General features: G+C 44.2%; 1 protein-coding gene across 3 annotated transcripts in view; it reads right to left on the bottom strand.

Annotated features, from left to right (window-relative positions):
* AFF2 (ALF transcription elongation factor 2) overlaps positions 1-4,169 on the bottom strand; it is a 763,896-nt gene extending 759,727 nt beyond the window's left edge. For all 3 annotated transcript variants that reach the window (XM_075323783.1, XM_075323786.1, XM_075323784.1), the window contains exon 1: positions 4,001-4,169. In XM_075323783.1, coding sequence (XP_075179898.1) covers positions 4,001-4,047 — 47 coding nt within the window. In that variant the 5' untranslated portion in view covers positions 4,048-4,169. The remainder of the gene's footprint in view (positions 1-4,000) is intronic.
* Positions 4,170-144,179: the final 140,010 nt, after the last annotated feature.

Raw genomic sequence — 144,179 nt, 5'->3', positions numbered from 1 at the left:
TGCTCTGATTCTTGCATTCGAGAGAATCGGAAAACACAGTAGAATGACACTGGGTGCATGCGCACCCATACAAGTCTATAGGTGCGTGTGACACATCAGACTGCACTGATGTTATCCGAAGCAGTGTGATTTACGCAGAGACAGACAATGGAGAAGATGGAGAAATCAATCTATCCTTCTCCGCACCTGTGCTCTGATTCTTGCATGCAAAAGAATTGGAGCACAGCAGAATGACACTCAGCTCCTGTGCGCCCATACAAGTCTATGTGTGCGTGTGATACATCGGACTGCACTGATGACACCCGAGTGCAGTCTGATATATCCAGAGACAGACATTGGAGAAGATGGAGAAATCAATCTATCCTTCTCCGCACCTGTGATATGATTCTTACATGCTAGAGAATCGGATCACACTCGAAGCTGAGTTTGAGCTGAGTGTCATTAACATATTGCATCCAGTTCTCTAGCATCAGATGCTGTACAGCAATGTGACCCCAACCTAAAGCTGAAAGCAAGGGGTTCTCCTTCTGCTCGGCACTCCCACAATCAGAAGTGGAGCTACTATGTATTTTCACCGCACCCTTTAAAGGGAATCTGTCACCAGATTTTTGCTCCCCCATTTGGGAGCAGCATAATGTAAAGCTAGAGACCCTGATTCGAGCGATGTGTCACTTACTGAGCTGTTTGCTGTTATCTTGATAAAATGAATGTTTTCTCTGCTGCAGATCTAGCAGTTAGGGCTCTTTCCACTTGCGAGAGACTTGAGAGTATCTCACATTGCATTACCCGGGACGGCCTGCCATTCTCATGACAGGAGCAGGTCAGCTGCATGTATTTGTATGCAGCAGAGACGCTCCCATCGGGAAAGAAGCAGGTCGTCCAGGGTAATGCAATGAGAGATATGCGCAAGTCTCTCGCAAGTGGAATCACACCCTTAGGCCTCTTTCACACGTCAGTATTTTGCATCAGTGTTTCGTCAGTGTGTCATCAGTGTTTGGATGCCAAAACCAGGAATGGAACTTAATAAAGAAGAACTATAATTGAAAGACTGACACCTGTTCTGTGTTTCGGAGACACTCCTGGTTTTGGCATCCAAATACTGATGAAACACTGATGCAAAATACTGACGTGTGAAAGAGGCCTTATACAGAGCCCATGAATATGCTGGACTACCTACAGCGCTCTAAGTAGTCCTGTAATGATAATCTACTGCTGATTAAACAGTGATTTTATCACAACTACACTAAACAGCTCAGTAAGTGACACATCATTTGAATCAGAGTCTTTGTCTCTACATTATGCTGCTCTCATATTAGGAGGCAAAAACCTGATGACAGATTCCCTTCAATCAGTAGGGGGTCAGGGGACTTATGTACCCAAGGGGTAAATCGTACGATGGCGCCTTTAGTAGGAAGGTAAATCCCTTGTTTGGCTATTAAGTGATATAACCTGTGTATTGAGTGTATAATAGAGCCCCTATTATTTGATAACTGCATTGTTAGCAAACAAAAGGTAGCGAAAGTGGTTCAAGAGCCAAAGAAAGAGAATGAAGGACTCCAGCACCCGACTGTGTGCCCTCGGTGACAGGCTAGCATAATAGGGGGCTTACTTTAGTGTATACTATGGGGCCCCCAGTTTTCCATGTACGTCATTGGTGGGTGTCCACTGCTTTTAAAGGGCCCTAGTGGTGTCACAAAACCATTGATTTACCCCCAAACAAGCACAGAAGCCCCCACCTCTCTTCAGATCAGAATTAGCTAATGGGTAACAAAGCAAGGTGACGTCCGAGCCCCACAGCCCTGTGTAATATCACTTTTCACTGTGTTCAAACCACTCAAATAAAATGCTTTACTATAAACCGCACATAATATAATTCATTCCTGCAGAAAACAATAAAGCTTTAAGATAAGGAACATTGTGAAAATGAAGCCAGGTATCCCCTAATAGACGGCTCCGAGCAGCCTGTGTGGCCATCAGTGACAACACGGAGCCCACTACACGCAAAAGGATATTGGTCACATCCTAATGACAGCTTCATTTATAGAAAACCATAGAAAGAACACAACGTATTAACGATGAAGCAGAGCTGAGGACGTCAGATGCAGAAAAGATGGGTTTGTCATTTGGCATAATTGATGGCTACATGATGATGATGATGATGATGATGATGATGATGAAGAATGCAGATCATCAACGTAACACAACACAAGCAGCTCTGCTACATCTAGACACAATACAAATTATTATTACAGTCTGGCCGTAAAATACATTACAAACCTTATTACAATCCATTTATCCCATGCACTGTACACAGGAACGCCGCACACGTCCCACCACTGCCCACCCTGACACCCGGACCCTCCTAATAAACGATTCTCTCTAATTAAAACCAGAACAAGGTAAAAAGGAAATCCCAGCTCTATGTAATCCATTACCTGACAACACACCGCCGGCATCAACCTGTCATGGCAGCCGTCACATAGAAAATGTCTAGAGTTCACCACAACTTTTCAGCCACAAATTCCCATACATAGAGCAAAATGACATTTACCAAGAATGCACCAAAAATCACAATGAATAGGTGTCTAAATTCCAGCAGCATAGCACCGATATATACCGTAGTGCAGCATTGTATGTCATTAATATTACTAAGTAAAGACATAGTCTACAAATCTAAGGATGTGCAACAATATGGCAAGAAGGATGGAGAAAGCACCAAGCAAAAGAATAGTAAGAATACATACAGTGCAATAATAATAAAAATAATAATATACACAGATATAATATAGATACCGATACCCTTTATATATATATAAAACAAAAAAATCTATATAAGAAAATGTGTATATATATATATATATATATATATATATATATATATATATATATTATATATATATATAGAATGATAGATGAATATATTTTATTCATTGATCATAAGAGAGTGTAATATGTATGCATATACATATACATACATATATATATATACATACATATATATGTGAATATATATATTTTTTTCCTCTCTCTAAGTACCTCTCTTAGAAATGTTGACTATGAATATATATATACACACTTTTAATTTTTTTTAAAATGCCTCTCAGGATTAGTGCATACATATACATATACATATATATATATATATATATATATATATATATAATATATATATATATATATATATATATATATATATATATATATATATATATATATATATATATATATATATTCATAGTTATTTTTTTAAAATACCTTTCTTAGGATTGGTGAATATGTATCTATATATATATTCATTTTTTTCATTATTTTTTTAAATACCATTCTTAGGATTGGTGAATGTATACTATATATATATATATATATATATACATGTTTATATGCATACACATATTATGCCACAAGTACCTCTTTGCACAGGTATATTGTACACACACATATGGATAAACCTCAGAAAGCAACTGTCTCACACACACATTAATATATATATATATATATATATATATATATATATATATATATATATATATATATATATATATATTATTAAACAAGCCACATAAATAATGCCATCTACCCCTGTAATGTTGCAGCCCCCACTCCACATGCCCCTGTGGTCCCCTCTTAGCCTGTGACCTGCCACTAGCCACCAGGACTATAGGACCATCAGGGCACCAGACATACAGGTGACACATTGTATCCACACCAGTGGTGACAGTCAGCGCCTGTCCTGAGTGAGGGGCAGCCTGGCTACATGAAGGCATCTGATGTGGTGGCATCTGGAAACTTAGCCCCCAGTGCACACAGTCTGCAGCTTCTCCGGGCAGAGCAGCACAGAACATGAGAAGGAATAAAACCGCACACAAATCTGTGCCAGCCCCTCAGTCATGGAAAGTCCGGGAACTCCGGGGCTCCGGCACAGGGGCTGGCAGCCCGGGCACACGGGGCACACACACCTTAACAAAGGTAACAGCGCAGCAGAGGAGAGGAGAATACCCACCACTGCTGATCCAGCTCCCAGTCTCGGAAAAAGTCGAATAGATCCATAATAGCAGTGAAGGCAGCGCTGTGTCCTGCGGGGGGAGCGGAGGTGCCAGGGAGAGGGGCAGCGGGCGCAGTGTCCGCCCGGGGAGCTGTGCTGGGCTCCGGCTGTCGGCTCCGGCTGGAGGAGGCAGCAGCATCACAGGGAGACAGCGAGTGACGGGAGGAGGGGAGCAGGACGGCAGCACAGCCAGCGAGCGGGGGAGCGCCCTCTGCTGGAGGACACGGCACACAGCCAGGCAGCCGAGGACAGGGAAACTCACAGGAAGGAGAGTGAGCAATACAGTCACCAACCTATCCATCCATTATCTATCTATCTATCTATCTATCTATCCATTATCTATCTATCCATTATCTATCTATCCATTATCTATATTATCTACCTATCTATCCATCCATTATCTATCTATCTATTATATATCAATCTATCTATCCATTATCTATCTATCCATCCATTTTCTATCTATCTATTATCTATCTATCTATCTATCCATCAATTATCTATCCATCTATCTATCTTATTTATCTATCTATTATCTATCTATTATCTATCTATCCATCATCTATCTATCTATTATCTATCTATTATCTATCTATCCATCTATCTATCTATCCATCCATCTATGTATCCATCCATCATCTATCTATCTATCTCTCAACCTCTCTATCTATCTATCTATCTATCTATCTCTCTCTATCGATCCATCCATTATCTATCTATTATCTATCTATCTTATCTATCTATCCATCAATTATCTATCCATTATCTATCTATCCATCCATTATCTATCTATCTATCCATCTATCTATCTATCTATCTATCTATCTATCTATCTATCTATCTATCTGTCTATCTATCCCTCTATCTATCTATCTATCTATCTATCCGTCCATCTCTCTATCTATAAATGACTGACAGCACCCCTATAGTGGGTATAGGTGCGTATCTGATCATGAATGATTGATAGAAAAGAAAGGAACAGCCACACACTGAAATACCAAAGCATTAAACTACTGGAAAAGATCTTTAAAAAAAAAAAAGCTTTTTTTAGGTATTTTGCAAATAAAAATGGCAATTTCTATCTATTATTATTATTTATTTATTTATAGAGCACCATTGATTCCATGGTGCTGTACATGAGAAGGGGGTTACATACAGAATACATATACAAGTTACAATAGACAAACTGGTACAGAGGGAAGAGGGCCCTGCCCTTGTGGGCTTACATTCTAAAGGATTTTGGGGATGAAACAGTAGGTGGGGTGTAGGTTGGGCGGCAGCACTGCACGGTGGTGGGGCGGCAGCTCCGCATGGTGGTGGTGGGGCGGCAGCTCCGCACGGTGGTGGGGAGGCAGCTCCGGTGGTGGTGAAGCGGTGAGGTCATTGTAGGTTGTAGGCATTTCTGAACAGATGAGTTTTCAAGTTCCGTTTGAAGTTTGCAAGTGTAGTAGATAGTCTGACATGTTGAGGCAGCGAGTTCCAGGAGACTGGGGATGCTCGGGAGAAGTCTTGGAGGCGGTTGCATGAGGAGCGAATGAGAGCGGAGGAGAGAAGGAGATCTTGGGAGGATCAGAGATTACGTTTTGGAGTGTAGCGAGAGATTAGTTCGGAGATATATGGAGGAGATAGATTATGCACAGCTTTGTAGGTCAGTGTTAGTAGTTTGAATTGAATACGATGGAAGATTGGGAGCCAATGGAGGGATTTGCAGAGAGGAGAAGCAGGGTGGTATTGAGGAGAAAAGCGGATCATTCGGGCAGCAGAATTAAGGATGGACTGGAGAGGGGCGAGCGTGTAAGTGTGGCGCCCTGGACAAGCCAGGGGCCACAGAGCACAACACCCTACACACCCCACACTCCCAGCAGGCATACCGAAGTCAGACAAAAACCCTTGTTGCCTTCCTCCAGGGGCTGATGATCCCACCAGGGGGTGGGCCAGGCGGTTGGTCCCGCCCACCGAGGAGTTCACAATCCTGGAGGCGGGAAAAACAGACAGTCTAGTTTTGACAGTGAAAGTGGAAGGAGGAAAGTGTGGCAGTGGAGCAACTGACTGACAGCGTCCGGGTGTGTGGCCCGGACGAGACAGCAAGGTTGGCAGACGGTGGTGACCGTCTGCAGGAGTGGCCTATCCGAGTTTACCGTAAGGACCGTGGATGGGCGGTGGCCCGGCGGTACCGGACCGGTACACAGAGAGAAGTCAGCACCATCTGGCAGGGGGTTGCGGACCCCGGCAAGGCTAGGAGTCGCCGTGAATTTGCCGAATCCGTTAGTGAAGGGGACCTCCTGGGTTTCCAAAAAGCTAAGTCCTGACAGAAGGCAACAGTCCAACCAGCAGAGAGAGACACCGCCACCGCCAAGGCAACCGTTTCTCAGGGCCAGAGCCTGCGGGCAAAAAGGGGCTCCTCCAGCCCACATCCAAGCTGGGGAGCGGGTTACCGGTGGGAACCCATCGGAACCAACAACTGTACACAGGTGCAGGGAAAGGCAGTCACCATCAACCTGCCGGGAGCAACAACACCGCAGCCGTCTGTGGGACCCGTCCATCCAGCCGAGTGTTTTACCGAGAACTGTGTCTTCATCATTGGGCTGAGTGAGTACCACCGTTGTTTTTTCTTCATTGAATTGGTCGGTGGTTGACCTCCACCTTGCTATGCACCCCAATTTGGGATGTATTCCATCTGTCTGGATTTTGGCGGTTGGTGACTGTTCACATTAAGTCATCAGGCTTTGTCCACAGGCTATTTACTTCATGCAGCATTTGCTTGGACCTGTCCCGCCCACAGCCATGACTCAGTCATGGGTACGGGATTGAAATAGAGCAGGTGAGTGCTGCTAAGAGCAGTTCTACTATTCATATGTGAGGCCGTATGGCACATTTTATAAAAATATTTAGTGTAGGACTGCTTCAAATGAGATTTGCCGTGACGTGGCGAAGCAGCTCAAGAAATTGCAATTTTTTGCCAAAAATCTCAAAACATTTTTTATAATAAGTACAGTTTGGAATGTTTAGTGCTGTAGTGCACATTTGGTGCTGGCTTTTTGTTTTTTCTTCATTGAATTGGTCGGTGGTTGACCTCCACCTTGCTATGCACCCCAATTTGGGATGTATTCCATCTGTCTGGATTTTGGCGGTTGGTGACTGTTCACATTAAGTCATCAGGCTTTGTCCACAGGCTATTTACTTCATGCAGCATTTGCTTGGACCTGTCCCGCCCACAGCCATGACTCAGTCATGGGTACGGGATTGAAATAGACCAGGTGAGTGCTGCTAAGAGCAGTTCTACTATTCATATGTGAGGCCGTATGGCACATTTTATAAAAATATTTTAGTGTAGGACTGCTTCAAATGAGATTTGCCGTGAAGTGGCGAAGCAGCTCAAGAAATTGCAATTTTTTGCCAAAAATCTCAAAACATTTTTTATAATAAGTACAGTTTGGAATGTTTAGTGCTGTAGTGCACATTTGGTGCTGGCTTTTTGTTTTTTATTCATTGAATTGGTCAGTGGTTGACCTCCACCTTGCTATGCACCCCAATTTGGGATGTATTCCATCTGTCTGGATTTTGGCGGTTGGTGACTGTTCACATTAAGTCATCAGGCTTTGTCCACAGGCTATTTACTTCATGCAGCATTTGCTTGGACCTGTCCCGCCCACAGCCATGACTCAGTCATGGGTACGGGATTGAAATAGACCAGGTGAGTGCTGCTAAGAGCAGTTCTACTATTCATATGTGAGGCCGTATGGCACATTTTATAAAAATATTTTAGTGTAGGACTGCTTCAAATGAGATTTGCCGTGACGTGGCGAAGCAGCTCAAGAAATTGCAATTTTTTGCCAAAAATCTCAAAACATTTTTTATAATAAGTACAGTTTGGAATGTTTAGTGCTGTAGTGCACATTTGGTGCTGGCTTTTTGTTTTTTCTTCATTGAATTGGTCGGTGGTTGACCTCCACCTTGCTGTGCACCCCAATTTGGGATGTATTCCATCTGTCTGGATTTTGGCGGTTGGTGACTGTTCACATTAAGTCATCAGGCTTTGTCCACAGGCTATTTACTTCATGCAGCATTTGCTTGGACCTGTCCCGCCCACAGCCATGACTCAGTCATGGGTACGGGATTGAAATAGACCAGGTGAGTGCTGCTAAGAGCAGTTCTACTATTCATATGTGAGGCCGTATGGCACATTTTATAAAAATATTTTAGTGTAGGACTGCTTCAAATGAGATTTGCCGTGACGTGGCGAAGCAGCTCAAGAAATTGCAATTTTTTGCCAAAAATCTCAAAACATTTTTTATAATAAGTACAGTTTGGAATGTTTAGTGCTGTAGTGCACATTTGGTGCTGGCTTTTTGTTTTTTCTTCATTGAATTGGTCGGTGGTTGACCTCCACCTTGCTATGCACCCCAATTTGGGATGTATTCCATCTGTCTAGATTTTGGCGGTTGGTGACTGTTCACATTAAGTCATCAGGCTTTGTCCACAGGCTATTTACTTCATGCAGCATTTGCTTGGACCTGTCCCGCCCACAGCCATGACTCAGTCATGGGTACGGGATTGAAATAGACCAGGTGAGTGCTGCTAAGAGCAGTTCTACTATTCATATGTGAGGCCGTATGGCACATTTTATAAAAATATTTTAGTGTAGGACTGCTTCAAATGAGATTTGCCGTGACGTGGCGAAGCAGCTCAAGAAATTGCAATTTTTTGCCAAAAATCTCAAAACATTTTTTATAATAAGTACAGTTTGGAATGTTTAGTGCTGTAGTGCACATTTGGTGCTGGCTTTTTGTTTTTTCTTCATTGAATTGGTCGGTGGTTGACCTCCACCTTGCTATGCACCCCAATTTGGGATGTATTCCATCTGTCTGGATTTTGGCGGTTGGTGACTGTTCACATTAAGTCATCAGGCTTTGTCCACAGGCTATTTACTTCATGCAGCATTTGCTTGGACCTGTCCCGCCCACAGCCATGACTCAGTCATGGGTACGGGATTGAAATAGACCAGGTGAGTGCTGCTAAGAGCAGTTCTACTATTCATATGTGAGGCCGTATGGCACATTTTATAAAAATATTTTAGTGTAGGACTGCTTCAAATGAGATTTGCCGTGATGTGGCGAAGCAGCTCAAGAAATTGCAATTTTTTGCCAAAAATCTCAAAACATTTTTTATAATTGTCGCGGGCAGGGAGGAGGGTGTCAGCACACCGCGCTCACCCCTTCTGCTCGGGTCCGGCAGCTGCTCCTGGTGGCTCGAGCCGTGGGCCGGATCCCGGGGTTTCTCGAGCGACACTCCTCGCCCGTGAGTGAAAGGGGGTGTTTGTTGGGTGTGGGGATTGTTATAGTTCGTGACGCCACCCACGGTTGTGGTGATTGCACCACCGCTGCTCAGTGTGGGGGTCCCGGGGATGGTGATGCGGAGCAGCCAGGTGTTGTGTTGCCCCTCCGTGGGTAGGGGTTGGTGATCCCGGGGCCCGGTGATGAGATGTGAAGTGTAGGGCTTGGAGGGCGCAGGGACGCGGGGGCAGCGCTGTGCCTTGCGGCACTATGGTACTCACTCAGCCTGACACACGGACACAGTCTGTACGGTAAACCAACGGCTGGTAGGACGGTCCCACAGACGGCTGCACCTGCACTCCCGGTAGGTGACGGTGATGTCTCTTTTCCTTGCACCTGTGTTGACTGATGGTAGCGGTGGATTCCCTCCGGTTACCCGCTCCCCGGCTGCAATCTGGGCCGGAGGAGCTCTACACTTTGCCCGCAGGCGCTGGCCCTGAGAAACTTGTGCCGTGGCGATGGCGGTGTCTCTCCAATACGGGTTGGGCTGTTGCCTTCAATCGGGACTTGGTTGTTGGGGGATCTGCGTCCCCGTCACTGACGGATTTGGCAAATCTGGCGACTCCTAGCCTTGCCGGGGTCCAAGAGGCCCCTGCCCTGGTGCTGACTGTCCTTCGGAACACTGCTCCAGACCACCGGGCACACAGCCAACGGGGTCCTTCCAGGAACTTCCAAACGGTCCCCCTCCAGACAGTCACCGCCGTTGCTGACCTTGCTGTTCTGGCCCTCACAAAGCTGGACCCTTCAGGCTGTCTTTCTCTTCTGTTACTTTACTTGCTTTCCTCCTTTACTACTTTCCTTCCTTCACTTTCACTTAGTTGTTTACTTTTGCCCTGTCTAGACTACTCCTCCACTCCTTCCACTTCCTCCTCCCTGACTAGACTGCCTGGTTTCTTCCCGCCTCCAGTGTTGTGAGCTCCTCGGTGGGCGGAGCCAACCGCCTGGCCCACCCCCTGGTGTGCATCATCAGACTCCTGGAGCAAGGCAACAAGGATTTGTGGTTAGCTGTGATGTGCCTACCTGGAGTGTGGGGTGTGGTGGTGTTGTGACCTGTGACCCCTGGCTTGCCCAGGGTGACACATAATAAGTACAGTTTGGAATGTTTAGTGCTGTAGTGCACATTTGGTGCTGGCTTTTTGTTTTTTCTTCATTGAATTGGTCGGTGGTTGACCTCCACCTTGCTATGCACCCCAATTTGGGATGTATTCCATCTGTCTGGATTTTGGCGGTTGGTGACTGTTCACATTAAGTCATCAGGCTTTGTCCACAGGCTATTTACTTCATGCAGCATTTGCTTGGACCTGTCCCGCCCACAGCCATGACTCAGTCATGGGTACGGGATTGAAATAGACCAGGTGAGTGCTGCTAAGAGCAGTTCTACTATTCATATGTGAGGCCGTATGGCACATTTTATAAAAATATTTTAGTGTAGGACTGCTTCAAATGAGATTTGCCGTGACGTGGCGAAGCAGCTCAAGAAATTGCAATTTTTTGCCAAAAATCTCAAAACATTTTTTATAATAAGTACAGTTTGGAATGTTTAGTGCTGTAGTGCACATTTGGTGCTGGCTTTTTGTTTTTTCTTAACCGTACACAGGTGCAGGGAAAGGCAGTCACCATCAACCTGCCGGGAGCAACAACACCGCAGCCGTCTGTGGGACCCGTCCATCCAGCCGAGTGTTTTACCGAGAACTGTGTCTTCATCATTGGGCTGAGTGAGTACCACCGTGCCGTGCGGCACAGCGCTGCCCCTGCGACCCTGCACCTCACCAGGCCCCGTAACCCGCCTGCCATCCATCCCTACCCCATCACCGGGCCCCGGGACCACCAACCCCCTACCCACGGAGGGGAGAACTAACAACAAAGCTGCTCCCAGTCACCGCTCCCGGGATCCCCGTCCAGAGCAGTGGTGGTGTCACCATTATCACCACAACCGTGGGTGGCGTCACGGACAATAAATCCCCACAATCAATCCCCTTTTCACTCACGGGCGAGGAACGCCGCTCGAGTCCCCGGGATCCGGCCCACCGCTCGAGCCACCACCGAGCAGCAGCGGCGGGCCCCGAGCAGTGGGAGAGCGTGGCGTCCCCTCCTCCGCCCGCGACATAAGCCGGGAGACCACTGAGGAGGATGTTGCAGTAGTCGAGGCAGGAGATTATGAGGGCATCCTACACTAGCATTTTTGTAGATTGAGGATTGAAGAGAGGACGGATTCTGGAAATATTTTTGAGTTGAAGATGGCAGGAGGTGGTCAGGGATTGGATGTGTGGTATGAAGGACAAGGCAGAGTCAAAGTTCACTCCGAAGCACCAAGCCTTGGGTGCTGGGGAGAGCGTGATGTTATTTATTGTAATAGGCAGATCAGGTGGAGAGTGTAGGTGAGATGGAGGAAAGATGATCAGTTCAGTTTTGGCCACATTGAGCTCTAGGAAGCAAGAGGAGAAGAAGGAAGATATAGCCGATAGGCACTCTGGGATTCTGGACGGCAGAGAAGTGACATCTGGACCAGAGAGGTAAATCTGAGTATCATCGGCATATAAGTGGTACTGGAAGCCGTGGGACTTTAGAAGTTGTCCCAGGCCAAATGTATAGATGGAAAAGAGTAAGGGTCCCAGGAGAAAACCTTGAGGGACGCCAACAGAGAGATGGCGGGATGAAGAGGTTGTGTGGGAAAGGGAGACACTAAAAGTGCGGTTGGAGAGGTATGAAGAGATCCAAGAGAGGGCGAGGTCTCTGACACCGAGGGAAGAGAGGATCTGTAGTAGCAGGGAGTGGTCGACAGTGTCAAAGGCTGAGGATAGGTCTAGAAGTAGGAGTATAGAGAAGTGGTTGTTAGCTTTGGCAGTAAGTCATTTGTGATTTTAGTCAGGGCAGTTTCAGTAGAATGATGTGGACGGAAGCCGGACTATAGGTTGTCAAAGAGAGAGTTAGGCTGGTGTTACACGGGACGATTTATCATGCGATCGCATGGGCGATCACACCCGCGCCCGTCGTTTGTGCGTCACGGGCAATTTGTCGTTTACCTCCGTTACACGTACTTATCTCCCAAACGACCTCGCTGTGGGCAGCGAACATCCTCTTCCTGAAGGGGGAGGGACGTTCGGCGTCACAGCGACGTCACACAGCGGCCGCCCAATAGAAGCAGAGGGGCGGAGATGAGCGGGACGTAACATCCCACCCACCTTCTTCCTTCCGCATTGCCGGCGGGATGCAGGTAAGCTGTGTTCGTCGTTCCCGTGGTGTCACACGGAGCGATGTGTGCTGCCTCGGGAACGACGAACAACCGACACGCAGAAGGAGGTACGACTTTATGAAAATGAACGACCTGTCAACGAGCAACGATAAGGTGAGTATTTTTGCTCGTTCACAGTCGTTCGTAGCTGTCACACGCTACGATATCTCTAACGATGCCGGATGTGCGTCACAGAATCCGTGACCCCAACGACATATCGCACGAAATATTGTAGCGTGTGACGCCGCCCTGAGAGGAGAGATCTATCTATCTATCTATCTATCTGTCTGTCTATCTGTCTGTCTGTCTAACTGTCTGTCTGTCTATCTATCTGTCTATCTATCTGTCTATCTGTCTATCTATCTGTCTGTCTGTCTGTCTGTCTTTTCTTGCTAATTAAAAATGTCTATAAGCCTCAGGATACAGATCATTAACCCTTCAATCAATAGAATACGATGTAGGCAGGGCTCCAAAAATTCCATTGACAATCTATTGATATAATTTGATTAAAAGAAAAACATCTTTTTATTATAATCTTTGGCGTTCCACCCATTTCCAAGTTTGGACTGGCCCACTGGTAAGCAGGTGAATCCCCTGGTGGGCCCCTGTGCAGGAGTGGCCCCCACCTCACGGTACGAGCAGTCGACACTTTCCACTTGATTCTCTATGTACTGGCAGAATCCACATCTCATCATTCATGTAACAAACTGCCTAATGGCTTATATCAATTTATAGATGAGGGTAATGTAATATTTGAATGCTGGTGAGCAGTTGTCCCCCAGAGTCAATACAACAGGTGGACCCGTGCACCCCCAGTCCGGCATTGCTTTTTTTTAACCAAAGAGTGAAAGGTCAAGAAATATGCAAAATATATACTTATTTAACATCAGGAACATTGGGTTACAATTAGTGGGGGGATACTGAGGTGGGATATTTTGGGTTTAGATGCGACATTCGCCAACATAAAATGCAAGGCAAATTGCTAAACTAAAATAGTTATTTCCTATGGAAGTAGAAGTCCAAGCATTCTAATATACAGAAGCATACATAGGCTGTGTGGTGTGGAAACTGTCACAGGTCATAGCATGGAGCCAGCAGCCGGCTATCAGTGCTGGGATCTGTGGTGCTCCACCTCCCATATCAGCGGCTCGAGGGCTCAGGGGGTCACCGGGTGACAGCGCAGCTGAGGAGCCCTTATCTGAGGAGCCTGCAGCGTTCACATCCATGTATTCATCTGCTCTGTAGGGGTCTGTTGTATGCACGATATTTATACAGCGTGATAACAGGCTGTCTGAACTGCGTTTCATCCTAAAATAGAAGAAAATCCTTTTTATTACAAATTCTTTTCAGCTATTTCTTAATTATATCTGTTTCTGAGCTCGCTACCTTACAATGGCCATCATTACAGCAACCACAGGGGTTTTCATTTTGCCCAAATTGGTTGCGATCCAACTTTTTTCAAAAACATACATAACTTACAAGTGCAAATTGTTTTTATATTTTAGTGAATTTGCTCTTAAAGGGAACGCTGTCATTTGTAGCATTTTTGTGTAGAGATGGTCGAGTCCCGTTGCTGTTTTATGCTATGTGTTGTCTATAGGGCGCTTTACACGCAACGACATTGATAACGAGATATCGTTGGGGTCACGGAATTCGTGACGCACATCCGGCCTCGTTAGTGACGTTGTTGTAGCGTGTGACGCTTACGAGCGACCACTAACGATCAAAAATACTCACCTAATCGTTGATCGTTGACACGTCGTTCATTTCCCAAATATCGTTGGTGCTGCAGGACGCAGGTTGTTCGTCGTTCCTGAGGCAGCACACATGGGTACGTGTTACACCCCGGGAATGACGAACAACAACGTACCTGCGTCCTGCCGGCAACGAGGTGGGCGTGTCGTTAATGCGGCTGCTCTTCGCCCCTCCACTTCTATTGGCGGGCCGCTGTGTGACGTCGCTGTGATGGCGTACAAACCTTCCCCTTAAAAAAGAGGTTGTTCGTCGCCCACAGCGATGTCGCTAGGAAGGTAAGTCTGTGTGACGCGTCCTAGCGATATTGTGCACCACGGACAGCGATTTGCCTGTGACGCACAAACGACGGGGGTGGGTGCTTTCACAAGCTACTTCGCTAGCGATGTCGCTGCGTGTAAAGCGCCCTTAACTGTACTGCCAAAGATGTTTTATACCAAATGTATTACAGTATATGGTGTTGAGTGTTATAAATGTGTGTTAACATGTATATGCTGCTAGCGGAGTGTAGGTTCTCGATATAATAGAGCTGGGGACATTTGCCAGTGGGCGCCACCAGCAGGCGGGCTGGAGCAATGGTAGGTTAGATAGGACAGGGTTCAGTCAAGTTAGAGGAGGAATGACAGATGGCAAGTGGGTTGGCTGGTAGTCCACGCCTCATGGAGTGCAGGTTCTGAATAGGGTTTCGAGTAAGAGAAGACATGGCAGGGCCAGTCAGGGAACCCTGAGGTAACCTCGTGATGTCCAGAGCCTACGGCTCACCCTGGTTGACTTAGAGTGTTGTGCGACCAGAGAAGCAGTCGGGGCCAAGAAGCAGATGACGGTGTAAGGGCAGAAGGGAGCGGAGACACAGACTTGTCAGCTTGAAGATGAATTACAAGATAGCGGGGAACAGGTCGAGAAAGTATACCCCAGAAACAGTAGAATCAGAACCATGAGGAGGTCATGTCTTTCATAACGGTGTGAAGAATAAACTGAACAAGTTGGGTTGCCAAGTGACTTCTGTTGTTGCGTGGGTTACTATTTCATCTTCGATGAGGACTGGCAGTGAGGTGATGGACACCAGCCTGAAGGAAACAGGAGGAACAAAAAGGAGCATGGCGCCCATACGGGTTGGCAACCGTGCCTTCCTTCAAGTGGCGCTGTGAGCAGACTCATTCCTGACAAAACACTTCAGGAAGGCCTGTGGGGAAAACACTTAAAACTAAAAGACTAATGGCTGTTAAAACAAGGATGGCAGGACATGGTCTTGGACTGGAAGCGAGCCCCATCAATTGTGGGTGGTACAGAGGAAAAAAAGTGCAAAACTGAACCATGTTTGCTTGAAAGCTGGGGATTAAGAAATGCCCATGTCCAGTGGTGCCCACCTCAGGTGGGTGTACTGAAGAGAGAGAGCCTGCCCCTCCCAAGATGCTGATGGGAAACGGAGAGCGATATTGAAGAAGCTGCTGGAGGAGTCGGAAGAGGTTCCACACTGGATTGTGCGGCCCAGAAGATGGAGACTTCCCCAATAATACAGGTCTCGACATTTATGTGCCCAAGGCAGAGCAAGATGGACTGAGACAGGAGAATGGAGCCCTTCCTCGCTAAAGACGGCTGATGGTACTGGCTACATGCCTATAGTGGCCACAGGCCCCGTAGCTGGCAAGATTGGGTCACCCAAATAACTGCAGAGGCAAAAAAGGGGTATTCGGGAAATCTACAGATATGGAAGAAGGCCCCAGGAAGACGATAGCTGTGGCAACGGCTGGAACAAGCTGATGACTCAGCCCCACCAGTCAAGGCGATGACCCTAAAACAGCCCTGGAGCTGCAGAGGATGCATCCGGCAGCTGCAAGCAACATGGGTGGCAAAAGAACCCGAAGACAAGGGAGAGACACCAGCCCGGGAGGTGCGCCCAAGGTTGCGCCACCACCGACTACACCAAAAGTTAGTGCACCCCCTGCTGAGTGGCCCCTACCCCAATACTACATGGCTAAAAAATTCTGTCATCTCATCATTTGGAAGCTAAATAGGTCACCGGGGTCATTGAAGGGAACAAGAAGAGGTAGGTGTGGCACCCTGGACTAGCCAGGTCGTCACAGATAACATACAAACACCCTTGTTGCCTCCCTCCAGTGTCTGATGTCCACACCAGGTGGGGCGGAGCCAAGCGGTTGCCCCCCCCCCATCGAGGAGTTCACAGGCCTGGAGGCGGGAAAAGTGGCAGTTGAGAGTTGAGCTGAGTGTTGAGCAGTGAAGAGTGAGGAGCAAGCACTTGGGTGTCTTGGTTTGTGGCCCAGGCACTGACAGCAAGGTTGGCAGACGGTGGTGGCCGTCTGCAGGAGTGGTGAAGCAACGCGGAACCGTAGGACCGGGGTCGGGCGTTGGCCCGCCGGTACTGACCGGGGAGCGAAGTGAAGCCAGCACACACAGGCAGGGCCATCGGACCCCGACCAGGCTTGGAGCCGCTGATAATAGTCAAATCCGAGTGTGACCGGAACCTCAGGGGTTTCCTAACAGCCAAAGACCCGATAGAAGGCAACCGCCCACCCCGTGAGGGTATACAGCTACCGCCTAAGGCTAGAGACCCAAGAGCCAGCGCCTGTGGGAAAACGGGCTCCTCCGGCAACCATACACCGGGGAGCGGACTACCGTTGGGGATCCATAGTAGTCAAACAAGTACATCAAGGTGCAGGGAAAGACAGCCGCCATCACCTGTCCGGGGAGAGACACTGCAGCCGGCTGCGGGACCCATCCATCCAGCCGTTTGGTTTACCGAGGACTTTGTGCATCTCTTGCTGAGTGAGTACACCCGTGCCATCCATCACCGCGCAGCGCTGTCCCTGCAACCCTGCACCTCACCAACCCTGCCTCCACGTCTCACCACCGGTTCCCGGGCCCACCGACCCCTACCCACGGAGGGGGAAAACAACATCCCAGCTACTCCCTACTATCGCTCCCGGGATCCCCGTCACCAGCAGCGGGGGTGCCCATCTTCACCACAACCCGTGGGTGGCGTCACGGACTAAATCCCCCAAACCAACCACCCCTTTCACTCACGGACGAGGAGCGCCGCTCGAGTCCCCGGATCCGGCCCACCGCTCGAGCCACCGAGCAGCCATCGCAGCAGCGCCGGACCCGAGCGTTAGCGAGAGCGCAGCAGCGGCGGCGTCCTCCCCGCCCGCGACATAGCCATGAGTCCAGACTCAGTTTGCGTTTCTGGCAGCGGCGCACTCAGCACGGCTACAGTACTCACAGGGTCATCTATCACCTTGACCTTGAGCTGGGCTATGGCTTCATCCAGGAGGAGGGGATTAGTGCTAAGGTGTGCATGAATGCTGGGTCAGTATGCAAAGGTCTCACTCTAACCTGGGGAGACCAGGTGTATTTTGTCAAAGAGGATGGACCCCAGGAGTTGTTTGCGGTGGCAGTGGTCCACGAGATGGCAAAAGGGGCCTTTTGAGAGGTGCTGAAGCCCGATTGGTCTCTGCCGAGAGATCGTGCCATAGCGATGCTAACCCTGAGAGCCCGTCACCCTAGTGTGGAGACAGATACTAGTTTCCCCAGATCTACACTGGAGTTTCAGACCGGATTGTGCATCAGTCATTTTGATACCTGAAGAAGGAGTTGTATAGACTCTGAAACACATTGAATAATAAAATCATGAAGATTACTTCTCCTAAGTGATTTCTTCTATCCCCACGGCAGCGTGGGTTACCCTTTCCCCATTGTTGCTGGGCAGTGTCGTACTCTAACGGACTGGAATCCACAAAGAGGGGAGAGGGAGAGAGAGGAAACAATGGGTTCAGAACTGTTGTGCATCTTGACAGGAGCAGACAAGTGTATGGACACTACTGCTGACTGCAGGAAAAGGACTGTTGCCTTGTTTTAAAAGGTGTTCCTTCATATGGAAATGAAACTCTAGCTTTTGTCCATCATTGATATGGACTCAAAAGTAACTTTTTCACTTAATGTTTTATACTTGCTTATATTAAAGTTATGGACGAGGACAACCATATTTAAGTGGGGAGGTGTGTAGAGGTGGTCGAGTCCCTATACTTTTTTATGCTATATGTTGTCTACCTGTACTTCGAAAGATGTTTTATACCAAATTAATTATCATATCATCATAGTATCATAGTTTTTAAGGTTGAAGGGAGACTCTAAGTCCATCTAGTTCAACCCGTAGCCTAACATGTTGATCCAGAGGAAGGCAAAAAAACCCCAATGTGGCAAACAAGTTCCAATGGGAAAAACATTTCCTTCCTGACTCCACATACGGCAATCAGACTAGTTCCCTGGATCAATACCCTGTCATAAAATCTAATATACATAACTGGTAATATTAAATTTTTCAAGAAAGGCATCCAGGCTCTGCTTAAATGTTAGTAGTGAATCACTCATTACAACATCATGCGGCAGAGAGTTCCATAGTCTCACTGCTCGTACAGTAAAGAATCCTCGTCTGTGATTATGATTAAACCTTCTTTCCTCAAGATGTAGCGGATGCCCCCGTGTTCCAGTCGCAGGCCTAGGTGTAAAAAGATCTTTGGAAAGGTCTCTGTACTGTCCCCTCATATATTTATACATTGTGATTAGATCCCCCCTAAGCCTTCGTTTTTCCAAACTAAATAACCCCAAGTTTAATAACCTGTCTTGGTATTGCAGCCCACCCATTCCTCTAATAATCTTGGTGGCTCTTCTCTGCACCCTCTCCAGTTCAGCTATGTCCTTCTTATATATCGGTGACCAGAATTGTACACAGTATTCTAAGTGCGGTCGCACTAGTGACTTGTACAGAGGTAGAACTATATTTTTTTCATGAACACTTATACCTCTTTTAATACATCCCATTATTTTATTAGCCCTGGCAGCAGTTGCCTGACACTGTCCACTAAAGTGAAGTTTACCATCCACCCATACACCCAAGTCTTTTTCTGTGTCTGTTTTACCCAGTGTTCTACAATTAAGTACATAATCATAAATGTTATTTCCTCTACCCAAGTGCATGACCTTACATTTATCTACATTAAACTTCAATTGCCACTTCTCAGCCCAATCCTCCAATTTACATAAATCTCCCTGTAATATAAAATTATCCACCTCTGTATTGATTACCCTGCAGAGTTTAGTATCATCTGCAAATATTGAAATTCTACTCCGCATGCCCCCAACAAGGTCATTTATAAATATGTTGAAAAGAAGCGGGCCCAATACTGACCCCTGTGGTACCCCACCATGAACTGAGACCCAGTCCGAGTACGTACCATTAATAACCACCCTTTGTTTCCTATCACTGAGCCAGTTTTTAACCCAGTTACACATATTTTCCCCTATCCCCATTATTCTCATTTTATGTACCAACCTTTTGTGTGGCACCGTATCAAAAGCTTTTGAAAAGTCCATATACACAACATCCACTGCATTTCCCTGGTCCAGGCTTGAACTTACCTCTTCATAGAAGCTGATCAAATTAGTTTGACAGGATCGATCCCTCATAAACCCATGTTGATACTCTGTCATAAGGTTATTTTTCTTGAGATACTCCAGTATAGCATCTCTCAAGAACCCCTCAAGGATTTTACCAACCGTAGAGGTTAAAATTACCGGCCTATAATTTCCCGGCTCAGTTTTTGTCCCTTTTTTGAATATTGGCACCACATTTGCTATGCGCCAGTCCTGCGGTACCGACCCTGTTATTAAAGAATCTGAGAAGATTAAAAATAATGGTCTATCTATCACAGAACTCAATTCCTGTAGTACTCTGGGGTGTATGCCATCCGGGCCCGGAGATTTGTCAACCTTAGTGATTTCGAGGCGGCGGCGTACTTCCTGCTGGGTTAAGCAGGTAATATTCAAGGGTGAATTTATGGTATCACTGGTCATGTCATCTGCCATGGCATTTTCTTGTATAAAAACCGTAGAAAAAAAGTCATTCAGCAGGTTGGCTTTACCCTCATCCCCTTCCACCATTTCACCAAGACTATTTTTAAGGGGGCCAACACTATCGCTTTTCAGTTTTTTACTGTTTATGTAGTTAAAGAATATTTTAGGATTATTTTTACTTTCTCTCGCAATGAGTAATTATATGGTGTTGATTGTTGTAAATGTTTATTAACATGTCAATGCTGCTAGCGGTGTATAGGGTCTTGATTAGAAGAGCTGGGGCCGTTTGCTAGTGAACAGCACCTAGCAGGTGGACTGGACTAGTGCAAGATTAGATATCAGATAGGACAGGGTTAGGTTGAGGTAGAGGAGGAGTGACAGATGGCAAGTGGGTTGGCTGGTAGTGTGGGCCTCGTGGGGTGCCAGTTCTAAATAGGGTTTTGAGTAAGAGAAGACATGGCAGGGCCAGTCAGGGAACCCTGAGGTAAGGAAAGAAGGGGGGAAAAGACATATAGACTTGACAGCTTGAGGACGAGTTCCAAGATAGGGAGGACAGGTCGAGAAATAGTAGCCCAGAAACAGTAGAATCAGAACCGTGAGGAGTGAGGCCACATCTGTCACAACAGTGTGAAGAATAAACTGAACAAGTTTGGTTGCCAAGTGAACTCTATTGTTGCATGGGTTACTTTTTTGTCTACGATGAGGACTGACAGTAGGGTGATGGACACCAGCCTGAAGAACTCAGTAAGTGTTGCGCACCCCACCCAAAGTCACACCCATACACCGAGTCTCCATGCTGAAGGAGTGCAGCACCTGTACGGCCCGGTGTCCGTGGCTTCCTTCATTTGCTCATACACACATCTGACAGTAAATGATTAACACCACCGACTAGACTCCTAAGCCAAGAACGAGCAGGGCTTCAAATGAACACAAGTCATATTAAAAAAATTCCCACAATATTTTATGTCAATTTGTGAGGTTACAGTTGCACTATTGTGATGCCCTGCACTATCCAGGTCGTCCCAGGTTGTCATACACCACACCATACCCCCTCCCAGTTAGGTAACACCAGCCAAACCAAAACCCTTGTCACCACCCTCCAGGTTTGATGTCCACACCAGGGGGGGGCGTAGCCAGTCGGTTGGCTCCACCCACCGAGGAGTTCACAGGCCTGTAGGCGGGAAAACAGTTAGTCTGTGAGACACTAGTTTAAGTGTAAGTCGAGAGTAGTCAAGGTCACGGGCAGTCCTGTGTCCGTGCCCTGATAAGAGACTACCAGGTGGCTGGGTCGGAGCCCAGCCACCATTGTGTGAGGGCCAGGGAGGACTGGTAGGCCCAGGAGGTGGATCCACTGGACCGAGCACCCCACCTGGAGGGCAGGGTACATGGTAGCTGGAGCACTCACGTGGCAGGAACGGGTGCAGGTATCAGGAAGCAAAGACAGGACCAGGTCACTAAGGTCACGGCGTACTTTAAGGCAGTAATAGGAAACAGGAACAAAGACCTGAGCACCTAGCTCACAAGACAAGGCATAGAAACACAAACAATGATCAGGCCCCGCCCACATGGAGAGGCCAGTCTTATATACTCAGCACAGCCTCAGGTCATTTCCTGTTTCAGCAGTGCTGGGGCTATAAGACCAGGTGAGTGGGCGCGGCCCGGTCCTATACAGAACATTAGTCAGAATCAGACTCCTGAGACCAGGAACAGGACTCTGGGGAGCAAGAGCGGGAGCGGCAGCCATGACCAGTGGACACGTGGACTGGATCAGTGGGTAAGGAGTGGTGCTGGGACACGGGGAGCGTGACAGTACCCCCCCCTTGAACCACCCTTTCCTCGGCCGAGACATGAAGGCGTACCGAAGAGAGGCAGCACCGTACTTCCGGGACAAACAGGACCGGGCCTCAGGACCGCAATCCACCCAATCGACCAGGAAGGACTGCTTACCCCGGACCGTTTTCATGGCCACTATGTCCCGTATCGGGGAACCCATGTCAGCGGCAAGGGAGGCAACGGAAAGGGAAGGACAGTCAGAAGCAGGACTGGAATCCTGGACGACCGGATCGGGCGTCTCGGACCGGGTATCAGACAATGTCTCATCCAGGGCAGCCGGTGGAGTCAAAGTCATATCTCCAGAAGATGGTGGAATCAAGGTCTCGGATGCCTGAGGCGGTGGAACGTCACTGGATAGCGTAGTCTCTTCTTCAGGATCCTGCAGCTTGACTGAGTTAAGTGCCAGGGGCTGAGGAACAGGCTGCAAGCAGGTTTCGTGGCACAAGGGACTCCAGCGGGTAATCGCGTCAGAGCGCCAACTAATAACAGGGTCATGGAGTTTCAGCCAGGGCAGGCCCAACAGGAGCTCAGGAGCCATCCTCGGGATCACATAGAAGGCGATGTTCTCTGTATGCGAAGTGCCAACCTGGAGGTTCACGGGCTTGGTGGTATACCGGACAGGTTCGTCGAGTGGTTTGCCGTCTGCGGAGGCGAACCAGAGAGGCTTCTTCAGCGGGGTGACAGGGACCTGGTATTTGTCTACCGTGGCCTGGTGGATAAAGTTGCCTGCTGCCCCAGAATCGATGTGGGCCTCTGCCGAAAACCGGGTCCCCTCTGTCGTCACCTGAACCATCTGTTTAACTGGGACTGAAGGGATTCCGGTGGCAAGGGTGGCGGTTCCCACTATCCCTTGGACCTGGGGTCTACCAGGTTTCTCAGGGCATGTTCAAAGCATATGTGACCCGTCTCCACAATAGAAGCACAGGCCCCGGGCGAGCCGTTCTGCACGGCGTTGCTTGGCTTGGGTCAGACGGTCCACTTGCATGGGTTCTGGTGACGATTCGCGGAAAGGCAGGGACGAGGGTGTGGTAGGTTTCTGTGGGGGCAAGACGTGGCAAGGTGGTCGCTTCTCCCGGACTATCTCTTTGGTACGCTCCTGAAAACGGAGGTCAATCCGGGAGGCCAGGGAAATCAAAGCGTCAAAGGTGCGTGGAACGTCACGGCCGGCGAGTTCGTCTTTGATACAACCAGAGAGACCCTCCCAAAAGGCCGCCGTTAAGGCCTCATTGTTCCAGCCCAGCTCCGAAGCGAGCGTGCGGAACTGTATGGCATACTGGCCGACTGTTTGGGTCCCTTGGCGTAGCCGGAGGAGCGTAGAGGTCACTACGGTAGTTCGTCCGGGTTCGTCGAAGGTACTCCTGAAGGCTCGCAGGAACTCCTGGATGTCGGTGGTCATCGGGTCCTCGTTCTCCCACAGGGGGTTAATCCAGGCCAGGGCTTCACCTTCCAGGTGTGACATAAGGAACGCCACTTTAGCCTGGTCTGAGGTGAACAAGTGCGGGAGCAACTGGAAGTGCAAGGAGCACTGGTTCAGGAAGCCTCGGCAGGACTTGGGATCCCCTGCGTAGCGAGGCGGAGCAGCAAGGCGAAGTTGCGAGGCTGTGGAGGAACCTGGTTCAGACCTGGAGACTGTTTGCTGCGTGGACGAGGCGGCGGTCTGCAGCGTATACAACCGGTGGTCCACGGACGTCATGAACTTCAGCATCCGGTTCAGGGTTCCACGCTATTGCGCCAGCTCCTGGCGCAGCTCAGCCAGCTCTGATTTCTGTGCCTCAGCGGGATCCATGGCCTGTGCTCCAGCGGGATCCATGGCCTGATCATACTGTGAGGGCCAGGGAGGACTGGTAGGCCCAGGAGGTGGATCCACTGGACCGAGCACCCCACCTGTAGAGCAGGGTACACGGTAGCTGGAGCACTAATGTGGCAGGAACGGGTGCAGGTATCAGGAAGCAAAGACAGGACCAGGTCACTAAGGTCACAGCGTACTTTAAGGCAGTAATAGGAAACAGGAACAAAGACCTGAGCACCTAGCTCACAAGACAAGGCATAGAAACACAAACGATGATCAGGCCCCGCCCACATGGAGAGGCCAGTCTTATATACTCAGCACAGCCTCAGGTCATTTCCTGTTGCAGCAGTGCTGGGGCTATAAGACCAGGTGAGTGGGCGCGGCCCGGTCCCATACAGAACATTAGTCAGAATCAGACTCCTGAGACCAGGAACAGGACTCTGGGGAGCAAGAGCGGGAGCGGCAGCCATGACCAGTGGACACGTGGACTGGATCAGTGGGTAAGGAGTGGTGCTGGGACACGGGGAGCGTGACACATTGGCAAGGAGGCAGACGGTGGTGGCTGCCTGCAGGAGACCGGGAGTACAACCAGTGGAACTGTAAGGGACCAGGACAGGGTAGTGGCTCGCTGGAACCAAACTGGGGAGCCAACTGGATACCGGAGCACCAGGTAGGGTACTCAGACCCAGTACAAAGCCCTGAACCGACAAGGCTGAGTCGAATCAACTGATTGCGGGCTAGACTCAAGGACCTACCCCACACAAGTCCCTTTAGAAGACAACAGCCCAACCATACAGGGTAACGCCACCGCTAAGGCATAGAGAGCCAAAGGGCCAACGTCTGCGGGCAAACGGGCTCCTCCGGCAAATACCAGTCGGGGAGCGGACTACCGTTGTCAAGGCGCAGGAGTCAGAACATTTACACAGAGGTGCAGGAGAAAGGTGGAGACCACCAACCTAATCTGGAAGAAGCTGCAGCCGGCTGCGGGCCCTGTTCATCACTCCGTTTGGTTTACCAGTGACTCCAGTGTCTTGTGTCAGAGTGAGTACACCAGTGCCATCGGGCACCGCACCGCACTGCACCGCAACACTTCACCCTACACCCCGGCCCTCGCCTACCGGGCCCTGGGACCAACACTCCCTTACCCACGGAGGGGTCAACACCTAGCTGCGCCATTACACCGCTCCCGGGATCCCCGTACCTTCACCGCAGCGGTGGTGTCCACAGTCACCACAACCCATGGGTGGCGTCACGAACTGTCATCCCAAATCAAACACCCAAATTCCCGCGTGTAGCGCCAACTCCCTTGCAGAGCGACGTGACCTCCGGGTCCGTGAGAGGCTCGAGCCACCACCCGCAGTACGAGCACGGATCCGAGCAGCTCGGCGGTCGCAGCCAAGCCTGCGGGGCGGTACACTATAACTTGCTTCAAGTAGATTGGACAACAGTTTATGGTGATTATTTCTCTTTAACTTTTATTTTTTTTCTCCTAAAGAGACAGGTTCTCATAAGGACTTAGAGAAGCATTCTAATTCATTTTTTCCTCATAAACCTATGTATATGTGTGTACTGTGATATCAGGGTATTAATATACTCACCCGTCTTCTCCAGTATCCAGCACCTTTCTGCTCCACTTTGGCATCTAGTTATGGTGATTCAGACTCTTGGTGTAACGCTGTGCCAGGCTTGGATTAGCCCACATGGGAACAAGTGCAGTAATGAACCACTTACACCCCAATATGAGCAGTATTTGGCCCCATTATTATTCACTGTGTACTGAAAAAGCAGCATCTGATCATTTACTCAACAAACTGCCCAGTGCATTATTACATAGAAGTACAGATGTGTGAATGAGGTAATGTAATATTTGCATGTAGCTGTGTAAGAGGGTGTCCCATGCCCTGCCGCCCCTGAAGAAGTCATGTCTTTATATATGTAATTAGGGAGAATGTTATTGACCTGTGTGTTTTTAGGTGTAATGTTTGGTAATTTAAAAGTGTCAAGGTGCCTTTTCATGTGGGTAACATCACAGTATTGTCAGCTACCACTAGATGGCAATGGGCTCCTTAGCAGGGAAGAGAGGCTCACATAGGTATAGTGACAGTACTGAAATGGTTAACTGAATAGGCCCAGCCTAGAGTGAGGGCATCTAGGAAGACATTTCCTGGTTTTGAGTAGTTAGGGATGAAGAACAGAAACGAGTGCAAGTAACAGATGTAGCACAGTGGAACAGTGTGGTGTGGAGGAGAACAGGCAGAAGATTGAGCAGGAGGAAGAAACTCGGTGACCAGGAATAGAGCTGGCAGCATGAAGGCTTCAGTGAGGTAGCGCAAGGGACCAGACAGTGCTCCCGTCCTCAATTGGGCAAACGTGAACGGTGTGGACAGTCGATGGAGTCGGTGTTGACTGACAGGGCCACTGACACCGCAGGATAGAAGACTCTACCAGTTATCCTGGGAAAGTAGCGTAGCCATCTGGGGGAGCAGCACAGCACCTAACAACAGCAGCGCCAAACCCTGATACTGATTGATAGCTGGTGGGACTCTGATTGCAGCCGTAATGGGGTAGCCGGAATGGGAAGCAGACACCCTACCTATGAAAGAATGGGGTGTCAAGCCTGTGAATATTAACTGGAAACATTGTTTAAGATGAATATGCATGTTTTAACTGGTTGTGGACTCATCTCTGATAAGGCCGCACAGTGTGAATAGGGTGAATAGGATCCAGAGAAGCTGAAGTCTGGACTGTCTAGCTGCAAGCAGGTACCACCTCCACACCCACTCCACATACCACTCTGCCCCACTGTGTCTGTAATGTACCAGGGTGAGTTGAGGACTGCAACCCTTGGCCACAACTACCGCCCCTGGCTACATTGCAGCTGAACAGTGGGCTCCCAGTGTCAGTGGTACGGGTGGGCCTTGGCAGCTCAGTTTGACACTGCACTGCTCTCTGCATAATCTGGAATTGGCTTTTACAATGTAAGTCTATGGAACATCAGAACAGAGCTCAGAACGAGGCTCTATAGACTTACATTGTAAAAGAGACTTCTGCCCCACACATAGGTCCCAGTACATCAAGACGGGTGTCGTTCACGCCGATCTTGATGAGGAGGAGCACTGGAGCCGGACACTCTTGATTCAGGAAGAGGCTGGAGTAAGATTTTTCAAGTAACAAGTGCCACTGTGGTCACCAGACCTCGTCCGTTACCATCACCACCCACTTTGTCGCAGCTGGTCATATTGGTATAAGGACGCCTGAAGTAGCGTAGCCTCGAATTGCACCAAACATATTTGACTTTTTAAAGTTTACTAGCATAAAAGCTTTGGTGCATTGAGCCCATAGAGTGATCCAGAGAGGCTGAATTGCGATCATGTCACTCAGGAGAGGACCAGAACAGGGCCAGATGCTGGAAAAGATGGTGATAGATGTGTATATTAAAGGCCACTCTACACACAGCGACATCGCTAGTGATGTCGCTGGTGAAAGCACCAGCCCCCGTCGGTTGTGTGTCACGTGCAAATCGCTGCCCGTGGCGCACAATATTGTGAGTCCCCACATACTTACCTGCCTAGCGACGTCGCTGTGGCCGGCGAACCGCCTCCTTTCTAAGGGGGCAATTCGTTCGGCGTCACTAAACGGCCTCCCAACAGAAGTGGAGGGGCGGAGATGAGCAGGCCGAACATCCCGACCACCTCTTTCCTTCCTCATTGCGGGCGGCCGCAGGTACGGTGTTGTTCCCTGTTCCTGCGGTGTCACACGTAGCGATGTGTGCTGCCTCAGGAACGACGAACAACTAGCGTCCTGCAACAGCAACAATATTCGGGAAAGGAACGACGTGTCAACGATCAATGATTAGGTAAGTCATTTTGATCTTTAACGGTCGTTCCTGCGTTTCACACGCAACGACATCGCTAATGAGGCCGGATTACCTTTTTGCAAAAATGTATATACTAAGTAACCTGTTATTAAGTACTTGCAATTTATTTATTCATTTATAGTCAGGGTATTTTTCATACAATTTTTCTCTTTGTTTTTATTCTTTTCTTGAGGATGCCATTCACATGCTAGTAATGTTGCATGTTTACTGAACATTTGTTACAGCTCAGTTTCTTTTGGTGTTTTTCGTTTGTTTTCTTGCTTTAGTGCAAGATGTGAGCGTAGCCCTCCTTATACTGAGACTGGGCAATCAATCTGCTTACCACTTTGCTGTGTATTTAATCTGGGACCCGGCTGACCACTTGTTACCATTCACATTGGAGTTTTGATAGACACAAGTCAGGTATGTATAATGGTTTTAACTTTAGTCGGTTAGGGACTGTCCCAGATGGGTACACTGTGACGAGGTGGGACGGCTTCTTACCTTTTTGCAAAAATGTATGTACTAAGTACCCTGTTATTAAAGGGGTTATCCGGCTTCTTTTGACTTTTTTTTTTTATTTCCCTATTGGGCTACATTGGGGCAGGTAAGTAGATAGAGACCACTTACCTGCCCTGCTGTCAGCCCCTCTCCCCCGGGTCAGAGTGGTCATATGACCGCTCCTGCCGCGATTTTGCTGCTTCCGGTCATTTCATGTCAACATGGGCAGGGCCATGTTGACATGCAAATCTGGAACAGCATGTCGCCACCCTGCTGGGCGACTACAGTGCGATGAGCCCCGCCCCCCTTCCCTGCACCCTCCCACACATTCCCCCGCACCCCATACTCTCCCCGCGACCTCCCCCTGCACTGCTGTGGGGTCCGTGACCTGGGGGCGGGGCCTGGCGGCGGCTGTCGTGGTGTCAGCGCCAGCACCGGGCCCCCTGCTCAGGATCGCACATTCAAATGTACCGGCATCACAGATCACAGATGCCGGTACATTTGAAAGTGCTGATGAGAAGCAGCGCAGCGCTTCTCCTCACTGCCCGGCTGTCTGTGCTCTCTTCAGCACAGCGGGGACCTCACTACTGTGCTGATATGGCCAGAGCACAGACAGCGCGCGAACGTGCAGGAGCGGCGGGGACCGAGGAGGAGTAAGTATGTATTCCCTACATGTGTTCCCTATGGGGATGGGGATAGGGATGGGGATGGGGGTGGGGATGGGGATGGGGGTGGGGGGGTCGGTGCAGAGCGCCGCGTGCGGTACAGAGCCATATGTCTGTGCGTGTGCGGTGCAGAGCCATATGTGTGCGTGTGCGGTGCAGAGCCATATGTGTGCTTGTGCGGTGCAGAGCCATATGTGTGCGTGTGCAGTGAAGAGCCATATGTGTGCATGTGCGGTGTAGAGCCATATGTGTGCGTGTGCAGAGCCATATGTGTGCGTGTGCAGAGCCATATGTGTGCGTGTGCAGAGCCATATGTGTGCGGTGCAGAGCCATATGTGTGCGGTGCAGAGCCGCGCGTGCGGTGCAGAGCCGCGCGTGCGGTGCAGAGCCGCGTGTGCAGTGCAGAGCCATATGTGCGCGTGTGGTGTGCAGAGCCATATGTGCGCATGTGGTGTGCAGAGCCATATGTGCGCGTGTGGTGTGCAGAGCCATATGTGCGCGTGTGGTGTGCAGAGCCATATGTGCGCGTGTGGTGTGCAGAGCCTGATGTGGGGCTGTTATTTGCAACGCTGTAGTGATAACAGGTCAGTGCTGGGCAGAATACTGACAGGGAATGTGTGTGCAGGGGGCGAGGCTGGACACTGGGGCCGGGCGGTGCCAGCTCTGACTGAGGTTTTGCACAGGAAGTGGTCAATTTGCTGGAGCTGAATGTAAACAAGGAGCTGCAGAGAATAAAGGGTGACTTCAAGAGGAACAAAAGTTAGAAAACAAAAAATAACAATGTAGGTGTGATTTATATGGCAATACAGCACAGATTAGCTTACCAAAAATTTTTGAGTTTATGTCAGACAACTCCTTTAAGCACTTGCAATTTATTTAGTTACAGTCAGGGTATTTTTCATACAATTTTTCTCTTTGTTTTTTTTCTAATGAGGCCGGATGTGCGTCACGAATTCCGTGACCCCAACGACATCTCGTTAGTGATGTCGTTGCATGTAAAGCCCGCTTAACACTCTGACACTGCAGTACAAACAATTACCCAGTTTTAGGAGAGAATAAAAGTTTAATGAGTGTTCTTCTTCAACTCACCCACTATACATAACACAAATGAGGGAGATTTATGAAAGCAGCAAAAATTGCATTGTTGCTCCTAACAACCAATCACAGTTCAGCTTTCACTTCACAGTATGTTCTGAAAAAATGAAAGCTGCACTGTGATTGGTTACTTTGTATTTGAAAGAGATTTTTCCTTTTAGTCCGTTTTGATAAATGCGCGACATCGATTCAGTTTTAAGCGGAATGTTTCGTCAGCTGCCATGATAGGAACAATTTCCTACACAATCATCTACGGAGTCTGCTCTGTGCTCGTGAGACATAACTGTTTTTTTCCATCCACATAGTCCTATGAAAGCTTGCTTCTTGCAAATGGAGGAGATTTTTTTTTAAATTTGGGAAAGCTGATGGATCTGAATTTCAACAGATTCGCTCATCTCTTACTATACCATGGTCAGTGGCAAATGGAAATGTAGCAAACAGCAGCTTCATCTCTGGCCTCTTTCAGTTACTTAGTTCTCCCTGTTGCAGCCCTAGTCGTGGGTCTCAGGTGAGTGGGCAATACTTGCCTAAATGTCCTCTATTTTACCGTTGCCTCAGATGTCAGTTGCAGACACTGTATGAGACACCTACCATGTCTCTTTGCTTCCTCCTATCTGCCAACATATTGTCATGTTACGTACGGAGAAGTAACAAGTGAACCTCGAAAGGGATAGGAAACCCTGTGTCTAGGGAAGGGGTAGATGGTGATCCTTGACCAAGCCTACTGCTGGTCTCTGGGGTCCATCACCACCCTACATAGGATCTGCACCTATGTGCCTAGCTGGATACCTGACCCTAAGTATTCTAGTGTTGGACCCTAAAAAGAGAATAGGTGGGATGAGCTCATCGTCAACCCCACTAACCACTATAGAAAACACAAGGAGGACACACTTGGGGAAAATGCATTAACTAATTTTCTACCGATTACTCAGGCAGAAGTTCAGCCAAGTTTTCAGCAATGATACCACAGAGGAGTACAAGCCACCTGCTTGCAACCAAGGCTTGAAAAAACTGAAAAATATTACCAGCACCGGTCCAAGGAAGGAAGAGCTATTTAAGCAAAAAGAGAATGCTGATGATCAGCAGCTGGGTGGAAGGTGAGCTTCTGCTGGATCCAAATAGGGAATGGATGGGATGAGCGCTTCATCAACCCCACTAAACAAAATAGGTCTCACATGGAGGACACACAGGGAGAAAAGCAAGAACTACTTATCCAAAGATGACTCAGAGTGCAAAGTTTTCAGAAACAATACCACAGAGGAGTACAAGCCACCTGCTTGCAACCAGAGCTAGAATGAACCGAAAAATATCACCAGCACCAGTCCAAGGAAGGAAGGGGTATATAAGCAACAAGAGAATGATCAGCAGCTGGGTCCAAAAGGGGGAAAGATGAATCCAGCAGTAAAGATACCTATACCAATGAATACTGACAGAATGAACTATAGAAAGTCAAGGAACATTCTGCGCAGACAGATGATGTGACCTTCTGTGGCCAGAAACCACATGACTGTCTGTCACACATGACACACATCTTGCTAACTGCTTCAAGGTGTATGAGCAAGTAGTTCCATCTTCTGATATCACTATAATGAAGTTGTATAGCGTCAAGTCTCTGCTATACATACAAACTATGTTATATGGTGGAGGGCTCTCTGAATAGAATTTGACCTTCTACCTCTCGAAACAACTCTGCTCTTTGGCTTTTAGCAATATTACTGATGACTGTTTCACCTCCTTAATTCAGCGGGAAGTAGAGTGCACTCATTTATTTGATTTTGTCCATAAATATTACTGAATTGAAATTTGGAAAAAACTGGGATTTTTTGTATTTCAACATAAAACATAATGGGGTCAATAGAGGCTGCAAATAGTAAGACATAGTATACATTGGAAGTAATGCAAGAAGGTAAGAATCCCTAACAGCATGTTATGGAGCATTGCCTTTCACAATACCATCATGCTAAAAAGAACATTTGGTAAATAGTCGTAAATATAGATAAGTTAGAGAAAAGTAAATAGTATATCCAGTGTTGAACATTATTAGGATGGGTAAAGCAGAACTCTCACCTGATTTCACAATTCAAACTACATACATTATTACATAGGCTTCTTAGACCTGACAAAGCTGGCATACAGTGCCTTGCGAAAGTATTCGGCCCCCTTGTATTTTTCAACTTTTTCCCACATTTCAGGCTTCAAACATAAAGATACAAATTTTAATGTTATAGTGAAGAATCAACAACAAGTGGGACACAATTGTGAAGTAGAACGAAATATATAAATAAAATAAACTTTTAAAAATAAATAACTGAAAATTGGGGCTTGCAATATTATTCATCCCCTTTTATTCAGTGCAGCAAACTCACTCCAGAAGTTCATTGACGATCTCTAAATGATCCAATGTTGTCCTAAATAACTGATGATGATAAATATAAGCCCCCTGTGTGTAATCAAGTCTCCGTATAAATGCAGCTGCTCTGTGATAGTCTCAGTGTTCTCTGTAAAGCACAGAGAGCATCATGAAGACCAAGGAACACAACAGGCAGGTCCGTGATACTGTTGTGGAGAAGTTTAAAGCCAGATTTGGTTAAAAAAGATTTCCAAAACTTTAAACATCCCAAGAAGCACTGTGCAAGCGATCATATTGAAATGGAAGGAGTATCATACCACTGCAAATCTACCAAGACCCGGCTTTCCATTCAAACTTTCATCTCAAACAAGGAGAAAACTGATCAGAGATGCAGCCAAGAGGCCCATGATCACTCTGGATGAACTGCAGAGATCTACAGCTGAGGTGGGAGAGTCTGTCCATAGGACAACAATCAGTTGTACACTGCACAAATCTGGCCTTTATAGAAGAGTGGCAAGGAAAAAGCCAGTTCTCAAAGATATCCATAAAAAGTGTCATTTAAAGTTTACCACAAGCCACCTGGGAGACACACCAAACATGTGCAAGAAGGTGCTCTGGTCAGATGAAACCAAAATCAAACTTTTTGGGCTCATATCGTTTGCATTAAAAGCAACACAGCTCATCACCCTCAACACACCATCCCCACTGTCAAACATGGTGGTGGCAGCATCATGGTTTGGGCCTGCTTTTCTTCAGCAGGGACAGGAAAGATGGTTAAAATTGATGGGAAGATGGATGGAGCCAAATAGAGGACCATTCTTGAAAAAACCTGTTGGAGTCTGCAAAAGACCTGAGACTGTGACGGAGATTTGTCTTCCAACAAAACAATGATCCAAAACATAAAGCAAAAGCTACAATGTAATGGTTCACAAATAAATATATCCAGGTGTTATAATGACCAAGTCAAAGTCCAGACCTGAACCCAATCGAGAATCTGTGGAAAGAGCTGAAAACTGATGTTCACAAGCGCTCTATATCCAACCTCACTCAGCTCCAGCTTTTTGCAAAGGAAGAATGGGCAAGAATTTCAGTCTCTCGATATGCAAAACTGATAGACACATACCCCAAGCGACTGCAGCTGTAATCGCAGCAAAAGGTGGCACTACAAAGTATTAACTTAAAGGGGATAAATAATATTGCACGCCCCAATTTTCAGTTATTTATTTTTTTAAAAAGTTTAAAATAAGCAATAAATTTCCTTCATCTTCACAATTGTGTCCCACTTGTTGTTGATTCTTCACCAGAACATTAACATTTTTATCTTTATGTTTGAAGCCTGATATGTGGGAAAAGGTTGAAAAATTCATGGGGGCCGAATACTTTCATAAGGCACTGTATTTAGTTTAAAAATCAATGTCAGAATTGCTGTATAATCTTGATATTAAGAGGAGTCCAGTAATATAAAGAAGTAGCTCATGAGTCCCAGTGAATTCAGTCACCATCCACCCAGCCTGCCTGACAGCCACAGCTTGTTCTGAGCAGTGTGAGATCTCAGCAGGGAGGAGGGGCACTGGGGATCTATCAATCAGGCTAAGTAGGGCAGAAATTGAGATAAACATTTAGAATGCATTATACAGCCATTCTGACATTGATTTTCAAAGTAAATGCAACATCTATATCAAGTATAAGAGATCCGTTTAGTAATGTTTGCTGTTTGTATAGTCAAATCTGCTGACAGATCCATTTAAATGTGTAAGTTTGGAAGCAGCTATACATAAAAGATCTGAAATGTCTATTCTGATCAAGACTTTTTAGGCATAGTAGGGATGTTTAAGGTCCGCCTCTAGTGTCACTCAGGAATACCCTGGAGTCTGGTATTGCCCCCAACTGCTTTCTGAAAAAATCCTGAGAATTCTGCCAAATTCACATTATCATCTATTACTCTAAATAGAACATTGAGAGGAGCCGGATGAGAGTAGTTATCACATGACTGCAAGCATGCAAAGCACATAAAGTATGTGTAGTCACATGACCTTCCACTGTGAATACAGGGAAATTATGATAATGTGTGCATTGAACACTGTCATGATTCTTTAGTCTGCAACTCAGAGTGACTGCTAACTTTTCTTTCAGTTCAAAAGGCCATTTAAAAGGGAACATTCAAAACACAAGAAAGCCTGCGGAGACGCCATCACATGTTTCTCAATGCTGGCAGGAAACTAGCCAGGTCTTTCACCGGGAAGGGCAGTCTCCAGTCAAGGAGACCACCTATGCCAAACATGGTATCCATGCACAGACAGCTGTTTCGGGGTATTTACCCCTCATCAGTGTGGAGTAGTAAACTGGCTACTGGGAGCATTGCCTAGTAGAACACTACATAAGCAAGGATGGTTGACCTTAGGGAGATCAACATCCAACACCGCGGAGACACCATCACGTGTTTCTCAACGCAGTGATTCTAGAGCAATGCCCCCTGAGAAATATTCAAAACAAGAAAGCCTGCGGAGACACCATCACATGTTTCTCAACGCTGGAAGGAAACTAGCCAGGTCTTTCACCGGGAAGGAACAACCACAGGAAGGGCAGTTTCCAGTCAAGGAGCCCACCTATGCCAAACATGGTATCCATCCACAGACAGCTGTTTCGGGGTATTTGCCCCTCATCAGTGGGGAGTAGGAAACTGGATAGTGGGAGCATTGCTTAGTAGAAGACTACATAAGCAAGGATGGTTGACTCCGTGGTGTTGGATGTTGATCTCCCTAAGGTCAACCATCCTTGCTTATGTAGTCTTCTACTAGGCAATGCTCCCACTAGCCAGTTTCCTACTCCACACTGATGAGGGGCAAATACCGCAAAACAGCTGTCTGTGGATGGATACCATGTTTGCAATAGGTGGTCTCCTTGACTGGAGACTGCCCTTCCCGTGGTTGTTCCTTCCCAGTGAAAGACCTGGCTGGTTTCCTGCCAGCGTTGAGAAACATGTGATGGTGTCTCCGCAGGCTTTCCTGTTTTGAATATTTCCCAGGGGGCATTTTTCTAGAGTCACTGCGTTGAGAAACACGTGATGGTGTCTCTGCGGTGTTGGATGTTGATCTCCCTAAGGTCAACCATCCTTGCTTATTTAAAGGGAACATGTCACCAGATTTGGTGAGTATAAGCTGTTGCTACCACCAGTGGGCTTTTAGAAACAAAATTCTAATATGCTGTATATAATAGCCCAGGCCGCTGTGTTTAACATAAAAAACACCTTTATAATACTCACCTAGAGAGCGGTCTGGTCCAATGGGTGTCGCTGCTCTCTGGTCTGGCGCCTCCTCTCTCCAGTTCGGCACCTCCTCTCTGTGGCGATTGCCGTCCTCCTTCTTTTCAGCCCCGTGTGTATGACGCATCCTATGTCATCCACACTAGCTGGCATTGAGGTCCTGCACAGGGCAGATCAAAGCACTGTAGTGCGCATGCGCGGGCGGTCGTTAATCTTTCCTCGCACCTGCGCATTACAGTACTTTGATCTGCCCACAGCAAGGCAGATCAAAGTGCGTCTGTACAGGACCACAATGCTGGCCTGGGCTGGATAGAAGGAGGACGGAGATCGCAGTAGAGAGGATTCACCGGACTGGAACGCAGTGAAACCCATTGGACCGGACCGCCCCCTAGGTGAGTATTATAAAGTGTTTTTTATGTTATACAGAGCAGCCTGAGCTCTTATATACAGCATATAACAATACTGTATTTGAGACCTCACTGGTGGTGGCTGCAGCTTATAGTTGCCAGATCTGGTGACAGGTTCCCTTTAAGTCTATGTGCACATGTTGCGTATTTTGTTACAGAAATTTCTGCCCCATTTCTGCGTCTGTTGGCAGGAAAAACGTAGCGCAAAAATGAGCTAATTTGATGTGTTATTTGCCACTTTTTTCTGCGTTTTTTTGCATGCATTTTTTATTGCTTTCAATGGTGAAAACGCTGCAAAAATGTTGAAATATTTTATATTTTGAATATTTTTAGTATCAAATCTGCAAGGAAAAAAAACTCAACATGTGCCCCACACTTTAGTTTTCTCATAGACTTTGGAGGCATAAGAATTTGCTTGTAGTTTTGTGACAACACTGCACTAAAAAACGCCGATAAAAATGCCCTGGGTACACACAGCCTAAGAGCCCCTTCACACGTCCGTGCCTCCGGTACGTGTTTGGTCAGTTTCCTCACATGCCGGAGACATGGGCACACGTAGACCTATTAAAATCAATGGGTCTGCGCACACGTACGTGTTTTGCCATGGAACGTGTGTTCGTGTGGAGCATACGCGTGTCCATGTGTTCCACACGTAGACATGTCCGTTTTTCTCCGGCATCACGGGTGTCACACAGCCCGCATACGGACCACACGGAGGTGTTCCCTGTGACACGCACCGGAGAAAACTCACGTGTCAGAGAAAAAAAAAAACAAATCTTTACTCACCTTCTCCAGCCCTGCTGTCTCTGCCACTGCTGTCACTTGCTGCCGACCGCCGCTCATTGAATATTCACTTCACTGCGGCTGGAAGCAGCAGCAGCGGGGAGTTGGCAGGACCGGAGACCGAAGATCAGCACCACGGACAGCGACACCAGGCACGGGTGAGTTGAAAGCTCTCGTTCTCCATGTGTTATCACGGATAACACACGGAGAACACACATAGTGCCATAAACACGGCTCATGGAGGGGAAAACGCACCTCTGACACGTCCGTGAATCATGGACGTGTGAAGGGGGCCTAAGACTAGTTTCTGAGAAGCCAGAAATTTCTCCATTTGTTTTTCAGAAATCAGTGTTACTTGTGAAAATAAAAAAAATGCATATGCATTATAATTGAAGAAATACGCTTCTGTTTCCTCCTGGACTGGTCATTCAGTCTCAACATCTTTAGTGTAGACAGATCTTCCCATTACGGAGATAGAAAATGACAGTTGGTGCTTATAAAGTTCTATGGAGAACTGTAACTGCTCATAGAATTTTAAGAGCACCAACGGTCACCTCCCAGCTCAGTAATGGGAAGATCTGGCTTCACTTAACACACGTTTTTCAGATTTTAGCTCTGAATTGCTAGTGAATTATCAATCCGGTAAGAGAAAGAAGCAGATATTACAAGTTGTTAGTTTTCATTTGCACTATTGGTTTTTATATATAATCATAAAAAGCGCTGTTGTTAATATATTTTTTTTAAGTTTTTCCAACTTCATTTCTCTAATGGTTTTATAACGAGACATATATTTATGCTAAATCTTTAGAAAGAGGCTTTCTGTTCCATCGGTGAATCATCTAATGTGAAGCATTTATTTTGTTATCTTTCCAGACAGAATTTTGTGTGTGGGTTAAAGGTTCCCACCTCGCCCTGTTCTGCACAGTCCCCGCAAAAAGATGAGACACAACTGTATAATATGAAGAAGGATTAGAAGGAAAAAGCAGTTGGAACCGAAGGGACGATAGGGACCACAAGATCACTTTTATACACAAGTTAATTTTTGTCAGATTTTATTTCAGTTAAATAATTCTGTTTTTTGAACAATTTAAAAGGAAATCATGAAAGCTGCATATCACCAATCATACATCTCATGGGACTTTTAAGCGGGCTTTACACGCAACGATATCGCTAACGAAATATCGTTGGGGTCACGGAATTCGTGACGTACATCCGGCCTCGTTAGCGACGTTGTTGCGTGTGAAACGCAGGAACGACCGTTAACGATCAAAATTACTTACCTAATCATTGATCGTTGACACGTCGTTCCTTTCCCGAATATTGTTGCTGTTGCAGGACGCATGTTGTTCGTCGTTCCTGCGGCAGCACACATTGCTATGTGCGACACCGCAGGAACGAGGAACATCAAAATACCTGCGGCCGCCCGCAATGAGGAAGGAAGGAGGTGGGGGGGTGTTACGGCCGCTCATCTCCGCCCCTCCGCTTCTATTGGGCGGCCGCTTAGTGATGCCGCTGTGACACCGAACGAACCACCCCCTTAGAAAGGAGACGGTTCGCCGGACACAGCGACGTCGCTAGGCAGGTAAGTTCGTGTAAAAGGGTCCTAACAATGTTGTGCACCACGGGCAGCGATTTGCCCATGACACACAACCGACGGGGGCGGGTGCTTTCACCAGCGACATCGCTAGCGATGTCACTGCGTGTAAAGCCCCCTTTACTATTCGTGCTCCATGATCAGGATGATGACCTCATAAATGTTTATTTGTGTGCTTGCAGTAAATTAGGACCATGATTATTTTAATATAATGCCTAGCCCTGGGTCTTCCACCTACAGCAAACGTCACATTGAGGCCGGAGTTCCACTTGCATATGACTCGCATCGCATCACCCGTCACGGCCTGACGCTCTCCGGACATAGAAATACATGCAGCCGAGCCACTCTTGTCACCCGTGCCGGGTGATGTGATGCGAGACTCGCGCAAATCATATGCAAGTGGAACTCCGGACTGATAGATATTTGCAAACCTCTACATCAGTGAATTCCATAGTGGCTCTCGTATGTTTAGAACCCACCAACACCTTTTAAAGGAGTTTTCTGAAGTTGTAGCTTAATGATTGTACATTTCTCGACTGCCGACCTACAGATTTGTTGGTAGTAGGGATGAGTGGACCCGTGGAAGTTTGTTAGGTTCGGCCAGACTTTAGTTAAAAGTTCCACTCGGGATCTGGACTTGACTTGAACTTGACCCCATACCCCATGTAAGTCAATAGAGACTGGAATTTCTGTGTTGTAAGATGGCTGTAATATAGTAGTACGAAGAGTTATGGGGCTACAAAAAAGAGCAAAATAGGGGAAAATGTGGATAGAGAAGAATGACATGGGATCCAGCCTAATTTTTATAACCAGCACAGGTATAGCAGACAACTGTGGGCTGCAATCCTAAGCTTTACCTTGGCTGTTTATAAAAAATAGAGGGGATCTCACGGTGTTTTTTTCAATTATTTAAATAAATTATATAAAAAACTGTCATGGGCTCTGCCCTATTTTTCATGACCAGCCAAGGCAAAGCAGACAGTTGGGGGCTGGTATTGTCAGGCTGGAAAGGCCCATGGTTATTTGACTTTCTCTGCTTAAAAAAAGAAGCCCACAGCTGCCCCAGAAGTGTCACATCCATTATATGAGCCAATTCTTACATTTTCCATGCCTCTTCCTGATTGCGCTGGTTTTGTGGCAATCGGAGTAATACTTTGGTCATTGATGACAGCTGTGAATTTTCAGCTGGAATCAAGCCCATGAGTTAATAATGGAGACACTCTCATTACTAGCCCGGTAAATGTAGAGTTAAAAAAACATTCAACCTGGCAAAAAAAAATGTTTATTTGAATAAATACTCTCCCACACTCCCTCATTGAACAATTTATTGAATTTAAAAATATCCTTGAAGTTCCGACGTAATCCAGTGTAGTGCCTCACAATGCCCATCAATTAATATGGAGCTTCATTTTGAGAATTTTTGTTCATCTTGCCTTACAATAGATTAAATAAAAAGTGATCAACATTTTTTAAAAATCTCAATACAGGACCAATAAAAATACAACTCTGTCAGTAAGTTGGAGGGGCACCTACCTGCAGCACAACCCTAGCCTCCCCACCAGAGGGTCTAGATAAGACCAGGTAGTCGCTTAGTCACTCCCATCCAGGGTAAGCCTATGACCCATGGTCCAGTGGATCCATACCCCATCTTGGCTGGATCACTCATTGCTGTTGGCAATGGGAACAATGTTTCTGATGTATGTAAAGTGCTGAGGAATATGTTAGCGCTATATAAAAATAAAGATTTATTTTTATTTTTATCTTCTACACCAAATAAAATAAAAGTGTGTGATAAGTATAGAAAGTTAGCAAAGGTGACTCTATTATGCTTATAGGCAAAAGTAAGGGATGTTCGCTATGTGGCACAAATACACTGAAAAAAAACCCTTGCATTTGTCCCGGTTTAAACTACAGTCTTTCTAAATAAATATTACCTTGTAACACAACTTCAAACTATTCTAAGATTGTGATTTATTTCAGGATTTCAGGTTTTCATAATGGCCCACCTTATTCTACATAGAACCATTAAACTCAATGGTCATTTCTTGTACTTTTACAATGATATATTTGTATTAATATTGGTAATGGTATGCGTAGTGATATTATACAGCGGAACCTTGGTTTACGAGAACAATTCATTCTGGGAATGTGCTTGTAAACCAAGTTGCTCGTCTAGCAAAGCAAGATTTCCCATAGGAAATAATGCAAGCTCAGACAATTCGTTCCACAACTTGTGCAATGTCCCATCCTGGTCCCCTATTGTGCCATTCCACACACGCTCAAACACACACATTATGCTCACCTTACCTTCCATTCCCTCGCCGGCCTCCAGGTTCTTGTAGTTCGCCGGTACAGGATGTGTATCGGGTAACCATCGCGACTGATGCCGGAGCTTCCACTGCCAAAGCACTGACGTCAAAGGCAGGAGCCGCTTGCCTCTGATTGGTCAGCGCGCTGACTTTGAGAAGTGGATGACAGGGGAAGTTCCTCCATCGTCAGGATGGTTACCCGATACACATCCTGTACCGGCACGGTGGACTACAAGAACTGAAGGCCGGCGATGGAACGGAAGGTAAGGTGTGTGTTTATGCATGTTTGTGTGTGTTTGTGCAGACTGCAAGAGCGGGTCAGAGCGCAGTGAAAGTATGGAACCGGAAGTGTGTGCGGTGAGTATTTGCTCGTACAGCAAAGCTTGCTTGTAAACTGAGTTACACATTTGCAGCAAGCTTTGCTCATATAGCGAAATACTCGCAAACTAAGTTACTCGTAAACCGAGGTTCCACTGTACAATGATGTAGTACAATTTTCTGTATTGAAGTTATTAATTCTTTATTAAATTATTTAATATACTAAAAACAGGGAAAAATAAATAAATAAAATGATTGTAAGTTATGAACCTAATTTCTTTATTGTAGATAATTCTTTTAAGTCTCTTGGTGGAAGAATGCCGGATGTCTGTGACAGCGACACTTTCACCTGTTCCTGGGAAGTAACAGTGACCTTGGACATATTAATGGTTGTGTTTGTAACAAACATATATTACTTGCTCAGTTGGTGTTAAGGGGCAATGTCATTGCCATCAATTTGTTTCTGCATCATGCCTTGGTTCGGGGCTTGCTCGGTGACTTACTGTTACAGCCAGCTGAATTTGCTTGTATATTTAATTGTAAAAGATAAATCTAATTCACTTAAAGACCTAGGGAATTGATTTTTTCTTAGACCTTATGACACGGAGAGATGTGTGCATGGCATCAATGCCGTTGACTTCAGTGTAACTCTAAGATCTCATATGAGTAGAATTGGCAGATAATTTTATGGCACAAAAGCAAACAGCAGTTGTTAATAGCTGACTATTGGCACGGCTGTGTGAGATCGTGGCTGCTTTTCGCTGTCCTGACGATGACTTGTAAATGGAAAATTAGGATACATAAATCAGCTTATGAGTGTTGTAACATCCATGTCTGAACAGGCGTTTACCACCTCTGCCCCTGTCATTAGGCAGCGCTGCACTAATATGGCGGTTGCCACTGGACAACACAAGCATGTTCCTACTAAACCTTAGTATCTCTGAGACTTGTATTACTTTAGCCACTTTCAGTGAGCTTATTATTATTCAGATGCAAATAGTTTTCTTCTGGAGCCATTTGGGGGCTTCTTCCTATTTAAAGGTAACCTGTCACCGGATGTTTCTAATACTCACCTAACGGTCAATGCGGAGCAGACTGGTCGGATGAGGCATCTCCGTTCCCTGAGTCCTGCACCTCCTTTTTCGGCCATCTTTGTCCTCCTTCTGAAGCTAGTGAGGATGACGCGTTCTACGTCATCTACACTAGCCGGCATTGAAGTCCTAAACAGGCGCACTACAATACTTTGATCTGCTCTACTCAGGGCAGATTAAAGTGCGCCTTCGCAGGACCTCAATGCTGGCTAGTGTAGTTGACGTAGAACATGTCATCCTCACTAGCTTCAGAAAGAGGACAAAGGTGGCCAAAAGAGGAGGCGCAAACCCGTCTGCTCTGCACCGACTGTTAGGTGAGTATTATAAACCTCCAGCAGTCAGTCTCTGACTGCCAGTTATAGTTCATACTTGCTCTGGTTCAGTCCTATTTTATCCATTTTTATCAGCTATTGAGCTGTTTGTCTGATACTTATTGTTTGAACTTGCCTTATAGTTTTACAATTATTAGGTCTGACAATTCTGTTCCTGACCCTGACTGTCACGGGCAGCAGTCATGTGGTTTCTTGCAATAGAAGGTCATAGCGTTTGGCTGCGCAAAATGATCCCTGAACTTCTATTGTTCCTACAGTTAGTATTCATTGTAATTGGTAGCTTTCCTTTTGAATTTTCATCTCTCCACCTTTTTGACCCAGCAGGAGCTCGCCTTCCACCCAGCGGCTGATCATCATTTTTTTCTTGGTGTTGAAATACTCCCTTCTTTCCTGGACTTGTGCTGGTGAAATTATTCAGTTCATTCTAGCTCGGCTTGCAAGGAGGCGGCTTGCTCTCATCTGTAGTATCATTGCCGAACTCTTGCCATAGTCATCTGTGGATCAGTAGTTCATCTTTTTCCCCTGTGTGTTCTTCTTGTGTCTTCCTTTAGCATTTAGTTGTGTTGACGAAGAGCTCATCCCACCCGTTCCCTATTTAGGGCCCAGCACTAGTGATACCTAGGGTCATGTATCTGGCTCGGTGCATAGGTGTGGAACCTATCTAGGGTGGTGAGGGATCCTAGGGACCAGCAGTAGGTTTGGTCAGGGATCACCGTCTCCCCCTTCCCTAGACGCAGGGCTCCTCTTCCCTTATCTTTCACCACTCGCTTGGTACTTCCCCGTACCTAGCATGACACTGACATCCTGTTTCTGACCCGACGACCTAACTTTCTTGCCAGCCAATAGCTACTTTGGGGACTCAACCCAGGTAAGTACAGATCCCTATAGAGAGGTTAAAGGGTGAATGTTGGGGCTTTCCTGGGACTTGATAGCCAGAATAATCAGTGCAAACCTTGTTTGTGGAAACCTTTTATAGAGCTACCAGGTGAACATGAACATTGCCCCCATGTCAAACACATTGTCTTTTAACAGCTTAGGGTACTTTCACACTTGCGTTCAGCGGAGTCCGTCACTATGGAGAATAGCGCAGTCCGTTAACGCTGGACGACGCAGCGTTGTTATTTTGACGCTGCGTCGGGTGGAAGAAACGCAGCATGTAACATTATTTTGAGCAGCACAATCCGTAGGATTTCACTGCGCATGCTCTTTTTTTTTTTTTTTTTAAAAAATCACAAACTTTATTTTGTCTGTCGGTGGCCGAACGTTCAGCTGAGCGCCCGCCCGCCGGCATGTGAAAGCGCTTAGCTGAGCGCCCGCCGGCATGCCCGGCCGCTGGCATGTGAAAGCGCTCAGCTGAGCGCCCGCCCGCAGGCATGCCCGGTTGCCGGCATGTGAAAGCGCTCAGCTGAGCGCCCGCCCGCAGGCATGCCCGGTTGCCGGCATGTGAAAACGCTCAGCTGAGCGCCCGCCCGCTGGCATGTGAAAGCGCTCAGCTGAGCACCCGCCCGCCGGCAAGCCCGGCCGCCGGCATGTGAGAGTGCTCAGCTGAGCGACCGGCCGCCGGGTATTAAGAGCGATCAGCTGATCATTCACAATAGTCTGCTGCCGGTAAAACTGTAAAGAAGGAAAAAAAAAAAAAAAGCTTTCCGTTGTTTTGTACGATCCGTAGCATCCGTTGTGCCACTATATGCAACGCATCCGTTGCATCCGTCACACAACGCAGTGCTACGGAAGCCTTCCAACGCAAGTGTGAAAGCAGCCTTAGGCAACTTACAAATATATACCCACCACAGCCTGAAATCTAATAATTTATTGGGGGGGGGGGGGGGGTGGGGGTTGCACACTTTTTGACTTTACAGTTAGTAGATGTTCTGCTTTTGATAATTACCAATTAGCTAGGGGCAATGGTCATGGCTGAAGATTTTCAGTGAGAAATGTAATTACATATGGACATAAGTATGCACAGCTCATTTTAACTGTTTTTGGCAGTGAAATATTTTCTACCCAAGTTGGGAGCAAAAGGAGCCTTTAACCTTACACACGGCAGTATAACATAATGGCGTTTTGTTAAAACGTCTTAGGGCCATCTTCACAGGAACCCATGTAAAAATAATGTGTTAAATATGTTGGAATTTTGAAGTGTGTTTTTGGTAGAGATATTTTTTCTTGAGACATTGTTGACAGGAGTTTTTCCCAATTCTGTAGTAAAAATGTAAAAAACCCTGCATGCTGTATATAGTGAAAAATCCATTGATATCCAAAATACTATAAAAATGTTAAACCCCAAAATACTGTGTATATAAACTTTGCATTTTTTTTTATAGTTTTTAAAGTGCAGTCCATATTTAGCATTTTATTTACAGAAAACATGCAGTGCAGTTAAAGAGCCACTTGGAAAGCGTTAAAACATTGTGTTAAACTGCTCTTAAAGGGAATCTGTCACCAGGATTTTGCAATGTAAGCTGAAGACAGCATGCTGCAAGAGTTAAAAAAAATAGACATCTGTGTTTCTCTTATCTGTGTCCCAGCTCATACTAAAGGGTTTATTGCTCTGTGATTAACATTGGTGTGACTGGGTGCCTTGTACAGAGACATCCGCTACTCCTCCTGTGTGATTGACACCTCACAGTCAATGCACAATCTCTATTAAGAGCCTGGTTTTGGCAGAGCCAGCTTCCAGCTCTGCTACACTCAATTCAGAGATAAAGTCAGAACAGCTGCACACAGTGATCTAAGATAAACATGGTTAGAAGATCTCTGCCCCTACATTATGCTTCTGTCAGATGAAGTAGCAAAAACCTAGTGACAGATTCCCTTTAAGGGAATGTATTATAATTTTATGTCCAACATTCTACATTTATAATGATGATAGCTGTATTTCGGAGAAACATTTTGAAAATAGACTCCCCTTGTGTCCATCACTAAGAAAGCTTACTTTACTTACAGACAATGCTAGCCTCCTGCTACTTTCTCCACCTGGTGCCGAACATTTCTCCACCACTTTCCTTGTACGGTGATTAGTGGTCGTCATTTGATCTCTGCTTCTGTCATCCCTGTTCAGTTTTCTGGGATATCTACTGCAGTCTCTATCTGTTGCATGTTCTGGCTTGCTGTTTAGTAAAATGCAAGTGTCTATCCAAGTCCTGTTTCTTCAGCTAATGCCTTGCCAACCCAATCTTAAAGGGTTTTTCCCATCAATAGATAATCAATAGATCTTGGAATAATAAGTTCCACAATTGGATGTGATTAATAACATATGTTCCTGTGCTGGGATAATATATATGTATACCTGCTGTGTACTGTGTAATGGCCGTGTCTGACCGTACAGAAACATGGTCTGATTATACCACAGTTCCTGGGCCAGGGAAAGACACAAAAGAGAGTATACAGACAGGACAGCACAGGATCACAATTTATTCTTTCTTGGAGGTAAAACATTGCTGAAAAACATGCAAGGACATGCTTTACCTCACAGAAAGAATCAGCTGTGATCCCATGCGGTGCTGTCTGCATGCTCTTTTGTTTTCGCCCCTGTCTAGGAGATGTGCTGTGATCAGACCATGTCCCTGTATGGTCAGACACCGCCATTACACAGGACACAGCAGGGACACATTTATAAGATTATTTCAAAACAGACTTTTTAAAAAAAAAATCACATAAAAATGTGGAACTTAAAAAAATCTATTAATTACAATTAACTTTGAGGGAAAACCAGCTTTAAGGGCCCCTTGCTCAATGATCAGTGCCTGAGCAATAAAGCTCCTTAGGAACTACTTACTTCTAAGGTGTTCTTCTGTCCAGCATATCTAGCACTTGACTTGACCAATGTTTTTATAATGTCTATTTGTCCTCTACCCTTTCTGACCCTCCTCGTATCTATCCTTGTGCCTATACCAGTCACAGCCTGTCTTTCATTTTGAAGGTACTTTGTCAGCCCTGACCTCAGCACATCATACTATGACCACAGCAGGCCTTCTTAGTTTAATATCAGTTTCACATCAGCTATTGCGAACATTGACTATTCTTGAAGTAAAGGCTGAGAATTCCTTGACCAAATCCCCATGTTTAGACAGTAAAGGTTGAATACCAGCGATTCCTACACCAGCTCTACAGTAAACCAGTGGGTCCACAACATCTACAGTATGGTACATGACAATACCAGTGTGCAGTAAGCTTGTGCCCTGATAGAATTATTTTTTGTGTGTGTAATTAAGTTTAAGGTCTAGTTTACGGTTAAACTAAATGGACCCACGTCTTTTTTCAATCTATGAAACTATGTAATGCCCACTGCTCTGTTCATTCCTCTACTCAGAGACCTACTAATTTCCACCGATCTCCAGGTCTGGTCTTCTGTGGGGGATATTTATCTTACTACTAGAGATGAGCAAACCCAAGTTTTGGTGTTCGTACCAAACACAGACATTAAAACAAAAACAGAGTTTGGGTGTGTTATCTGTCGCCCAGGGAAGGGGGTACTCAGTCCCGGGCGGTCGCAGACGGGAATGTCACTTCAGGTGGCTGTTGACCGGTCCCTTGCCCTGGGGACGCTTAATAAATGGGGGTATTTACAGGGGATAATAGAGTTAATGTTCGTGGCGCCACCTGCGGGTTGTGGTTAGGAATGGGGAACCGACGCTAGTCAACGTGGGTACTCCCAGGGATGGTGATAGTGGCAGCTATGGTGTTAGTCCCTCCACAGGTAGGGCTGTGCCTGGGAGGTGTATGGTGTATAATGATGGAGACCACACCAGGTTAACTTAACAGTCTCTACTCACATGGACCCTTAGCTTGCTGGTTCCGGTCCCTGTATTGCCAGTGCCAGATAGTGACTCAAGTTGCTCTTTCCCTGGCACTCTCAGTGTGGTTGAGACCCCGAAGTTTGGAACTTTGGGGGTCCCACAGCTGTGATACATTGGTCTGTCTGTTCAGCGGGCAGTGCGGACCCTGCGGGGAGGTAAGTGTCCGAACCCTGATCCTAGTTTACTGCTGATGCCCCCGGATTTGAAAGATCAGTGAGGCCCCTGGAGAGCCCTCACTGTGCAGGTAATTGCCAAACAGTCTAAAACTTGCACTTGACCTAGAGCCCTGTGCCCCATATGTGCTCAGATTCTAGTGGGGCTCCCTCGTACCGTCCCTGGGGTCTTTACTCCTGCCCAGAAGTACTTGCTTGCCCTGGCTGGCAATCTGACTCCCGTGCCCCTGAGTCACCGTTACACAGTCCCAGCTAGAGGCACGTCTGCTCTCCTCACTACATTCTGACAGACTGCTCCGTGTTCTCTCACAGACTGGCCTGCCCCCTCCCACTAGGTGGTCTAGTCCCTGGGTTCGCTCTGCCCACTGGGTGGCCCTCCCACTATCCCTGGTGTGAGTGGCAACTGGGATTTTTAGGTGTGTGTTGCTGTTGCCTGTCACTGGTGTTACAGGTCCCAAGGGGTAGGTCCTGCATCCCCAAGAGGATGCAGTTCCCTGTAGTGCCCTGAGGGGCTCAGGGGCGCTACATCTTACTTATGCAAATGATTAGCGTGAGCATTGCTGTGCTCGGGTACGCTCAGTGCTCATCCCAGTGGGAGCCGCTTACAGTGTTTGAACGGCTCACACTGGCGGTAACAGCGTGATCGGATGTAGTGTGCCCCAAACCAAAATATGGAAAAACCCCACCCACCCCCTCTCGGAAGTGATCTGTTTATGGCTGGCTACTTGTGGTCAGAGACCTGAACTGCCAATCATTGACTTCCATTGAGGTTCAGGTCAAGTCTGGGTCCCAAACTGAACTTTATCTAAAGTCCGGATGAACCCTCCAAATCGAAATTTCACAGGTCCGCTCAGCTTTGCTTGCTACCACTCTTTGCTTCTGACCTTCCTGCCTGGTGACCTTTCTGCAACAACCTTTGGTGACAGCTCTCTCCCATAGGCATGAAGCACAATATATCATCATAATCCTGCTTCTTCTGCTAATGTTTTGCCAACTCAGGTTTTAGGACCCTTCCACTAGAGATGATCGAACCTGATGCTCGAGGCTCGAGCCATTTTGATATAATAAAATTTGAGATGTTTTGGATATTATTTTTTTGTTTTTTCTTTTTTAGCAATTCATATACAGTAGAATGTGGTCGTAAGTGCTGTTATTACTATTGGATAGGGGAACAAAAGCAAAACCTAGATACAGGATTTACATAATCTACTTTTAGAAACATGGTGTCCGGAATCCAATGAGACACCGATTCGTGCAGACAGGCCAGACTGCAGAATGTCACTTTTCCATTACTCACTGTATTTCACCTGAAATGCCATGATTTGTACATCCTTTGTGACAAGCAGTGACATACACAGGTAGAAACTCAACAATATCCTACATGTACTAAGGAAAACAGTGTGCATAGAAAAGGATGGTGCTCTGTTAACAAAAGTACATGGACTGTATTTATTATTTACAAGGAATCCGCTACCTCATTTGAAAGCAGCATGATGTAGGCAAAGAGACCCTGAATCCAACAATGTATCACTTAGATTACTGGCTGCAGCTATTCTGTCACAGAGTTTTTAGATGTAGCAATGCAGCAGAGCTGAGAAAGCCTCCACCACCAAAACCAGGCTCTCTATATACAGTGTGCATAGTAAAGGATAGTGCTCTTTATATATACATGTAGAGGGACAGTATTTTTTATTTAAAAGGAATCTGTCACCAGGTTTTTGCTACCTCATCTGAGAGAAGAATAATGTAAGAAAAGATACCCTGATTCCAACAATGTATCACTTAGTTTACTGGACAAAACAATGTGTAAAGCGCATGAGAATCAGGCAATATCCACAATTAGAGATGAGCGAAGCTGAGGTTCGATGTTTGGAGTTCGAGGTTCAGAAACTGACTACCACAAAATTATACATTGCAAAATTAATTTGTCTCCACAACTGGCACCTCTTGCTCTAGAGATAGACCTAATTCCTCCTACTTTTAGGCCTATTATTATTCACATATTTCTTGTTACGAAGAATGCTAAAGGCTGCCAACTGGAGAAAAACTACATTGCCTTCCATAACAGACATTATTGAGAAAGTATCCCTTCAAAACTATGGTGAAATGTGTCATGCTACTGTATCAATACTTTCTCTTCCTTTTACCGTAGATGGCAGCCTTGGACAGAAGTTTTCCCTGGTCTTTTCTAAGCACTTCTTCTCTTCAATGTTTTCTCTTTACTTTTTCTTTTCTATTCTTCTTGCTTTATCATCTCTCTCTTCCCCTTTTTTATTATTTACTTGTGGACTTTGCTTATGTTTCCTTATGTTTAATGCATTATCAGAAATCAACATTTTAAGCTGTTTCAGCTATGTTTAAGAATACTCCTTGATCCTCCATTCCCTTCCTCTTTTCCCCCTTCCCTATTAAAGTTTTTCCCATCTCCTTGCCCAATTCCTTAACCTACCCACTCTTTCCTTAGGAATCTGCTTTACAGAAATAATTTTTTTGCTTAATTCATCTGCTAATGATTCCTACTATTTCCTGTATTATTTCCCCTTTAAAATGTAATAAAAATATCTGGGACATAAAAACTGACTACCAAAAAATCATAGTTCGGGTTTCGAAGTTTGAGGGAGTTACAAGTGCAAACCACTGAAGCGAGCAGCGCTGTGCTTGGGTATGAGTGATGGTCAGCCCTGTGCGAGCCGCGTGCAGTGTTTGATCGGCTCACACTGGCAGTAAAATTAGCATAATCAGATGTAGTGTGCATACACACAAAAAAAAAAATATTGAAAAACCCTGCCCACCCTTCCCCGAAAGTGTTCTGCTTATGGCTGGCAGCATATGGGTGGAGACATGAACTGCCCAATTAAAGACTTCCATTGAGGTTCGGATCAAGTCGGGAATCACAAACCAAACTTTTTTAAGGTTCAACTATACCTGCAGAACCAAATGTCCAAAGGTTCACTCATCTCTATCCACAATTGGAATATGAAGCATTTCCATGGGATTTATAAAATCTGCGCTGCCCAACTGAAGAGAAATGAGAGGTAGATAAGTGAAAAGTGGTTTATTTTTCTATGTGTTTCTGAGTGACCCAGACTTTCATCAGGACAACCACAGCCCCAGGTTGTCCTGATGATAGAGTCTGGTTGACTCAGAAATGCGTCAAAAAATAATCCACTTTTCATTCATCTACCTCTGGATTTCTCTTCAGTTGGGCAGCGCAGATTTTATAAATCCCATGGAAATGCTTCATATTCCAATTGGGGATAGAGATGAGTGAACCTTTGGACATTTGGTTCTGCAGGTATAGTTGAACCTTAAAAAAGTTTGGTTTGTGATTCCCGACTTGATCCGAACCTTCTGTTGGGCAGCACAAATTTTATCCATCCCATGGAAATGCTTAGTTTATTGGGTGCAACAGTTGTGACACAATCAGAGTTCTTAGATGTAGCGGGCAGAAGAGCTGAGAAAATAACCCGCCCACACCACAGCTCTTTGTATACATTGTCGACTATCATGGAGTTGCTTATCCAAAGAGTTGGTGGGGTCAGATGACTTGGCATGAGGCAGCTAGTCCTAGTAATAATGATAATGTCCTGGTGATAAAACCTTCACTGTAAGTAAACAACTGCCCCTATCTCTAGCTGTCTTCAGATGACATCACAAAGACTACAAATTCCCTTTAAGAGTTATACCCTAGAATTCTTATTTTGCTATAATATAGGACATAAGTTATATCCTAGAATTGTTTTTAGAAATAGAAGGTTTTTGACAGATACAGATACAGTCACTGGCTGCTTAGCTGAGCTTAACTATTGCATTGGGACTATTCCTTTTTTCCTACATCTCATGCCTGGTGTAAAGAATACATTTTAAGAATAAAAATCATGGCCAAAAGTTCTGTGCAGACTCTGAGCCGGCACGGAATGCTGACAGATTTCAGCTCTGAAGCCAACAACAACCAACCAACATAACATGAATGTAAAATGTGGTTCAAATATAAAATATGGTTTGATGATCTCTGCTGTTGTGACATGCAAGGTGCTTCAAAGCATTCCCTCAGGAATTTAAGACATCATTCATGTTATCCAGTCCTCTGATAAGCTTTCTTGCAGCGCGTGTGAACAGTCACACGGAAAGTAATATAAACAGAAAGGAATGGTCTATCAGATCTCACATTTTAACCATTCAGTATATTTTGATATACATGTTTGTGAAAAGATATCTGCAATTTTATCAGTTCTATATTGAATCAATTATTTAAATTATCATGTGACTTGATGGGCCTGCGCGGTTATACACTACAAAGAGAACCTGTGAAGTCTGATCATGCAGTCATGAGTTACTCGCTTCTATCTGTCTCTCTTTCTTATATCTCTATAATGCCTGAGCTTTTATTGACTGATAAAGAGATACAAACTAGCGAGAAGTCAGTGCATGCCATACAGAGAGAAACTGAGATCTCATCAGAAGAGCAACGGCAGCAAGCAGGGTTGTGGCCAAAGAGGCTAGACAGAAGTAGTGATGGGTGATCCCCTCCGATGTTCGTGTTCGGGAGCCTCACCTGAACATTTTGTAAAGATCGAGATCGAGATACACGAACTTGCATCCGAACACCGAACTCGGACTTTTCAGTTATAGGATGGGGTGGGAGGGCTGTAAAATAAATAATATAGTTAATAATAAACATTGTCATTATACTTACAGGTCCCGCGACGTGTCCTGTAGACACTGTCTCCCGGCCGCTTCTGCGTCCGATCATTGCTGTGCCGCCAGGTAACCACCACTGCGTGAAGGACCTTCCATGACGTCATAACCATGTGACCAGTCTGGTGTGAATGTTATACAGATATTGGCTTACAGACCGGTCACATGGCTATGACATCATCGAAGGTCCTGTTAACTGAACTTTGACTGTCACTGTGCGAGTGTCGCATTGCATCACCTGGCATGGCAGCATATTGTCCTGATAGGAGTGGGTTGGCTGCATGTATTTCCATGTAGCTGAGGCACTCCTTTCATAAATACTAGATAGATAGATAGATACTGATGTGAGACGCAAGTGGAATTATCCCCTCACTGTCAGCCTACTTCTCGCTCTGTACAGAGCAATGAAGCTGAGCTGACATGGCTCTCCCTGCTTCTCTCTCTGTAGAGACGTTTGTCTGTGCAGAGTGATGAAGCAGAGCTGACAATTCTCTACCTGTGGACTACGTCAGACTAAGGGCCGTTTCACACATCCGGCATTTAGCCAGATCACGGATCCGGCACACTTCAGTAAAGTGTTACTACTGTACAATGGCATTGCAGCAAGCTCCGGTCACATGCTCCGGTCACATGACAGCATGTGACCGAAGCTTGCCGCGATGCTATTGTACTGTATTGCACTGTACTGGAGTGTGCCGGATCCAGCAATCCGGCAAAATGCCGAATTTGTGAAACGGCCCAAAGGATTTTTTTATAATAAAGATGGAGTCTCTAAATGTTTTTTTTTGTTTTATTTCTAATAAAAACGTTTTTTCTATGTGTTGTGTTTTTTTTACTGTTTATTAGAAATTCATGGTGACTATGTTTAATTTGGCATGACACTATGGATTTCGGGCTTAGTACCATCTGAGAATACAAACCTGATATTAACCCCTTTATTACCCAGCGTGCCACCGCCATCAGGGCCGATGGATGAGCCGGGTAAAGCACTCGGAAATGGCGCTAAGAAACGATGTGCCATTTCCAGGGGCGGCTGCGGGCTGCAGAGAATCCCAGCCCCCAGCTGCCTGGTTTTACCTGACAAGCAATCAAAATACGTTAGGAGCCCACACATATGTCTCGCCAAGTTAGACATGGCCACCATAAATTTCGAGTAAACAGTAAAAAAAACAAAAAAAAAAACACAAAACAGAGAATTTTTTTGTATTACAAATAAAACAAAAAACTATTTAGACACTCCATCTTTATTATAAAAAAAAATCCTTAGTCCGACATAGTCCACAGGTAGAGCATCGTCAGTTCTGCTTCATCACTCTGCACAGACAGAGTGAGAAGTAGGCTGATACTGAGGCCGGAGTTTCACTTGCGTATGACCCGTGCAGTCTTGCATCAGCATCACCTGGCACGGACTGACACTTTCCGGACAAGAGCGCGTTAGCTGCATGGAAATACATGCAGCTGACCTCTCCTGTCAGGAGAGTGTGCGGCTGTACCGGGTGATCCCCATGCGACACTCGCACAGTGACAGTCAAAGTTCAGTTAACAGGACCTTCAATGACGTCATAACCATGTGACCAGTCTGTAAACCAATGTCTGTACAACATTCACACCAGACTGGTCACATGGCTATGACGTTATGGAAGGTCCTTAAGTCAGTTTTGCTTACCGGGGGGCACACCAATGGTCGGACATGAAAGCAGAAGCAACCGGGAAACGAAACAGAGTCTGCAGGACAAATCACGGGACCTGTAAGTATGATCATATTGTTTTTTAATAATGTGCTTTTTTTTACAGCCCCTGGACCCGAATTGTAACATGAGCTTCCCAGAAAATCTTGTGTTCGGGATCGTGTACACGATCACTATATGTTCGGTACGATCCCCGATCTTTACAGTTCAGGATCGCCCATCACTGCCAGAAGCAGAAAGTACTTGTAAATGAATGAATGAATAAATAAATAAATTGACCATAGAAGACCAGACCAGAAGATATATGGAAAGGATAAAGGTAAGAAGTCAAGATAAGAGGAAGGCTGGAATACACACAAAAGCAGATCGCAGCCAATGCTATGAAGATTTTGTCAGCTTGCTCCATATTGAGATTAGTTGGTGGTGGAAGGTAGAGATGAGCAAACTTGAGACTCGAGATTCGGGTTCGGAATTCGACTTCCCAAAAAAACAAGGATTGGGTTTGAGGTCCGAGGTTCGAGCAAGTGACAACTATGAACCACTTAAGCAAGCAGTGCTGTGCTTGGGGTATGATTGATGCACAGCCCAGTGAGAGCTGCGTGCTCACATTTTGGGTAAAATCAGCATGATCAGATGTAGTGTACACAACCTCCCCCCAAAAAAATGATAAACCCATCCTACCATGCCCCGAAAATGTTTTGCTAATGGCCCATAAGCAAAACACTTCCGGGGCAGGATGGGCAGGGTTTCTAAACATGTTGGGGGGATTTTGTGTATGCACACTACATCTGATCATATGATCATGCTGATTTCACTCTAAATGCAAGCCGATCAAACACTGCACGCAGCTAGCACTTGGCTGTGCATCACTCATACCCAAGTAAAATAGAATAGGACCCAGTACAATGAGATTGCCCTGATGTGGCTACTGGGCAGGTATGAAAATGGCCATTTTGATATTCAAAAACATCTCAAAAAATTTTATTTTCTTTTTTTAGTAGTTTCAAGCTTGGGCATATAAGTCTCTTTTTTACGTCAGTGATTTTGATTCCTGAAGAAGGAGTTCTCAAAACTCTGAAACGCGCTGATTAATAAAATCATGAATATATTCCCGGGTGATCTCCTCATTCCACATGGCAGTGCGGGTTAACCCTTTTATTCTACTTTATGTATATCTATTCATCTTCTGGAGCTACAGCAGCCTCCGTGGTATTGATTTTTTGCTCCTAAAGTAGCTACCCTAGGTGAGCGATTCCCTGTTTTGTTCTGGTACCACCATGATAAGACCTTATTTGCGCCTTTGTGTTTTCAGCTAATTTTAGTATATGAATATTGTATACATTTATGTATATTTATTTACTTTTCAGCTCTCAGTCAGGGATTGGAGTAAGATTTCTGGTGTTTGGCAATCAGTTGTATGGCCGGGCGTTGTTATGCCCCCATCTTCCTCAGCTTTGTCCTTTTTGGCATAGCTGACCAACTCTGGAATAAAAATGCCAAAAGTGGTAAAATGCGCAATTTTGCATTGACAAAAACAATATTGTGACTTTTCATAATGTTTTACACCAGAAAACTGTCATAAACACTTTGATGTTTCCCTTTCGTATGTGCCCGCAGGTTCTAAACCTGGCACTGGCTGCACATGAACATATTCACCATCATATAAAAATAATTGAAAATATAAAGAATATTATAAATGCAGAATAACAACATCAATATCTCCCAAGAAAACAGTCAATAGGCTGATAAATGGGGAACATTTGCAGAAATGAGTAAAACACAAAAGAAAATTATGTGTTACATTTTAATGAAGATAAATGCGCCGAACATCACAAAGTCTATAGTTAACAGTTTCAGCTGTAAAATCAATAGTCGGTGATCACAGATATACAGGAGCAAATGGAAAGATGCCTGAATGTACTGTACATTCAAAGACTATATGGTAAATATACAAAGAAAGAAAATTATACATAATATATATTAATTATTGCAAAGGTTGTATTAATTTCAGTGTTTGAGTAAATTGAGATAATAACTATTCCTTGGTGATTTCAGAGCATGCAATAATGTGCTTCCTAAACTAATTGCCTGCAAATTAGATGTTCATTACTTACAGTTAGTGGTGTAATGGACTTTAGGTAGAATACTTTAATGGCAGAGAATTTGCATCCATTCTGTTGATGTAACATTGCTATGGTCATAAGGATGAATTGCTGTTTGCATAGACAAGACTGTCTAAATGAATGGGGGCAAAGGCAATGGACATACAATTGCCCATTAAAAGAGCTAGAAGTAGCAATACCACATCCATAGCCCTTCTGTCTTACATTTCTTGTGTTGGATACAATGCCCTGGAGAATATTGAGGAAATGGTAAAGGTTTAACTCTAAAGAAAAACCTTTTATAAATCAAAATTGCTATTATATATTTGTTACTAGGATAATTCCCGTTAGTGTTGGAAAAAATCTGATGATAGGCAGGAGAAGCTTATTACTCACACTGCTTTGCTTATATGGCGCCATCATATTCAACCATACTTTACAGACATTATCAATATAATTATCCCCATTTGGGGGTCACAATCTAAATTCAGTAAGTCTTTGTAGAGTGGGATAAATCTAGAATAAACCTGTAATGTTAATCACTACCTTACGGGGTCGCATGGACGGAAGGATAGTCAGGAAATCCAGGGTCTAGTAACAGAAGTTATCATGAGGGATAAACAGAGATGTAGTCAGGTCACAATCCGAGGGTCACAATACCAAGAGGAAAGCATGTAGTACAGTCCCTGACAGAAGTTCTGTCGCTTATCCATGTTATGTAAATAAAAGCTTATAACCTGACTTTAAATTCATCCATTGGTTTCATAAATTACTCTTTTGAAAGCTGAAACCCTCCCAATTTTGGTTTAGGTTATGAAAATAAAGTTGCTACAAAGCTGAAAAATTGATCATTTAATGAACACAGAAAGGTCAGATTTTGGCAAGACAAAAGTTTTGTCGCCCACAGAAATTAATGTGAAATTCAAACAAATAATTAACTTCTAATACAAAGATCTGTTGCATAACATTGGTGAATGAAGTTGTGGTGCTATTAGAGCCATATTTAATATTTTTTGTGACTTCCATGAGCTTGATGGACTGCATCCATGCATTTCCATTGTTTTCAAAAGAGTAATTTATTAAACCAATGGATGATTTTAAAGTCAGGTTATAAGCTTTAATTTACATAACATGGATAAGCGACAGAACTTCTGTCAGGGACTGTAGATAAAGGGAGCAAGCAGAGACGTGGTCACGTAATGGACCAGGTTCAAAGACGAGAGAACATGAGATGAATAGGGAGTGAGCAGAGAGAAGTCCAATATTAGTCCAAGGTCAGAATACCAAGATCAGATACTAGCAGACACACAAGCAACACAGCAGAGCCAAGGAATACAAATGGTGGGAGCATACTCAGTAAGGCTATGTGCGAACGTTGCCTTTTTTGTGACCACAAAGATACTGCGTTTTTGTGCGTTTTTAGCCGCAAAAATCCCACAAACAAGTGTACCGCCCCGCGCTCGGCTGCAACCGAGCCGCTCAGATCCGGGCTCATTAGTGGGTGGCTCAAGCGCCTCAGGACTCGGGGTCACTTCACTCTGAAAGGGGGTGCTGGCGCTTTTGGTGGGGGTTAGGTAGGTGCACGGCCGGAGCCGCGCTTGAGTTCGTGACACCATTCATGGGATATGGTGAACGTAGACACCACCGCTGCAGTTACGGGGCACCTGGGGGAGATGTTATGCAGCAAGTTGTTAACCCCTCCGTGGGCAGAGATGGTGGCCCGGGACCCGTTGGGGATAGCTGGTGATGCAGGGCGGTGCGCGGCCGGATGGCACTGTTGTACTCACTGTTATTGACACACACAAGTCTCTGGTAAACCAAGATGATGGATGGAAAATCATCCTTTTCCATAGACTATTATGGAAAATCAATATGCATGCGTTTGGGCATGAAAACGCTGCTGCTCAAAACGCTGCGGAAACGCAGGTGGAAACGCAAAGTGCGGACACAGCCTAAAAATAATTTTATTTTCAATGTATGTGTTTTTCTTGTACATGTTTCACAGATCACACCATAGTGTCTCGGATGGTACCTCCAGCCGCCACTGTGTCACCTCTGCAGCTACTTCCGGGTCGGCTGTGCAGTGCATAAATGAATATGCATGACAGTAATTAGCCGGGAGGAAGCAGCAGAGAGCAGCAGCCAGAGACAGCGTCGCTGGAGAAGGTGAGTATAAAAATAATTTTATTTTCAATTTATGTGTTTTTCTGGTACATGTTTCACGGATCACACCATGGTTTAGTCCGTGAGACATCAGTGATGCCAGAAAAAAATGGACATGTCTCCGTGCGGAGCACACGGATATGTATGTACGCCGCACGGAGACACGGTCAGTGAAATATCACTGATGTGTGCGCAGACCCATTGATTTTAATGGTTCTGCGTAAGTCAGTGATTCTGGTATGTATAAAAACTGTCACATACGTAGCAGAATCACTTATGTGTGAAAGAGGCCTAAAGGGGTTTTGCTGCATCCTCTGAATGCATTTGTTTCTGTGGCCTGGGCAGGTAAACATTGTTGCCCTTTCTTGCTGTGAATTTTTCTGAATTTTTTGGGGAAAATGTAATTTGTTTTTTTTTTGTGGTTTTGCTTTCAACTTTAGTAAGTGACTGCGTAGAATATATTAGCTTGCAGAGCAGAGTAAAGTACAGCAGAATAAAATCCTTGTGGAATATATTAAGCAGTAATGGGGACATAAAAGGAAAGGATGTCACTAACTACACCACCTGTTTATGCCAGATTTGGGGGCTACCAAAAGAACGTGGTAGTTGGAAGTTGGAACGTGGTAGTTAGAAGTCACTGCTAAATCGATCGGAATGACTACCAGCTAGGAAAATTGTTGCCATGATTCCTGTTGATGAAAGGGTGTCAGGGATGAATTCACTTTTACAGTTCCACTTACCATTGCAAATGTTAAAGGAAGAGGTCAGAGGAATTATATCCATGAAGCTTGATTTTACGGTTATTGTCTCGTTGGATAAGATATCTTATTTCTCATATTTAAAGTAAAAAATGAGCTTTAATTCATCTGATCTTTAAAACAAGCAATGAACCTTTCCCCACAGCAAATGAATGACATTTTATAAATCGTTAATAAATCAGTTAGTTTATTGTTAGGAGAAATTTACAAGATTTAGATAACAGATTCCAAGTGACAAGACTTCTGCCTTCATATTTACAGCATTCAGTTGAGTATTCAGCCAAAAATACAGTCATTAACTATGGATATTAAAATATAGATTAATGATCACACACACAAATAAGAAGCCAGGTTATTACTCCATGTAACAGTTGGTATTTGGGTATAAATGAAGGTTCCGTAAAGCGTTTGATGGTCTTATGTTTTGCTTTATAAGTAATATTTTAATAATAAATATGTTTATCTAAGAATCAAGTAATATAAAGTCAATAATTAATTAAGGCTCCTTTCACATTGCGTTTGTGCAGTCCGTTAGACGTATACTGTAAACGTATACGTTTAACGGACTGTGCTATTTGGTCAAATTTGTCCTATTTTAGTACTGTCAAAACGTATACGTTAAACGTAACCCAATACGTTTGACAAATTCTGTGTGTGGAGTAAAAACATATCCGTTTGTTCATTGTTAAAGTACAATAACGTTTTCTGCTGACAATTATTTTTTTTTTGTGGGTGTATCCAGTGTATGTGTGTTCTTCTTTCCAGTACATTGTCGAAGGAGTAGCAGCAAGATGATTGTGTCTTTGCTTGTGAAATATCGTTTAATGCAATTGCGTAGGAGGCAGAGAAGACGCAGGAGATTTTGGGTGCATGACGTTAACTATGTGCGAGAAAGTAAGAAACTATGTGCGACACTTCCGGTCACGTTACAACATCACATGATGGGTCACATGTCTTTCCTTATATTGACAAGGTTTCTGAAACGCAATAATAACGTAGACCGCAAATATGTACAATCATGGATCATACGGTACAATGCTTTTTCCATAGACTCTAATGTTAAAATAAACGTAAACGTTTAGTGTACGTTTTCAACAACGAACAGAAAAACGTAGTAGTATACGTGTTCCGGTACGTTTCAAAAAATGTACTTGTACCAAACATATGCTATTTTTCACATGCGATCGCATACGTTTTTTAATGGAAGTCTATGGAAGCGTTAACGTATACGTTTGGGGTGGATTCAAACGTATACGTGTAATGGACTGCAGAAACGCAATGTGAAAGGGGCCTAATTCTTGATTTTAAATCCATGTGTTAAAACAGTAAAAAATATCATAGTTGTTTGTTGTACGATGATGGCCTCGGAATCGCAGAACTTGTATAATATACAGTACAGACCAAAAGTTTGGACACACCTGCTCATCTCTAGAACAACTGTTAAGAGGAGACTTTGTGCAGCAGGCCTTAATGGTAAAATAGCTGCTAGGAAACCACTGCTAAGGACAGGCAACAAGCAGAAGAGACTTGTTTGGGTAAAGAACACAAGGAATAGACATTAGACCAGTGGAAATCTGTGCTTTGGTCTGATGAGTCCAAATTTGAGATCTTTGGATCCAACCACCGTGTCTTTGTAGAAAAAATTAATGGATGGACTCTACATGGCTGGTTCCCACCGTGAAGCATGGAGGAGGAGGTGTGATGGTGTGGGGGGGCTTTGCTGGTGACACTGTTGGGGATTTATCCAAAATTGAAGGCATACAGAATCAGCATGCCTACCACAGCATCTTCCAGTGGTGTGCTATTCCATCCGGTTTGCGTTTAGTTTGACCATCATTTATTTTTCAACAGGACAATGACCCCAAACACACCTCCAGGCTGTGTAAGGGCTATTTGACTAAGAAGGAGAGTGATGGGGTGCTACGCCAGATGACCTTGTCTCCACAGTCACCAGACCTGAACCCAATTGAGATGGTTTGGGGTGAGCTGGATCGCAGAGTGAAGGCAAAAGGGCCAACAAGTGCTAAGCATCTCTGGGAACTCCTTCAAGACTGTTGGAAAACCATTTCCGGTGACTACCTTTTGAAGCTCATCAAGAGAATGCCAAAAGTGTGCAAAGCAGTAATCAAAGCAAAAGGTGGCTACTTTGAAGAATCTAGAATATAAGACATATTTTCAGTATTTTCACACTTTTTTAAGTATTTCATTCCACATGTTTTAATTCATAGTTTTGATGCCTTCAATGTGAATCTACAATTTTCAGAGTCCTCAAAATAAAGAAAACTCTTTGAATGAGAAGGTGTGTCCAAACTTTTGGTCTGTACTGTATCATATATGTTTCTCTTGGTCTAGTGGCCAAGGAAACATGTTTTATATCATATTTTATAGAGGTTGGCACTAAGGAGATGGGTTGTTGGTGCTCATAAAAAGAAAATCCAATCTCTAATCAAGAAAGAGGTTCATATATCCATCCAAGTATTGTTTTAAAACAACAGCATTAGGGGAGTTAATAGCCATAAACGTTTTGGACGTTTTAAAAAAAAAATAAAAAAAAAAATCATGTCAGCACTCCATGCTTCCACTTTCTGCTCATGCCCAAAAGTTCAAAAGACGTATACAGTTTGTGAGCCACCTTCTGAACTTCCAGTCATGCGCAGTGTGCCTAATGAAGCCAGGAATCGTCCATCCTGCTTCTGAGGCTCACAGACGTAGCTGAAATGAGCCACCTGCATGTGCAAGATTTTCATTAGCTGGTGGTGACGCAGGCTCATGAAAATCGTGTTATCAGGCCCACAGGGGCGTATAACATGTAAAGAAGACCTATTAGTCTGGTGAAGCAACATCCTACAACTAGTCAAAGCCCAAATTTGCATATGAAAAACCAAGATAAATTCTTTTTTTAAAGCTTTATTTTAGAGAATAATGTTATACAGGGATGGATAGGAAGGGAATTTTTATATGCAAATATAAACACTTATGGCTTGGAGGGCATAAGGGACCTGAGAGGTTCCCTAAAAATGGAGGGTAATAAAAATATCTAAAATTCAACTTAACCTGTCCATCTGCCACAGCCCCCATGTTTGGTGCTCCACAAAGCTCCCTCCAGCCTCCTCTTTCCTTTGGCACTGCATGTTTTGTCTACCCTCTTCAGTTTACACCTTGGCTTCTGGCGATGAGTAGGTCGCTAATGTTATGACCCAATGTGACATCATGAAGTACTGAGTGATTACACTTTGGGGGTAAAAGTTTACCAATTGATGGTCGTATCGAGCTGCTGGTAAGTCTGTACTTACTTAATCGTATGAACGTATACCTTACCATCATATAAAAATAAACACCAGACAATAGACAGTGATTGAAAAATATCAAAAGGATAAAAATCAAATTTGAATATCAAGATTTTCTATATATGCAATAGCGTTATCATTTACAATATAGAAATCCTTCTCGTCACCATGGTAGGATCTCAGGGGGCACTCCTCAACAATGTGCTGGATAGTTTGACGATCTGCTCCACAGTCACAGGTCGGAGAGTCATATTTTCCCCACTTATACATAAAATCTGCACAGACGCCAAAGTTTGTTCTGATACGATTTAGAGTAACCCATGTTTTCCTTGGTAGATTGAAGCCTGGTGGAGGGTTTTGTAAATTAGGGAACATTTGGGGATCACCTTCTACTACATTGACTCAAAGTTCTCGCCATTTCTCCTCTAAATTGAAGTTTTGTTCATGCAAGGTGATTGCAGTTCGGATGGGTGGATGTCTTGATTTCAATCGTTGTATTGTAACATCTCTGATATTTTGGTGTATTGGAAGTTTTTCATTATTCACTACTTTAGTGTACTCTTTAAGTAGGAGCTTTTGTCTTCTTAGATTTGTGGGTGCGATATGACCCAGCACAGGTAACCAGTGAACAGGTGTAGGTCTAATAGCACCAGATATTATACGCAAAGAGTTGTTCAGCTGAGTGTCAATTAAGTTTACATGACAGCTATTTAACCATGCTGGAGCACAGTATTCTGCAGCAGAGTACACCAGGGCAAGAGTAGATGTTCTCAAAACAGATGTTGCCGAGCCCCATGAGGATCCACAAAGTTTCTGAATAATATTATTACGTGCTTTCAGTTTCTGTGCCAATTTATCCAGATGGGATTTAAAAGTTAGACTTCTATCAAGGGTTACACCTACGTACTTAGGATTAAAATTGTGTTTAACAGATTGGCCTTCAAATTGTACTTTAAGTTCAGTCTTGGCACTTGCATTGTGTAAATGAAAGCAACAAACTTCCGTTTTTGATGGGTTAGGTTTTAATCTCCATTGTTGGAAGTACTTTCCCATTACACTAAGATCTTTTGTAAGAACATCCTCTGCTTCCTCCATTATTTTGCTTACCATAGTATAGGTAAGTCTGTATAAAGGGTGCCTTACTTTTTCTGAGGCTGATAGGGGTGTTGGATGTTGGATAATTTAATTTATTATAGTGTTAGACATTATTTATGCTTCCTGTGATGACTGTCAGAAGGTGGCACTAGACACTACTTGCATGCAGTAAATAGAGAGGTAGTCAGACAAGCTGAGGTCATAAGCCAGGAGAACACAACAGTACACGAGGGGGGCAGACAGAGACAAGGTCAGGATACAGGCCGAAGGTCAGGGTTCCAAAAGAGTGTCTAAATAAGAGTAAGTGATAATCCAGTACCCGTAGTCTAGTCTTCAGTGAAAATTAAGACATCTTTTATTCACAAAACATGTTAAAAACATACATATTTAAAATCAGAACTGCCTTACACTGTTCAGGTCATAGAGACCCTTACCTTCTCTTATTTAGACTGACTTCTGCAGGGGTGGACCACCCCTTTTCTTCATCCATGCCCCCCAGGTGGTTTGGATCACATGGCTATGCTAGGCTGAAATTTACTCCTTTTCACTTGGAAGTTCCAGGAGAGTACATACAAAATACATGGAGCAGGCAGGGATGTGGTGAGGAGGAAATCTGAGGTCAGAAGCCGGGAAGTCACGACAGAAACAAGGGAGGACAGGCAGATGTGACGTCCAGGTAATAGGGTACCCGGTCCCGGACCGCATATACCGTTACGGATGTCACTTTGGTGGCCGTTGCACGGTTCCGTGCCCTGGGCCCCTTTTGTAAGGGGGATTATTTAGAGGGGGAGAATAAAGTTAAAGTCATGTGACGCCACCTGCGGCTTGCAGATAAGGATGGAGAACCACCGCTGCTAAATGTGGGTACTCCCAGAGCTGGTGATGATTGCAGCAATGATGTTAGGCACTCCGCAGGTAGGGCCGTGCCTGAGAGATAATAAGGGGCAATAACGGAGACCACACCAGGTTGTCTTTAACAGTCTCTACTCACTCAGGCCCTTGGATTACTGGTTCAGGTCCCTTAGAGTATCAGTGCCAATGTAGTGACCCAGGTTGCTCTGTCCCCGGCACTTTCTGTTGGTTGGGTCCCCGTACTGTGGAGCGTTTGGGGGCCCCGACTGTCCCTCTTGGGGTACAGTCTCCATCTCTGTACGGCGGGCAGTGCGGACCCTGTGGGGAGGAAAGTGTCCGAACCTCGATCCTAGTTTACTGATGATGCCCCCGGATTATTTGGTTCGGCGAAATCCATGAAGGTGTCCTCACTGGGCAGGTATTTATCAAGCCGTGTAGAACTGGCGCCTGATCTAGGGCCCTGTGCCCCGTGCATGCTCTGGTCCCAGTGGTATTTACGGTACCCGACTTGGCGACCTCTCTTCTGTGCCCCAGGGTCACTGCTGCACAGACCTAGCTCAGGCACGTCCGCATATCTCTCCTGTGTGCTACACTCTCCTAGATCTTGCACTGACTGACTGCTGACCCCTCCCACCAGGCTGGCTAATCCCAGGGACTCGTTCCTTTCCATGGCGACCATCCCCTTACATGGTTAACCCTCTATGCCCGGTGTGGAGAACTAGGATTTTGGTTGTGCTTTGGTGGTATCGGCACTGGTACTCCAGGTCCCAGGGGGTAGGTCCTACATCCCCAAGAGGATGCAGTTCCCTATAGTGCACTGAGTGTCTCAGGGGCGCTACACAGAAACTGGTCAACAATACTATACTCTGGAGTCGAGAGGCCAAGATCTGAACACCATGGGAGCCAACAGCACAACTGTAACCAGGAAGTACAACTGGCAGCATCCTGATCTAACATGCTCCCTAATGAAACAGAGCAATCACCAGGAACGAGAAGCATCTGTGAGAGCACCTCCAAGGACAGCATAAAACACAATGCTGTGAAACAACCCGCAGAGCATTCATCCTGCAAAACATTCTGCACCATAAGCAACATATACCGGCTCTGCAGGAGAGCATGGCAGACAGAATGTTCTGCACATCGGAATCGTCCCACTTCCTTTACCTTTTGCTACATTCTGCTGAAAACTCAAAATCTGTACTGCTTTAAAATATCCAATAACAGCCAAATACTCTTTAATAGCAACGCCGTTAAAGAAGGTTTTACATTTCAGTAAAAAAAAGTCTGCCTAAAAGAAAACTTCTCTTTTCTTATCTCCTGTTGAAATGTGCCCATTCAAGAGTAAGATAAAATGACTGTGGCTAATAGATAACAGAGTTACTGCTTGACTGCTTGTATTCATTTGCTTTATTGGTTTTTCTGGTCTCTAGGACCCTAGGCCTTGTTTTCAATGTCCTGATCTAGTTATTTTTTTTTCTAAGCAATGGCCTCCAAGAGTGGAATGGAACATTTTAAGCTTTGCTCTGATGGATACAAATCTGTGTTTAAAACCAAACACTTCACACCCCAGGAATTAATAAAGTGATCCTGTGTACTGTGCAAGGAGGGAAGGTAGATCTTGAAATTAAGCAATGCAGTACTGTGCACAGTGAATTCATTCTATAGGCTCTACACAAGTATACTTAATCACTTTGTGATAGCGACACCATATAATCCTCTGAGCGAGCATTAACCTATGGAAGCCATTGTACAGGAACTATCAATTTCCACATGTTGTATAGTGATATGATACATGCTGATATTCCCAAAATTAGAGCTGTCACTGTGGGTAAAAGAAACTTGTCTTTTAGACTACATTCTCTACTTTACTTATTTCTAATAGTGCTGCCTTAAATAATTTATTTTGCCCATATTTATTTTTTTGTTTAATTTTTAAAGTTAAGTTTCAGTCCCTTTTAGTAATTAATTCTTGTATACATTGTTGAACCATGGGGGAAGACTATTCTCCTTATGGAGACTTGACAAACCAGTCTGGTGATTGCCCCTCGTCAGTGCAAAGTGTGGGTAACTGATCTGGCGTATGAGAAGCTAATGGGGGACGACGGGGAAGACTATTCTCCTTATGGAGACCTGACAAACCAGTCTGGCTGTCAGTGGTAAGGAGACTTATAGCTGCAATGCCCCTCTGGGAATTATTCAAATTGTCTCTCCAGGAAAGGACACAAACTCTAGCGCCACCTATTGGAAGTAGCAATCCTAAAAGTCAAAATTGGCCTTTTAACAAGCCTTTTCATATGACCTAGGATATATGCCAGATCAGAATCCCAATTTGCAGACACGGTGTTTCGGGGTGATTGACCCTCGTCAGTGCAAAGTGTGGGTAACTGATCTGGCGTATGAGAAGCTAATGGGGGACCACGGGGAAGACTATTCTCCTTATGGAGACCTGACAAACCAGTCTGGCTGTCAGTGGTAAGGAGACTTATAGCTGCAATGCCCCTCTGGGAATTATTCAAATTGTCTCTCCAGGAAAGGACACAAACTCTAGCGCCACCTATTGGAAGTAGCAATCCTAAAAGTCAAAATTGGCCTTTTAACAAGCCTTTTCATATGACCTAGGATATATGCCAGATCAGAATCCCAATTTGCAGACACGGTGTTTCGGGGTGATTGCCCCTCGTCAGTGCAAAGTGTGGGTAACTGATCTGGCCTATGAGAAGCTAATGGGGGACCACAGGGAAGACTATTCTCCTTATGGAGACCTGACAAGCCAGTCTAGCTGTCAGTGGTAAGGGGACTTATAGCTGCAATGCCCCTCTGGGAATTATTCAAATTGTCTCTCCAGGAAAGGAGACAAACTCTAGCGCCACCTATTGGAAGCAGCAATCCTAAAAGTCAAAATTGGCCTTTTAACAAGCCTTTTCATATGACCTAGGATATATGCCAGATCAGAATCCCAATTTGCAGACACAGTGTCTCGGGGTGATTGCCCCTCGTCAGTGCAAAGTGTGGGCAACTGATCTGGCCTATGAGAAGCTAATGGGGGTATATTGTTTACATTGTTCTCCCATCCTTAAAGGGAAACTGTCAGCAGGTTTTTGCCACCTAATCTGAGAGCAATGTGTCACTTACTGAACTACTGAATCACTGTTTAATCAGCAGGAGATCATCATTGCCATATAGTCCCGCATATTCATGAGTTCTGTAGAACTGCTAGATCTGCAGCAGAGAAAACATTGATTTTATCAAAATGACAGCAACCAGCTCAGTAAGTGACACATCACTGAAATCCGGGTCTCTGTCTCTACATTATTACAGATTGGGGAGCAAAAACCTGGTGCCAGAGTCCCTTTAATTCTGTTTTTTTCACTTAGTGAGGTGGATCCTTCAAGCCCAAAGTCCAGGTGGGCCCACGGGCTACTGGCGTCGGTGCAGCAGACGGGTGAGGCATGCAGGAAATAGATAGCTGAGGGACTGAAGTCCGCACGCAAATAGGAGACGTTCTTCAGACTACATCAATCACAAGAGAAGCGTAGAAGTGCACAGCCATAGTTTAAACGAGAACTGCACAGCCATAGTTTATACGAAGTGCACAGCCATAGTTTATATAGTTATTCAGACTACAGACAGGTAGCTGTGATTGTGGAAACCACATGCAGACAGGAAATGTCCTGGAAACTGCAGCTGGGTAGATGAGATACTGTAAATCACAGGCAGATAGGAGACATCCAGGATATCACAGATAGGTAGCTGAGATACTGTAAACTGCAAGTAGATAGGAGGGAACCTAGAGACTGCAGACAGAAAGCTGAGATACTGGAGACTGCAGTCAGACAGGAGATGTCCCGGAGACCACAGACGGGAAGCTGAAATACTGTAAACCGCAGGCAGGAGACATTCTGGTGACCGCAAACAGGTAGCTGAGATACTGTAAACCGCAGGCAGATAGGAGACATCCTGGAGATTGCAGAGAGGTAGCTGAGATACTGTAAACCGCAGGCAGACAGGAGACATCCTGGACACCACAGTCAGGTAGCTGAAATACTGTAAATCGCAGGCAGGAGTCACCCTGGAGACTGCAGACAGGTAGCTGAGATGCAGTAATCTGTAGGCAGGAGATATCCTGGAGACTGCAGACAGGTAGCTGAGATGCAGTAATACGTAGGCAGGAGACATCCTGGAGACTGCAGACAGGTAGCTGAGATGCTGTAAACCGCAGGTAGATATTAGATATCCTGGAGATTGCAGAGAGGCAGCTGAGATACTGTAAACCGCAGGCAAACAGGAGACGTCCTGGACACCACAGACTGGTAGCTGAAATACTGTAAACCGCAGGTAGGAGTCATCCTGGAGACTGCAGACAGGTAGTTGAGATGCAGTAATTCGTAGGCAGATGGTAGACATCTTGGAAACTGCAGACAAGTAGCTGAGATACTGTAAACCACGGGTCTCAAACACGTGGCCCGCGGGCCGCATGCGGCCCCTCAGGGTAGTTCGTGCGGCCCCCAGGCCCGTGCCCCTGTTCACTATCGCGGCAGGTGCAGGGGCCGCAGCCACTGTCTGCACTTCATGTCAGATGAATGTGTTGCAGGCTCTGTGCTCTCGCGTCGGCAATACAATAATCTCACATAAATCACTGACAGTGACACTGCAGCTGCCGCGATAGTGAGGAGGGGCCGCACGAAGCAGAGATGAGGCAGCGGAGGGAGCGCGGGACAGGTGAGAAGAATGGTGTGTGTGTGTGTGTGTGTATTGGACGTTAACCCCTTAGCGACCTATGACGTACTGGGTACGTTATGGCTCCCTGGTACTTAAGGATCCATGACGCACCCAGTATGTCATGGTGAAATCGCAGCCCCGGTGGCTACGATCGCTGCAAATACCTTAGATTCGGGGAGGAGGGGACCTCAGGAGGGGTGGTGTCTCCTCTCCGGACCTACAGAGGCTGTGATTGGCTGACGAACGCCGCTCAGCCAATCACAGCCACTAATGTTTCAGCCATTGAAAATCGCTGAAACATTGAAATCCAGCCAAGATCAGTGCAGCTGTAGCCCTGATCATTGGCTGGAGCTGGGTGACTTCTGTTTCACCCGCCCCCAGCTCTGATTGGAGAGACCAGCGTTGTGACCGATCTCTCCAATCACTGTGGATCTAGGGCCGCAGACCTCGGCTTCACTCCGGTGTCTGTGGAAGGGGAGCTGCTGACCCATTACTACAGGATGGGGACAAAGTGCGCACATTACTATGGGATGGGGATAATGCTGGGGACATTACTGTAGGGTGGGGACAAGGTTGGCACATTACTAAAGGTTGGGCACATTACTATAGGATGGGGACATTGCTACAAGGGGACAAGGATGGGGAACATTACTATAAGATGGGGGACAAGGATGGACACATTACTATAGATTGGGGACATTACTATAGGATGGGGACAAGGATGAACACATTACTATAACATGGGGACAAGGATGAACACATTACTACAAAATGGGGACAAGAATGGGGAACATTACTTTAGGATGGGGACAAGGATGAGCACATTACTGTGGGATGGGGACTAGGATGGGCACATTACTGTGGGATGGGGCACAATACTACAAAGGGACAAGGATGGACACGTTACAACAAGATGGGGAACATTATTAAAAGATGTTGGTCAAAATTTCTATATAGTGCTAATTGTAAGACTATTAGTTACAAGAAAGGAATAAAATATATATATAAAAAAAGTTTATATTTAAACAAAGAATGTGCACATTTGCTATAGTGAACAAGTGAAAATGTTCAAAATCAGTGATCCCAAGGTGTGTAAAAAACAATAAAATATATTATATATGGTACCAATAAAAATGTCACTTTGTCCTGCAAAGAATGCGGCCCCCCAAATTATTTTTTTTCCTCTGTGCGGCCCATACACCCAGCTGAGTTTGAGACCCCTGCTGTAAACCATAGGCAGACAGTGGACATCCTGTAGACTGCAGACAGGTAGCTGAGATACTGTAAACCGCAGGCAGGAGACATCCTGGAGACAATAGACAGGTACTGAGCAAGTCAAAGTGCACAGAAAAGCTAAGAGTCTTAGGAACATTGAAGTCTTAATACCAAGACACAGTTGTGTATCTTCATGAGCCTTATATAGGTCTGGGAAGATGTTACCATGGGATCACAACGGATCATTTGCAAAGCCAAACGTGGATCAGAGTTTAGCAGAACGGCTGAGGGAAGTAAAGCAGGGATCCAGGACAGATGCACGACAAGTTCCAAATTGTAGATTAAACAGCAAGATACTTGTCACGCTCCCCGGGTCCTCACCCCCGTTCCCCGGCTCACCTGCCACGCTCTCCGCTCCCCAGTCACCGGATTCCGTCCGTCCCAGGGCTCCGGGCCCCCGATCCCGGCGCCCGACAGCTTCCCTGGACCTGGCCGGCTCCCCTGCGTCCTCCTCGCAGCCTCCTTCCCTGGCTTCTGGCACCCGGGCGGCGCGCATGCGCATTAGGGCGCGCGCGCGGTCACTGACCCTTTCTTAAAGGGCCAGCGTCCATTAACAGGAAATGAGGTTGCACAGGTACAGGGTATATAAGGGGTCATTGTCCAAGGGGGCGGGGCCTGATCTTCGTGTTCCCTGAGCTAGGAGTCAGGTCTCCTGGTGTTACTGTGCTCGTACTCACCTATCTCTCTTTGTAGAGCCGTGCCTGCTTCGCCATCCAGTCTGCCGTGTCCTGATCCCCGCACGCTGTCCGTCTGCCATCTGACAGTCCGTACCATCCCGGATCCCTGCGGTGACCCGTCATCTTGCTCCAGAGGTTCCGGACCCCGCCTGATATCACCTCGGCCTCCGAACCTGAGCTACGTCACCAAGACCACCTTCTGTGACTCCGTGGTCCCTGGGACTCCTCCGCTGCCTTCACTTGCACGGACTGTTCTACTGCCCATCAGTGCTTCAGCTGCCGGACTCCCTACCACCATCTCAGAGAGTTCGGTCCAGTGGATCCACCTCCTGGGTCTGCCCGACCGCCCGGCCGTGACAGTAAGATCAGGCCATGGATCCCGCTGCAGCACTATTGGCCCTGCAAGAGGAACTCCAACGCCAGCGTGAAGTCCAGACCCGCATGCTGCAATTTATGACCTCCGTGGACACCCGCCTGTACACGTTACAAGCATCCATGACGCCTGCGGCACCCAGGTCCTCCAATGGACAATCCACGGCTCCCGCACCAGTGGCAGCCTCGTCGGGTGCTTCCCAACTCCGGTTGGCTTCACCACCTCGTTATTCTGGAGATCCCAAGACCTGCAGGGGCTTCATCAACCAATGTTCCCTTCATTTCACGCAGCTGCCACATCTATTCGCCTCCGACCAAGCCAAGGTCGCCTTTATAATGTCCCACCTAGAGGGCGAGGCACTGGCGTGGATGAACCCCTTGTGGGAGAAGGAGGACCCTGTGACCAAGAACCTTCGAGAGTTCCTGCAGGCCTTTCGCAGTACCTTTGACGAGCCGGGACGCGCCTCTGCGTCTGCTTCATCACTTCTCCGCCTACGTCAAGGAACACTGACGGTGGGCCAATACGCCATCCGTTTCCGCACTTTGGCTTCTGAACTCGGGTGGAATAATGAGGCCCTGACAGCCGCCTTCTGGGAGGGACTCTCGAGTCGCATCAAAGATGAGTTGGCGGGTCGTGACTTGCCCTCCACCCTAGATGCCCTGATTGCCCTGGCTACTCGAGTGGACATTCGTTTTCAGGAGCGCTCTAAAGAGCTGTCTCGTGAGAGACGACCGGTACGGCATTCCTCACCTCCCCAGAAGCCCTCCGCACCTCAGTCATCAACAGCTGGGATTCCCGTCCACGAGCCCATGCAGATTGACCGAGTACGACAGTCTGAACAGCGTCGAGCAGAGCGGCTCGCCAAGGGCCTCTGCTTTTACTGCGGAGAGGGCACACACCTGCTACGCGCCTGTCCAGAGAGGCCGGGAAACTCCAAAGCCTAGGGTTGGTAGGAGAGGCCACCCTAGGTGCTGGGACTCTCTCAGACCCGGTTATGTGGACTGTGCAAGTGTCAACGGGAGAGACACGGTTCACGGCTGAGGCATACCTCGATTCCGGGGCAGCAGGCAATTTCATTCAGCAGGCCACGGTGGACAAGTACCAGCTGCCTGTTACTCCACTTGACAAACCCCTCGTGATAGCCTCTGTGGATGGGAGACCCCTCTCTGATACCATCTCCTGGGTCACCAGACCGGTCGAACTACGTATCGGTGCCCTGCACACCGAGAACATCTCTCTCTACGTCCTTCCACACATGTCCCATCAAATCCTGCTGGGACTTCCCTGGTTGCGGACACACGAACCCTCAGTCAGCTGGGGTACTGGCGAAATCACCCGATGGGGTCCTTCTTGTCATGAGAAGTGTCTGAAGTCCATACCACACATCCGACGACCTCCGGTTCCAGAGAACCTACCGGAACTGCCCTCGGCCTATTGGTCCTTCGCAGACGTTTTCGACAAGAAGGAGTCTGAGGTACTTCCGCCACACCGTCCCTACGATTGTGCCATCGACCTGCTCCCAGGAACAACACCACCTCGAGGACGGATATATCCGTTGTCCCCAGCCGAAACCAGGGCCATGTCTACCTACATCACAGAGAGCCTGGCTAAGGGATTCATCCGGAGATCCTCCTCTCCTGCGGGAGCGGGCTTCTTCTTCGTTAAGAAGAAAGAGGGTGACCTACGCCCCTGCATCGACTACCGGGGTCTGAATCAGATCACCGTAAAGAACAAGTACCCTCTGCCGCTCATCCCCGAATTGTTCGACCGGCTCAGAGGAGCCCGTGTGTTCACCAAACTGGATCTTCGGGGTGCTTACAACCTAGTTCGTATCCGCTCTGGGGACGAATGGAAGACCGCGTTTAATACTCGCGATGGGCACTATGAATACTGCGTGATGCCCTTCGGCCTATGTAATGCACCAGCAGTCTTCCAAGAATTGGTGAACGACATCTTCCGGGACCTCCTCTACGTCTGTGTAGTAGTGTATCTGGATGACATCCTTATCTACTCTCCGGACCTCCAGACCCACAGAGAGAACGTCCAGCTGGTCCTACAACGACTGAGAGAGAATCGTCTATACGCCAAATATGAGAAGTGTGTCTTTGAGCAATCTTCTCTCCCTTTCCTGGGATACATCATCTCGGGTACTGGACTGCAAATGGATCCTAAGAAGGTGTCCTCCATACTCAACTGGCCTCCCCCTTCTGGACTAAAGGCAATCCAACGGTTCCTGGGATTTGCCAACTACTACCGCCAGTTCATCCCTCACTTCTCTGCCCTGACTGCTCCTCTCTCCGCTTTGACCAAAAAGGAGGCTAATCCAAAGGACTGGTCACCTGCGGCCGACGCCGCGTTTTGCTCACTGAAGCGAGCATTTGCCTCCGCTCCTGTACTCCACCGTCCGGAGTTAAACCGCCAGTTCACCTTGGAGGTGGATGCCTCCTCCTCGGGAGCCGGAGCAGTGCTCATGCAAAAGTCCTCCTCCGGGAAGATGGTTACATGCGGTTTCTTCTCCAAGAGCTTCTCTGCACCTGAACGTAATTACACCATCGGTGACCGAGAACTATTGGCGGTCAAACTGGCTCTGGAGGAATGGCGCTACCTCCTGGAAGGAGCAGTGTACCCCGTGATTATCTACACGGACCACAAGAACCTGGAATACCTACGGTCCGCTCAGCGACTGAACCCACGGCAAGCCAGGTGGTCCTTATTCTTTGCCAGGTTCGACTTCCAGCTCCATTTCCGACCCGCAGACAAGAATGTACGTGCGGATGCCTTGTCTAGGTCTTTCATGCCCATGGAGCAGGAGGAAGAGACTACCCAGCCTATCATCCCTCCTAGCAAGATTATTCCGGTGGCCCCTGTCACCCTGGCCCAGATACCGCCCGGAAAGACCTATGTCTCTGAGACTGACAGGCAAAAGGTGTTACACTGGGGTCATGCCTCGAAAACAGTTGGTCATGCAGGCCAGAAGAGAACATGGGGTGCGATTGTACGCCATTATTGGTGGCCATCCCTTCGCACGGACGTCGCTGCTTTTGTCTCTGCCTGCTCCTCTTGTGCCAGGAACAAGACGCCCAAACACCTGCCCTATGGCCGTCTTCTGCCTCTGCCGATACCCACAATTCCGTGGCAACACATAGCGATGGATTTTATTACGGACTTGCCATTATCCTCTGGACACACAGTCATATGGGTCGTGGTGGACCGGTTCTCCAAAATGGCTCACTTCGTCCCTATGGCTGGACTGCCCTCTGCTCAGGAACTCGCGGAAGCCTATATACATCACATCTTCCGCTTGCATGGTTTCCCATCCCACATCGTGTCCGACCGAGGAACTCAGTTTACCTCCCGCTTCTGGAGGGCGCTCTGCAAACATCTGGGTGTGACTCTGGACTTTTCTTCTGCTTACCATCCTCAGTCTAATGGCCAAGTGGAGAGGGTCAATCAAATCTTGACCTCCTTCTTACGTCACTACGTCAACGCCCATCACGACGACTGGTCCACGCTTCTACCTTGGGCTGAATTCTCACATAACCACCACATCAGTGAGTCGTCCTCCAAATCTCCCTTCCATGTAGTTTACGGACTTCAACCCTCCGTCCCGTTGCCTATATCCCCTTCATCGGATGTTCCGGCTGCTGATACTGCAGTTCGTGACTTTGCTACCATTTGGGACTCTGTCAAAGCGTCCCTTGGGCGCGCTTCCCAGCGGATGAAGAAACACGCTGACAAGAGACGTCTGGATCCTCCGTGTTTCTCTCCTGGTGACCTGGTCTGGCTTGCTTCCCAGTACATCCGATTGAAGATACCTTCCTACAAGCTGGGTCCTCGTTACATCGGGCCGTTTAAGGTCCTCAGCAAGATCAATGAGGTATCCTACAAGCTACAGCTCCCGGCCACGATGAGGATACCCAACTCCTTCCACGTCTCTCTGCTCAAGCCGGTTGTCCTTGGTCCCTTCTCCGCTGCTGCCAGTCCGGCCCCTCCTCCTATTGCCGATGATGACATCTATGCGGTAAGGGATATCGTGGCCATGAAGACCGTACGAGGTCGACAGTTCTTCCTGGTGGACTGGGAAGGGTATGGTCCTGAGGATAGGTCTTGGGAGCCCAGGGAGAACGTGGGCACTCCTCTTATCCGTGCCTTCATGTCCCGGTTGCGGGGAGGGGGGCGTGGGGGGGGGGGGTACTGTCACGCTCCCCGGGTCCTCACCCCCGTTCCCCGGCTCACCTGCCACGCTCTCCGCTCCCCAGTCACCGGATTCCGTCCGTCCCAGGGCTCCGGGCCCCCGATCCCGGCGCCCGACAGCTTCCCTGGACCTGGCCGGCTCCCCTGCGTCCTCCTCGCAGCCTCCTTCCCTGGCTTCTGGCACCCGGGCGGCGCGCATGCGCATTAGGGCGCGCGCGCGGTCACTGACCCTTTCTTAAAGGGCCAGCGTCCATTAACAGGAAATGAGGTTGCACAGGTACAGGGTATATAAGGGGTCATTGTCCAAGGGGGCGGGGCCTGATCTTCGTGTTCCCTGAGCTAGGAGTCAGGTCTCCTGGTGTTACTGTGCTCGTACTCACCTATCTCTCTTTGTAGAGCCGTGCCTGCTTCGCCATCCAGTCTGCCGTGTCCTGATCCCCGCACGCTGTCCGTCTGCCATCTGACAGTCCGTACCATCCCGGATCCCTGCGGTGACCCGTCATCTTGCTCCAGAGGTTCCGGACCCCGCCTGATATCACCTCGGCCTCCGAACCTGAGCTACGTCACCAAGACCACCTTCTGTGACTCCGTGGTCCCTGGGACTCCTCCGCTGCCTTCACTTGCACGGACTGTTCTACTGCCCATCAGTGCTTCAGCTGCCGGACTCCCTACCACCATCTCAGAGAGTTCGGTCCAGTGGATCCACCTCCTGGGTCTGCCCGACCGCCCGGCCGTGACAATACTGCACTATTCTTTCAGGCATCGTAAGAATAAAGTGGTTCTTTCATCAAATTTTTAATGTTATACTGGACAAATAATAAAATAGTGACTACAAAGTAGAATAAAATATTTGTTTTTATTTTAAATTTCATCTCTCCATTGCGAAGATATTATCAATCAAACTATGTGGCATCTACTTATTTGAAAATTTTTAAGTCCAAGTGGGTGCTTTCAGATTTTTTAATTGGGGGCATCTACTTTTGCTCGATGTATGATGATAGCCAATCATAAGCAGGGAATAAAAATCAAAGGAAAGAAGAACAGGCCTTGCACACATAGCTTAGAGAAAGTTTCTGATCATGTAAAAAGTAAAAATAAAGCCCCAATCTCTTGATCTTACATACTTTATGAGTCAGAGTGCGTGGTGGGGCAGCACAGCTGAGTTTAGCTGTGTCACATTACAAACCCTTCTATCAGATCTCCTGATTACTGAGTGTGTGAGTAATCACACTTATCTCAGCTGTGCTCAAGCAATGTGTACTTGTTCTGCTGTAGGATCCAATTATCGGCCAATCAGTTGATTACCAGACTAAAATGGAACAGATCAGGAGGAAAACAATCCCTATGTTGCCTGCTGGATTTGTACAAGGCTGGTTTTTTTTTCAGGGCTGGCAAATACAGTGGGCAAATTTAGCTTCATTTTGACCTTTAACCCCTTTACCCTGAGTAATTTTCCCATTTTTTTCCTATCCATCTTCCAAGAGCCTTCACCTTTTTATTTTTCCATCAATGCCCATATGAGGGCTTTTTTTTTTGCAGAATGAGTTGTACTTTTGAATGACTCTGTTAATTTTACCATATAGTGTACTAGAAGTGATAAAAAAAATCCAAATGTGTTGAAATTGCAAAAAAAGTGCAGTTCCACAATTGTTTTTTAAATTTACCACATTTACTATACGGTCAAACTGACCTGAAATATGATTCTTCAAGTCAGCGCGAATGCATAGATATCAAACACATATAGTTTTTTTTAAATTAAGTCATGAAAAAATATTCAAAAATTTGTAAATACATTTTTTTGCTTGTGTCACAATTTTCCATGACCCGTAATATTTTCATTTTTCAAGATCTGGGGCTGTGTGAGAGCTTATTTTTTTTCGGTCTGAGCTGATTTTTTTTACAGATGTTATTTTGGGATAGATTTGATGTTTTAAACGTCTTATTGCATTTTCTTACAATGTTGCAGGGACCATAAAAAAAAACCTGTCGTTTTTGTATTTTTGTTGTTACACCATTTACTGATTAGATTAATTTATTGTATATTTTAATAGATCAAACATTTCTGAATGCAGTAATAACAAATCTGTGTAATTTTGTTTATTGTTTTATTTCTATTAAGGAAAAAGAAGAGTGATTTGAACTATTCTGGGTTTTTTTTATATTTTTACAAACCGGCGATGCTGATGAGTGTTGTAGTCACCACTCGGCACCTGCGAATAGCTGTATTTTACTGCTATTCACAGTTGCTAGAGCTGAATCTGGAGATTGGTGACTATGATTGAGCTTCGGGGGAATATTTTTGGTAATAAATTGACGAATGAGACATAGTGTGGGGGAGTCTTTATTCACATAAACTATTTTTTACCTGTGTGGGTTTTTTTCTTCTCACTTTCTGAGTTATTAATAGTAGTGTCTGATAGACCCCTCTCCATTACTAACCCCTGGGCTTGATGCCAATTGACATTAGACAGCTGACAACAACCCCCAAAAATATTACCTCGATGGCCTCCACCCCAGGAAAATTGGGAAGAGCCAGGGAGAAGCTCTCGAATCTATTGTGATGCACCAATTCTGTGGTGGCTGCGGGCTGGTATTTTAGGTTAGAAAGGGCCAAATAACCAAGGACCTTCGAGCCTGAGAATATCAGCCCCCAGCTGTCTGCTTTACATTGGCTGGTTATAAAAAATGAAGGCGACCCCCACATAATTTTTTAAAATTATTTATTTATTTAGCTACCATTAGCAACCTGAGAGTCCAGGCATTTTCCCTATGCTGTTTGCATACAATTCAGCAATTTTCTTTCCCCTCCATGTGTCCTGGAGGGGTTTTCTGGAAAGAATCTAGAGTTCCCATTGACTTCCATTATATTTGTTACTCCAATCAAACCCATGCAAGCTTCCGACAGGCTCGATTCGAGTAATGAGCCCTCAAGTATTTTAATGCTCGCCCATCACTACCAATGACAAGACAACCCCTGTAAATTTCAACCAAATTCAGAACTGCATTACTACTATATAGACTATAAAATTAAGAAGCTTGGCAACTTGTACCTGTACATTTATTTAATTTTGTTATTAGATGTTTGTTTATAATTTTGAGGGTATTTTTCTTTATTTCTTTTTTGAGTCCTTTTTATGTTTTTTTTTATTTTTATTTTTTTAAATAATATGCATAGGAATATTTAGGCATAGTTGGATGGCCGTCATTTCTCCTGGTTTGCTGTGGTATATATATCAGCAAATTCTAGATTTTATTCAGGCAATGGATTTACCAAAGTTTTGGATGTTTTTAACATCTAGTCAGAATGCAAGAAAATCCTAGCTGTCTTCTGTAGGAAGTTTCTGTGCAATCCTCGTTTTTTTGTATGTATTTTGATGTTATACTAGTTGATTGCACTTGGTTTAATCCATTTTTCAGACCTCGGTATCAAATGTAACATCTGAAAAATATCAGCTCAGGCACTTTATATGATATGATGTGCCAACATGTGTTCTTTCTTGGAAAATGTTCAACATTTCTACTCTGCAATTGAAGGCATTAAGAAAGCATAATAAAGAGAACCTGAACTGATTTAATTCATGGCCTTTATGCTTGGCACCTGATATTTAAAACCAGAATATGAGTTAAGACCTGCTTATTAAAAACATATATACCAGACATCATAAATCAAGTGTTTGAGCACAAACTAGATTTATTCCATTAAATATTTATACTCTAAGAATTTTTTTTAAAGTTCAGGCAACTGTCAATTAGGAGACAGATGACATGTGTCAATCACAACTTCATAATGTGCTTTGAGAACTCGAGGTTGAGAAAAAAAGGCTGTCACATGTGCAGAAGGTGAGAACCCTTGTTGGTACTTTGTGATTATAGGCAAAGATAAGACTAGACAAGAGTATCTAATTAAAATGTTGTCAATTAGTGGCTCACTTTAGAATTCATCTATCAATAACATTGGGATATGTGATGAAAATTAACTTTCCATGTTTGTTTGAAGTTCAGTGTTGTAGAATTATGGATAGTCATTAGTGATGAATTTGCCCATTGTCCATTCTACTGGCAAATAGGTTGAGAGCTACAAAAACGGGAAATCGCACACACTAAAGGCCCCGTTACACACAACGAAGTATCTAACGATATATCGCCGGGGTCACGGATTCCGTGACGCACATCCGGCATCGTTAGCGACGTTATTGCGTGTAACACAAACGAGCGACCGTTAACGATGGAAAATGCTCACCTAATCGTCCATCGTTGACACGTCGTTCCTTTTCAAAAAATAGTTGATTGTTGAGGACGCCGGTTGTTCATCGTTCCCGAGGCAGCACACATCGCTATTTGTGACACCTCGGGAACGACGAACTACAGCTTACATGCGGCCGCCGGCAATGCGGAAGGAAGGAGGTGGGCGGGATGTTTGGCCCGCTCATATCCGCCCCTCCGCTTCTATTGGGCGGCTGCTTAGTGATGCCCCTGTGACGCCGTACGAACCGCTCCCTTAGAAAGGAGGCGGTTCGCCGGCAACAGCGACGTCGCTAGGCAGGTAAGTCCGTGTGATGGCTCCTAACGATATTGTGTGCCACGGGCAGAGATTTGCCCGTGACGCACAAATGACGGGGGCGGGTGCTTTCACCAGCGATATCGCTGCGTGTAAAGCCTCTTTAAGAACTACATGAGATCATGATACAGATATAGAAAAATTTAAAGAGAACCTATCAGCTGATACATGCTCCCTAAACTGTGGCTCTATGATCACAGCAAGATATATTTGACTTTGAAACACTGCAGTGTTTTAGAGAACAATATACTTTTAGCGTCAAGAGGAACCTGAAGACCTACCTCTTCCGACAAGCTTACAACCTACAATAACCCTCAGACCAGTATACCACTGCGCAACCAGCTCTACCTTCACCTACTGTATCCTCACCTATCCCTTGTAGACTGTGAGCCCTAGCGGGCAGGGACCTCTCTCCTCCTGTACCTGTCTGTTTTGTACTGTTAATGATTGTTGTACTAGTTTTTATGTATACCCTTTTCACTTGGAAAGCGCCATGGAATACATAACACAACAATAATAATAATAATAATAATAACCCCTTCACCCCTGGGCGATTTTCTGTTATTGTTTTTTTTTTTGTTTTTCCTTTTAATTTTTGGTCCCCTTCTTTCGAGAGCCGTAACTTTTTTATTTTTCTGTCACTCTTGCCATATGAGAGCTTGTTTTTTGAGGGACGAGTTGTAATTTTAAATGAAACCATGAGTTTTAGCATATAGTGTACTGGAAAATGACAAAAATCCAAGTGCGCAAAAATAGCAAAAAAAGTGCAACTGCACAATTGTTTTGTGGGTACTTCATTCACCGAGTTCACTGTATGGTAAAACTGATGAGTGGGTGTGATGCCTCAGGTTAGTACAAGTTTGTAGATACCAAACATGTATAGGTTTACTTTTACCTAAGGGGTTAAAAAAATTCTGAATTTTGTCTGAAAAAAAAAGTGGTGTACTATTTGCGCCTTTTTCCACGACCCGTAGCGGTCTAATTTTTCAGGATATGGGGTTCAGTGATGGCTTTTTTTTCACATCTTGAGCAAATGTTTTTAACTGTACCACTTTTGCGCAGATGCTACATTTTGATCGCCTGTTATTGCTAATTGATTTTATGTTTTGATCGGGCATTTCTGAACGTGGTGATACCAAATATGGGTATATTTTTTTATTTTTTTAACCCCTTCATTTTGAATGGGGGGTGATTTGAACTTCTAGGTTTGTTTCTTTTTTTTATATACATTTTTAAAACTTTTTTTTTTTACTTTTTTGTATTTTACTAGTCCACCTAGGGGGACTATAAGGATCAGCAGTCTTATCACTTGTTCATTTCTGCTGATCGGTGCAGCATCGCTCTGATTAGGAGAAATGCTGTGTTCTTGTTACAGTCACCACTCTGCCGGCTGTAACAGGAACTATGTGACCCTATGCTACCATGGCAACCATCGGCTCCTTGTGATCGCATCACTGGGACTCTGATGGTGGTGGGAAAGGCACGTTCCCCACCGCAACCATTTACATCACACTGTCACATTTTGACAGCCCAATCTAAGGGGTTAACAGGCGTGGGTGGTTTGCGGCTCCACCTGCACCTGATGGCCACAAATGTCTGCTGTACAAACGAGCAAACATGAGTGGGACTTTACGCCGGCACACCGCAGCAGCCGGTGGTGATTATACCGACATGAGCTATGACATTCCCAGTACATCCAATGTCAGTAAGAGGTTAATAACCACCAGGGACCGAGCTGTGGAGGTGACTAGTCATAGAGGCAGGACCCTAGTGACTTCTCCCTGCCCACTGACAGTGACTGACCGGTCTCTACCTATATGCGCACCTGTATGTCACTGATAGCGGATTGGGGTAAGGTGCTGGTGACCTGCCTCTTTGACTAGTCAACCGCGGAGCTCAGTTTCCCAGCATCTATTTCTCAAAAATGCTGCAAACTTTCACAGTGAAATGTGCCTTGCTGTAATAATACAGTATGGGCAGCATGTATTATCTGACAACTTCCCTTTAACTTGGTAAATAATGCACCATCTTGAAAAATTACTTCAATTTAGAGAATAAAAGGGGTTGTCCACTAAGAGGGTCACCTCTTTTTATTCAGCATGTTTGCCCGAGGTAAAATAATAATGACTATACTTCTCTCCCGTACCGGCATCGATCCAGTGGTGACGTGACTCATGGTGTGGGAACTCATGTGGAGTTGTGACATCACTCAAGCCCTGCATCCAATCAGCCCCCTGGCTTCCTTTTCGCCATCTTTGGACAAAATAAGTGAATCAAAAGCGCAGTCGCAATGCTTATTTCCTGTTTATTATTTGTTTAGTCCGAAATGGGGAGAAGTAAACCAGCATTAAATGAATGAAGGGCTTGCTTGACGTCTCAACCGCACAAAAGTCCCGTCACCGTGATCCGCAACAACACTGAAATGGCACCGGTATGGGAGGTGAGTATAGTCTTTATCATTTTACCTGGGGCAAACATGTTGAATCAGAAAGGGTTGTTCTAGTAGTGGACAACCCCTTTAAGATATCTCATCATTACACAAGCCATTGATATCAAATTTGGTGCAAATTACACTTTTTTTGTGCTGTGATATCCCAATGCTTTGTTTTATCTGTTAAGCTAAACTTTCCTACATCTGTACAATGTACAATGGCAAAATAAGGCAGTGCATGGGGTGTATTACACTATTATTATTTATTAATAATGAATAGGCATTAATAATAATAATAATAATAATAATAATAATAATAATAATGGATAGGCATTATTAATAATAATACATATTTATGTAGTAGTAGTAGTATTAATAATTGTATCCATTATTATTAATAAATAATAATAATAACAATATATGCATTAATAACAATAATAACAATAGTATACATTAATAATGTTATTAATTATTAATAGGCATTATTATTATCATAATCATTATTATTATTATTATTATTATTATTATTATTATTATTATTAATGATATAATAATAACATTAGTAGTAGTAATAATTATGGATAGGAAATAATAATAGTAATATTTATTATTATTATTATTATTTATTATAATTAGGAATTAATAATAATAATGTTATCCATTATTAATAATAATAACAAAATAACAATAATGTATATGCATTAATAATAATAGTATACATTAATAATGATTATTAATAGGCATTATTATTATTATTATTATTATTATTATTAATGATATAATAATAACAATAGTAGTAGTAACAATTATGGTTAGGCAATAATAATAATTATTAGGGATAGACATTAATAATTGTAATATTTATTATTTATTATGATTAGGCATTAATAATAATAATAATAATAATAATAATAATAATAATAATAATAATAATAATAATTATGGATATGCAATAATAATAATTATTATAATTATGGCTAGGCAATAATAATAATAATAATAATAATAATAATGGGCAATTATTATTATTATTATTATTAATGGATAGACATTAAGGCTAATAATAATTCTAATTGTAAAAACTTAAAGTGTCTGAGATTAATATTTCCATTTGCTCACAATTTTTATTGCCTTTTTGCTCTTTCCATTACAAAGCAAACATTATCCTATTATATGCATGGAACGGTTTCAGAGTGAATCAATAACGGAAACCACAATGTATCAATACTACATATAATGAAGCAATTTAGATATGAAAATAAACTATATGTCATATTATTTGCTAACTCTAATTACTGTGCCTTGTAATAAACAACACTGTCATGTGATTTCCCCAATCTCCGAGTAAGATCTTTTCCAATTAAAGTGCCTTAATTATGTCTCAGAGGTAGTGAACTTTAGAATTTGTAGATGTAATCTTTGAAAATTAATATTTGTTATAACTAGAGTGATACTTTTTACTTTTGACATTAAGCCTGGTAATTGTATATTCCAGGCATAATTTAATGTACTTTAAGTAAATTAACAAATTAATGAGTGTTTTTGAGCAATAAAACTGGCGAAATGAGGATTTGATTTGAGAACGAAGATAGATTATTATAAAATTGAAGAACTTTTAATTTCTGTATGTAGTACATTCTCTGGGAAAAAACTAAATGCTGAAATTACTGCCTGATATAAATAAGGATCATAAGTAATTGGTATCTAAAAGATGGAAGCAAAGTTTCTTCCATTAAAAGAGTTTGTGAAGATAAAATGGTTGGACTTGTAGGCGTTCTTGATGTATGCCAACAGTGCTCTCATCTGCCAATTCAGTTCTGGCACTTAACGATATACAGTACAAAGGTCACAGCATATTATTGAAAGGGGTTATTTTTTACAATTTGCCACCCCTTCCCTCAACAGACAATTTTTTGTGCTTTTGTATTTTTTCTCGTCTTCTTCCAAGAGCCATATCTTTTTATGTTTCCATCTACATAGCTACAATATATGAGGGCTCCAGCCTCACCGATATTCCAAGGGGATGGTGTCCTCCCTTCTCTGATACATTATCAGTGTTCTAAGTTTATACCTTTATAAATTTAAAGGGGTGATTCACTACTCTGCAGTACTGACCCCATCCCTGTGAAACTGATAGGGGAAGATTTTACTAAATATCTGAAATCAGCAAATTCTGCCTGTAAGCGGCACTATTGCGGTCTGCTCAACCCCATGAGTAGAGTTGAGCGCGGTTCGTGGTTCGTGGTTCTCCAGTTCTAGGCTCGAGTGATTTTTGGGCTGTTCGAGATCGAACTAGAACTCGAGCTTTTTGCTAAAAGCTCGATAGTTCTAGATACGTTCGAGAACGGTTCTAGCAGCAAAAAGCAGGGCTTTTTACAGCTACAGTGAGCAGGAGACATCGCTGGCAGCCTGCCACAAGCTGGTAACCAAGATAAACATCGGGTATCCAAGCAAAGCGCTTTGGTTAGTAACCCGATGTTTATCTTAGTTACGTGCAGGAAGCCCACACTTTCCCGCTCAGCTCGCTCCACCCCCTCCTGCCTGCGGCATGTACACATACATACACATACACAAACACACACACACACACACATCCACCCCCCCCGCCCGCCCGCCCGCTCGCTCGCTCGCTCGGCTTACCTGCGGTGATGAAGTCCCGCCATCCCGACCTCAGCGCTGTCACTGTCCTCCATGGCCGCCGCTTGTCACATCACCTATCGCTTCCGACCCGAGACTGACACTGGCGGTGACGTCACGGACCTCTCGCGATACTTGATGTGAAGGCGCCGGTCATTGACCTCAGTGACAGGGGCTGTCAGTGTGCTGGAGATCAGCGCAGGTAATGTACCTCACTGACAGCAGCACTTGTCACCCCCCTGCAGTGACCTGGGCTGACCCATTGATGTTAGCTCAGGTCACTGCACTGCTCTCCCAGCCAATGGGGAACATCCTGCTCTTCATTGACTGGGACAGTGTGCATCGTCATGGCAACCCCTTGGATTACACCAGACCTGGATTTGTTTTTCAATCTAATAAATTGGTTAAAGAGGGAATGTTTTGGGGAGTGTTTTTTCAAATAAAAATGTGTTTGTCGTCTATTTTTTTTTTATTACTGACTGGGTTGGTGATGTCGGGTATCTGATAGACGCCTGACCTCACCAACCCCAGGGCTTGATGCCAGGTGACATTACACATCTGGTATTAACCCCAAATATTACCCCGTTTGCCACCGCACCAGGGCGCGGGATGAGCTGGGGCGAAGCACCAGGATTGGCGCATCTAATGGATGCGCCACTTCTGGGGCGGCTGCGGCCTGCTATTTTTAGGCTGGGGAGATTCCAATAACCATGGACCTCCCTAGTCTGAGAATATCAGGCCCCAGCTGTCTGCTTTACCTTGGCTGGTGATCCAATTTTGGGGGACCCCTACGTGTTTTTTTTTTTAATTATTTATTTAATTTAAAATAACAGCGTGGGGTGCCCTCAGTTTTGGATTACCAGCCAAGGTGAGGTTGCCAGCTGTGGTCTGCAGGCTGCAGCCGTCTGCTTTACCCTAGCTGGCTACAAAACTAGGGGGAACCCTATGTCATTTTTTTTTCATTTTTTTGGCTAAATACAAAGCTAAGCACCCCTTAGTGCCACATGAAAGGTACCAAAGGGTGTTCCACTTTTTCTCCATTTTTTTCTCCACTTTCTCTCCACTTTTTCTCCACTTTTTCTCCATTTTTTTCTCCACTTATTCTCCACTTTTTCTCCTCTTATTCTCCACTTTTTCTCCACTTTTTCTCCACTTTTTCTCCTCTTATTCTCCACTTTTTCTCCACTTTTTCTCCACTTTTTCTCCATTTTTTTCTCCACTTTCTCCACTTTTTCTCCACTTTTTTCTCCACTTTTTCTCCTCTTATGCTCCACTTTTTCTCCTCTTAATCTCCACTTTTTCTCCACTTTTTCTCCACTTTTTCTCCACTTTTTTCTCCACTTTTTCTCCTCTTATGCTCCACTTTTTCTCCACTTTTTCTCCACTTTTTCTCCACTTTTTCTCCACTTTTTCTCCTCTTAATCTCCACTTTTTCTCCTCTTATGCTCCACTTTTTCTCCACTTTTTCTCCACTTTTTCTCCACGTTTTCTCCACTTTTTTCTCCACTTTTTCTCCTCTTATGCTCCACTTTTTCTCCACTTTTTCTCCACTTTTTCTCCACTTTTTCTCCACGTTTTCTCCACGTTTTCTCCACTTTTTTCTCCACTTTTTCTCCTCTTATGCTCCACTTTTTCTCCACTTTTTCTCCTCTTAATCTCCACTTTTTCTCCACTTTTTCTCCACTTTTTCTCCACTTTTTCTCCACTTTTTTCTCCACTTTTTCTCCACTTTTTCTCCTCTTATGCTCCACTTTTTCTCCACTTTTTCTCCACTTTTTCTCCACTTTTTCTCCACTTTTTCTCCACTTTTTCTCCTCTTATGCTCCACTTTTTCTCCACTTTTTCTCCACTTTTTTCTCCACTTTTTCTCCTCTTATGCTCCACTTTTTCTCCACTTTTTCTCCACTTTTTCTCCACTTTTTCTCCTCTTATGCTCCACTTTTTCTCCACTTTTTCTCCATTTTTTTCTCCACTTATTCTCCACTTTTTCTCCTCTTATTCTCCACTTTTTCTCCACTTTTTCTCCACTTTTTCTCCTCTTATTCTCCACTTTTTCTCCACTTTTTCTCCACTTTTTCTCCATTTTTTTCTCCACTTTCTCCACTTTTTCTCCACTTTTTTCTCCACTTTTTCTCCTCTTATGCTCCACTTTTTCTCCTCTTAATCTCCACTTTTTCTCCACTTTTTCTCCACTTTTTTCTCCACTTTTTCTCCTCTTATGCTCCACTTTTTCTCCACTTTTTCTCCACTTTTTCTCCACTTTTTCTCCTCTTAATCTCCACTTTTTCTCCTCTTATGCTCCACTTTTTCTCCACTTTTTCTCCACTTTTTCTCCACGTTTTCTCCACTTTTTTCTCCACTTTTTCTCCTCTTATGCTCCACTTTTTCTCCACTTTTTCTCCACTTTTTCTCCACTTTTTCTCCACATTTTCTCCACGTTTTCTCCACTTTTTTCTCCACTTTTTCTCCTCTTATGCTCCACTTTTTCTCCACTTTTTCTCCTCTTAATCTCCACTTTTTCTCCACTTTTTCTCCACTTTTTCTCCACTTTTTCTCCACTTTTTCTCCACTTTTTTCTCCACTTTTTCTCCTCTTAATCTCCACTTTTTCTCCACTTTTTCTCCACTTTTTCTCCACTTTTTCTCCACTTTTTTCTCCACTTTTTCTCCACTTTTTCTCCTCTTATGTTCCACTTATTCTCCACTTTTTCTCCACTTTTTCTCTACTTTTTCTATGGTCGGTCTACCCATTAGCTCTGCCATGCATAGTGTAGCTCTACACCTACTGCACATGTTACTTTATGATTGACATCTCTTTCGTACCAGAGCTGTCTAAGTCTACTCTGACCCCATATTTGTCATTACTATATTGTCCTTGTACTGTATTATGACATTTGTATCATGTGTTTCATTTCTTGCTGTGTTGCAATTTTTTTGCTGCATCCCAATTGTACCTCTACATTGTTCGAGTTTATGTTATTGTTCTCTCACTCTTATGTGATACTGATTATTGTCATTTTTCATGATTACATGCAGATAAGTCCAATCTGACGAAGGCTCAGGCCGAAACGTCATTTGTAACTTGTTTTGGACAAAAACATATATGCTTATGAAAAAAAAATGTTCTTAATACGGACCAATAAAGAGTGATTTTGCATTACTATCCGTTGTGACTTACTGACTTAGTCTGGGAGATATAGAGTGCCGAGGTTACTCACTAATTTTATCTATTATTACCTCTGAGCACCTATATACCAGTGAGCAGAGCTTCCTCTACAGTAGTTCTCCTGATTAGGCATGCCCTTACCTCATGAGCAGGGCATTGCAGCTTTGGTAGCAACCATTACGACATGGACTCTGCTGCTGTGGACCCGGGGAGAGTGAGTGCAGATTCATTGCACCCACACTCCTCACATGAAGGGTCCGCACTCCTAGAAAATGGGGGATACGTTCCCTGAGTGTCTCCCCCCCATATTCTAGACGGTCCAGAGTCGTCGTGGGACCCCTTTATTTTTTTTCTTACAATAAATTGGTGAAAGAGGAAATGTTTTGGGGACTGTTTTTTCAAATAAATTTCTTTTGTCGATTTTTTGTTTTTGTTAGTACTGACAGTTTATGATGTTGGGTATCTAATAGACGCCATGACATCACAAACTGCTGGGCTTGATCTCAGGTGACTTTACAGCTAGTATCAACCCGATTTATTACCCCGTTTGCCACTGCACCAGGGCACGGGATGAGCTGGGGTGAAGCGCCAGGATTGGCGCATCTAGTGGATGCGCCACGTCTGGGGTGCCTGCGGCCTGCTATTTTTAGGCTGTGAAGGCCCAATAACTATGGACCTTCCCACCCTGAGAATACCAGACCACAGCTGTCCGCTTTACCTTGGCTGGTGATCCAATTTGGGGGGTCCCCTACTTTTATTGTGTAATTATTAATATTTATAAAATAATTATAAAAAAGAGCCTGAGGGGACCTCCACATTGGATCCCCAACCACGGTAAAGCTGCCAGCTGTGGTTTTCAGGCTACAGCCGTCTGCTTTACCCTAGCTGGCTATCAAAAATGGGGGGACCCAACGTAATTTTTTTTTTTAACTATTTTTTAAATAGAAAAAATTAATGGGCTTCCCTGTATTTTGATTGCCAACCAAGGTAACGGCAGGCAGATGGGGGTGGCAACCCATAGCTGTCTGCTTTATCTGCGCTGAGAATCAAAAATACCGCGGAGCGCTACGTCATTTTTTTAAAGATTTATTTTTACAGCACTGTGATGTCCAGCAATCAAAATACAGGGAAGCCCATTTTATTTTTAGTTATTTAAATAAATAATTAAAAAAAATATATGTTAGCTCCCACTGCATTTTTTGTATTGCTAGCTAAGGGTAATCCAAGCAGCTACTGGCTGCTAACCCCCACTGCTTGGTGTTACCTTCACTGGCAATGGAAAATCCAGGGAAGCATTTTTTTTTTTTTTTGCCAAAAAGCTACAAAAAAAGGACGTGAGCTTCGCCATATTTTTGTATGCTAGCCAGGTATAGCAGGCAGGTGCTGGAAGAGTTGGATACAGCGCCAGAAGATGGCGCTTCTATGAAAATGCCATTTTCTGAGGTGGCTGCAGACTGCAATTCGCAGCAGTGGGGCCCAGAAAGCTCAGGCCAACCGGTGGTGTGGATTCCAATCCCAGCTGCCTAGTTGTACCTGGCTGGACACAAAAATGGGGCAAAGCCTACGTCATTTGTTTTCTAATTATTTCATGAAATTCATGAAATAATAAAAAAAGGGCTTCCCTTTATTTTTGGTTCCCAGCCGGGTACAAATAGGCAACTGGGGGTTGGGGGCAGCCGTACCTGCCTGCTGTACCTGGCTAGCATACAAAAATATGGCGAAGCCACATAATTTTTTCAGGGGGCAAAAAACTTCTGCATACAGTCCTGGATGGAGTATGCTGAGCCTTGTAGTTCTGCAGCTGCTGTCTGTCTGTATGGAGAAGAGCAGACAGCAGCTGCAGAACTACAAGGCTCAGCATACTCCATCCAGGACTGTATGCAGAGGTTTTTTGCCCACCAAAAAAATGACGTGGGCTTCGCCATATTTTTGTATGCTAGCCAGGTACAGCTGGCAGCCACGGGCTGCCTCCAACCCCCAGTTGCCTATTTGTACCCGGCTGGGAACCAAAAATATAGGGAAGCCCTTTTTTTTAATTATTTCACTTATTTCATGAAATAATTAAAAAACAAATGACGTGGGCTTCGCCCTATTTTTGTGTCCAGCCGGGTACAACTAGGCAGCTGGGGATTGGAATCCGCAGCACAGGTTAGCCCGAGGTTTGTGGGCGCCTCTGCTGCGGATTTCAGTCCGCAGCCGTCCCAGAAAATGGCGCTCTCATAGAAGCGCCATCATCTGGCGCTGTATCCAACTCTTCCAACAGCCCTGGAGCCGGGTGGCTTGTTGGGTAATCATGAGTTAATACTGGCTTTGTTTTACCAGCCAGTATTAAGCCAGAGATTCTTAATGTCAGGCACGTTTGACCCGGCCATTAAGAATCTCCAATAAAGGGTTAAAAAAAGACACCACACAGAGAAAAAATACTTTAATAGAAATAAATACACAGACACATTAGAGACTCCATCTTTATTACCCCTGTCAGCCCTCCACGATCCTGCTCTTCTGTCTTCTTTCTTTCTAGTGTAGTAGTAGTGACGATTGTAGTGAGGGGCATCACTTGGGGCTGGGGAACCTCCATCCTAACTACAATGCTCACTACAATCGGGAAGCAGCGTGCAGCCTTCACTCCGTGAGTGATCACTGCTGGCTGCTAGCGGTAACGCTGACAGACGCGTTACCATAGCAACGGTGCTCCCGGAGCCGCGGTTAGCGGTGACGTCACCGCTAACTGCGTTGCTATGGCAACGGTGATCTCCGTTAATGACCGGCTGTGTCAGCCGGTCCCTAACGGAACGGGGAGTCGACCGTGTGCTAGAGCATGTCGCCGGTACACGGCGATACACATATGTGCACCGTGTACCGGAGAGATGCACTCGCAGGTCCTACATGACGTGTCATAGTCATGTGACCAGTCTGTAGCCAATGAGATAATAGCCACGTGACTGGTCACATGGCTATTTTGACGTCACGATAGGTCCTGCTTCTCTGCTGGCAGTGCAGGTCACCGGGAGGATTCAGCGATCATCGGATGGAATAGCGGCAGGAGACAGAGTGCAGAAGGGATCGCGAGGACCGGTAAGTGTTATGGCAATGTTTATTAACTGTTTGTGTACATTTATAATGCATTTTTATGTGTTTGTGATTGCCTCCCATTATAGCCTATACGTTCGAGTTCGGTTCGTCGAACGTTCGACGAACCGAACTCGAACGGGACCCCCGTTTGGCGAACCGGCCTCGAGCCGAACCGGGACCGGTTTGCTCATCTCTACCCATGAGCGCCACAAGCAGGAGCAATGCTGGGCTTGGACAAGCAGTAAAACGCTGCCCACAGCCAGGTCACTTAGGAAGACTGGGCCCGCCTCGGTGATGTCAGGTCAACTGGAAGTTGATGTGACATTATCAAATCCTCGAGGTCACGGAGCTCAGGGGTCAATGCATGGGGATGAGCAGACCACAATAGCGCCGCTCACAGACAGAATTTGCTTATCAAGGTATTTTGAAAAAGTTTCCCTATCAGTTTTACAGAGAGATGGCCATACTGTAGAGTAGTGAACCACCTCTTTAATAAACTTATTTTATTTTTTTATTGCATCTTGATAGCTCATTATATCAGGACTGTAATTTGGAAGGCAGAAACTCTAAGGGGTACTTTGCACGCTGCGACATTGCTACTGCGATATCTTCGGTGTCAAAATTTAAAGTGACGCACATCCGGCTCCAGTAACGACGTCGCAACGTGTAAAGCCTAGATGCGCCGATAAACGATCACAAAAGCATCATAAATCGGTGATCTGTGTAGTGTCGGACATTTTCATAATGTCGCATCAATAGGAGATACGATGTTGTTCCTTGTTCCTGCGGCAGGGCACATCGCTGTGTGTGAAGCCGCAGGAGCGAGGAACATCTCCTTACCTGCGTCCACCGGCTATGCGGAAGAAAGGAGGTCGGCGGGATGTTTACGTCCCGCTCATCTCCGCCCCTCCGCTTCTATTAGCCGCCTGCCGTGTGACGTCGCTGTGACGCCGCATGACCGGCCCCCTTAGGAAGGAGGCGGGTCGCCGGCCAGAGCGACGTCGCAGGGCAGGTGAGTGCGTGTGAAGCTGCCGTAGTGATAATGTTCGCTACGGCAGCTATCACAAGATATCGCATGTGCGCCAGGGGCGGGTACTATCGCGCTCGGCATCGCAAGCATCGGCTAGCGATGTCACAGAGTGCAAAGTACCCCTAACAGTGAGCCGCAGGCTGGACACTTGTTCATTAAAAATTTATTTTCTGACATCATGTATAGAGAAAGACCAGTGCACACAGTGCAGCAACATTCACAAGGTTCATGTCGCGGAATGTATCATGCAAGGTGTTCTCCTTTAGTCATATTAATGCCTATATAAATATACTAACCAGATAGCATTAGTATCTCTCTATATATATGATGTCAGATTGGGTGGGAGAATAAAACTAGAGGGACTTTTTAACCCCTTCAGCCCCTGGGCACTTTCCGTTTTTGCGTTTTTGTTTTTTGCTCCTTTTCTTCCGAGAGCCGTAACTTTTTTATTATTCCGTCAATCTTGCCATATGAGGGCTTGTTTTTTGCGGGACGAGTTGTACTTTTAAATGAAACCATAGGTTTTACCATATAGTGTACTGGAAAACAGCAAAAAAATTCCAAGTGTGGAAAAACTGAAAAAAAAGTGTGATCGCACAATAGTTTTTGGGATGTTTTATTCACCGTGTTCACTGTATGGTAAAACTGATGTATCTATGTGATGCCTCAGGTCGGTGCAAGTTTGTAGACACCAAACATGTATAGGTTTACTGGTATCTAAGGGGTTAAAAAAAAATTCACAAGTTTGTCCAATAAAAGTGGCGCACGTTTTGCGCCATTTTCTGAAACACGTAGCGTTCATATTTTTTGGGATCTATGGCTCAGTGATGGCTTATTTTTTGCGTCTCAAGCTGACGTTTATAATGGTACCATTTTTGCGCAGATGCTACGTTTTGATCGCCTGTTATTGCATTTTGCGTAAAACTTGCGGCGACCAAAAAACGTAATTTTGGCGTTTGGAATTTTTTTGCCACTACGCCGTTTACCAATCAGATTAATTGATTTTATATTTTGATAGATCGGGCATTTCTGAACGCGGCGATATCAAATATGTGTATATTTATTTATTTTTTAACCCTTTAATTTTCAATGGGGGGAAAGGGGGGTGATTTGAACTTTTAAGTATTTTTTTATTTTTTAAAACTTTTTTTTTTACTTTTTTTTATTTTACTAGTCCCCCTAGGGGGCTATAGCGATCAGCAATCCGATCGCTATTATCTATCTGCTGATCACAGCTACACAGCTGTAAACAGCAGATACAGTCACTTTGTTTTTCCCTCTGCTCTCGGCCGAGGGAAAATGAAAGTGAAACATCATAGCTGCAGGCGTCATCACATGACCCTGTGCTACGATGGCAACCACCAATAGTCACGTGATAACGCACGTGACTTCCGGTGGGGGCGGCGATAAGTAAAAAACATGGCCGCGCGCATTTAGATCTTGCTGCCAGACTTTGGCAGCAAGATTTAAGGGGTTAATGGCCGCGGGTGGAAGCGATTCCACCCGCGGCTAGCAGGCACACATGTCAGCTGTTGAAAACAACTGATATGTGGGCCGACCGCACGTGTCCTGTGCTTAACGGGACACGATCCTTGACGGATAGATCCGTCCAAGGTCGTGAAGGGGTTAAAAGGAAGTTTTCCCCATATAAAATACATCCAGCACCTGTAAATCCTCTGTTGCAGTATTCTAGAATGCTTCTGTCATGCAGTGTTCAGCTTTGCACTCGCTGGGTGTCATTGCAGTATCAGACTCTATTCACACCACAGAGTCTGACAAACAACCTGAGGTCTCTTAGTTGCTTAGCCTGACTCGGGTATCGGCTGTTTTAGCTGCACTGCTGTCCAGTCCAGCAGGAGTTGATTCCTGCTGGCTTTGTGAACTGCTGTTAGGAGCTTAGACTAATTTGACCACTCATAGCTGCCTTCACTGTTCATAAGGTACTGAATCCGGTTGCTCCTCACTGAATAAAGCTCAGCGTTGCTCCAGCGATGTCGGTCCTTATTGTAGAGATCCAGAGCCTGGGTATCTATCGTGTGCTTTCTTCTGTAGTGTGGAAATATCCATTTTGTTAGTTTATTTCCTACCTGTGTTATTTCTTCCTGGTCACATATTGTTTTTTCCCTGTGTCTGTTTGCAGTGTTTATGTGTTTTGGTTTTTCCCCTGTCTGTGGTATTTGTGGGGCTTCCTTCTCCAGTCCCCGCCCTCTCCTGGAGTGGGGAAGAGGGGGTGTTGCATCAGGGTTTGGACAGGATTATGGGTCACACTGGCGGTCCATAAGGATAAGGCTGCACATCAAAGTTAGATAATAGTATAATGCTATAAGCATACCGAAAAACATTGAAGCATACAATGAAAAATGCCACTTGCTAACTTGAAAGTGTGAATAACGAAATGCATACCTGCCATGAATATTAGGAAAAAGGAGATATTTAGCAATCGCATTGATCAATGTAACTGAGCCCCAAAACCTCGTCAAGGTATATCTCTATATTGGGGTCCCTAGCTCTATGACCCTAACTGTGTGTCATCTCATTGCAATTAAAAACTGCTGTGTGTGGAGAGGGGTAACCAAGGACTGTCTTATATAGGAGATGGAAAAAACATGGCCGAAAGGGGCGGAGCTGTGTTCACATTCAGAAAAAAAACTTCATAATACTAAATAGGATAACTGAAGTGAGCACTAATATATATTATGAGTGCAAGCCAAAAAAATACATAGTACATAAGGATAAGGCTGCACATCAATTAATTATACTATTATCTAACTTCGATGTGCAGCCTTATCCTTATGTACTATGTATTTATTTGGCTTGCACTCATAATATATATTAGTGTTCACTTCAGTTATCCTATTTAGAATTATGAAGTTTTTTTTCTGAATGTGAACACAGCTCCGCCCCTTTCAGCCATGTTTTTTCCATCTCCTATATAAGAAAGTCCTTGGTTACCCCTCTCCACACAGCAGTTTTTAATTGCAATGAGATGACACACAGTTAGGGTCATAGAGCTAGGGACCCCAATATAGAGATATACCTTGACGAGGTTTTGGGGCTCAGTTACATTTATCAATGCGATTGCTAAATATCTCCTTTTTCCTAATATTCATGGCAGGTATGCATTTCATTATTCACACTTTCAAGTTAGCAAGTGGCATTTTTCATTGCATGCTTCAATGTTTTTCGGTATGCTTATAGCATTATACTATTATCTAACTTTGATGTGCAGCCTTAATCTTATGTACACTGGCGGTCCAGACCTGGCTACCATAAAGCCTACCTCTGGGATAAGGGACAGCACAGGATCCCTAGTCTGAGGGCCAGTTTAGAGGTCCCTACTCAAGTTACCCTGACACTCCTGTGACAACTTCAAATATATCCCTAAGCTGCTCTGCAAGGCAAAAAAAATTGCTTGTATCATTATTATAACTGAACCAAAACTAGAAATCCACATGTCCCAAAACAGGCTAGTACTTGCCCTAGATCTGACCCTGATTTATCCCTGCCTGACAGTGGAGATTGGCACCCTAAGATCACTTAATGGTGCCCCCACTCATCAACGGCTAACCCTGAGTGTCCTTAAATGCACCCTAAGCTATAAACAAAGTGTAACACAAAAACAACATTAAATTAAATGCACACAGGCAGAGGGGGAGACATAGGGCTAGGAACATGCAAACACAGTTGTACATGATGAGGGAATATATGAAACCAAAAGAATAACAGAATATCTGGAAACCCTCCCTAACCTAAAGGAAACAAAATAGGAGATAACAGGGAAGGGATTCACACAAACAAACTGCAGGGAACAGCAATAGCAATGTCTCAGTAAGAAAATTTTAACCGAGGACTTGGGACTTCATTCATCAACAAATATTGTCAGTGCTGAGGCATGTGTGTTGCAAGTATAAACAGCCACTCCCAAAATATGATTGGGCAAAGCAAGCGAGAAAGTGCACACACCTGAATAGAAGTGAAACAGGAAAGACAAGCGATCGATCCTTCAGCAGTTGTACCAACACCAACACAAAACAGGCTGTGGTCTTGATCTAGCATCTGCTCTCTTCTTGTGATTGTTTTCCTCCTTTCCTGCTTTTTGTGGATACTGTGCCCTACATCATCCACACAGTGTCCTCCATCATGCTTCTGGGCTGGTGCACTTCTCTCTACCCTGCTGAAGGGAGAGCAAAGTATTGTAACGCACATGCGCCACCGCTTTTTGGGTTTTCCCTGTGCGTGCTCACTATAGGGACTTTTCTCTGCCCTCAGCAAGGAAGAGGGAAGTGTGTCTGTGCAGGACCATGATGGAAGACACTGTGTGGATGATGTAGGATGCACCTTCTACATGAACAAGAGAACGAGGGAGGACGGCGATCCTAAGAAGAAAGGAGGTGCCGAATCAAGACCAGAGATGCCCATTGGATTGAACCGCCAATTAGGTAAAGTATATTAAAAGGTTATTCTTTTGCCTTGCAGAATGGATTGGGGAAATATAAAAAGTATTCTAGAATACTATAAGGCTATGTGCACACTTACCGGATTTTGCCGCGGATTTTCCGCGGATTTGCTGCATGTTTCGCTGCAGAAAATGTTCATAACATCTCTGCAGTGAATCACCAGCAAATCCTATGGAGAAAAAAAATCCTGTGCGCACTATGCGGAATTTGACAGCTGCATGTTTTGCTGCGGGATTCCCGCAGCAAAAACAATTGCATGTCAATTCTTTTCCGCACATCGCTGCGGGATTTCACTCCATTGACTCCAATGTTAATCATGAAATCCCGCAGGGAATAATGCAGGCAGCAAATTCTGTGCGTTTCACTGCGTTTTCCTGCATTATTCCCTGCGGTATTTCGCGGTTTACCTCCGGTAATGTACATCGCCTGTCTGCGGTTTGCAGGGAAGTGATGTCATTACAGGAAGAGGAAGCCGTGCAGAGAGTAAACACACACAGATCACAGACACACACACACACATCACACACACACACACACATCACAGACACATAGAACACACATAGAAAGAAAACGGAAATATAGAAAAAAAAACACGTGGGCTCCGCTGTATTTTTACCTTCCAGCCGAGGTAAACACACAGCGGCGGCCCGGTATTCTCAGGCTGGGGAGGGAGAGGGGCAGGGTTAATGTCCCCCGCCTCACTCCCCCTCCCGCAGCCGAGAATATCAGCCGCAGCTGCCCCGGGACTGTCGCATGCATTATGCGGCAGCATCGGAGTGTCCCCCGGCTCTTCCTGCCGCCGTGTAGTAGTGGCGGTCAGGGTAATACAAGGGGTTAATGATGGTGGATCACCGCCATTAACTCCAGGCTTGATCATGGCAGCGTCTATGTGACAGCTGACATGATCAACCCGTAAGTAAAGTGAATAAAACACAGACACCGAAAAATCCTTTATTTTAAATAAAACAAACAAGCCTCGTTCACCATTTTATTAACCCCTCCCGAAACAAAGCTCCGGCGTAATCCACAGGTCCTGCGCTGCTTACATCCAGCCGTGACTGTCACAGACACAGCGCTGAATGAAAGCAACAGACAGCAGAGGTAATTACCGGTCATTTCCCATGGCCGGTAATGTGAACTCACTGCCGACCGTGGGAAATGCAGCGATCTGTCCTCTATCTATCCCCCTATCTCTCTATCTGTCTGTCTATCTATCCCTCTATCTATTCTTCTGTCTATCTATCTACTATCTCAGAATTAAATGACTTTTTTTTTTTTTTTTTCAATGTGCTTTATTGCATTGAATGCAATAAAGCACATCCCAACCCGCACGCGGCAAAACCGCGGCAATACCGCGATCAATACCGCGGTGGAACCGCAGCAAACCGCGGCAAACTGCATGCGTTTTTCGGGTGCGGTTTGCCGCGTTTTTTTACCGCGGGTGCGGTAATCTTTAAGAGCATGCGGAATTTTCTCAAGAAAATTCCATTTCCCAGTGCGCACATAACCTAAAAGAGGGCTTACAGGTGCTGGCCGTACTTTATATCGGGGAAAACTTGGTGATCGGTTCCCTTTAAGAATTTATAGTATAGCTCCACTCTTGAGAGGTTTTCACACTTGCCAGTGCATACTAACATGCTAACTAACATACATTTGTATTTATGGATCAAAAGGCAGTTTGTAGTCTGCTGCTATGGAACATCTAAGGGGCAATCTGCCCAAGATCTGAGAAAGTGGAGCTTTTGATGTATAAACAGTAAAAGTAAAGTACAGGTACAAGATGACGACACCATAGAATGACAAGAAAAATTTTTCAAATTAATGTACATTTTGATGTATGTTAAATTGAAGCAAATTTTGTACATTTTGATGGACAGTATATACTTCTAAATGTAGAAGTGTTCATATCATGTGGAGACGAGGTAGTACTTTTGCTACAACAACTTAGAAATGCACAGATGTGGAAAAAACCTTGAATCTTCTTGACTTAGGTCTCATTCACACATCCAATTTTTCCACGTATATGTCACGCTCCCGGTGTCCCGGCACCGCCCCTTACCCACTGATCCGGTCACGCCATCATGACACTGCTCCTTACTCACTGATCCAGTCTCACCGTCACGGCATCACTCCTTACCCACTGATTCAGTCCACGTGCCCACCGGTCATGGCTGCCGCTCCCGCTCGTGCTCTCCTGCATCCTGTTCCTGGTCTCTTGAGTCTGACTCTGATTCTTAGGCACATGCATGTGTATAGGGCGGGGCCGCGCCCACACACCTTGTCTTATAGGCCCAGCACTCCTGAAACAGGATATGGCTGAGACAGGTGCAGAGTATATAAGACTCCCCTTTCCATGTGGGCGGTGCCTGATCAACGTGTTCTGTAAGCTAGGTGTTCAGGTCTCCTAGTGCCTTGCCTCTCTCTAATCCTGTGTCTTCCACAGAGCCAGCCCTGCTACCTTAACCTGGTCCAGACTGCTGATATCCCAGGAAGTCCTCCGGTGACTGTCGGCTGTGACTCCCATCATCTGCCTTCAGCCTGAACCTGTCTCCGATCCCCGACTTCACCTTGTGATCTCGGCCCTTACGTCCAGCAGGATCCAGATCTCGACTGATGTATCTATCCAGTACCTGAACCTGGTCTCCGTCATCTGCATTGCCTCCAGAAACTCTGTGACTCTATAGACATCTTGCTACCAGTCCCCTGAAGGACGCTGACCTTGTACCACTAGTGCTCTGGCTACCGTGCATCTAGGCCCTTTGGTGGGGTGACCGGACAGTCCCTGTACAGGGGTTAGCTACGGGTTGCCTCACTGGAGGAGTCCAGTACACTGCCCAGAGGATCTACCACCAGGACCTAATAGTATCTGAAACTTGGATCAACTATACTGATCAGTGTTTGATCAGAGTGTTGTATGAGTGTCACCTGATTTTGTCGTACGTGGAAAAATTAAAAACAAAATTTCTCCACCTTCTCCATTCTGACAATCCATGAAAATTAATGTTATCCTAGTGTGGTTCAATTTTTTTCCACACACGCATAGACTTGCATTGCCAATTTTGATCCAACCGAAAAATCACAGACATGTGAATGGCCTCATAGACTTTCACAGGTATGACTGCCATCTTTGAAAACCTCAAAAAGCACTTGTATGTGAATATCAGACCTCTGACTGAGACTTAAAGGGTTGTCTACTACTTTTACTACTTTTATATTGATGGCCTATCCTTAGGATAGGTCATCAATGTCAGAAGGTGATTAGCCGGGGTCCGACACCCCGCATGCCCGGCGTTCAGCTGTCCTTAGTTCCGGCGGCACTGGAAGGCAGCCGGAAATGCTCAGCTCCGAAGCTGCTTCATCTTCTGATAGTGGCCACGGCTGGGTACTACACATACCCCTCCTATTGATCTGAAAAGGGGGCAGATGAGCAGTGCCCGGCCTGAGCCAATATCAAAAGGTGGAGCAGCTCTGGAACTGAGCATTTCCAGCTGCCGGCTGCTGCCGCTGACACCAAGAACAGTCGATCGGCAGGAGTACGGAATTTTAGACCCAGGCCAATCAGACACAGATCATCAATCGTAAGGTTAGGCCATCAATGTAAAAGAAGGGGACAACCTCTTTAACATTTCAAACAAATCTGTACATGGCCACCAAGTTTCCCTTATGTGGCAACAAAATTAATTGACCATGCATACACAATAGTATAAAGACAGTAATGTTACAGTATAGAGATAGTAACATAGTTATGTTCCAGAACAAGGATAATAAGGGCATTGATGCAATAATACAAGCAATAGAAAGGCAGTGATGTTACAGTTCAGAGATAATATACACAGTGATGTCACAGTACAAGGATAATACGCACAGTGATGTCATAATACTGGTAATAAATACAGTGATGTCATAGCACAGAGATCTAAAATAGTGATATCTTTCCCAAGAAAAAGGGGGTAATGATGTCAGATCACATGGGTACCAGTAACAGTCCATCAATATCAGTCACTTAGCTTTTTAAGAAAGAGAACATTTTTTTTTATAGAAATGATCAGAACATTTTTAATTGGCTCTTCCCCAGTCATCCCCCAATATTATCACATCAATACACAACTGCCATGTGACATTACAGGTCATCATATGCCATCACATGGCAACATCAAGATCAAAACCATGTTGTTTCCCATTGGAGCTGTTTTTATCTATATGAAGATGAATTTAATGGGTAAAAACATTAAGGAAATGTGGATGGAATTAGTAAATATCATTATCATTCCATTGTAATACTTTTTTCTACTTGTTCTGAACAAAAAAAGGAAAAAGTGAAGCGTGATTTCAGATTACCATATAATGTTTTATGTAAATACACTGAGAAAAAAGAAAGAGGAATTCCCTTTTCTCATTCACCATGGAAACTATGACACATGGCAAGTCTAATGTAAGGATATGTAAAAAAAAGTGCTAAAACTAAATTAACACGTCTAAAAATCTGTAGTATCTAACCAAGTGTGTGATAAAGCAAGAGCCTGCAAGGATGAAGATGACACATGTGCAATATGTATATCACAGACCTGATCAATAAGGAAATCCTTGTTATTATAGTGCATAGATATCAATGAGTCCTATATATGTACATATATAGCCTTTATATACAGTATGTCAAAACTGCTGGCAACAATTGTGAGTACACCCCTATGTCAAGATAGCCAAATTGCGCCCTTAATATTTTTTGTGGCCACCATTATTTTCAAGCACTGCTTTACCTCTCTTGGGCATGGAGGTCACTAGAGCTTCACAGGAGCCGCTGGATCCTCTTCCATCCTCCATGACAACATCATGGAGCTGGTGGATGTTAGAGAACTTGTTCTCGTCCTCCTTCCATTGGAGGATTCCCCACGGATGCACAAAAGGGTTTAGGTAAGGATATGCTTGGCCACTCCAGCAGCTTTACCCTCAGTTTCTTTAGCAAAGCAGTGATGATCTTGGAGGTGTGTTTGGGTTTGTTATCATGTTGGCATACAAAGGGAGGGGATCATGCTCTGCTTCAGTATGTCACAGTACATGATGGCATTTATGGTTCTCTCAAAGAACTCCAGCTCCTCACAGTCAACAGCACTTATGCAGCCCCCAACCATGGAACTCCCACCACCATGCCTGACTGTAGACAAGATACACTTATCTTTCTACTCCTCACCTGGTTGCTGCCACACATGCTTGACACTATCTGAACCAAATAAGTTTATCTTTGTCTCATCAGACCACAGGACATGGTTCCAATAATCCATTTCTTTAGTCTGTTTGTCTTCCGCAAACTGTTTACAAGCTTTCTTGTGCACCATCTTTAGAAGAGGCTAACTTCTTGGATTATAGCCATGCAAACCAATTTGATGCGGTGTTTGGCGTATGGTCTGAGCATTGACCCCTAACCCATGTAACCTCTACAGCAATACTGGCAGCACTCATAAATCTATGTTGAAAAGACAATATCTGGAAATTAGTATGTGCACTCAACTTCTTTCGTTGACCATGGCATGGCCTGTTCTGAGTGGAACCTGTCTTGTTAAATTGCTGTATGGTCTTGGCCACCGTGCTGCAGTTCAGTTTTAGGGTGTTGGCAATCTTTTTATAGCCTAGGCCATCTTTATATAGAGCAACAATTCTTTTTTCATATCCTCAGAGAATTCTTTGCCATGAGGCGCCATGTTGAACGTCCAGTTTCCAATATGAGCGAATCTGTGAGTGATAACACCTAATGTAACACACCTGCTCCCCATGAGGGGCACGGCAGCCAAATTTGAGATGCTGATCCCTGACTGCTGGCCCCCTATTCTAAGTTTAGGAAGTTTACCCCTCACTGGAAAGACACTGACCAGCTGCCCCCGCCTCCTGTGGTATGACCTGCTCTTGCCCACCTTCCGGATATACGTCACCGTGCTGCCCAGCTTCCGGTCTCTCTGTTCCAGGACCCGGACCTGTTTACCACCCTCCCTCCCCTATGTTTTAGGAGTTTTGTTGTGTTTCACTGTGTTAAGTCGCAGCAGCGGAAGGGGTAGGAAAACTGGTGGTGAAATACCCGCACCAGACTGCCGGATGGCAGAAAATTTCCCTAAACCCCATGGTGTTGGCTGGTAATGCCTACTCTAAAAGCTACGGCCAAAATTTATGCCAAAGTAAAGATGAGAGTGTTTTTTCCCTATGCCTCTCCAAAATTGAATAAGTGAAATAAAAGCATTTTAACTTAGAGAATGGTGTGGTGTCTTTCTAGGGGGAAAAGTGGTGTTTGGGTCCTGGCTGTCTTCACACCTGATACCTTGTAACAATAATGTCACTACATCAAGGTGTAAAAATGGCTATTTGGCAAAATTTGGCCATTTTCACTAAGAGGTGTGCTCACTTTTGTTGCCAGCAGTTTTGACATTAATCACTAAGTGTTGAGTTATTTAGAGGGCACCAAATTTACACTTATACAACCTGTACACTGAGTACTGTACATTGTGTGAAAGTCTCATATCTTCAGTGTTGTCCCATGAGAAGATATAATAAAATATTTACAAAAATATGAGAGGTGTAAAAATAATTTCCTGGGAGAAATATTTCATTTTCTGGATTAGGGTGTCAACAATTTTGGTCATTCCTGTATTATTGTTATTTATTATTATAGCACCATTTATTCCATGGCGCTTTACATTTGAAAGGGGTATACATAATAGGGACAAGTACAATAATCATAAACAATACAAGGAACAGACTGGTACAGGAGTAGATAGGACCCTGCCTGCGAGGGATCACAGTCTACAGGGGATGGGTGAGGATACAGTAGGTGAGGGTAGAGCTGGTCGTGCGGCGCTGTACTAGACTGAGGATTATGGTAGGTTGTAGGCTTGTCGGAAGAGATGGGTCTTCAGGTTCCTTTTGAAGCTTGTCAAGGTAGGCGAGAGTCTGATATGTTGTGGCAGAGCATTCCAGAGTATAGGGAGGCACGCGAGAAATCTTGGATGTGATAGTGGGAAGAGGAGATGAGAGGGGAGTAGAGAAGGAGATCTTGTAAGGATGGATGGTTACGTGCAGGTAAGTACCGGGAGACTAGGTCATAGATGTATGGAGGAGACAGGTTGTGGATGGCTTTGTATTTCATGGTTAGGGTTTTCAACTGGATATATCTTTAGTAAAATAGTAACATAGTTTGATAATTACCAATTATCTAGTGGACATTAGGCAAATTTGTTTTCGACAAAGGTCACAAATGGAATAATTGGTAATAATAATGCTGATTTGAAAAAAACTAGATGTAGTATATATTACATGTAACACTGGAAATTCTTGTAGTTTTTGATGTGGTGACTATGGTAACAGAAACACAAAAATGTATAATGGTATATGGAATATTCCAAAGGTTGTAAAATTATTTGTACAAAAAACATTCTGGAATATTCTGATTGCATCTCACAACGTTGTGACCATGCTGGGGATAAAACAGACAGCCAGCTATATATACTTGATCACCTTAGCTGTGAGAGTCCTAGCAATCAAATTGTCTAATATCCCTACTATTATCCTGGCATGTTTCAAGAGAACATTTAAGTAGCTGCACTTAGAGACCTATGGTGACTAATGAAATGACGGCATCATAGAGTGGCTGAAAAAATATCTTTCTAAATGCAGTAAATAGAGGACATGTTTTTCACAGGAATAGGTATTACAGCAATGTTTATAAGAAAGCTATATGTTTAGTTTATTTTTCCAATTTTAAGAGGCTGGGTAAAATCATAAATAATCAGCTCCATTTTCACTATTGATTTCCTTTTGAGCCTTAGTTTGTAGTCAGACTCCATTTAGTCGTTCCTTGGAGTAGATTTTAAGACTAAAAAAAAATCATTTACAGGAAAACTATTATCAGAAAATGACCTATAGTTTATATCGGATTTTTGTGTTAAATGTATTTACCGTATTTTTTGGATTATAAGATGCACTTTTCATCTTAAAAATTTGGGAAGAAAATAAGGGGTGCATCTTATAAGCCCAAAATAGCTGGAGAGGGGTTACAGGAGGCAGGGACAATGCTGTGGGCGATGCGCCGTGGGCTCTGCTGCGCTGCGGGTAGTGAGGCGGTGGCCATCCTGAATGTCGGCAGTACAGGCTTCAAATAATGGCAGCCGGAGTCAGATCATGCGCAGCTGCAGCTCTAGGCTCAAGATCTCATCTGTGCAGCCGCCTCCAGCCCATTGATCCCCCAGCAACGGACTTAAGGAAAATGGCATCCTGCGGTGGCACGTGCACAGATCAGATCTTGACTTGTGATTGAGCTGATAGCTCAATCTGCGCACGTGCCGACTCCGGGCACCGTTTCTTTGAAGCCCGCACCACTGAGAGTTTCTGGATGTTCCACCTGTCTCACACCGCCACTATCGCAGCGAACATCTGGGACACCCCCTGCACCAACAGCAGTATTGCCCTTCTCCAACAGCGCCCTTTCCTCCTCCGACCATGCTTCACCATCACTGACCCCCCACCCCCCGATAAGACATCGCCAAATTATAAAATGGACCCAATATTTTTTTTCTTTTTTTTCCTCTAAATTTGGGGTGCGCCTTATAATCCAGTGGGTCTTATAAAACAAAAAATATGGTATACAAAAAAAGACTTTTGGAGACCTTTTTTTCATCAAGAATAGCAATGTGAATATAGAAATGATAATAAACGCCTAAAACGTACCTTTTAATAAATATCAATAAAAAGGTCAAAAAACAGACCCTAGGATAAAAAACAGACAGAACAAAACAATTGTATATATAACAATGACAAGAGAGGGTAACACCAGGCAATGGTCACCCCTCAGGTAACAATGCATGCCAGTCACCTCATATAAAAAAAGCCCTGGACGATCATGAACAGGACCAACCAGCTGTCATCTCAAGAACAGCTCTGATATAAGTAAATATAAGGGAACGGTCTTACCCAATCCGCCGTAATCCCCCTCCTTGTATGATAAGTACCCCTGCTGGGTGATGTGGCTAGTTCAGGTCAGAAAACCTGGTCCTTTTCCTTATGACCCAGGATCCCCATAGACCGTATCACCAAAGTATCACAGAGCGTACTGTCTCCCAACGCGTTTCCAAAATCATCAGGGGAGATGTGTATTTAATGATTGTGGTCAAACATGACCCCTATATAAAGCACACACTGTGGATAAAAAACATATATACAATACGTCAAAGTTCCGTTATTCATATGGTAAACGCAGTCGCCTGGCACACATAACCTAAACTTACTTTTTCAGACCGCAGGTATATCCTGGGCAGAGCGCGCCCGTCCTGCTGCAAGATGTGATTTTAAATGTGCCGGTCACCATGTAAGGCGTCTGACGTCCCATCTGCCTAACGCGAAGTGCCTGCCCCCGGGTCACATGATCGCGATTGGAGCGAATACGTCACTGTGGGTAGTGTCTCAGCGCGCGCGCCACCGCGCATGCACGAAACGCTGATATGACATCTACAGACAGGAAGCTATAAATAGTGCCGTACCAGGCACAAACAGCGCCATAGTATCGGTCCATTCAAAAAGAATAAACCATAACAAAATTGCACAGACCATGTGCAGATGGTCCAGATAGGATAGACGGATATTAAATTTCCAACAACAAGCATTTCAAGTGTACAAATATGTAGGGGCTGTAAAAAAAGCAGGAGAGTATATACTCTCAAAAATAGAGGGGACAAATAACCCCCCAAAAAAGGGGGAAAAAGTATTACACATACCCCAATGACTCCTTACAGTATTATCGCAATTGTAACAAATAGAAAAACCATATATACAGGTGGGTCCGGCGAAGCAGAAAAAATGGAGAGGGGGACTAGAGAGATGTTTTCAATGGGATCAAAAGGGACCACCAAGGCCCCCTGATCTAGAGTGGATCAAATTGGTTCTCGATAATAGAGAGAGAGGGGAGGACCACCACCAGTGCCCTAAAGTCTGTGGGTGACCCTGGTCAAGAAAGTTGGCCCTACCTAGCTGTGGAGGTCGGCACCCTAAGACAGAACGGTGGGTGGTGCCCCCACTCGGACGACGGCTCTCCCTCCTAGATCTCCCTATCCTATTCTTCCAGAAAGGGTGCAAAAGAAAGGATATCATTAAGGCATGAATGTGCTTGCCTATTCTCCTCCTGAACTCCCTCCTGGTTTTTCCAATGTACTCCTTATGACATACGCAGGTTGCTTTATAGATAACGCCTCTGGTCTTGCAATTAATAAAGGACCGAATCTCATATTGTCTGCCTGTAGCGTATGATTGGAAAAACTTGCCGGGATTCAGGGATCCACAGGCTACACAGCCACTGCAGCTATAGCAACCTCTGACATTGCTGGTAAGCCATGTTCTATTATAGATGGTACTAGAGAAATGGCTATGAACCAGCCTCTCCTTGATTGAGCGAGCCTTCCGATAAGTAACCGCAGGTGTGTTGGGCAAACAATTACAAATATCACCATCCATTTTGAGGATGGGACAATATTTTTCAAGGATTTTTCTAACTTCTCCAGATCCATTACTGAAGGTTGTGATAAATCGGGTGACATCATTGTCTGGTGTTGTAGTAGGTGGGTGTAGTAGCTCATCCCGAGCTTTTTCTTGGGTTTCAGTGAATGCCTGATTGATGACTCGATCGGGCTATCCCCTATGATGGAGTCTCAAACTAAGGTCCTGTGCTTGAGTGCGGAATTTCTGTTCATCTGCACAGTTGCGTTTTAGCCTGAAAAACTGGCCTTTTGGAATTCCCTTTTTCTGACCTGTGGGATGCCCGCTCTCCCAAAGAAGAGAGTTCGTGGAGGTGGGTTTGCGATAGGTGCTGGTCCGAATATTCCCCGCTAGATCTCTCTCCACCAATATATCAAGAAAGGGTAATTTCCACTTGTTGGATTCATAGGTAAATGTGAAGCCTAGGGAGTTGTTGTTAAGTATTCTGACTGTCTTCCGGATCTCATTCTCGGTGCCCCTCCACAAAACAAAAATATCGTCTATATAACGACACCTTTTTTTCATCTCACAATCTGAAATAAAAATCAAAAATAAAAATCTTGCAGTTTTCACACTGACCGCTTAGTTTTATTTGACTCTACGTCTGGTAATTTAACAGCAACAGAGTTACTCTGACCCTATCTTTTATATTGAAGTATCTAATGACCGTGTTCAAAGGTCATTATGATGGAGGGTATAATCAGCTGTAACATCACCTACTGATCTTGGTGAATCCTGTGTGATCAGCTGTGTACAGAGCTGTCACCTGTCACTGTAATCCTTCTTCTGCTGATAAAGAGCCTGCTGAAAACTGTTCCTGAAAAGACAAGAAGTATGAATCATAAATAGCTCCATTGGCAGTATGAAAATTACAAGATTAATCAGTTAATTTTTTTATCCCTCTCCCGGGTGGGTGATTTTCCATTTTTACTCTATGGCATTATATATAATGGCACTATTTCATGTACTGATAAATAGTAAAAACCTCTTAGTGCAGTGAAATCTAATATATAAAGTTGAATGTATGTGTGAGTGTGAGTGTAAGTACGCTACAGTAATCCGCACCATCGCATTTTCAATCACAAAATTTTGCACAGACACCTCATGTGACTCAGGGAACGTCATAGACTATGTTTTGACAGGAAAATAAAACCCCACGCTTTACAGTTACTCTAAAAAAAACCTGCCTCCATTAAAGTGAATGGAGCTGCGAGCTACAGGCTATTAATAGAATCTGTGATTGGTTGCTGTCAGAACAAAGAACATTCATAGTATAAGAAGCTTATGTGTGAGGTAATATGATGTCAGTGGGGAGACAGACACAGACTGAGAGACAGACAGACAGAGACAGACATACAGGCACAGACAGAGAAAGAGGCACACAGGGAATGAGACAGACAGAGACAGATAGGAAAAAAAGCCAGAAAGAAGAAAGAGACAGACAGAAAGACACACGTGGAAAGAGACAGACAGAGGTAGAACGGGGAAGAGTCAGAGACAGACAGAGGCAGTCAGGGAAAGAGACAGACAGACAGAGATAGACAGGGAAAAAAGAGACAAAGAGAGAAAGATGCAGAAAATAGCAGACAGGGGAAAAAAGGCAGACAGACAGGGAAAGAGACAGAGGCAGACAGAGAAAGAGACAGACAATGAAAGAGACAGAGATAAGCAGAAAGGGAAAGAGACAGATAGGGAAATAGACAGACAGATATAGAGAGACAAACAGACAAAGAGATAGAGAAATAGGCAGAGAGTGAAAGAGAGACAGACACACAGAGTGATAGAGAGAGACAGACAGAGAAACAGACAGTGAGACTGCTACAGAGACAGACACTGATATAGACAGAGACAGACAGACGCACTGACAGAGACAGACAGACAGAAAGACACAGACATACAGACAGACAGAGATAGACAGACAGACAAATAGACAGAAACAGACAGAGACAGAGAGAGACAGACAAAGACATACAAAGACAGACAGGGAAAGACAGACAGACAGAGGCAGACAGAAGCAGACAGAGAAAGAGACAGACAGACAGATACTGACAGGCCAAGAGACAGACAGAGAGACAGACAAAAAGAGAGAGAAACAGACAGGGAAAGAGACAGAGACAGACAAAAGCAGACAGAGATAAAGACAGAGACAGACAGAAGCAGACTTGGAAAGAGACAGACAGAGAGATAGAGACAGACAGAGACTGGGAGATAGACAGAGAAACAGTTACTATCTCGGGCAATGCCCGGGTACTACAGCTAGTCTAATATATAAAGCTATGTGTATGTATCTATGTATGTATGTGTATTGTGTATGTCCGCTAAAGGAATCCACACCATTGCATGTACAATCATAACATTTTGCACATTCACCTCATTTGACTCAGGGAATGTCATACACTATGTTTTGAGGGGAAAATTTGACCCCGTGTTTTACAGTTATTTATCAAAAAACCTTATTACATTAAAGTGAATGGAGCTGGGAGCTACAGGTCATTAATAGGAGCTCTGATTGGTTGCTATAGGCAACAAAGGACATTCTTGTAGAGATGGAGAGACAAAGACAGACAGACAGAGAGACAGACAGGCAGACAGAGATATAGACAGGCAGACAGAGAGAGACAGGAAGACAGAGACAGACCGACAGAAAGACAAAGAGGGAGAGTGGGAGAGTGGGAGAGTTGGAGAGAGACTGAAAGACACTTAGTTACTATCCCGGGCAATGCTGGGTAGTAGAGCTAGTTACAATTCCTCAATTATTTTTGAGATTTTGTTTTGAAGATTATTGAGGAGGGTCTGGGGTTGATGGAAGGGATTGGCTGAGTACAGATAGTTTAGTTATTTTACCAGTATTTATGAATTTGGCAAGTTGTAAATAAACACTTGTTAGACTGATAAGAGCTAGTTCAGAAATATATTTCACGAAAAGACACTGATTAGAAGCCTTAGTATGCAGCATTCCCAGGCAACTTCAAACATCAGGGCTCCAATGTAACTCTGCATGAAGGTAACCGCCTACAATACTGGTCTCATATAGCAGTGCGGCTTATGGACCCACCAATCACTGGGGACCAAGTGCTACTGTTACCTCTGTAGCCCTCTCAGACATACCTCTCTTGACATGAACTTATCCAGTTAGCCACACTCCATTTATGTAAAGACTATTTTTGAGGGAGCATTCTCTGCACTGCTCGTTACTCAATCAAGCATCAGGGTGCTTGGATAGTCATAGAGATCAGATGAGTATCGCGGGTGCTCGGGTGAATCATTCTGTGAAACAACAACCACAATGCACAGGCTTGCATCATGGCATAATATGTGCAGGCACCCCAGAGAGAGCCATTCACAGTCTCTAAATGGCTCTCACTGGGGTTAAAGCAACATTTTTGGATGTAGTGTGTCAAATGAAAAAACGTCCCCCCATGAAGTGCTCTGTTTATGGCTGGCTGTATGTGGGCAGAGAGCCGAAATGCCCAATCATTGATTCCCATTATACTCATTACTTGACTTGAGCCCTTTCAGATCATCTGACCTGCTCGCGCGAGCATTTTAGTGGTCGAAAAAGAATTAAAATCCAGCTTTTCAGGCAAGGAAAGCCACGGTGTTTATTTTAACATGCAGAAACAATGGATAGTATGACCATCACTACGCGTTTCAGGTGAAACAATCACCCTTAATCATGATTAAACCTGAAATCTTTTTTGCCAGGAGTGAACGTATACACGGTGAGCTGATACACACAAATTGGATTTTAGTGGTCACCCATCTCTAGGAAAGAACTAATTACTCTTACATCAAAGAAAAAGACTGATGGCACATCCTACCTTTCTAATGTGAATAGGTATTATCAACAAACAAACAAACAGAAATCAGAGTATATTGTATCAAATAGTTTTTATTTTACAAAAATATTTTTTTAAAAACATTTGTTTATTCCAAATCACTAAAAAACATAAAAAAATCAAGAAAAAACATCACTTGAAAAACAGGGATCGATATACTTGAGTTGGGTGCTGTAGGAATTTACATCCAGCCCGATTAGGTAAGCCATTGTATGGGCTGAGTCTTTTCCTCTTCCTTATTAACTAGCTGTATAATAACTATGGAGTTGTAAGAGGTACAGCTAGTTAATAAGGAAGAGGAAAAGACTCAGCCCATACAATGGCTTACCTGGCAACTCAAGTATATCGATCCCTTTATAACAGAGGCTCTTAATTAAATCCAGCATAAATTACTGTGCCATACTTGCCTAATATAAGGTCAGAAGACCCCCCAGAACCTCGACGCACGTTTCAAGAAAAACCTTTTCATCAGGAGGCATCCTGAGTCTTTTCCTCTTCCTTATTAACTAGCTGTACCCCTTACAACACCATAGTTATTATAATCTGAGTACTATTAATAAAAGGAGAAATATATTTATATTTATATGGATGAGATCCTTTTGAATTTTTATAAGGTTTCATTGGATTTATATGAGAGTGGAATTTTATTTATTTATTTATTTTTTTGGGGGACTGAATATTTGTGTACAGGGGCTCTTGCATGTACCTATTATATTTATTAATGCAATCTATTTATTAGTGCTGTATTTTTAAATATTGGTGAAATGGCAGAGGTGATGCTCTAATTGTATAAACTCTTAGTACTTTTTTATGAATTGAGTATAATATCCTTTTGCTTCTTTCTCCAATAATTTTTTGGTCAGAAATCCCCTCTGTGTCTATGTGCTTTTCAAGTGATGTTTTTTCTTGATTTTTTTGATGTTTTTTAGTGATTTGGAATAAACAAATGTTTTTAAAAAAATATTTTTGTAAAATAAAAACTATTTGATACAATATACTCTGATTTATGTTTGTTTGTTGATAATATATATTCTTTTGAGTTAAAGTATCATACAAACCATGGTGGAGAAAATATAGAAATCTGTTAATGTGAATAGGTGCAAACTGAACATGAAACATAGTAACAAAAAGGAGACAGTTGCACACTGTAGTGCCAAGATATGTGTAACAATGAATACAGGAATAAAAACATGCATTACTACTATGTAAAACAGGTTAAAATTGAGATACTTAGCACACAAAAATGTCCAGTTTTATGTGAGCCCAACAGCCAATGGCAAGGCAACCTCTTTTTATTGATTCCCTATCAACCTAATGCCTCTCTTTAGGTTAAAAAACCTACAATTTATGGGTGGATCGGAACCTGCAAATGGAGAATATAAATCATTTGAGGCTGAATAGCAGGAGCGCGCAATCAGAAGGCATGACCTTCTAATCTAAGAAAAAGACTGTTGGCACATCCTACATTTCTAATGTGAACAGGTTCAAACTGAACATGAAACATAGTAACAGAAAGGAAACAGTTGCACTCTGTAGTGCTAAGATATGTGTAACAATGAATATTGGAATATAGACTTGCATTACTGCTATGAAAAACAAGGAAAAATGTAGATACTTAGTACACAAAAATGGCCAGTTTTAAATGAGCCCAACAGCCAAAGACAAAGCAACCTCTTTTTGTTGGGTCCCTATCAACCTAATACCTCTCTTTGGGTTAAAAAACCTACAATTTATGGTCAGAGAGGAACAAGTGAGAATTAAAATCGCCTGTGCCTGAGTTGAGCCCTTTCAGAGCTTCTGACTGTAACGCCTGCCTGGATCCACAGACTCAGACAGGCTGTAATGGACAGGCTAGAGGGAAGCCACTCACCAAGCAGGACACCCAGAACCCTGAAACCCTGTAACCCCTATACAGGGATTTGGAATTACACAGGGCCCTGGAGATCACTACCTGTGTAAGGTTGCAGTCTGAAAGAGTAGTAGTCAGGCAGGGTCAAACCAGGAATTGCGGAACAGGGACAGAATTGGCAGGCAAGGACGTAATCAGAAACAAGCAGAGGTCAAAACCGGATCGGGCAGCGAGGTACAAAAACAGCAGGCAGGAGGGTAGTCAGGAAACAAGCGGTAATCAGCACACGAAATCACAGAACAGGACACAACAGGAGCCAGAATTTTCAGAAGTATCTATGGCAGAGGTCAGCAGACAAGAGGGGCATTAAAAAGGGTGTAGTGTCTTCCCATAGGCTGTAACTGAATGATGGTACTTCAGCTGGGAGACACCCGCCACCTACAGTCAGCCAGTGGCACTGCAGATCCCCAGGAAATCCAGACCAGTGGATGAGCGGAGCCTGCGCCCACCGGCGCCGCTGGCATCGACTCCTCTCCCATCACCAGCACTATCCACGGTAGGAACACGGAGTCGCCTGGCGATCGGAGTAGAAGTCGATGGAGCGGACTCCGGTGGTGACGTAACACTGACCTGCTCGACTTGTAGACCATGCACCTGAGTATTTTAGTGGTCGCCCATCTCTAGTAAAGACCTAATAACTCTCCACAAATCAAGTAATGACCTTCTTTTTACCCCAGAAATGATGACAATTTTCATTAAAGCCCTGAGACCTCTTACTATTATAAGGCGAGTAACAAATGTAAACTTTATATTATAATGTATGTATAGCAATTTCATTGTGCTGTTCCCAAAAATTGATTCGTTCCATGCAGAGCTCAGAGAGAAGGATTTTTAGAAATCTATCTTCATGCTACACTTACATAATGCTTATGCAATGGCTTTATTAATAGCACTAAATCAGGACGCTGAGGTCTCTTAGTAAATATGTCAGCGAATGAGAAAATAGAATTCATTTCACTTCAAGCTGTGTGTCGACATTGTATTATAAATCCTGCCGTATACTGGCAATAATTCCATTGTCATTTGATTACTCTGCATTTTATTTTCGAGAGAAACTAACCGGAAGTAGCATTGTCAGAGTACATGCAAAATCTTACATACTGGAGTTTGCACATAAATTCCTCCTCCATTAAATGTGCAGCCTCAGCATTACAGTTCAGTTTGATTCATAGTTTGTGCATTGCACAGCATAATGCTCATCATTGTTATTTTGATACACATCAGGATATATTTACTGGTGTATTGTAAATGCAGCTAAACAATGAAGAATTATTACCTGGCACACGGAAAGATTTGTCTTTTTATTCCAAAACAAATGAATAATGGTTTAAAAGGGTCCTAAACTTTGTTTCCTCTGTAAGACACAAAGCTGTTTATTTATTAAATAAAACAACTCCGTGTTCTGTAATATAAACCTGTTTTTTTGGTAGCAATGTAAAAAATTGCAATTTTCATGACTTTTCGATAACAGATTGACCCTAACTCCACCTAAGGCCTGAAACACACATCCGTGAAACCCGTGCGTGTTTGGTCCGTTTCCGTGTATACTGGAGACACGGCCAAACGTGCACCAATGTTATTGTATGATAAAAGCTCCACGTGCGTTTTTGATGCATGTCCGTTTGTCCGTGTCCGTGATCCGTACCTGTGTGCGTTTTGCACGGCAGCATGTCCGTTTTCTGCACGCAACACGCAGCATGGACCCAATGAAAGTCAATGGGTCTGTGCGCACGTCCGAGTGACACGGACGCATCTCTGTTTGCTCCCTATACGTTTTGTGCTTTTTTCATATGATGTCGGTCTTTTTTCTTTTTCTGTTTCGTTCTCTCCCTCAGCCCGTCGGTCGGTCTCTATGTCTGTCGGTCGGTCTCTCTGTCTTATCTGTCCCTCTAGCTGTCTGTCGGTCAGTCCCCCCCCCTCTCTCATACTTACCGTTCTCTGATCTCCGGCGCGGCGCTGCACGGCTGTTATAAAAACTTCGGCGGCTTTTACTATTTTGAAAAAGCCGGCCGCCCATTAATCAATCTCGTATTTCCTGCTTTACCCGCCCACCGGCGCCTGTGATTGGTTGCAGTCACACACGCCCACCACGCTGAGTGACAGCTGTCTCACTGCACCCAATCACAGCAGCCGGTGGGCGTGTCTATACTGTGCAGTAAAATAAATAAATAAATAATTAAAAAAAATGGCGTGCAGTCCCCCCCCATTTTAATACCAGCCAGATAAAGCCATAAGGCTGAAAGCTGGTATTCTCAGGATGGGGAGCTCCACATTATGGGGAGCCCCCCAGCCTAACAATATCAGCCAACAGCCGCCCAGAATTGCCGCATACATTAGATGCGACAGTTCTGGGACTGTACCCGGCTCTTCCCGATTTGCCCTGGTGCGTTGGCAAATTACGGAGACAGATTAATCATGTCAGGCATCTCCCCGAGATACCTTCCATGATTAATCTGTAAATTACAGTAAATAAACACACACACACACCTGAAAAAATCATTTATTAGAAATAAAAAACACAAACAAATTCCCTCATTACCAATTTATTAACCCCGACAAAGCCCTCCATGTCCGGCGTAATCCACGGACCTCCAGCGTCGCTTCCAGCTCTGCTGCATGCAGGTGACAGGAGCAGCAGCATACACCGCTGCTCCTGTCAGCTCCACGCAGCTAATGAGGTGAGTAGTGCGATCAGCTGCTGTCAGTCAGGTAACTCGCGGCCACCGCTGGATCCAGCGGTGGCCGCGGGTAACCTCGAAAAACGGAAAATGGACCCGAAAAACGGCCCGTTTTACACGGACGTGGTTTTCACGGATGTGTGTTTCAGGCCTAAAGACGGCTTTACACACAACGACATCGCTAACGAGATATCGCTGGTGTCACGGAATTCGTGACGCACATCCGGCCTCGTTAGCGACGTTGTTGCGTGTGACACTTACGAGCGACCGCTAATGATCAGAAATACTCACCAAATCGCTGATCGTAGACACGTCGTTAATTTTCTAAATGTCGTTGAACTTCTTGGACGCAGGTTGATCGTCATTCGTGAGGCAGCACACATCGCTACATGTGACACCCCGGGAACGACGAACAAGAGCATACCTGCGTCCTCCGGCAACGAGGTGGGAGTGACGTGAATGTGGCTGCTCTCCGCCCCTCTGCTTCTATTGGTGGCCCGCTGATTGAAGTCGCTGTGACACTGCACAAACCGCCCCCTTAAAAAAGAGGTTGTTCGCCGGCCACAGCGTCATCGCTAGGAAGGTAAGTACTTCTGATGCGTACCTCCGATATCGCTCGCCACGGGCAGCGATTTACCCGTGATGCACAAACGACGGGGTCGGGTGCGATCGCTAGCGATGCAGCAGCATGTAAAGCGCCCTTTAGCTACAAACTACAAAAACAGTCGATAGAATAGTAGATAGATAGATAACAGTAAATAGATACCATTGAATAAATGCACAAATACTTTATTTTGGCTCTCAAAATTTCCATTTATTTTTTTGTTTTCCAATATAATGGCTAAAGCAACCACAGAAGGAGTCAGGTGAAATGTTATGTTCTCGAATACTGGGAGATCCCAATTGTCTGACAACGAGCACCTGGCCAGACAGCAATAAAGGGACGCACTGGCTTACCATTAAAGCAATGTACAAGGTAAAAACCAGAATAAAAGTCCAGGAGAAAAGAAATGTTTGTACCTTGTTCAATATTAAAATTCAACAGAAAATAATTAACAACAAAGAGGGTGGTTTTCATGTACAGGTGCATCTCAATAAATAGAATATCATCAAAAAGTTACCGTAATTTATTTCAGTAATTGAATACAAAAAGGGAAACACATATTATATAGAGTCCTTACACACAGAGGGATCTATTCCTATATATTATATAGAGTCATTACACACAGAGGGATCTATTCCTATATATTGTATAGAGTCATTACACACAGAGGGATCTATTCCTATATATTATATAGAGTCATTACACACAGAGGGATCTATTCCTATATATTATATAGAGTCCTTACACACAGAGGGATCTATTCCTATATATTATATAGAGTCATTACACACAGAGGGATCTATTCCTATATATTATATAGAGTCATTACACACAGAGGGATCTATTCCTATATATTAGACCCCTTTCACACGTCAGTGATTCTGGTACGTTTGTGCTTTTTTTTAAACGTACCAGAATCACTGACATACGCAGACCCATTATAATCAATGGGTCTGTAACGTGGCACGGGGTGGTAGTCGTGGGCGAGGTATTTTTCTGCCGCACCCCGGCACGCTACATGAAAATGGAAGTCCTGGCTGGGTGTGTGGTGTTGCATTCTGGAGGCGATACGCCTTTGCAGGCCGCATGTTGCCGATGGTTTGGGCTGGCCAGGACAAGATTGTACACAGCAAATTGAGGGAGACCACAAGTTCATATAAAATGTTATTTTACTGAACATAAACCTTCATAAGTCCTTTTCTTCCCTTCATTACCCAGCCTAGCACCACATCACAGTCCTTGGAAGACTTTCTCCTCCTCAAACAGTTCCACGTCTTTTCCCTCTTAGAGAGATTTTGCCAATATGGCTGGACCGAGCTATAAGCTACTCAAGACGCCTCAGGGACACCTGCTAAAGACACTCACATCGTTCCTTGTCCCGCTCTGTCTTGCACTAGACTTGTCATTCTCTGTCACTCGTTCCTTCTTTTCCTCGGTCACACTATTCAATGTCATGGTCTCTTTCTTTTCTTGTCACCCATATCATGCGGCTCTGCTTCTCCTCAGACCTGACGTCAGTTCCTGTCACAGGCTGGGCCCTAAACAATAGGATAAAGAGTTGCACACCAATCACAATGTATAGGGGAATAATGAAAAGCATAACTGCTATAGGAATACTAGACTGAAAAATACAATGGACTATCTGAAATAAGTGAAAAACATGAAAATGGTATCTGCATAACTGCTATGAAAAATAGGAATGAGAGATATTTAGCCATTGTATTGATCAATGCAAAGGAGCCCCAAACCAAACGCCAAGGTAATCTCTATTTTTGGGGTCCCTAACCTATGTTTAACCTCACCTGCAGTTAAAAACTACATAGCCATGTATCTTATTTCACACACATATAGCTTGGTCCCTTGCTTCCCATACAGAGCAAGTTTTTAACTGCAGGTGAGGTTACACATAGGTTAGGGATCCCAAAAATAGAGATTACCTTGGCGTTTGGTTTTGGGCTCCTTTGCATTGATCAATACAATGGCTAAATATCTCTCATTCCTATTTTTCATAGCAGTTATGCAGATACCATTTTCATGTTTTTCACTTATTTCAGATAGTCCATTGTATTTTTCAGTCTAGTATTCCTATAGTAGTTATGCTTTTCATTATTCCCCTATACATTGTGACTGGTGTGCAACTCTTTATCCTATTGTTTAGTTGTATATTTTTGACTCTTGCACCCTGTTCACACCATTGGTGTTCCAGACAGGCTGGGCCCTAACTGACGTTTCCACAGCAACCGTTTCTCTCAATCAGCAGTAGCTCTTTCCCTATTGGCTAATCCTAGAATTCCAGCTGTCACCTGTCTGTCACCGGGCAGATTTAATAATACCCACTAATAATACCTTATTCATTATATACTACATAACATTACACCTTATACCAATACACATACTGTACATTATATCTTCAATACTGCTACACCTCTACATAGTAATATTCTGTACTCTGCTACATCTTATATATTACAATATGCATAAAACTCTAATACATCCTTATAAAATACTATAAAGATTAATAAACACGTTTTAGAACCATGTTATGTCTTCTGGGGGGATTCTTCTCACGGGGGCTCGACCAACCCCTTGCAGGTCTGCTCACACATCAGTGATTTTTCATTGAACGTGTCTCCGTGCAGCGTGCATGCGTGGCCGTGATTCTGCATGGAGAAAAGTCAGTTTTTTTCTGGCATCACTGGTGACCCACGGACCACACTATGGTGTGATCCGTGTGTGATCAGTGAAACACGTACCAGAAAATCATGGACATATTAAATATTTTCAACTTACCTTGCCTGCGATTCGCTCTGGAGCCTCCGCTCTCGGCAGTTTCTGCCTGGCTCATGAATATTCATGAGAGCAGGAAAACCCGACCAGGAAGTAGGTGCTGAGAGCGGTGGGCGGACGCTGGAGACCCGAGGAGATCAGCACCATGGACAGCAGCAGGGAAGGCAGGTGAGTAATGTCCATATGCAATCACGGATCACGGATTGCACATGGACAACCCACGTGTGCCGTGAATCACGGAACACGGAGGGACATGTGCATGTTTTACACGTCAGTAAAGAACGTCTGTGTTTTTCACTGACGTGTGAAACAGGCCTTATATAGAGTCATTACACACAGATGGATCTATTCCTATATATTATATAGAGTCATTACACACAGAGGGATCTATTCCTATATATTATATGGAGTCATTACACACAGAGGGATCTATTCCTATATATTATATGGAGTCATTACACACAGAGGGATCTATTCCTATATATTATATAGAGTCATTACACACACACAGAGGGATCTATTTCAAGTATTTATTTCTGTTAATGTTGATGATAATGACCCAATAGTCACTATCTCAGAAAATTAGAATAATTACCATAAAACACCTGCAAAGGTTTCCTAAGCTTTTAAAATGGTCCCTTAGTCTGATTCTGTAGGTTACACAATCATGGGGAAGACTGCTGACTTGACAGATGTCCAGAAGGCAGTCATTGACACACTTCACAAAGGAGAGTATGCCACAAAAGGTCATTGCTAAAGAAGCTGGCTGTTTACAGAGTGCTGTATCGAAACTTATTAATGGACAGTTAAGTGGAAGGAAAAAGTATGGTAGATAACGGTGCAAAAGTGTTGGGGGCAGGGGACAGACCACGGCAGGGTGGCTGCTCGAGATGCTTGGATCCGGGGTCGCGGCGGTGGCTCGAGGGGAAGCCAGACCCGGGCCTGAACACCCGTCTGTCACCCGCAAGCTAAAAGGGGGGGTTTATTTTATATATATATATATATATATATATATATATATATGAGGTTTTGTCAGTGACTCCACCCGTGGGGTGCGGTGATTTTGGTGGCACCGCCGCTGCCGCTGGGGTGATGCCCTGGACCGATGGATTGGGGAGCTGGATGTTATCCCCTCCACTGGTAGGGGAGGTGTTGTCCCGGGGTCCCAATACAGGTGGGATGGGGCTGTGGAGCGCAATCTGTAGGGTTGGACCGGATGGTGTTGGTGTACTCACAGTTCCTGAATAAATTCACACAGAGTCCAGATGGTAAACCAAATTGCCAGTGACCGGTGACCTCCGGCGGGTGTGTTCAGATCGCACACCCTGATACAGCAAACAGGTCCCTTCCTCCTGCACTTACTGTTTGTGTCCTTTTTGTTAACTACTCCACATGAAACAGGGAAGTCCACTCCTGGTGATGCTGTGTGTTGGGAGCTGTGGCCCGCGAAAACTGACCCATGGGATCTTAGCAGGCAATTGTGGAGCCCTATCCCCCTTGTTGGGCTTCCATCTCGCTCTGTCTGGGCCTCCTGTGGGACAAGACCTGAAATCTTGTCCCCGGCTGGTCAATTAGTAAGGTGCGTGAAGCTGTCCTTGCTCTAGGGTCCAGGTACCCTGTCATGCACAGACTCCGGACCGGATTCCTGCCGACAATACCGGCGGGTTACAACCCTGCCCCGGTCCACTTAAGGTTTCCCACGACCGGATCTCTATTGCCTGTGGCCCTGTCTGCCGACTGCCACCTAGTCAGTTTGTCAGTAGTCCGGTAGTCCAGGAGCTCCAACCTCTGACCACCCTATCACTTCACACTCCTCTCACTTTCTCTCTCTAACTCTTTCTGACTCTCGCCCCTCCCATCACACCTCAGAATCCCTAGGTGGGCATCACCATCCGCTTGGCCCCTCCCACTGGTGTGTCCCTATTGTCATAGTGGGTGACTAGGCTTTGCTAGCTGATGTTGTGTACCTAGATGGGGGTTGTGATGGAGAGTCAAGGAGGAGGGACGCCTGCACCTAGAAGAAGGGTGCAGTCATCTGTGATACCCTGAGTTTGTCAGGGCGTCACAAAAGCAGCCGGGATAACCGCAGCCTTGATAAGATTGTTAAGAAAAGGCTATTCAAAAATTTGGGGGAGATTCACAAGGAGTGGACTGCTGCTGGAGTCAGTGCTTCAAGAGCCACCACACACAGACATATCCAGGACATGGGCTACAAGTGTCGCATTCCTTGTGTCAAGCCACTCATGACCAATGCACAACGCCAGAAGCATCTTACCTGGGTCAAGGAGAAAAAGAACTGGACTGTTGCTCAGGAGTCCAAGGTGTTGTTTTCAGATGAAAGTAAATTTTGCATTTTATTTGGAAATCGCGGTCCCAGAGTCTGGAGGAAGAGTGGAGAGGCCACAATCCAAACTACTTGAGGTCTAGTGTGACGTTTTCACAGTCAGTGATGGTTTGGGAGCCATGTCATCTGCTGGTGTAGGTCCACTGTGTTTTTCAAGATTAAAGTCAGCGCAGCCGTCTACCAGGAAATTTTAGAGCACTTCATGCTTCCCTCTGCCGACAAGCTTTATGGAGGTGGAAATTTGTTTCCATTTTTGTATTGAATTACTGAAACAAATAAACTTTTTGATGATATTCTAATTTATTGTGATGCACCTGTATCAGAAAAGTCCATAATACTCAAGAAGTAAAACTGAGTTTTAAAGGCCTCACACATATTAGAATATCGTCAATTGTAAGTGTTAATTTTAGTATGACTGAACAATAGAGATGATCAAATATTTAGAAATTTAAATTTGCCTGGTTCAACACAGTTTAAAAAAAAATCAATTTGCAGCAAACTGATTTGCGTCAAATCGCAATACTGCAAAGCTTCCAGTTTTCTTACAAAGGCATGTGAGTGGTTGTCTCCTCTGTATTCTGCACCTGTGTTGCCCCCGCATTTTTCATAGGGGGCCGGCTGCATCCTGCGAGTGCATTTTTGTTTGACCCTTGTTGGCTAACGGCTGCGTCGGGAGAGGTTTTTTTTTTACTTTATTTGAATTAATGTCCTATTCTGTGAATTATTTTGATTGTAGTGTAGGGACAATATGGACCAGTACCTCACTTTATTAATTATTTTTCATTGCACATTTTTCTGTAGGATGCAGCCAGGCCCCTTTGGGGTGTTTGTCCTATGGGATGGACTTATATAGTGCTGGGCAGCCCACCTGATCTAACAGTATGGGCGTCATCAATTGGCTGCAAGCCAGACACTGTGCATCACATGTACCTGTGTGACTGGCGCCCCATATAAATCTCGTCTGTGTGCATGTGTAATACAAGCAATCACCCCCTCCATGATATAGTAGTCTGAGTAGATATTAACCACTAACCGGGTGTCACACCGGGCTTATCACTAGAGTTGAGCGCGGTTCGCGGTTCGAGGTTCTCCAGTTCTAGGCTCGAGTGATTTTGTGGGGCTGTTCGAGATCGAACTAGAACTCGAACTTTTTGCAAAAGCTCGATAGTTCTAGATACGTTCGAGAACGGTTCTAGCAGCAAAAAGCAGGGCTTTTTACAGCTACAGTGTGCAGGAGCCATCGCTGGCAGCCTGCCACAGGCTGGTAACCAAGATAAACATCGGGTATCCAAGCAAAGCGCTTTGGTTAGTAACCCGATGTTTATCCTAGTTACGTGCAGGAAGCCCACACTTCCCCGCTCAGCTCGCTCCGCCCCCACCTGCCCGCGGCATGTACACATACACACACACACACACACACACACATGGTCCCGCTCGGCTTACTGCGGTGATGACGTCCCACCATCCCGACCTCAGCGCTGTCACTGTCCTCCATGGCCGCCGCTTGTCACATCACCTCTCGCTTCCGACCCGAGACTGACTAGCGGTGACGTCACGGGCCTCTCGCGATACTTGGTGTGAAGGCGCCGGTCATTGAACTCAGTGACAGGGGCTGTCAGTGTGCTGGAGATCAGCGCAGGTAATGTACCTAGCTGACAGCAGCACTTGTCATCCCCTGCAGTGACCTGGGCTGACCCATTGATGTTAGCTCAGGTCACTGCACTGCTCTCCCAGCCAATGGGGAACATCCTGCTCTTCATTGACTGGGACAGTGTGGATCGTCATGGCAACCCCTTGGATTACACCAGACCTGGATTTGTTTTTCTTTCTAATAAATTGGTTAAAGAGGGAATGTTTTGGGGAGTGTTTTTTCAAATAAAAATGTGTTTGTCGTCTATTTTTTTTTATTACTGACTGGGTTGGTGATGTCGGGTATCTGATAGACGCCTGACCTCACCAACCCCAGGGCTTGATGCCAGGTGACATTACACATCTGGTATTAACCCCATATATTACCCCGTTTGCCACCGCACCAGGGCGCGGGATGAGCTGGGGCGAAGCACCAGGATTGGGGCATCCAATGGATGCGCCACTTCTGGGGCGGCTGCGGCCTGCTATTTTTAGGCTGGGGAGAGTCCAATAACCATGGACCTCCTTAGTCTGAGAATATCAGACCCCAGCTGTCTGCTTTACCTTGGCTGGTGATCCAATTTTGGGGGGACCCCTACGTGTTTTTTTTTTTAATTATTTATTTAATTTAAAATAACAGCGTGGGGTGCCCTCAGTTTTGGATTACCAGCCAAGGTGAGGTTGCCAGCTGTGGTCTGCAGGCTGCAGCCGTCTGCTTTACCCTAGCTGGCTACAAAAATAGGGGGAACCCTACGTCATTTTTTTTTTTTTCATTTTTTTGGCTAAATACAAAGCTAAGCACCCCTTAGTGCCACATGAAAGGCACCAAAGGGTGCAAAATTACAAAATGCAGGAGAGTGGGACATTATGTGCCTTTCTGCCATTATAATGACAGAAAAGACTGATATGAAGTGCACAAGCACAAGAATATCACCGGAGTGCTCTACGCTGTGAAAAGCAGTAGAAAATGGCACTGAAGTGAACATGTGACCGCCTCATGTAGGATGAAGCTATGGATCCTGGGTAAATTTATGCATTTACCCTCATTCAGTTTTTTTGCAGTACACAAAAAAAACGGAAGGCACACGGATGACAAACAGATGACATACGGACCGTCTACGGAACGAAAACGGATGCCACACGGATGCACCCGTGAAAAAAAACGGACTGTTTTTTGCAGACCACAAAAATGGATCGGTCGTGTTAATGTAGCCTTATTCTGATCTGCCGTTTATAAACAGCAGGCAGAAATAAGTGAATAACGCCCCCCAGCTTTAGAACATCTCCGGGGTTTCAGGGCTAGCTGAGACCCTGGAGATCATGATTCAGGACGGTTTTTCCGGTCCCCGCTCACGTGATCACCGGTATACACCGTACACCGATGATCACGTTATAGTAAATGACAGCGCCGGTAAAAAATTATTTATCTCCCATCTGGCATGAACAAACACTTCTCCACTTCTTCTCCACTTCTTCTCCACTTCTCCACTTCTTCTCCACTTTTTCTCCACTTTTTCTCCACTTTTTTTACATTTTTTCTCCACTTTTTCTACACTTTTTCTCCACTTTTTCTCCACTTTTTCTCCATTTTTTCTCCACTTGTTCTCCACTTTTTCTCCACTTTTTCTCCACTTTTTCTCCATTTTTTCTCCACTTTTTCTCCACTTTTTCTCCACTTTTTCTACATTTTTTCTCCACTTTTTCTCCACTTTTTCTCCATTTTTTCTCCATTTTTTTTCCACTTTTTCTCCATTTTTTCTCCACTTTTTCTCCACTTTTTCTCCACTTTTTCTCCATTTTTTTCTCCACTTTTTCTCCACTTTTTCTACATTTTTTCTCCACTTTTTCTCCACTTTTTCTCCACTTTTTCTCCATTTTTTCTCCACTTTTTCTCCACTTTTTCTCCACTTTTTCTACATTTTTTCTCCACTTTTTCTCCACTTTTTCTCCACTTTTTCTCCACTTTTTCTCCATTTTTTCTCCACTTTTTCTACATTTTTTCTCCACTTTTTCTCCATTTTTTCTCCATTTTTTCTCCACTTTTTCTCCACTTTTTCTCCACTTTTTCTCCACTTTTTCTACATTTTTTCTCCACTTTTTCTCCACTTTTTCTCCACTTTTTCTCCATTTTTTCTCCACTTTTTCTCCATTTTTTTCTCCACTTTTTCTCCCCTTTTTTTCTCCATTTTTTCTCCACTTTTTCTCCACTTTTTCTCCACTTTTTCTCCACTTTTTCTCCATTTTTTCTCCACTTTTTCTCCACTTTTTCTCCACTTGTTCTACATTTTTTCTCCACTTTTTCTCCACTTTTTCTCCATTTTTTCTCCACTTTTTCTCCACTTTTTCTCCACTTTTTCTCCATTTTTTCTCCACTTTTTCTCCACTTTTTCTCCACTTTTTTCTCCACTTTTTCTCCACTTTTTCTCCGTTCTTTTTCTATGGTCAGTCTACCCATTAGCTCTGCCATGCATAGTGTAGCTCTACACCTACTGCACATGTTACTTTATGATTGACATCTCTTTCGTACCAGAGCTGTCTAAGCCTACTCTGACCCCATATTTGTCATTACTATATTGTCCTTGTACTGTATTATGACATTTGTATCATGTGTTTCATTTCTTGCTGTGTTGCAATTTTTTTGCTGCATCCCAATTGTACCTCTACATTGTTCGAGTTTATGTTATTGTTATCTCACTCTTATGTGATACTGATTATTGTCATTTTTCATGATTACATGCAGATAAGTCCAATCTGACGAAGGCTCAGGCCGAAACGTCATTTGTAACTTGTTTTGGACAAAAACATATATGCTTATGAAAAAAAATTTTTTCTTAATACGGACCAATAAAGAGTGATTTTTCATTACTATCCGTTGTGACTTACTGACTTAGTCTGGGAGATTTAGAGTGCCAAGGTTACTCACTAATTTTATCTATTATTACCTCTGAGCACCTATATACCAGTGAGCAGAGCTTCCTCTACAGTAGTTCTCCTGATTAGGCATGCCCTTACCTCATGAGCAGGGCATTGCAGCTTTGGTAGCAACCATTACGACATGGACTCTGCTGCTGTGGACCCGGGGAGAGTGAGTGCAGATTCATTGCACCCACACTCTTCACATGAAGGGTCCGCACTCCTAGAAAATGGGGGATACGTTCCCTGAGTGTCTCCCCCCCATATTCTAGACGGTCCAGAGTCGTCGTGGGACCCCTTTATTTTTTTTCTTACAATAAATTGGTGAAAGAGGAAATGTTTTGGGGACTGTTTTTTCAAATAAATTTCTTTTGTCGATTTTTTGTTTTTGTTAGTACTGACAGTTTATGATGTTGGGTATCTAATAGACGCCATGACATCACAAACTGCTGGGCTTGATCTCAGGTGACTTTACAGCTAGTATCAACCCGATTTATTACCCCGTTTGCCACTGCACCAGGGCACGGGATGAGCTGGGGTGAAGCGCCAGGATTGGCGCATCTAGTGGATGCGCCACGTCTGGGGTGCCTGCGGCCTGCTATTTTTAGGCTGTGAAAACCCAATAACTATGGACCTTCCCTCCCTGAGAATACCAGACCACAGCTGTCCGCTTTACCTTGGCTGGTGATCCAATTTGGAGGGGACCCTACTTTTTTTGTGTAATTATTAATATTTATAAAATAATTATAAAAAAAGAGCCTGGGGCATTTTTTAATTTTTTGGCCAAAAAACTACAAAAAAAGGACGTGAGCTTCGCCATATTTTTTTATGCTAGCCAGGTATAGCAGGCAGGTGCTGGAAGAGTTGGATACAGCGCCAGAAGATGGCGCTTCTATGAAAGTGCCATTTTCTGAGGCGGCTGCAGACTGCAATTCGCAGCAGTGGGGCCCAGAAAGCTCAGGCCAACCTGTGCTGCGTATTCCAATCCCCAGCTGCCTAGATGTACCTGGCTGGACACAAAAATGGAGCGAAGCCTACGTCATTTGTTTTCTAATTATTTCATGAAATTCATGAAATAATAAAAAAAGGGCTTCCCTTTATTTTTGGTTCCCAGCCGGGTACAAATAGGCAACTGGGGGTTGGGGGGCAGCTGTACCTGCCTGCTGTACCTGGCTAGCATACAAAAATATGGCGAAGCCCACATAATTTTTTCAGCAAAAAACTTCTGCATACAGTCCTGGATGGAGTATGCTGAGTATGCTGAGCCTTGTAGTTCTGCAGCTGCTGTGTGTCTGTATGGAGAAGAGCAGACAGCAGCTGCAGAACTACAAGGCTCAGCATACTCCATCCAGGACTGTATGCAGAAGTTTTTTGCCCACCAAAAAAATGACGTGGGCTTCGCCATATTTTTGTATGCTAGCCAGGTACAGCATGCAGCCACGGGCTGCCTCCAACCCCCAGTTGCCTATTTGTACCCGGCTGGGAACCAAAAATATAGGGAAGCCCTTTTTTTTTTTAATTATTTCACTTATTTCATGAAATAATTAAAAAACAAATGACGTGGGCTTCGCCCCATTTTTGTGTCCAGCCGGGTACAACTAGGCAGCTGGGGATTGGAATCCGCAGCACAGGTTAGCCCGAGGTTTCTGGGCGCCTCTGCTGCGAATTTCAGTCCCCAGCCGTCGCAGAAAATGGCGCTCTCATAGAAGCGCCATCATCTGGCGCTGTATCCAACTCTTCCAACAGCCCTGGAGCCGGGTGGCTTGTTGGGTAATCATGAGTTAATACTGGCTTTGTTTTACTAGCCAGTATTAAGCCAGAGATTCTTAATGTCAGGCACGTTTGACCCGGCCATTAAGAATCTCCAATAAAGGGTTAAAAAAAAGACACCACACAGAGAAAAAATACTTTAATAGAAATAAATACACAGACACATTAGAGACTCCATCTTTATTACCCCCTGTCAGCCCAATAAATCCCCAATAATCCAGCGCTGATAAGAGGTTTTTAATAGAGGCTTAAATTATAAGCAGCAATTTCAGCGTTCCAAGTGCCTTTAAATGAATTTGAAGAAACTGCACTTCAGGATTGTAGTGAGGATTGTAGTGAGGATGAGGTGCCCCAGCCCATTACTTGATGGGCTGGGGCACCTCATCCTCACTACAATCCTCACTAGTGTAGTAGTAGTGACGATTGTAGTGAGGATGAGGTGCACCAGCCCATCATGGGCTGGGGCACCTCATCCTCACTACAATCCTCACTACAATCGGGAAGCAGCGTGCAGCCTTCACTCCGTGAGTGATCGGTGCTGCTAGTGGTAACAGCGGTAATGCTGACAGACGCGTTACCATAGCAACGGTGCTCCCGATGCCGCGGTTAGCGGTGACGTCACCGCTAACTGCGTTGCTATGGCAACGGTGATCTCCGTTAATGACCGGCTGTGTCAGTCGGTCCCTAATGGAACGGGGAGTCGACCGTGTGCTAGTGCATATCGCCAGTACACGGCGATACACAAATGTGCACCGTGTACTGGAGAGATGCACTCGCAGGTCCTACATGACGTGTCATAGTCATGTGACCAGTCTGTAGCCAATGAGATAATTGCCACATGACTGGTCACATGGCTATTTTGACGTCACGATAGGTCCTGCTTCTCTGCTGGCAGTGCTGGTCACCAGGAGGATTCAGCGATCATCGGATGGAATAGCGGCAGGAGACAGAGTGCAGGAGGGATCGCGGGGACCGGTAAGTGTTATGGCAATGTTTATTAACTGTTTGTGTACATTTATCATGCATTTTTATGTGTTTGTGATTGCCTCCCATTATAGCCTACTGGTTCTAGTTCGGTTCATCGAACGTTCGACGAACCGAACTCGAACGGGACCCCCGTTCGGCGAACCGACCTCGAGCCGAAACGCGACCGGTTCGCTCATCTCTACTTATCACCAATTCCAGTCCGAAGTAGATTGATCCAAGCCTTTATTGTATAAGTTAGATACAGGTCAATGCGTTTCAGGGGTCGCAGCCCCCTTCCTCAGGACTTATAGCAGTGACAAGGATCATATATAATCAGGAGAAATAAGCCGGTATATCCTCCTGTTTACAGACATCATAGGACCTCGCTCTATTTAAAAAGTTAGTAGGATCCTTATGGCTATGTGCCCACGGGGACAGTGTCCTGCGGATATATCCGCAAGACATTCCGCAGGTGCTCCCAGGAAACAGCACCACAACTTTTGTCTGTTTCCATGCTGTGGAATGTCCTGCGGATATGGTGCGGGCATTCTGCATTGAGGATACAGTACCATGGCTTCGGCACTGCATCCTCAATGCAGAACAAGTGCTGCAGTGATCGGGGTGCTCATACTTACCTCCATCATGCAGCACCTCGCTTTCCGGCGGCCGCGTCATTGTCAGGCAGCGTCTGGTTCACTGTGCTGGAGGTGGGCGGGCCTGAACTAGCTCCGGCTGTCACATGACCGGAGCTTGTGCAGGCCCCGCCCACCTCTTCCTTTCTAAACCTGGCTGAATCCACCGCGCTGCTGTGCACCAGACGGAGAAGTGACTCAGGTCTCTATCAAGGCAGGTAAGTATATGGGACCCTGTGGAGAAATCCGCAACAATAATTGACATGCTGCAGATTTTTCTGTATATATAAAACTATATATTTATATATATAAAACTAGGCATGGAGAAGAGTATGTGGCTACTAAGGAGACAATTAAGAGACATGTAAAAATCGGGAGAACAATAGCTTATATAAAAAATATTAAAAACTGCAAAGCCCTGAAACAATGCATAGAAGAAATTCTGAATAAATAAATTTTACAATAAAGGTTCGATAAAAACCTGAATAAAATAATAAAAGTACATATATCTTAAAAATGGAAATGTAAAAGGAATATAGGTAGAATGGAGTGTTAACAAAATAAATCTGTGATCTCATTTAACCCCGCAGGTTTCAAAATGTTTAATTTGTAAATCCAATACGTTTCTTTCTTGCTAAGTGGCTCTAAACGATTGGGAGTATTAGCAGGGATTTGTTCAATGGGGGTAATTTTCAGAGTAATGTATTTATTATGAAAAATAGCACAATGTCTGGAAAGATCATGTTGTAGAAAACCAATTTTTACATTATGCCTATGTGAGTTTAGTCAATTATGCAACGCTTGTGTGGTTCTACCGACATAATGTTTTCCACAATTAGTCTATCAGATATACAACATAATCTGATTGACATGTGAGTTGGTTTTTAATCGGGAATAATCGGGAAGACCTCGGTGCAGGAAGGAGAAGTAAAATTAAACCTCTTATGCTGTACAGAATTGCAACAGACACTTGCTAGACAAACACTTAAAAGAACCTGCTATAGCTGTAGATTTCTCTTTTGCCATAACTGCTCTTAGTCTACTTGGGGCTATAATATTTCTCACGGTAGGCGCTCTGCGGAATGTGATGCCTGGCATTATTATTATTTGGGAATAACCTTTTAAAATGGGTCATTTTGTAGAATATTCCAGTGTTTACATAAAATTTTCTTAATAAGAAGGTTGTGGGCACTAAAAGTAGTAATGAAGTTGGAGGCAAACCTATCATTATCATTATTGTTGGACACAGACATCACTGGTTTATGTTTAACCAAATCCACTTCTTTCAGTTTTTTTGTGCCTTCATACGCCATTTTTAAAAGGGACTTAGGACTTTAAAAAAGGCATATGAAGGCACAAAAAAAACTGAAACAAGGGGATTCAATTAAACCTAAACCAGTGATGTCTATTTTCAACAATAATGATAAGTTTGCCTCCAACTTCATTAATACTCCCAATCGTTTTGTGCCACTTAGCAAGAAAGAAACGTATTGGATTTACAAATTAAACACTTTGAAACCTGCGGGGTTAAACGAGATCACAGATTTATTTTATTAGCACTCCATTCTATCTATATTCCTTTTACATTTCCATTCTTTAAGATATATGTACTTCTATTTTTTTATGCAGGTTTTTATCGAACCTTTCTTGTAAAATGTATTTATTCAGAATTTATTCTATCCATTGCTTCAGGGCTTCGCGATTTTTTATATTTTTTATCTAAGTTGTTGTTCTCCTGATTGTTCCATGTCTTTTAATAGACTCCTTGGCGGTAACATACTCTTCTCCATGCCTCATTACTGCTAAGGCATTGAGCATGCGTAAAAAAGATTTTCCCATGCTCTTGAACCTTTGTTACCTATCCAATAATGTTGACTGACCTTTCCCCTGTCGAGCATGCGCTCTGAATTTGGTTCCCACTATGCGGTATCGCATTTTTCGAGCTTTTTGAGAAATTGAATTGATTTTTTTCCATATTCATTCTCTTTTTTTGTTGTTTAAATTAAGTTCACACATTCTTCTCATGTCATTAACTATTATAGTTTTTTGGTCAATTTTTTGCAATAGCTTTCCTGTCAGTACAATGGTTCTGGCTCCTATACACCAACTTTTCACTGCATCAAATGTTCTATTCCTCTTCTGATTTTTACCACTTTGTTATTCACCCCCATTTTATATATTCCTTTATATATAATATATATATCAATATATATATATATATATATATATATTTGTGGATTGACCCCTTGTTTTTACAATTATATTTTTATCTTTTTATGCGCATTCCATTTTTATATTTACATTAGCCCTTTTAACATATTCATACAATTTTTTCATCACTTAACGTTTGTATGAAATTATTTTATCACTAAATGAATCACACTTGGACACCCATCACAACAATTCATCGATTTTATTCACTCTGGTGAATAACTTATATTTTTTATTAATTATTTATTATTTATTCATATATATTATTATATTAATTTGTCTTTTTTTTTTTCTCATTTATTAAACCAGATGGTTCTCTTGAGCACCTCTCTGGGTAACTTTCTTCTCCTTTTTCTTTTCCTTTCCTTCAATCTGTAAAGCAAAATAGAGACATGGGTTAATCAGCCAATAAACTAATCTATTGTAATTGTCATATGGGCCAGAGTTCTAGATCGCTGTTCTAATTTTTTATTTTTTAATATCTGGGGTTTTTTTGGGTTTTTTTTTATAGTTTTAATTCTGCTTTCTTTTTTCATCACTTAATTTTTGTATGAAATTATTTTATCACACTTGGACACACATCACAACAATTTGATTTTATTCACTCTGGTTTTACAATAACTTTTTTATTATTAATTATATCTAATATTATGTTAATATATATTATTATATTCATTTTTTTTTTTTCATTTTTTCATTTATTAAAACAGATGGTTCTCTTGAGCACCTCTCTGGGTCACTTTCTTCTTCTCCTTTTTCTTTTCCTTTCCTTTAACCTGTAAAGCAAAATAGAGACATGATCAATGAATCAGCCATGAAAATCCTCTCTTTTGATTGTCATTTGGGCCTGAGTTCTAGATCGCCTTTCTGATTTTTTTTTTAATTTCTGCTAATATCTGCTATTTCTTTTTTTTTTATTTATTTATAGTTTTAATACTGCTCCCTTCCATTTTATTACTAACAATTATGATTTTTTTATGTTTTTTTTTTTTGCATTGTTTATACTTTGACCGTTTTTACTAACTGATAAAGATCCCACCAACTTTTTAAATAGAGCGAGGTCCTATGACGTCTGTAACCAGGAGGATATATATACTGACTTGTCTCTCCTGATTGTGTATTATCCTTGACACTGCTATATGTCCTGACTCCTGAGGAAGGGGGCTGCAACCTCTGAAACGTGCTGACCTTTACCTAACTTATGCAATAAAGGCTTGGATCAATTTTCTTTGGACGGTAATTGGTGATAAGCGTGGTGTGACACCCGGTTTCTTTCAAATATCCACTCGGACTACTTTGCGGCTGCAGCTATTTAACCTTGCTACCATGTGAATATATATTTATATATATATATATATATATTTGAGTTGTGACTGTCACAACCCCTATAGGTGAGTTCATCTTACTAATTAATATCTTGGTTTTTATCTGGTAAGACCCTATGCGCTTTTTGCTCCACAGCCTCTGACTTTCGTGATATGGTAGGCTGAGTGGTTATCTCATCAGTATTCTCAACCTGTGTTGCCCCCGCCTTTATCATAGGGGGCTTGCTGCAGCCTGCTAGTGCAAAACCATGTGTAAAACTGGTCTCCTAAGATCCTAAGACTGTTTTCAACCTCTTTCAAGCTTTTTAACCCAAAATATAACCTTAATAATGTCAATTTGACGTCATCACAGAACCGGATGCTAATCCACGGACCATTTATTAACAAAGTCAACTGACAGATTTTTTATGTTTGTTCACAATATACAATTGTCAAAAACGTATCCCTTTTGTGATCAGGCAGACCATTATTTGTTCTGTGCAGAAAAATAACGCAATCTGGGTATCGCCATCAGAGGGGACATCACCCTGCCTTTGCTGAGACCAGTGATGTGTCAAATATTCCATAATGCCCTCCATTTCCTTCCCACTGTCATACTTGTTGGAATGAAAGGAGGCCAAATATAAGCTGCGTGTGGCATTACTACTGGCTAGATGGCAGGTGCCAATGGTAGAGATTCTGCAGCTACTTCCACATTTATATGCTAAGTGTTTTCGCTTTTCTACCGTCCTATCTATTTCCATTGGCCCTTTTTTTTTTCCTTTACCATACATTTCGTACAACACTAACATTTATTTATGGCAATTTCTTTGACTACATTTACTTAACGCTTGTCAAAAATAACATCACAAAAAAACCTGAGCAAATAGGTGCACAAGGGTGAAAAAAGTAACCAATTTTGTAAGTAAATATATTTCTAATGGTGCTATTGACATGAATTTCTCACTAGATTTGGTAACAATCCATCCAATCCTCACAGGCAAAGAAATCAAACCTTAGGTGTCCATCAATTTAGTAATGTGTTATAATAAGAAATGAGACAGGGGAAAAAGTATTGAACACAGCTACTGAAATGTATTTTATACTTCGTACAATTGCCTCTGTTAGTGTTGACAGATTCAAGACATCTCCTGTATGGAGAAACTAGTCAGATTGCTCAGGTGTGATTTTGGCCCTTTCTTCCACACAAGCACTCTTCAAATTCTTAAGCTTTATGAACTCTAAGCTTTAGTTCCTTCCATAAGTTTTCTATTAGATTCAAGTCAGATGATTGGCTCGGCCATTCTAGCAGCTTTATATTCATTTTCTGAAACCTATTGAGAGTTTTCTTGGCTGTATGTTTGGGATCAGTGTCTTGCTGAAATGTTCATCCTCATTTCATCTTTATCATTTTGGTAGATGGCAGCAGATTTTTATCAACAATGTCTCAGTACATTTGTCAATTCATCCTTCCTTCAAATATTTGAAGTTTGGCAGTGCCAAATGCTGAAAAACAGCCCCATACTATGATGTTCCCACTTCCAAAGTTCACTGTTGGTATGGTGTTTTTGGGGTGATATACAGCGCCTTTTGGCTTACCAAAATGATGTGTATCATGGGATCCACAGAGTTTATTTTTGGTCTCATCAGACCAGACTACATTCTCTAAGTATTTCACAAGTTTGTCTAAATGTTGTCGAGAAAACATTAAATGCGCTTGAACATGCTTTTCTTCAGCAATGGAGTCTTGCATGGTGAGCGTGCATACAGGCCATGGAAATTGAGTGCATTACTTTTTTTTTTTTAAACATTTGTACTTGCTGATTCTATGTCTTTCTATGCATAGGTCTTTCTAGGTATAGGGAAGTACCACGTGAATGGCAAAAAGGAAGGGAAGGGAAACCCTGTGTCTAGAGAAAGGGAAAATGGTGACCTCTGACCAAACCTACTGCTGGTCCCTCACCACCCTAGATAGGTTTCGTACCTTTGCACTGAGCTGGATACCTGACCCTAGTTATCCCTAGTGCTGGACCCTGAAAAGGAAACAGATGGGATGAGTTCTTTGTTAACCCCACTAAACATTATAGATGACACAAGGAGGACACATAAGATGAAAATGCATGAAGTACTTACAGATGACAAAGGTAGAAGTTCAGCAACGTTCTCAGCAACGATACCACAGAGGAGTACAACCCACCTGCTTGCAACCAAGGCTTGAATGAAGTGAAAAATATCACCAGCACCAGTCCAAGGAAGAGGTATTTAAGCACCAAGAGGCTACTGATGATCAGCAGCTGGGTAGACGGTGTGCTCTCAATGGGTCCAAAAGGGGAGGAGATGAATCCATCAGGAAAGCTACCCATACCAATGAATACTGACAGCAGAAACAATAAAAGATGAGGGAGCATTCTGCGCAGCCAATCGCTGTAACCTTCTATGGCCAGAAACCACATGACTGTCTGTCACACGTGACACACTCGTGACATACATGGGGCCGAACATATGTTGCAGTTGATTGTTGTACTAAGCTTGGTAATGTATTAATGTACTTATGATTGTTTTGGTGATGTATTGATGTACTAATGGTAGTGTTAGTAATGTATTCATGTACTAGTGATGGTTTTGGTGATGTCTTTATAAGCTGATGGTAGTTCTCATTGATGTTTTCATGTACTAATGGCAATTTGGTACTATATTTATATAATAATGATGGTTATGGGGCTGTATTCCTGTATTGATGGTGCTTCATGGAATGTATTCTCATACTTTTGGATGGTTCTGGTGGTGTATTAAAGTATAAATGGTAGTTCTGGCAATTTATTCATTTACTAGTGGTACTTCTGGTGATGTATCCATGTACTGCTATTGGTGATGTATTCATGAACTAATGGTAGTTCTGGTAATGTATTCATGTACTTAGGTGTGTCTGATGTATTCCTGAACTGATGGTGCTTCTTGCCATATATTCACATAAAGATGTTTTTTGTTGTGATGTATTCCTGTACTGTTGGTTGTTCTAGTGATTCAAGGATTATGTATGGATAATGCCTCTGGTGAAATATATTTGTACTGTTGGTGTTTCTGGTGATGCATTTATGTACTGTCTCTCTGATTGTATTTAGCAGTCCTCAGCTTGTCAGATAATGTGATACATGGGTATGTTAAAAAAGTATTGTACCATCTCATAACTTCAGGATTACTACATATGGATTTATGCTAGGAGCAATAAGTGTAAAATTAAGCACTATAGAATGCTAAATCACTAAATTCACTCTGAGGATTCAACTTTGATTGCCAATCACAATGGTCATCACATGATGCCTCATGTGATTTTCCCACTTAGAGAATGTGCACACAATGTCTTGCTCAAGTGGATTCCACCTGGAACCCACATGAGAAAACCATTAACAAACCACTATGAAGAATTAACATAATACACAATAGTGTACAAACCTCTTGCATTGCATGTGATCCTTCTCTTGTCACTTGGTTAAACTGCTTCAAGCTTCAATATCTGGAATTTGGTTAATAGATTTAAAGTTAAAATATATAAAATGTTGGTTGTGGAGTCATTGCAAAAATGATGAAAAACACCAACAGATATGCTTCATCAAAAATATCATCAGAATTATCCTGAAGTGTCTTAACCTTGGAAATCTCAGAGGGTATGCCAGCATCTCAAACATGTCATTCGCATGTTCCCTTTTAGGAATGTACCTTCTAGTTTTTTTTTCTTGGTTCTGTCAATAATTCAGAGGGCAGTAGAGTTTTAGAGAAATTAACAAAGAAGCAAGTTGGCATGTTACTGAAAGTATAAAAATCTCTTATGAGTGGTCCCATAATGACTACTCATCCCACTTAACCTGTGTATAGGAGGTGGTGCTAAACTGAATTTTTGAGCTGGTTGCAGGAAAACCTCTGGTCACAGTCAAATATTTGTCTATCACAAAAAAATGCATAATAAATGTAAAAATTATGACAGTCACTTGCAAACCATGTCATGTAAAGACTGGATAAAAGAACTAGGAATGTTTAGTTCACAAAAGAGAAGGTAGAGAGGAGACTTAATAGCGGTCTACAAATATCTGAAAGGAAGTCACGGTGCAAAGAGAACCACCCTATTCTCATTAGTGCAAGGAAGTACAAGAAGCAATGGGAGGAAACTAAAAGGAAGGAGATTCAGATTAGACATTATTAAAACTTTCTGACAGTGAGGGCAGTCAGAGAGTGGAACAGGCGACCACGGGAGGTAGTGAGCTCTCCATCAATGGAAATCTTCAGGCAGAAGTTGGATAAACATATAGCTGAGATGATTTAGGAAAATCTGCACCCGCAGGGTGTTGGACAAGTCTAGACAAGTATACAGACAAAAGTGAAGCCGTTCCAGGTTCCCTCACCCAATGTCATGCCCCCCCCTTACTTAATGTCCTGGTGTAGACTTTTTGATTAATATGGCAAGAGACTTGTATATTTTCTGCATGTGTGTCGCCCGGGGACCAGGGGTTACTCAGATCCGGGCCACGAGGTCACTTCTGTGGGTATCGCGGTGGCGTGACCCGGTCTGTGATCCCAGGCTCCACAGTAAAAGGGGAGGTTTGGTAAGGGAGATTGTCCGTGACGCCACCAACGGTTGTGGTGATTGTGGACACCACCGCTGCGATGAAGGTGCGGGACTCCCGGGAACGGTGTTGGGATGCAGCTTAGGATGTTAACCCCTCCGTGGGTAGGGGCAGTTGGTCCTGGGGCCCGTTCGGGGATAAGCAGGGAGCAGGGCGCAGTGCTGCGGTGCGGTGCCTGAGGGCACGGGCGTACTCACAAGTATTTCACACAGAGTCACTGGTAACTAGGAATTGCCGGTGTCCGCATCCTTCGGTACGGGGGTGTTAGTGTCCCACACACGGTGCAGCAGCTCCTGTTGTTCTTTCCCGGCAGCCAGGTGCCTCTCTCTCCACTCTCTTCCTCTTTCTCCTCAGCCGGGAACGGGGAATCCACTCCCCTGCAGTGATCCGGGTCACCCTAGGTACCGTCGGGCCACTACCCTGCTCCGGCTACCTCTGGCCCCTTCCTCACTGCAGCCTGTCCCGGCCCTTTCGGAGCACGCTTCACTATCAGCCTGGGAGCTACAACTCCAGACTCCTCTTCTGTCTGTCTCTCCAAACACTCTGCTCCAGCCCCTCCCCTCTGCTCTGCTTTTCTCTTACCTTGGGGGATGTGGTTTGTCCTGCTGCACCGGTGTGATATCAGATTACCAAGGAGGATTAACTCTTTCTGTAACAACCTGGCTTTGCCAGGGCGTCACACATGCACATACTAATATACAATATCTTCTAGAGTCTACACATATAAACTTTATATTTGCAACCATCAAGCGACTCATCATCTTGTCCACATTCAGTACTAATTAATGAATGTACTGAGCTATGGAAAATTGGAAATTAGAAGAGGAACAAACTGCTGAAAATGCATGAGTCATAAAATGGTTAGGGGCACTGCTGTACAACATGCACACACTCAACCGCTCGTTCTAAAATAATCACCTAAAATGGTAATACAAATTATCATACATATACTTCACTAACTATTATTAGTTTTGGTTATGACCTTGTAAAGTTCCACGTTCGATAATCTTTTGTTACTACTGTAGCTGTCCATAGAGTAGGATAGTTGGTGGGGCTCTTAACTCTAATGGTGCAAATGAACTATGATTTATAAGAGCGCTCTTTCCTGATTATCGGCTCATGAAATCATGCTCACGCTTGCATCAACTCCACAAACGAGCAATATACGTATTAGTCAGATGTCTGCATTCATTATGCTGCAAATCTCAAGATATCCAAGGCACCATAGAGATTCTTGTAAAACTCCAATCTTTATTCCAAAATATTTAATACTCCACAGCAGTGAGGAGACAAAAATGGTTAATTTACCATTGATGAGTACGTGCTACTCGGTGTGCCTTCCACCAGATCCAAAAACAGCAGCAAATACAAAGTACAATATTTATATTACAAATAGAGATGAGCAAACCTGAGGTTCAAGGTTCGGGTTCAGAAACCGACTACCAAAAAACAAAGTTCGGGTTCGAGGTTCGAGTGAGTTATGAGTGCAAACTACTCAAGCGATCAGCACTGCATTTGGGTATGAGTGATGCTCAGCCCTGTGCGAGCCACATCCAGTGTTTGAACGGCTCGCACTGGGGGTAAAACCAGGTAGTGTGCACAAAATCAAATTGAAAAACCTCTCCCACCCTCCCTCGGAATTGTTCTGCTTAACGCTGGCAGCATGTGGGTGGAGCCACGAACTGCCCAATCACTGACTTCCATTAATTTCCTGATCAAGTCAGGGTCACGAACTAAACTTTTTTTTAAGGTTCGCCGGTATCTATGGAACCGAACTTCCAAAGATTCGTTCATCTCTAATTACAATTTCTAAGTCTACCATAAAAAGAAGACTTTATAAGGGAAAATACTGCGGTCTCACCACGAGGTGCAAACCATTAATCAGCCTTAAATAAAGACCAGATTAGACTGCCAATAAACATCTGAAGAGCGGTTCTGGAAATGCATTCTTTGTACGGATAAAAGTAATATCAACCTGTACCAGAATTATGAGAAGAAGAAACTATGGAGGAGGCTTGGAACGTCTCATGATCTAAAGCAAAGCACATCCTCTGTAACACATGGTGGAGGCAGTGTGATGGCCGGGCATGCATGAAATCCAATGGTCCTGGGTCACTACTGTTTTTTCACTCTTAAAACCGTAATAGGATTTTTAAGAATGGCAACCTCTTTGTCACAGGTGTGTCAGACAGGCATGTGATTTCTGGCCATAGAAGGTCACAGCTTTTGGCTGCACAAAATGCTCCTCGAATTTCTAGTGTTCCTGCTGTCAGTATTCATTGGTATAAGTAGCTTTCCTGCTGGATTCATCTTTCTCCCTTTTGGACCCTGCAGGAGCTCGCTTTCAACCCAGCTGCTGATCATCAGTATTCTCCTGGTGCTTAAATACCCCTTCCTTCCTTGGACTGGTGCTGGTGATATTTTTAAGTTCCTTCAAACCCTTGATTGCAAGCAGTTGGTTTGTACGCCTCTGTGGAGCTGAAGCTTTGTGTTGCTGAAGCTTTGCTGAACCTCTACTGGTGTCATCTGTGGATAATTTCATGCTTTTTTCTCTGTGTGTCCTCCTTGTGTCTTCTATAGCAGGGTTCCCCAACTCCAGTCCTCAAGGCCCACCAACAGTGCATGTTTTCAGATTTCCTTAGCATTGCACTGCTGTTGGAACCAGCACCTGGGCAGGTAATTACATTAACACCTGTGCAATACTAAGGAAATCCCAAAAACCTGCACTGTTGGTGAGCCTTGAGGACTGGAGTTGGGGACCTCTGTTCTATAGTGTTTAGTGGGGTTGACAAAGAGCTCATCCCATCCATTCACTATTTAGAGCCCAGCACTCTAGGGATATCTAGGGTCAGGTATCCAGCTTGACGCATAGGTGCGGAACCTATCTAGGGTGGTGAGGGAGTCCAGGGACCAGCAGTAGGTCACCATCTCTCCCTTTCCTAGACACAAGGCTTCCCTTCACTTTCGCCGTTTGCTTAGTACTTCCCGTACCTAGCGTGACACCCATTTAGAAAAGTTTTTACTTAAAATTTAATGCAATACTTTAAATAAAGGTGTCTTAACCTTTTGATGATCTTTTTGCTTTACACAGTGAACTTACCAAAACATTTTCTTAGCACTGACATTTTATATGCAAATATGTACAGTGCGTCCTAAAAGCAAATCAAGGATAGCACAGTGAAAGCATAATGAAATATTCAAGTAATTTATAAAATGTGTTTTATAAACCTCTAATTATTATCAATTCACTAAATGAACTGTCACTAAATATGAATTTAAAAATTAAATTAGTTCTAATTATTATTTGCATTTGTAAAAGCTCTCACTTGTTGGCATAGTTCAGACTTATTATTTTGATTTCGAATAAAACAAAAACCTTTTAAAAGTTAAACATAAAAAAAAACTTTTACAAATCTTTTGTAACTGATTCTAATTTCCCTGCCTAAATTTATTATTATGCCAAAAATCGAAACGGTCACATTTAGGCGGGCTGCGCTGCCGGAACAAAGTGCCCTAGGATTCCAAAATGTTTTTTATTAATCCCAACACATTTCTGAGATGGAGCGGAACCAGTGTCAACGTATAAAACCCAAGTTACACCTATCAATGAACATTAGAAAGAGTCCAGCTCACCCCACAACAAGCATCTTGAGCTCCGATGTCTGGAAGCACGGAATCCCAAGTCTAAGATCAGCATTGATCGAAACACGTCTTGTGCCTATTTTCCGTTTATGAGTGCATCATATATTCATGTGAGAATCAAATTTAGTGATTTTAAGAAATATTCATTAAAGATTGGAGTTTAGCTGTACAAGCCAGACACTGATTAATACCATATCATGAATGTGTCACGGTGACTCTGCTCATTAAAATAATTCCCTTTCCTTTGGGAAAGAGAGGGTTAATGTCAGTTTACCTTCCAGCAGCTCCTGACTCCTGGTCAGGTGTTTCCAGTTGGGACTACATCCAGGTCCTATATATACCCTTTACTTCCACCAGAGGGTGCCGATTATTTTCATTCATTTGTTAGCTTGGCCAGAAAGAGGAAGGAGCTGGAGAAACACTCTCTGTGACTCTCTTTGTGGGCTGCAGCATTGGTGCTTCCTGCAGCAATTCTAGGAGTATGGGTTGAACGGTTTGGATGTTATCCAGTAGTCTGTTTACTTTGCCCACTTTTATGTTGTTCCTCCTTGTGCACTTTTAGTGGCTCCATTGTGTGTGGTTGCCATGTGTATGAGTTGTTGTCGTTGTTACTCCTTTTTTGTCCATATTTATTAGTGGGGTGTTGACTTCTGTTCTTGCCCCTTTCTCCCTGGGTGGTGGGTTGTGGAGAGGAGTCTTATCATCAAGGACAAGGACAGGAGATAGGGCCTAGGTTGGAGGCCTGCTCATCTGGGACCCTGTCCCCATTCCATGTGCCCATAAGGCACCTCCTCTACCTCTTCACTAGCCTCTTGCTTCTTCCTGACTGGCGAACTACGCCTGAAAAGTAAAAACGCCCTACCTGTGGTACAATCCTTGGACGTTTCACTCGTCCATATTCACCGGTCTCTTACAATCGCAAGACCTTGACAAAGGCCTAACATAGGCCGAAACGTTAGCTTGGCTTTGCTCTATTGGTAGTGGCATTTTTTCTTTTTGCTTATAATCCACAAATAAAAAAACTTTTGCATTATCTTTGTATCTGACTGAGTGCTTGGGATTTATTACAGTAGTAGTAGGTTGGAGGCCTGGACCACCCTACCTTCAAGGGCACCTCTGGGTGTTAGGGTGAGCGCAGGGGCCCAAGCCTTAGGGCCAGCATAGATTACCTTGTCTCCTCTTGGTCAACTGTGACAAAATGTCTGAGATGGCATAGCCCGTTCAGTTTGATCTCTGCTCTTAAGAGTGGGATTATCTAATCTTATGGCCACCGACACCATGCTTCCAGGTGAAATAAATCTGCGCTAGATTTAAAATTATTCCCAGCCAAGCCTAGCATTGTGCCCTCAAATTTTTCTACCAGAAACACAGTTCATAAGATATTTCAAGCAACTCCGAAACCCCGCTAGCTTTAATGGTGACATAAATATGGTGCCTGTCCTGAACATCGAATTTGTCAATGTATTTTTACCTGCTATAAATTCACTGATAAATCTGCCTTATTATTTTTGAAAAAAATGTCCCAGAAGTGTAGCCTTATTACTCCTTTCACAGACGCACGTCAAATCTGACGGAAGCCGATCAACCTAATGTTTCAGGAGAGTGAAGAATGACTACAGTTAGTAGAAAAACATATCCTGTATGGGTTTGTATGATTTCATTCTTTCGTTCTAATATTATATTTTACGGTTCTATAATCCTTCCGCAGAAGGCTGACTGCGGCTTTCTGAAAATAATGTATGGCATTTATCTGCAAGTGATACTGTACTTATGCATACATATAGTCAGTGAGATTACATGAGAAGTTATTTAAATAGAGTGAAATGTTGTTAGTAATATCCTGAGCCTCGCGCATAGTGCTCATTATTTACATAACTACTGCCATTATCAAGACGTTTTTCGACGGAATTCCTCAGGTATCAATGGTGTTATTCAGACCTTTGAAGCTGACAATTCGCTTTTTTCTTTTTATGAAGAAGCCAAAACATAGGAATATAATTAGGTAAATGAAAGGGTAAATGAAAAGGTATAATATTGGTAATTTTTGCATATCTGCTTAATTCAAACATGTTGTCATAATTAAGGCTAGCCTCCGGTCAGAACCTCCCTATGTTACCAAGAGTAGAATGTCGCTCAAAGGTGATGGCAATAACACTGGCTGATCCAATATGTTAGTGCATTAAATGATTCAATGTGTATTACTAAAGTTCCATGTAGTGATAGCTGCAGGGAGAATGAGCAAATAAGGTCAATGTCCTCTGGCATAATACCATGGTGCGTGAAAATTGAGAACCCTAAAGTCCTAAAAGTAAATAAACCAAATAAAACAAATCAGTAAAAATGTTAAACTTTGTAATTTTTAAAAGGATTGAATATCACGTGTCTGTGAGTGACAAACGTATGTGAAACTTTATAATTAGCAGATAATTTGCAGAGAAAATTAGAGACTTGGGTTTTCAATTAGTGTTGAGCGAGTAGCTGACTATTCGTACTGGCTATGCTGTTAGCGAGTACTGTCCACTACTCGCATATTTGTTACAGGTAGCGGGCGCAATGTAAGTTAATGGGAAATACTCGCTACGTAGCAAGTAACCCGAAAGCCCTACTATTTGTTACTCACACGAAAAGTGTGGCTTTCGGGTAACTCCTTAGTACTACTACTTAGCAAGTATTTCCCATTGACTTACATTGCACCCACTACTCATAACGAATATGCGAGTTGCAGACAGTACTCGCTAACAGCATAGCAAGTACGAATAGTTAACTACTCGCTCAAAACTATTTTCAATCAATGTGGATGACCTGTTTTTATTTAAATATTTGGGATTAATCCAAGTCTGATCTTAACAACATATGTTTGACGTGTATCATGGCACAAACAAAGGAGATTTCTGAGGACCACAGAAGAAAAGTTTTTAATACTCATCAGACTGGAAAAGGTTAAAGAATGTGGACTCCAACAATCCACACTTGAACATATTGTGTAAATAATTCAAGACATTTCATACCCTTCCCAGGAATGATCTACTAAGAAAGATTATTCTAAGAGAATATAAAAGTCTGTGAGGCCACAAAGGAACCCAAGGTAACTTCTAAGCAACTAAAGGCCTTGCTCATGTTAGCTAATGTTAATGTTCATAAGTCCACCATAAGTCCTGCAGCTGCAGCTCCTTGTCCATGCAATCATTGATGTCTATACTCACCTCATAGATCA

Source organism: Anomaloglossus baeobatrachus, chromosome 9 (genome assembly GCF_048569485.1).
Source record: "Anomaloglossus baeobatrachus isolate aAnoBae1 chromosome 9, aAnoBae1.hap1, whole genome shotgun sequence".
In the NCBI taxonomy this organism is placed as follows: domain Eukaryota; kingdom Metazoa; phylum Chordata; class Amphibia; order Anura; family Aromobatidae; genus Anomaloglossus; species Anomaloglossus baeobatrachus.
The sequence above is the reverse complement of the archived record's forward strand: the minus strand, read 5'-3'. Positions and strand labels throughout refer to the sequence as shown.